This window comes from Musca autumnalis, unplaced genomic scaffold (genome assembly GCF_047663935.1).
Source record: "Musca autumnalis isolate F117 unplaced genomic scaffold, ASM4766393v1 scaffold_5, whole genome shotgun sequence".
In the NCBI taxonomy this organism is placed as follows: Eukaryota; Metazoa; Arthropoda; class Insecta; order Diptera; family Muscidae; genus Musca; species Musca autumnalis.
This window is the reverse complement of record NW_027412088.1, coordinates 21,518,808-21,662,986: the sequence shown is the minus strand read 5'-3', so window position 1 is coordinate 21,662,986 and position 144,179 is coordinate 21,518,808. Positions and strand designations below refer to the sequence as shown.

General features: G+C 37.5%; 1 protein-coding gene across 1 annotated transcript; it reads right to left on the bottom strand.

The window, feature by feature from the left end:
• Window positions 1-72,942: 72,942 nt before the first annotated feature.
• On the bottom strand, window positions 72,943-74,202 carry LOC141406754 (septin-2-like). The gene has a single exon (XM_073992758.1). It carries the CDS (start codon window positions 74,200-74,202, stop codon window positions 72,943-72,945), a length of 1,260 nt encoding a protein of 419 aa, XP_073848859.1.
• Between the last annotated feature and the right edge of the window lie 69,977 nt (window positions 74,203-144,179).

The window sequence follows — 144,179 nt, the reverse complement described above, 5'->3', positions numbered from 1 at the left end:
AGTACGTCTGCCAATGCGAAGACTGCACCTTCTCTATAAAGAGTGCGAACATTCCAGGTGCAGATTCGCAGATCATGGTCCTTAAACATTTGCGGGGTTCGTCAACTATAGAGGGGTTTGTTTTTCTTTTCTTTAGTTTTTTCATAGTAGGATGTTTTTTCTAGGGGAGGGTTACTAACCCGACGCCCAAACCCAAGTTTTTAATGTTCTTATGGGTGAACGCGCGGCACATGTTAGCTCACTACCTTTAACGAGTGTTAAAGGCAGTTCCCCAGGTGACACCACGGGGAGGTCAGTGTCCACTTGAGATGAAAGAGGGACCAAGATAAATCCTGGGCTTTGCCATGTTAAAGCCGGTCAAGACCGTTGCTTGGTATCATTCATCCCCTACATCACCCTGTTACGACGTTGTAATTTGTTTTTCGTGGGAAAGTCCATACTTCCTGATATAATGACCCAAAAAGGTTCCGAAAATCCTACCGGCACCACCTAAACTGGCTAATGTGTAAAATAACCCTTTAAGAGAGAAATCGATTTAGCTCAAACTTTGTAAATTGAAAAGTAAAATTGTAATATATTTAAATTTAGAAAACTAAGTACAACATATTTAATTATATAGTCTGTAAGGAAAATATCCATAGACTAATAAAGAAAAAAATATTTCCTACAGATTTGTATTAGGTCCGAATACATCGGATCACTCCTATGGGTACACCCAAAGTTTGGAAAAAATTAGCTCGTCTTGGATCATTCTGAATTTTGTTGCAACATGTAGTTTTTTGTGGCCCTTTCCATCCTGGTAAATTTTCCCAACAGCTAAAAAACCTACAGAAGTATTGTGTTAACTTTTTTTCTTCGGGTACGTGGCTGAGGGTATATCTCTGTCGGCTCAGCTGACTGATACTTTCTTACTTGTTATTTTTCATTAGGGGTATACAATAGGGTGGGCCGATTTGTGTGGAAGGAATAAACCTTATTGAGCCCTTCGCTTTTCTGATTCCTGGGATTGAACTGAGCAAAAAAGTCCACTGGATCATATATCTACCGTGAAAATCGAGCCTCCCGATTTTGACTTTAAGTTTTTTAATGACGTTTTTTGAATATTTTGACATATAACAGCCAACCCATTGAGATTCAACACAAAGAAAGAAAGAAAAAATTGAAGCCAAGACAGTAATTTAAAACTCTCTAATACACCGCAAAAGCATTGGAACGCTCCTTCAGGCAGTTTTGGCCTTGAGAAGGTGCAAACTTTTCGAAAAATATCGATAAATGACATATATATCGTGTTGGGATCCATGGACAACGACAATGCCTTTAGTTCGTTGAGGTCACTTCTTTTGTCAAAAATATAATGTTTTTTGTTTTGTTCAATAATTATTTTCAAAATTATGAGATATTCAGCTATAGTTTTTTGAGGGGGTATTCATTCTTAAACCACTATAACTTAGCCATTTGTTACCCGATTTAAACAAATAATAACTTGTTCTAAAGATATTATTCCCCTCTTTAAAATGAAGAAGGATCACTAGAAAAAAGAAGATATACCCGTTTAAATTTGAAAATGTAAGAAACCCAGATTTTCACTACTTTTACCGTTATAAAAAAATAAAACTAAGTGAACCCAACGAACTAAAGGCATTGTCGTTGTCCATGGATCCCAACACGATATAATTTTGCATCAGAACACTTGAATATTTTTCTGGTCAACTTTTGTAGCACAGTGTCATTTATCGAAATTTTTCGAAAAGTTTGCACCTTCTCAAGGCCAAAACTGCCTGAAAGAGCGTTCCAATCCTTTTGCGATGTATTAGAGAGTTTTCAATTACTGTCTTGGCTACAATTCTTGTATTTATGTTGAATCGAAAATCTCAATGGTTTGGCTATTATATGCCAAAATATCCAAAAAACGTCAATAAAAAAGTCAGAATCGGGAGGCTCGATTTTCACGGTAGACATATGGTCCCCGGCCTAGTATACAACTTTTCACCTGAAATATGTCGGTAATTCCCGATTTTCCGTATTTTGAAAGTTGTGGTCACAATATCCCACCAAAATTTCTGAAATTTAGTGTTTGGTATTCGATGGGGGTATAAAACTATCCACCCGAAATTTGTCGGTATGGGTCCACGTCTTCATACAGACCCCATAGAGCGGTCCCACCCGATTTTCGGTATATTTGAGTTTGTGGCATCAATATTTGACCGAAGTGACTGGTATTTGTTATTTGGAATTTGTCTTTCGTGGTTTATAAAATTTTCCAGAAGAGAATGATGGTATATTGCCTTCATTGAAGCTTACCTTCCAATATTCGAATTGTTTTAGGCACGTTTTCGTACCAAAATATCTGAAATATGGTATTTATTATACCCTCCACCGTAGGATGGGGGTATACTAAATTGGTCACTACGTTTGTAACTAATCGAAATAATCATTGTAGACCCCACAAAGTATATATATTCTTGATCAGCGTGCAATTCTACATCGATATAGCCATGTCCGTCCGTCTGTCCGTTTGTGTTTCCAGAGGCTGAGAAACATTTCTACCAAAAAATGTTTATATAGGTCCACGTGTTGATATAGCCCCCATAATACAATATATCCCGATTTTCGATATTTTGAACGTTTTAGCCTCATTATCACACCGAGATGGCTGAAATTTGGTATTTAGTCTTCATTATGCGTATAAAACTTTCCCCCAGAAATTTGTAGGTATAGGTCCACGCCATCATATAGCCCCCATAGAACAGTACCTTCCGAATTTCGGTATTTTGAAGGTTGTGGCCACATTCATCCACCGAAATGGCTGAAATTTGTGGTGGAGGGTATAAAAAGTTCAGCCCGGCCGAACTTAACGCTTTCCTTACTTGTTTTTTATTTCATCTTCATAAACGAAAGGAATCTAATTGTTCCATTTTACTTCAATGCAACACGTAGTGGAGGATATAAAAAGTTCGGCCCGGCCGTACTTAACGCCGTTCTTTCTTGTTTAACGCTATGTATGCAAAAAAACGGTTTGATAATGGACCCGAAAAAATAAGATATAAAATACCTATTTTTGAATTGTAAAGTTTAAAAGGTATAACAAGTTGCAGACTCTGGTCTGCTAGTAGTACGATAGATATAACGTATTGGGTTATCTGCACTTTAGGCGGCCGTCTTAGCAGCTAGGTTTCATGTGTAATAGTACATATTCTAGTAACCATTTGAATATGTAAAACTTGACTGCAATCAAGGAGTGGTATTAAATTTTATTTAGAACTAATTTTATTTTTAACTAATAATGTGAAATCTTCTTCTTATAGCCTCTACGGAGCTTAATGTACAACATGTACTAAAATACTCTGAAATGTCATCAGCATTACTTAGGGTATTAACCTAATTGGTCACCAACTCTGCACTAAATTCTCTCAAAAACAAAAAAAAAAAAAAAAAATACCAACACAACATGTCCTTCAACCTTAGGTCAAGCCTAACAAGGAAACATTTTTCTACCTACCCCCTAAGTAAAGAAAATTTCTGTTGAGTCAGGTAATGTCACACCATGCCTGCCAACCATTTAAATTTTTCCTATAAATCCAGGGTTGGTTTAAAAAGTTATTTTTTTATTCAAACAATATCCCTCAAAAGGTCTGCTGTCCTTTTTGTTGTTGACAGGATATGTGTTTTCGGTTTAGACAACTTTAAAGCTTATCAACTGCCTGATATGTTGATGAAAACTTTGCCTTAATTTTGTATAACCTCATATCTGTCCTTTCACAATTTTTTTGCGCAGATATGAAAATTGAAAAGATAAATGATATCGGATATCATCGGACAAAGGACAACAATATGTAGTGTTGTTAGCTTCATGTTAAAGGTTAACAAAATTTGATGATTTTACAAAATTGTTTTAACGGAAGGTTGTATGTAAAACAATTATGTTATCACGGTGCTCTTGAACCAATTTTTAGAAAGCGCATCGATAGCGAAGGGAACTTTTTTCACCGAAACGTTTTCTTTGCCCTTGTTATGTATCGTTCGCCTAAATGATGAAGGTATAATGAAACAGCTCATTTCGGGAAAAAACTATAGTTCTTCTATAAGAAAAACTTGTGAACTTCTACTAGAAGATAGTAGGTGTCAATCTGTTTCTCTTGAGCTTTCTTTAGATTTTTCCGTAAGGTGTCAGGCCTACAAATTCCATTCCAAACAAGTAAAAAAGGCTATAGTCGATACGGGGCCGAATATGTGATACCCTACACCACTACGTCTGTGCATAATATTTTCACTCGAAAACATTTCTTTTAGGGAGATACGAAAGTTTTCACCTATCTGGCTTTTATACCAAATGACTTAAGGCGAACTGAACCAAAATAATTAATATTATTTTTATATTTGACTACTATCGACATCACCAACATCAATATGCTTCTATCTCTGTGAGAAAATTTCGTGATGATCCGATAAAAATTCCGACCTGTAGTGTGATTGCAGAAAAAGTGGAAAAAAGGGCGACTATTGCGATATCTCTATTATTTGACCACCTACGCCAACCTAATTTGCATAGTTTTAAATATGGGATTTTCTACTTTCTTAGTCAGGCTTTGCATTTAGGTGGTCCCCAACCAAGGTGTGATATCCGTCATTATTATTAAAATAGCAAAAACTAAAAGTTGGGTTCTATTAGCAACAATTGCGACATCTACGTTGTTTGACCACCTACGACAACCTACGTTATTTACTTACTTAGCTGTTCCATTACAGAACATTTGTTCCATAGGCCGAACTAAGAAAAGATCTCCATTTCTCTCTATTTGTTGCTACGCATCCACTTGTTTGCGCCATCTATTCCTTGGCCTGCCAATTCTGCGTGCACCGCCAAGCGGTCCGTATTTATACGCCTTTTTAGCGGGTTCATCATCGCTCATTCTTATGATATGGCCTAGCCAACGCAATCGCTGCATCTCGATACGTTTAACAATATTGATGTCGTTGTATAGCAGATACAGCTCGTGGTTCATGCGATGTCGATATTCACCGTCAAAGCAGATTGGTCCGTAGATCTTTCGAAGAATTTTTCTCTGTGGCTTTCTTTTTAAACTGCTTACTTAAACCAAAGTAGCATCTGTTGGCCAATACAATTCTTCTTTTTATTTCACAACTGATATCGTTTGTTGTGTTTACGGAGGTGCCGAGGTAGATGAAGTCTTTTACTACCTCAATATTATAGGAACCAACTTCCACAGTCGGTCCGAGCTCAATGGACGCATTGCGCGTCGACACCATCAACTTGGTCTTCTCACCGTTTACCGCCAGACCCACTTTAGCAGATTCTCCTTCAACCTTCATAAGGGTATCAGTTACTTCTTTTACTGATCGGCCCATGATGTCTATATCATAAACATAAGCATGTAACATGTGACTATTGGTGTAGATTGTGCCACTTCTTTTGACGTTTTCCTCTCGTATAACCTTTTCCAGCAGGATGTTGAAGAGATAACCTCTTTTGGTACCAAACTCTTCGGAGAGGTTCTTTCCTATTTTAAATGAGGACCTCGTGTCAGTTAAAGTCATTTTGCAAAGCCGGATGAGCTTTGCGAAGATACCAAATTCTGACATGCCTTGGAATACCTTTGAACTCAGCGGGCTGACTTGTCAATGGTGGACTTGCCAGGTCTAAAGACGCATTGGTATGGTCCAATTATCTCGTTGACCATAGGCTTCAGTCGTTCGCACAATATCCCTGACACAATCTTGTAGGCAATCGAGAGTAGACTTATGCCCCTATAGTTAGAGCATACAGTCTTATCTCCATTCTTGTGGACGGGGCACAGGATACTCAGGTTCCAATCGTCGGGTACTCGTTCTTCCTGCCAGATGGTGCTAACTAGCTGATGAATACACCTTATTAGCGTGTCGCCTCCGGTTTTGAACAGCTCGGCTGGTAAGCCATCGGCTCCTGCTGCCTTAGCATTCTTCAGCCGATTTATTGCTGTCTTTACCTCATCTTGGCTGGGCGGTATACATTCAATACCTTCTTCTGGGATTGGGACCGCGGTATCTTCGTCGTCCTCGCTGCCACTGGATACCAACAGTTTTGAAAAATGTTCTTTCAATATCCTGAGTACAGTTACCAAATTACCTTGTTGGTCTCTAAAAGAGGATGTGCCTGTACCAAAGCCATCAGTTTGATGCTTGACTCTTTGGTAGATTTTTCGAACTTCATTCTGGCTCCTGTACATATCGATTTTTTCACACTCCCCCTTTTTCATCTCTCTCTTTTTCTTGCGGAAAAGCCGTTTGTCTTCTCTCCTTTTCTCCCGATATCTCTCTCGCGCGCTACGCGTTGCTACCGATTGTAGAGTAGGCCTATATGGCGCATTTTTCTCTTCGGTGGCAGCAAGACACTCCTGATCATACCATGGATTCCTTGGTGGAGGTCTCTGGTATCCAAGTATGGATTTTGCGGCTGTTTGCATGGAGTGGGCAAAGCATTGCCATTGCGCTGATATGTTATCGGGATGAGGAGTGCTTTGATTAAGCAATTGGGCTAGTTGAGTGGAATATGCTGTGGCTATCTGTTATGATTGCAGCTTACCGATGTCTAACTTTCGTGTTGTGTCTGTTCGCACTTTGTTTGCTACGTTTAAGCGGGTGCGTACCTTTGCCTCGGAACGATCGTACATCCAACACGCTCGATGAATGTCTTCCATCTATCATAACATGATCAATTTGATTTCTTGTTTTCTGATCTGGAGACAGCCGTGTGCCCTTATGAATATCGAGATGATTAAATCTGGTACTGCTAACTGCCATGTTTTTTGCAGCTGCAAAGTCTATCAGCCTTATACCATTGTCAGATGTTTCATTGTGGAGACTGAAATTCCCGACTGTCGGGCCAAAGATATTCTCCTTTCCTTTTGGCATTAAAATCGCCTAGAATTATTTTAATGTCATGGGCAGGGCAACGGTCATATGTTTCTTCTAAGCGCTCGTAAAATGTATCAGTGGGAGCATGAGCGCAAATAAAGCTAATGTTGAAGAATTTAGCTTTTATTCGAATTGCAGAAAGTCTTTCATTCACTGGGGTGAAGCTGGATACCGGATGTTTTAGCCTCCGACTAACTACGAATCCGCAACCAAACTCATGCTTTACGTCATGGCAGCTATAATCCATTGCGTCACCTTTAGGTGTTGTTGTGACGCCTTTCCCAATCCATCGTATTTCCTGTATGGCTGTAATATCGGCCTTGTACTTCTCAAGAACGTCTGCCAATGCGAAGACTGCACCTTCTCTATAAAGGGTGCGAACATTCCAGTTGCAGATTCGAAGGTCATTGTCCTTAAAACGTTTGCGGGGTTCGTCAACTTTAGAGTGGTTTGTTTTTCTTTTCTTTCGTTTTTTCATAGTAGGCTACGTTACATCGCACTATAGGTAATTTGCCCTGTTTTTGGGACAAAAATTAATAACAGCGGAGATAAAAGATTTTTTAACTTTTTAAATTATTTATATGTAAAAGTGAGATAAAACAACAATTTTTACAGATAAATTCGGATATAACGAACAACGGTTATAAGCAACTACGTATATAACGAACAAAGCTATTTTTTCCAATGCAATTTTCATTAGTTTTCTTATACACAACAAACTGTTGAAAACGATCATGGTAGTAAGAAACAAAAATTTTGTCCCCGCGAGTAGATTTTCCAACGAATTGTTACTACAGTTTTGTATATTTTTTGAATATACGTTAACAAAGACGACTTTAGTACTGCCCTAAGCCGTATCAATGATTAATATGTAATAGAGAGATAAAATAAAGCTTACTATTGCCGAACCGTTTATAGAAAACCACGGATATACCCAACAATTTGTCGCCATTACTTATTTTACGTGCAAAGAAATTGTAAACAACAATATTTTTTACGTTTATTGTTTATTTCCTCAAACCAAACTTCCACAATTTTAAGACTTTTTATTGAGAAGTAACCAAATAAAATCTCATAAATATCAAAAAACGGGCAAAATCGGGTTTTGAAACCTAGTGATACCAATGCAGAAGACTTTCAGTAATGTGTTCTAGGTGGCAAAATCACGGCCAAACACGGCCAATTTATTATAAGTCTATATGAAGTGAGTTTAAGAAAAATAAAATATTTATTTCTGACTTTTTGTGTTTTTTGGTCGCTACCCAAAATATTTAAGCTATATTATATATTAAATAAATTCCTCTCGCAATTGCCAATCTATTCCATTTAACATATATTTATATTTGGTTTATTTTTCCGCGGTTTTAAATACATTGAAATATGCCTTACAATATATATTTTTTTAATTATTCTTCGAAATTCTCACTTTGACTGCAATTTAAACCGCGATAATGAAGCTAATTTGAAAAATATCATTCATATTAATAAATTTTGACATGTTTTTTCTAAATGCCAACTAAAAAAATGTTATTAATAAAAGTTGCAAAATCGACTTTTTGCCTCAAAAACTGGGCAAATTACCTATAGTGCATCGTTGTAAAGGTGATATTTTCTACTTTCCTTGCCAGATCTTGCTTTTTATATACCACTTACAGACTTTTTCTCCAAATATTTTTTTTTGTTCATTGCGACCCCTAAATATTATCCGAACATCACCAAAATCAATAGGCTTCTTCCTCTGTGAGACCTCCATTAACCCATGAAATTTCATGACGATCCGATCAAAATTGCGTCATGTAGCGTGATTTCCAAAAAATTGAAAAATTGGATGTATTACCGACTATTGCGTTATTTGGTCATCTGCGCCGACCTAGTTTGCGTCATTGTAAATATGGGATCTTCTACCATTGTCAGGCTTTGCTTTCGGAAAGTCCTCAACCAAAGCTGTGATATTCGTCATTATAATTAAAATCGCAAAAATGAAAAGTAGGGTTTTATTTGCGACTATTGTGATATCGTCGTTGTTTGATCACCTACAAGAACCTACTTTACATCATTAGAAAGGTGATATTTCTACTTTTATTGTCAGGTTTTGCTTTTGGTGTACCCCATACAGAAGCTGAGATATTAGCTTTGGAAAAAACGATGTCTTTTTATCCACCTAGGTTTTTTGCCCTTTCCGACCCCTAAATATTATCCGACCATCACTAAAATCAATAGGCTTCTTCCTCTCCGGGACCCCCATCAACATCCAAAGTTTCGTGACGATCCGATCAGAATTGCGACCTGTAGCGTGATTACAAGGTTTAGATGGACAGACGGACACACATAGCCGGACACACATAGCCAGATAGACTCAGCTCGTCGAGACATTCATTTTAGTATATATAAGTATGAGTCTACGACCATTATTTCGATGCGTTACAAATTTTTGGCCAAAACCAATTTAGTGGTGTAGGGTATAAAAATGGGGTTTTGGCCAGGTAAATCAAGTTGTAAATGACTGAGTTCCGTTCCAAACCACCACAGTAACCTAGTATGTAAAGGAGGCTACAAAGAATCTCCTTAAGTACATATAACGCAGTTAAATCTTATTATTTTATGGACTGCACAAATTTTCCCCATCCGCAAAGACAGTTTTGCACAACAACAGGTTTTTAAATCGCATACTAAGTGTTATATTTACAATAATTTTACAAGTAAATTACCATAATACAATAAATGGACTATTTATATATACAAACACACATATGCATGTACTGTGCAACATTACACAACTTTGCAAAACATTTTTATAGATATAAAAGCTTGTGAAATTTTCATGAATTTTAAAATAAAATAAATTTATTATTAAAATATGCATAATTCTATGAATATGTTTGTAGGTAGTCAGATGCATACATACATACAAACGTCCATATGTACATGCATATCTGTGCACACTCATGTGCACATAAGAGCATAAGTTTTTACAGCCATTTTAACAAAGAAGATTATATTTTATTATTATTACAATATTCAAAGTGAGTGAATGTACGTGAGAGTGTGTGTTTTGTTTGGGTTTAAGTGTTTGTTTGTTTGTTGGTTGGCTAGTTTTGTGGGTTTGTTTTATTCTCTGTTTGTTGGCATATCTTGGAATCTTAGATTGCCAACGACAAAATATTTTGGGATAAATTGGAGATACAGTGTACAACTTGGGTAAAAAGAAGAAAACGTTCAACGGGTACGACTGAAAGCAATTCACATTCAAAAGTTATTTTTTCTGCGTAATTCGTTGACAGGTATTTTAAAATTTCTTTTATATGATTGGCAATACGAATTTTCCCTTTGCTAAATTTTTCAAACAATGCCTCAATAATTCCATTATTTATTTCATATTTTTAATAATTCCTTCTTTAATTTTTAATCATTCTCTGTCGTCCTAGTCCCACTGTATTTCCCAAAAAAAAGAGAAAAACTATCAAATCAAATATTCCACTGACTTTTCATCTTTGTACGAAACTTTAAAATTGTCTTATCTTTCATCATATCTAAATACGGAATAATGTTTCCATATTTGAAACTTTCTATGTGTGTGTGTCTGAGTGTCCACAAAAAATGAAAGTAATTAAAAAGTTATTGTGGAAATTGTGTGTTTTAAGTACTCCACTTTAGGACTTTCCTCATCTGACTCTTTTAGACATACGCTTAGCTTCATTTCATTTTGATTTAAGTTTTTTTGTTATTTGTGTTGTTGTTGTCGGATGTTTGCTCTGCTTCTCAGAATAAAATATTTACATAAAGTTTTTGATTTGCCTAATTGAGAATGCAATTTGTTAGAAAAATAAATATTAGTTTTAATTAATTGCATTGTGATGATGATGATGCCGATGATGATGAGTCTATGTGGATGAACTTGAGTGTTTGTAGGTGTTTGGAGAAATTAAGTAAAATGCAATTAAAACGATTATGCCATACGTCCATTTTAGGTAATAAATATTTAGGCCAACTCCAGGACACAAAGGATTGTAAAGTTTCTACAAAATATGGCCAAGTGTTACAAATTAGCTATTAAATAATAATTAACCCAGATATGCCCAAGGCTTGATAGTGACCATGATCATTTTTTACACATTTTTTGTATATTTTTCTTACCAAAAATAATATTGTTTGTACTGGGCCCCTCCGAAATGGTGTCCAGATGTGTTTCTAGCTATATCCTTGAGGTCAGAAATAAAAACGTTACTTTGATAAAGCTGGCATGTCATGAAAACTAGAATTTTTTGTGTCCTATATATAGGACATTGGGCATATCTGGGTTAAATAAGTAGATAATTTTAAATTTTCTTATTATTTTTGTCGGTGTTTATTAACAAATAATTTAATCTGAAACTAATTAAGTTGGGTTATTGGGGCGTATGAAAACGATCATGTTGATACGCGTTATTATTTATACGCCTGAGGGATGTGACACAGTTCATTGGGGAAGACTTTTTGTGACCTTCCATAAGAAGGCAATGTGGTCTTCTATAGGAACACACTTAGATAAGAATACTTTGTGGTCTTCTATGAGGGACCTTATGCCTTCTATGAGAAGACTTTGTGGTATTCTCTAGAAGACTTTGTGGTCTTTTAATGAGAAGTCTTTGCGGTCTTTTAATGAGAAGACTCTGTGGTCTTCTATGAGAAGACGGTGTGATCCTTTTTTAGAAGACCTTGTGGTCTTCTATGAGAAGACCTTGTGGTCCTCTATAAGATGACCTTGTGGTCTTCAATATGAAGACCTTGTGGTCTTCTATGAGAAGACTCTGTGGTCTTCTATGGGAAGACCTTGTGGTCTTCTATGAGAATACTTTGCGGTCTTCTAAGGGAATAATTTGCTGTTTTCTATGAGAAATCCTTGTGGTCTTCTATGAGAAAACCTTGTGGTCTTCCATTAGAAGACCTTGAGGTCTTCTATGAGCAGACCTTGTCGTCTTCTATGAGAAGACCTTTTGATCTTCTTTAAGAAGGCCTTCAGAAGGTCTTCTATGAAAACACATTGTGGTCTTCTATAAGAAGACCTTGTGGTCTTCTATAAGAAGACCTTGTGGTCTTCTATAAGAAGACCTTGTGGTCTTCTATGAGAAGACCTTGTGGTCTTCTATAAGAAGACCTTGTGGTCTTCTATAAGACCTTGTGGTCTTCTATGAGAAGACCTTGTGGTCTTCTATGATAAGACCTTGTGGTCTTCTATGAGAAGACCCCTTGGTCTTCTAAAAGAAGACCTTGTGGTCTTCTATGATAAGACATTGTGGTCTTCTATGATAAGACCTTGTGGTCTTCTATGATAAGACCTTGTGGTCTTCTATGAGAAAACCTTGTGGTCTTCTATGAGAAAACCTTGTGGTCTTCTATGAGAAAACCTTGTGGTCTTCTATGAGAAAACCTTGTGGTCTTCTATGAGAAAACCTTGTGGTCCTCCATGAGAAAACCTTGTGGTCTTCCATGAGAAGACCTTGAGGTCTTCTATGAGAAGACCTTGTCGTCTTCTATGAGAAGACCTTTTGATCTTCTTTAAGAAGACTTTGTGGTCTTCTTTAAGAAGACTTTGTGGTCTTCTATGAGAAGACCTCGTTGTCTTCTATGAGAACATCTTGTGGTCTTCTATAAGAAGACCTTGTGGTCTTCCATAAGAAGACTTTGTGGTCTTCTATAAGAAGACCTTGTGGTCTTCTATAAGAAGACCTTGTGGTCTTCATTAAGAAGACCTTGTGGTCTTCTATAAGAAGACCTTGTGGTCTTCTATAAGAAGACCTTGTGGTCTTCTATAAGAAGACCTTGTGGCCTTCTATAAGAAGACCTTGTGGCCTTCTATAAGAAGACCTTGTGGTCTTCTATAAGAAGACCTTGTGGTCTTCTATAAGAAGACCTTGTGGTCTTCTATAAGAAGACCTTGTGGTCTTCTATAAGAAGACCTTGTGGCCTTCTATAAGAAGACCTTGTGGTCTTCTATAAGAAGAAATTGCGGTCTTCTATGAGAAGACTTTGTGGTCTTCAATAAGAGGACCTTGTGGTCTTCTATAAGAAGACCTTATGGTCTTCTATTAGAAGAATTTGTGGTCTTCTATAAGAAGAATTTATGCTCTTATATAAGAAGACCCTCTGGTCTTCTATGAGAAGACCTTGTGGTCTTCTATGAGAAGACCTTGTGGTCTTCTATGAGAAGAACTTGTGGTCTTCTATGAGAAGACCGTGTGATCTTCTATAAGAAGACCTTGTGGTCTTCTATGAGAAAATTTTTGGTCTTCTATAAGAAGACCTTGTGGCCTTCTATAAGAAGACCTTGTGGTCTTCTATAAGAAGAAATTGCGGTCTTCTATAAGAAGACCTTGTGTTCTTCTATAAGAATACCTTGCGGTCTTCTATGAGAAGACTTTGTGGTCTTCAATAAGAGGACCTTGTGGTCTTCTATAAGAAGACCTTATGGTCTTCTATTAGAAGAATTTGTGGTCTTCTATAAGAAGAACTTATGCTCTTATATAAGAAGACCCTGTGGTCTTCTATGAGAAGACCTTGTGGTCTTCAATGAGAAGACCTTGTGGTTTTCTATAAGAGGACTTTGTGGTCTTCTATGAGAAGACCTTGTGGTCTTCCATGAAAAGACCTTGTCGTCTTCTATGAGAAGAGCTTTTGATCTTCCTTAAGAAGACTTTGTGGTCTTCTATGAAAAGACCTCGTTGTCTTTTCATAGAAGACTTTGTGGTCTTCTATGAGCAGACCTTGTGGTCTTCCATAAGAAGACTTTGTGGTCTTCTATAAGAAGACCTTGTGGTCTTCTATAAGAAGACCTTGTGGTCTTCATTAAGAAGACCTTGTGGTCTTCTATAAGAAGACCTTGTGGTCTTCTATAAGAAGACCTTGTGGTATTCTATAAGAAGACCTTGTGGTCTTCTATAAGAAGACCTTGTGGTCTTCAATAAGAAGACCTTGTGGTCTTCTATAAGAAGACCTTGTGGTCTTCTATAAGAAGACCTTGTGGCATTCTATAAGAAGACCTTGTGGTCTTCTATAAGAAGAAATTGCGGTCTTCTATGAGAAGACTTTGTGGTCTTCAATAAGAGGACCTTGTGGTCTTCTATAAGAAGACCTTATGGTCTTCTATTAGAAGAATTTGTGGTCTTCTATAAGAAGAAATTGCGGTCTTCTATGAGAAGACTTTGTGGTCTTCAATAAGAGGACCTTGTGGTCTTCCATAAGAAGACTTTGTGGTCTTCTATAAGAAGACCTTGTGGTCTTCTATAAGAAGACCTTGTGGTCTTCATTAAGAAGACCTTGTGGTCTTCTATAAGAAGACCTTGTGGTCTTCTATAAGAAGACCTTGTGGTCTTCTATAAGAAGACCTTGTGGTCTTCTATAAGAAGACCTTGTGGTCTTCTATAAGAAGACCTTGTGGTCTTCATTAAGAAGACCTTGTGGTCTTCTATAAGAAGACCTTGTGGTCTTCTATAAGAAGACCTTGTGGTCTTCTATAAAAAGACCTTGTGGTCTTCTATAAGAAGACCTTGTGGTCTTCTATAAGAAGACCTTGTGGTCTTCTATAAGAAGACCTTGTGGTCTTCTATAAGAAGACCTTGTGGTCTTCTATGAGAAGACCTTGTGGTCTTCTATGAGAAGAACTTGTGGTCTTCTATGAGAAGACCGTGTGATCTTCTATAAGAAGACCTTGTGGTCTTCTATGAGAAAATTTTTGGTCTTCTATAAGAAGACCTTGTGGCCTTCTATAAGAAGACCTTGTGGCCTTCTATAAGAAGACCTTGTGGTCTTCTATAAGAAGAAATTGCGGTCTTCTATAAGAAGACCTTGTGGTCTTCTATAAGAATACCTTGCGGTCTTCTATGAGAAGACTTTGTGGTCTTCAATAAGAGGACCTTGTGGTCTTCTATAAGAAGACTTTATGGTCTTCTATTAGAAGAATTTGTGGTCTTCTATGAGAAGACCTTGTGGTCTTCTATGAGAAGACCTTGTGGTCTTTTATGAGAAGACCTTGTGGTCTTTTATGAGAAGACCTTGTAGTCTTCTATGAGAGGACCTTATGGTCCTCTATGAGAAGACCTTGTGGTCTTCTATAAGAAGACCTTGTTGTCTTCTATGAGAAGATCTTGTGGTCTTCTATGAGAAGATCTTGTGGTCTTCTATGAGAAGACCTTGTGGTCTTCTATGAGAAGACCTTGTGGTATTTTATGAGAAGACCTCATGGTCTTCTATGAGAAGTCCTTTTGATCTTCTATAAGAAGACATTGTGCTCTTATATAAGAAGATTTTGTGGCCTTCTATGGGAAGACCTTGTAGTATTCTTTAAGAAGACCTTGTGTTCTTCTATGAGAAGACCTTGTGGTCTTCAATAAGAACACCTTGTGGTCTTCTATGAGAAGACCTTGTGGTCTTCTATGAGAAGACCTTGTGGTCTTCCATGAGAAGACCTTGTGGTCTTCTGTGAGAAGATCTCATTGTCTTTTGGAGAAGACCTCCTTTTATTCTATGAGAATACTTCATGGTCTTCCCTGAGAAGACCTCATGGTGTTCTATGAGAAGACCTCAGGGTATTCTATTTGAATACTTCATGGTCTTCCCTGAGAAGACCTCATGGTGTTCTATGAGAAAACCTCATGGACTTCTATGAGAAGACTTTGTGGTCTTCTATGAGAAGACCTTGTGCTCTTTTATGAAAAGACCTTGTGGTCTTTAATAAGAACACCTTGTGGTCTTCTATGAGAAGACCTTGTGGTCTTCTGTGGGAAGACCTTTTTCTCTTTTATGAGAAGACCTTGTGCTCTTTTATGAGAAGACCTTGTGGTCTTCTATTAGAAGACCTTGTGGTCTTCTTTTAGAAGACCTTGTGGTCCTCCATGAGAAGACCTTGTGGTCTTCTATGAGAAGACCTGTGGTCTTCTATGAGAAGACCTTACGGTCTTCTGTGAGAAAACTTTATGGTCTTGCATGAGAAGAACTTGCGGTTTTCTATGATAAGACCTTGTGGTCTTCTATAAGAAGACCTTGTGATCTTCTATAAGAAGACCTTGTGGTCTTCTATAAGAAGAATTTGTGGTCTTCTATAAGAAGACCTTGTGGTCTTCTATAAGAAGACCTTGTGGTCTTCTATAAGAAGACCTTGTGGTCTTCTATGAGAAGATCTTGTTGTCTTCTATGAGAAGATCTTGTGGTCTTCTATGAGAAGACCTTACGGTCTTCTGTGAGAAAACCTTATGGTCTTGCATGAGAAGACCTTGCGGTTTTCTATGATAAGACCTTGTGGTCTTCTATAAGAAGACCTTGTGATCTTCTATAAGAAGACCTTGTTGTCTTCTATGAGAAGATCTTGTGGTCTTCTATGAGAAGATCTTGTGGTCTTCAATGAGAAGACCTTGTGGTCTTCTATGAGAATACCTTGCGAACCTCTATGAAAAGAAGACATAGTGGTCTTCTGTAAGAAGACCTTGTGGTCTGGCTGGTTTTAGACCCCAAGTATGTTAGGACGAAATGTGTTCCAGACAATGTGGAGTCGATTGAGCAATGCCCGTCCGTCTGTCTGTCTGGTACAAATTTTATCAGGGACAAGTCCATACTTCCTGAGAAAATAGCCTGAAAGTTGCACAAAACCTCTATGACACCGTGTGAGGTGGTTGGAGCGCAAGATAACTCTCGAACGGATCTGCCGATTGGGTCCAAAATTTGGCCTTAGTAATGTTTTGTCCAAACATAGTTTAAGTTCGAAGATAAGCCATATCGTTCCACTCCTTCAGGTACCTCCCCCACAAAATTTCAAAAATGTTCGGAAAAATTGTTCGTACGCTAACTTTTGAAGGGAGTGGCCGAATTGGTCCATACTTTACACATCCTAATATATCTACCAGATATAGATCATGTTCAAATAGGGACTATATTTGTTCACTTCATCCAGTACCTTCTAAACAAAATTTCGGATAAATTCACTTTAAGACCTGCTATCGAATCACTTTGATTTTTGTTGAAGCAACTTGCATTCGCTGCCTCAGGGGCAAGTCCACACTTCTTGAGCAAACAGCCCGAAGGGTGTAAAAACCCCCTATGGCACCATATGTAGTGGCTGGAGATCCACTTCCATAATGGTCAATGTCGATCCATTCCTTTAAGTATGTCCTCCGCAAAACTTTTGCTATTTAATCCTAATCACCATTTTTGTCGTTTCATACACCCAAAATTTTTAAAACCATCTTAATACATAGGTTTTTTGGGAACAAATTGTTTCAATATACACAGGCTGTGGGTATATCTCTGTCAGCCAAGCCGACTGATACTTTTTTACTTGTTGTTTTTAAATTGCATAAAATTTAAAAATATTACAACATTACCTTAAATTCTTTCTTTACTCTGTTTTGTTTATACTTTTTAGGCTTAAACTTTGCAACAATATTTTTTTTAAATCCTTCCTTTTGGAATTTAATATCCAAATGGATTGCATGTTTGTTTCAAATTGAAAAAAATGGACGCAATTACTTAACATTTAAAATTATATAGCAACAAAAGTGCAGCATGCACTTTTGCTAACCTATCTTTCTACAAATGCCATACAACATAAATTCATGTGTATATGTGAGTGTTTGAGATAAACATGTGTATAAAATAAATAACCAATAATATTGCAATTTATTTATTTTTTAGATTCTTGAAATTTACTAATAACAAACTCTTTGCATTATTGCTGGATTAAGAAAAAATATTATTCTCAGGTATGCTACCTGTAGAGAAGGATGCAGCTACTCCTCGACTATACTACACACTACTGAGCAGCTACTCCTCGACTATACTACACACTACTGAGTTAACTGTAATCACGCATCTATTCATACCAATTGAATTTGAAAACGAAAAAAAAACTACAAACTACCACACATACTCTCATTCAGGTTGCTGTATAGTGCAGCAGTTACTTATTTTCCAATTTTTTTCTAGATTTTATTCAATTCAATATTTTTTGTTGATTTGCAACAAAAAAACAACTTTAACAAGAACTCACTTTAACGAACATTATCAATAACATGGTGATAGTGTTGGGGGAGGGGGTCGATGTGCTGCAGCTTCTGCTGTGATGCCCTGCAGTGTTTGTGTGTGGCGAGTGCCATGGTTGTGTGTGTGAGTTTAGTTTTGGATCTATGGGTATGTGTTTCGGTTTTTATTTGTTTACTAAATAAATAATCCACAAACATTACAGTTTATTAGATTGGGTAAACAAAATTAATGTTTGGAAAATATCTTAAAATTTGAAAAAAAAATCTTTTGTAGCCTTTTGATATGTTTTTGTTTCTAAAATTACACGAAATTTCTATAGTAAAATTCTACATTATTAGGTCGATTTCGTTATTCAAAGACAGTAATCTGTTTGTCCTGACATCGCTGAATAAGTTAGATAATTTACTAATGAGCTTTATAAATGAAATGCTGATTAAGCATATTTTCCAAGACAATGTATGAATGCAAAGAATTACTTACTGAGTGGGTTTCAAATCTAAAAGTGGTTAGTGATATCTCTTTTGATATATTCTTTTCCACCCATTCTAATATCCCTCTTCTCCTCAACGAAATTTCTCCCATTTAAAAAGTACATACATCTGTATCTAAGAATGTGTGCAATGTTTTTCATATCTAACATAGCTGAACATTCAATCTTATTCTTATGTTTTGTAACAGAAAAAATAATGTTTATTTTATTTTTATTCTTTTCGCCAGTAGTGGTGCAGAGGAGCAGAGCGAACAGTAAAGCAATTTTCCTTAAGTGGCTGGCTGGCTGGCATTAGTCGGTTAGGAGGTTTGCTCATACACATGTACATACATAAATATGTGTATTTGTGCGAATCAAGGTTGTATTCAATGTCCCTTCACTACCAAAGACATATCAAAAGCAAGGACGTGGTTTAGTCTGAGAAATAGTTGTTGGCTGGGGTAAATAATCATCGTCATACTTATTCTTACATTCAATCACATTTTACTTACTCTCTTATGACAGCCACTAAGTAAATAGGAATATATCTACGTACATACATATGTGATTGCATCTGAATGTGTGTGCGTTTTTTTTCCTTGTGGCAAGCAAACTTTCCTCCCGAAATAACCACACACTCTCCTTGGCTCTGCAAACACCGCACACAAAGTTTAGACAAATATTTTCATTTTTTTTTTTGCTGAAGCCAAAGCAGAAAAGTATAACTTTTTCTTGTGAAATAGTTGTGTGAGTGTGTCTTCCATTTTTCTTGAATAATGAAATTCTTTCCGGGAAGTTGGTAGCAGAAAAAATCGTTACCTTAACGCATGTTTAAACTTTCACAATAGAAATTATGGGGCCATTGAAAGTTTGTTTATCTATAATTCGAGCATCGGAACATTGACAAAAAGAAAGCAAAATTCAATAGAGAAATCATAAAAAAAAGAATAATGATCGTTGTTGGTGTCACACATAAGCAAACGGGTTTAAGTTTTATGGCCTGTTTAAAATATTGAGATATTGGTTTAATGTGAAAACTATTTCAAGGATATTTGAAAAAGAATAGACAATTTGTGGTTCACTAAACGTGGTAAAGAACCTTGAACAGATTTATCACTGCCGCACAAAGGTTGAATGCAATGCAGGAATCCAAGCTAATCCAGCACCGCCGGATGATCTAAACGTCGACATGGATTCTCATATTCGCAGCCCATACGGTACAAATATTTAGATTTAGACTTTTTGGCGCGAAAGATAGTAGTATAATTAATTATATTGGATTTTAATATTTCACAAATCTTATCAACGATGGGAACCGACATCAAGGATCGATTTTCCTGGCCAAAAATCAATTTTTTTTTGTCAAAGATATTTAATTTCTATATAGGATTCGATAGTAAACATATTGAAACTAAGGAAACCAAAAAATTAGGCCCAAATATTGGAAGGTGTGGGCGTGGCGTGCCCCTAAAGACGAGCATTTTCCCCATTTTTGGGATATACGTAATTTTTGCAAATTTCTGGAGAAAGACGAAGCTATTTCCCTGAAACTATAACAGCTATTGTGTTCACTGTTTTTTTGTAAGGTAGGTAGGATTGTGGCCTTTAAAAATCGTTTTAGTAAATTACCGTAGCGTTTACACAACATGATCTATTTTATTTTTCCTCGGGTACTAAATTTTATGAAATTCCAAATTTAGTGGACTAGAACTTTTGTGGAACAACATGGAACAAAGTTCTGTTTTCACAGAAAGATGCCCGAAAGTTTCCTCTTCCAGCCCATATATACTTTTGTACCCGTCCCGTTCCGTCCGTTTAACACTTTTTTCAATTTATTGAAATTACATGGGTAAAAATGTGTATTTTTCTATACTGTTCCCATATGAATTACCGTTTTTTGACACAAATTACAACTTGTACGAGTTACATAAGTTTTATCAAAACCCAAGGAGAATTTTTTTAATTTTTGAAAAAATTAAATTTTTTTTTGTAATATTTTTTTTTTTAAATTTTTGAAAAAAAATTTTTTCGACATTTTTTTTAGTTTTTTTTTGATAATTATTTTGTTTATTTGTTGGTGTTTGACCATCTTTAATACATAGGAAGATATAAAAACCACTAAAACACTCATATTTTGATGAAAAATAGTTAAAAAACCTAAAAGTTTAACTTTGACCTTGAATTTCTCTGCAACTAACAAACCGAACTTGACCGCTTATAATTCGTCTGAAAGCTGATTGTGTTGTATGTCTAACAAAAAAGAATTATGAATATATCTCTATCCGTTCAAAAGTTACAGAATTTTGACCAGGAAAAAACGATTCTGAACCACTGTGCGTCGTCTGGAAGGGTTGAAATAAGGGAAATGTAGAGGTTCCGGGGATATCATCGCTTCTTGGGAAATTTTGTCTATACTTCGGGAACGATGAGGGTGACTAACGATAAGATGAGGTCGTTTGTTAGGTACTCAATGCCCAGCTCACCCATCTGTTTCAGCATAACTTTGGAGATTCTGTCCGAGTCCAACGCATTGGATGATTTATCGTTTCGGATGGCATTTTTAACAGATGTTTTGTACTTAATAATCATCTCTTCTCCCAGTTGGGGTTTGCGACAAATTGTCATGTAATTAATTTAAGCCGAACTTGACTTATGTTATATCGTCCTTTTTCTAAGTGTTTGAGAGTGTCCAATGTTGCAGCACAATAGATGGATGATCCAGAAATTTGTTTCCGCTTATTCTTCCCAACCAACGTGTTGATTATCATTGTCAGTTTCCTGACTCAGTGGTCATTAGGGTTGATAAGACAAAGTTAATTAAGCTCTTTGGCTAGTCGGATATTCGATCAAGGTTGGTAAAGATATCAATCCGCGGGTTTGGAAAAGTCCGTTCTGAAAACATCGGAAAGTAATCACGCTACAGGTCGCAATTTTGATTGAATCGTCAAAAAACGTTTAGTGGAGATGAGGTCATAAAGAGAAAGAAGTCTATTGTTGGCAATACCCAAAGGTCAGACAATATTAAGGGGGTCCGAATAGGCAAACAACTTTTATTATACCCTTTGATACGATGAAAATGTGCCTCATTCAAGTAATGGTTTTAGAGTCTAAGTATTTAGTCATAAAATATAAATAAAACAAGTAAAAAAGTATCAGTCGGCTTTGCCGACACAGATATACCCTCAACCTATGTGAATCGAAACTTTCGTCTATTGAGATATCGAATGTATTTAGGATATTTTAAGAATTTTGTGGCCCTTTTTGGACATTTGAACTTGGCGACAAAAATGTGGTTTAGGATTAAAGAAATGTACCGACATAGTCCATAGCGGATCTTACTTTGGGAGTCACATCGTTCCGATAGATATCGCGCCCACTAGTCATTTCAGTGGTCATCGTATAAATTTTGGACCAGTATGCAAGGAACCATGGTCCACGCAAAACATAATATCGCTGTAACAGGACCAAAACGAACAGCATCGGTATACATTTCCAAAGGATCCTTGAACAGATTCTAAACTGCACTTAGACACTAATGTTGAACTCTTGTGGAGGATTACCGATATGGGCAATTTTAGAAGTTAAACTAAATTTGTACAAAATATTAGGAGATGCGACTGAACTGAAACTAAGTTTGGAAAAAAAATATGACGAAGGACAAATTTTGGACTAAATCGGTTGATCAGTTCCAGATTTATCGTGGTCTCCAGCCATTACATATGGTGCCATAGGGGTTTTTTACATCTTTCGGACTGCTTTCTCAAGAAGCATGGACTTGCCCCTAAAAATTTTTGCCGTAGTAATTGAGGCACAGAATGCAAGTTGCTTCCACAAAAATCAAAGTGATTCGATAGCAGGTCTTAAAGTGAACTTATCCGAAGTGCTGTGTGGGAGGTACCCGAAGGAGTGAACAAATATAGTCCATATTCGAACCTGATCTGTATCTGGTAGATATATTAGGACGTGTAAAGTATGGATCAAATCGGTCACTCCCATCAAGAGTTATCGTGCGCACAAATTTTCCGATTATTTTTGAACTTTTATGGGGGAGGTACCTGAAAGACTGAACCGATATGACTTATCTTCTAACGTAAACTAAGTTTGTACAAAATATTACGAAGGCCACATTTTGGACCGAATCGTCAGATCCGTTCAAAAGTTATCATGCGCTATAACCACTACACACGGTGTCACAGGGGTTTTTTTTGCAACTTTCAGGTTATTTTCTCAGGAAGTATGGACTTGGACTGATGAAACTTGTACCGTCGTATGGGGGGCAGTTAATACAAGTTGTAACATCAAAAATCAAAGCGATTCGAGAGTAGGCCCTAAACTGAACTTATCCGAAATTTTGTGTGGGTGGTACCCGAAGGAGTGGAACGATTGAGTCCATATTGGAACTTTATCTAAGTCTGGTAGACATTTCACGATTTGCAAAGTATGGACCAAATCGGTTCTCCCTGCGCACGATGCGCACAAATTTTCCGAACATTTTCGAACTTTTGTGGGGGAGGTACCGGAAGGAGTGGACCGATATAGCTCATCTTCGAACTTAAACTAAGTTTGGAAAAAATATTACGAAGACCAAAATGTGAACCGAATCGGTTCATTCGTTCGAGAGTTATCGTGCGCACCAGCCAGCCAGACAGACCGACAGACGGACGGACATTGCTTAATCAATTCCAAATTGTCTGAAACACATTTCGTCCAAACATACTTGGGGTCTAGAACCATTATTTCGATGAGGCACATTTTGCCCATCCAACTCATTCTTTTCTAGCAAAATACTCTTAATTTCATTCTGGACTTGGTATATGCTCTCAAGCATAATATATGTTGAATTCCAATGTGTTCTTATATCTTGTTTTACCGTTTCACAATTTGTTGTTAAGCTCCGAGTGTTTACAATATCTTACAAACTTTTTTGAACAGTCAATCAGTTTTTCCAATTCGGGAAGTGAATGTTTTTCAACAACATCATCCAGAACTAAGTTCAAATTGTGGCAAGCGCATGATATACGTTTAAATCTTTAATAGCTGAAACGACGTTGGAACCATTGTCGGTTACAAATACAGACTTTCCCAACTTGTCTTCAATATCAAATTTAGCAAGATAAACAACTGATTTTCAAAGACAGTATATTTATTGCGCTAACCCGCTGAGTTGTTTTTCTCTCATGAACAAAACAAATGGCATACAAACATCATTATTTTGTTCTGACCTCTCCATAACAAAACTGCAAAAAGTACCAGACTACAAAAACGAAGCAAATAATTTTAGGAAAAGTACAGTTGGTGAATTTTTTGGTCGATTTTATATTCTTGTTCGATTTTTGTGTTTAGTATGGTCTCTTGCACGACTTCTAAAGGGAGCCCAAAAGTTTAGCACGATCGTGGCACACAGTGCAGATCGTGTTTTCCCGTGTCGTGCAAAATCGTGCTTTGACAAAAAGCACGATCACGCACGGCCAAAAATTTATTCCGGCACGACACGCACTACTTACGGCACGACACGCGCCCACCTCTAATATAAAGTGGGAATTGTAAGGAAATAAATGTCAAATGAAAAAAAATTATAAAAAAAATATTTATCATTTCAAATTTTCATACAACAAGAATCCAGCCCTAAGTCAGACAGTTTTGAATTACATTCTAACCGATTTTCGATTGTACAAAAATGTACGTTGATGACATACAAACATGGATGGACACACTGTCAATCAAGCAATATTTGAGCAAAGTCGTCATTTAAAACCTGTATACCTAACTTTACTTTGCTGAATTACTGCAAATTCGATAAGCATAGGGAAAACTCTCATCTTGTGAAAGCTGTTGTTAAAGCGGGTTTTCATTCAGATTTTGTCAGATTTATTTCTGTGGGTTATATATCATATGCAGTCAGTCCCATTGGCATAACTATCAGGGAAAAATTGAATAAAACGGTATCTAAACTTAGTTTTGGAACATTTTTTGACGATTTCCCAAATTTTATTGACGATTTCCGATCAAAAACTGTCGGCAACGCTGAGCCTACCTCCAGAAAAGATTAAGCGGCATTTCGGACATTCCGAATTGATATTTTATATAAAACCCAAAATTCCGAAAATCGGGCGGTGCCATTATATGGGGACCTTATCGAAACGTGAACCCAATTAAAAAATTTATACAAAGAAGGTTTTCTAACACAAGAGAATACCGATTACCAAATTGTAGTTAATTTCATTGAAATATGTGATCAAGACCCCCAAAATGCCAGAAATCAGGAGGTACCGATCTATGGGGGCTATACCTAAAGATGGACCTATGTTGATTTTTTTTGCTTTTTTATTTGTGTTGCTAAACTAACCTTTACTGAAATTTTCGTATTTATTTCTGCACAGGAAGTATTTTTTACCGGTCTTTCCACACAAGTTCGACCACAGTGTATCGGTCCACTCCTTCGGGTACCTCTCCCAAAAAAGTTTAAAATTTGTCTGTAAAATTATGTGAACGATAACTCTTGAAGTGAGCAGTCGATTTGGTCCAAACTTTGCACATTGTATTACTCCTTCAACATATAGATCGGGTACGAATTTGGACTATATTAGTCCACTACTTCTGATACCCTCCACACAATACCCTCATTGAATCAAAACTACTAGCTCTACCACGAAAAACCCTTAATAGTTTTGGATAAAATTTAATTGTAGGAATCATAGTTTCATTAGGGTTATATAACAAGGCCGCTTATGGTGAGGCTTTTGTCTGTGTGTTGATACTGTCGTTTACCGTTTCGTAATATTTATAATTTTCTCGTGATTTCGAGTCTTTTAAGATTTTTGTTTTGTTTCAATTTAATGCAAATTTTATTTGTTGAAATTAATAACAAATTAAATACTTTCAACAAGCTTAGAATTATAGGAATTTTAATATAGCCTCAATTTTTAATTTAACCTTTGGATAATAATTTTATTTTTTATTTAACAAAGACTGCTAATCGCCTTATGCAGAAAAAACTCTCTCATATTAATATTTATAGTTAATATAATTTGTTGTTTATAAACAGTTTATGTTTCAGCTGCCAACAAACTAATCCAATGGTAGGGTTGGCATTCAATTGCAATAAATAATTTTATTTTTAATTTTGTTCTTTTTCATATCGTACAAATACTGGGAGTTACAAAATATTTAGTTTTTGTTGCACAACAAATTGTTTCTTTGTGTAACACTACGCCAGATTGAGGCAGTTTAACCCTAACAGTGATTATTTTTTGCCTTTTGTAAAAAAATGGTAAAAATCACTGGCTTATGGTGATGTTTTTCATGACGACAACGACGATAGCGATAACGATGATGATGATGTTGTTGGTAGTAACTCAATCAATCATCTAACGTTGCCTTTGACTGTTGGAAAAAAAATAGCTAAACTCACACATACATCCATAGAAATTTCATACATGATTACATGGAATATGTCTCGATGCACATGATTCCATTTGTGTAATAAGTGTTGGCATGAGTTCGAATGATGTATGCCTGTATGTGTGTGTGGTTGCTTTGCATTTGTGTCGTTGTAAACAAATATCAAAATATGCTAGTAAAGCTAAAAATTAAATAAATTTACACAGAGGTATTATGTTTGTTGGCTATGTGTGTTCAGCGAAAAAAAAAAACACGAAATTATTTAACCAGTTTTTTCTACTTGATTGGCCATCAACCATATTGATTAAGGATGCCGCTCAAAGCTTGTAATAGATATTGCAACTAAATAATAATATAGATGTGAGTAACAAAAAACTAATATTTACATATACATTAGGGTGCATAAAATAATTATACCCTACACCACTATGTGGGGAGGGTATTATAAGTTGGTTTTGGCCAAAAAGTTTGTAACGCATCGAAATATTGGTCGTAGACCCATACTTATATATATCAAAATGAATGTCTCGACGAGCTGAGTCGATCTGGCTATGTGTGTCCGTCCGTCCGTCTGTCCGTCTGTCCATCTAAACCTTGTAATCACGCTACAGGTCGCAATTTTGATCGGATCGTCACGAAATTTTAGATGTTGATGGGGGTCCCAGAGGGGAAGAAGCCTATTGATTTTGGTGATGGTCGGATAATATTTAGGGGTCGGAAAGGGCAAAAAACTTTGGTGGATAAAAAGACAACGTTTTTTTCCAAAGCCAATATCTCAGCTTCTATATGGGGTATACCAAAAGCAAAACCTGACAATGAAAGCAGAATATATCACCTTTCTAATGATGTAAAGTAGGTGCTCGTAGGTCATCAAACAACGAAGATATCGCAATAGTAGCAAATAAAACCCCAATTTTCATTTTTGCGATTTTAATTATATTGACAAATATCACAGCTTTGATTGAAGAATTTCCAAAAGCAAAGCCTTACTATGAAATTAGAAGATCCCGTCTTTACAATGATGTAAACTAGGTCGGCGTAGGTAACCAAATAACGGAAATATCGCAATAGTCGATAATACATCCCATTTTTCTATTTTTTTGGAAATCACGCTACAGGTCGCAATATTGATCGGATCGTCACGAAAATTTCAGGGTTAATGGGGGTCTCACAGATGAAGAAGCATATTGATTTTGGTGATGCACGATGGGGCCAATAGCAGGTTTTCGAGGCAAAAAGTCAATTTTTGAAGTGAACAATTTGAAAAAAATAATAACGGATTTCGATTGCCAACACTCTGAATCACTAAAAATAAGAAAATAAATCAATCTGGTAACACCACATAGCGACATACTGATCTGGCAATGGTGACATATTTTCTTATGCATCATTTTCCGACATTCATTATAAATAAGTAGTGAAAGCATTTTGGGCGCCAAAAAGAACATTTCAACATTTTTATATTTTTTAAACATGGGAAGTTCTTCAATGGGTATGTAAAATAAGATAGTGTTAACAAATAATAAAAATGTTATGTGTGGTAAATGTATTTTTGAGTTATAATGTTATGTCTTTTTTGGAGTATTTTGCTTTGTTATCCATGTGTTCTCTGGAGTATAACTTTTGAGATCTAGGTAGATCTAGGATATTATATATATGTGGTGAAAGGTATTAATGTGTACTATCAATTTGTGAAAAAATTAGCTGCGCCTATCTGCGCCTTTTCATAAAAATCTCATTTTAGATGTCGTAATATTTTAAAATATGGACATTTTTATGTTTTGGTTGGAGAATAATCGGAAACCCATTAATGTTATCATTTGGATTTCGGAAAAATTAAATAGACGTATATATATATATATATATATATATATATATATATATATATAATAATAGTTGGCTTTTGTGGCGGAATCTTAGCCGATTTTTACTAAATTTGGAACCTCTTTTTATTAACTTATAACAAACCACAGGCAAAACCATGAAATTTGAACATATGTATATAGGGGAGCTATATCTATATCTGAACCGATTTCAATATAACTTGACAAACTTTTTTGTAGTCCGAATTCCGTAACATTTTCCAAATTTTATTGTAATTTGATGTAATTTGCATGATTGGTCAATCATTTGCCTGAAATCGGGCGAACATATAATGGGAACTATATCCAATTCTGAACCGATTTCAATATGATTTGCCAAAAATGTTTCTAGACCAAAATCCGTCACACATTTCAAATTTCATCAAGATTGGACATACATAGCGGGATGGGTGCACCAAATACCTAAAATCGGGCGAAAATATATATGGGAGCAATATCAAAATCTGAACCGATTTCAATATAACTTGGCAAACTTTTTTGTAGTCCTAATTCCGTGGTATTTTCCAAATCGCATAAAAATTGGGCAGAAATTCCGTGTTTGGTTCATCAATTGCTTGAAATCGGGCGAACATATATACGGGAGCTATATGTATATATGAACCGATATGAACCAAATTTGGCATATTAGTTTCTAAGCCCATTATAAACATCTGTACAAAATTTGGCAGGTCCAGCTTGCCCCAGTGATTTGTTGCCTCGAAAACCTGTCATTGGCCCCATCGTGTGATGGTCGGATAATATTTAGGGGTCGGAATGGGCAAGCACTTATTTGGAGAAAAGTCAACATTTTATTTCAAAGCCAATATCTCTGTTTCTTTAAGAGGTATATCAAAAGCAAAACCTGGAAAGGAAAGATATGGCAATAGTCGATAATGCATCCCATTTCCGATTTTTTTGTAATCACGTCACAGGTCGCAATTTTGATCGGATCGTCACGTAAGTTTACGGGTTAATGGGGGTCCCACAGAGGAAGAAGCCTACTGATTTTAATGATGGTCGGATAATATTCAAGGGTCGGAATGGGCAACAACTTATTTGGAGAAAAAGTCTACGTTTTATTTCAAAGCCAATATCTCTGTTTCTTTAAAAGGTATATCAAAAGAAAAACCTGGCAAGGAAAGTAGAAAATATCACCTTTACAACGATGTAAAGTAGGTTGTCGTAGCTGCTCAAACAACAGAGATATCGCAATAGCCGGTAATGCATCCCATTTTCCGATTTTTTTGTAATCACGCTACAGGTCGCAATTTTAATCGGATCGTCACGAATTTTTTGGGAGTTGATGCGGGTCCCACATAGGAAGAAGCCTATTGATTTTGGTGATAGCCGGATAATAATTAGGGGTCGGAATGGGGAAAAACTCATTTGGAGACAAATTCAAAGTTTTACTCTTTGTGAATATATTGGCTTCTAGTAGGGGTATTCCAACGACAAAGCCTGTCAATGGAAGAAGAAAATATTACCTTTGCATTGGTGTAAAGCAGGTTGGCGAAGGTGGTCAAACAAGGGAGATACCACAATAGTCGGTAATGCATCTAATTCTTCCATTTTTTTGCAATCAAGCTACAGGTCGTAATTTTATCGGATGGTAACGAAATTTTGGTTGCTTATGGGGGTCCCAGAGACAAAGAGGCATATTATTTTTGGTGGTAGTCGGTTTATATTCCCTAAAAGAAATGTTTACCAGTGAAAAGCTTATGCACAGGGGTAGTGGTGTAGGGTATCACATGGTCGGCCCCGTCCCGACTATAGCCTTTGCTCACTTGTTTTCTGTGCAGTTGACCCATAGAAATTCATATTGTTGTATGATTATTTGCAAACTATGGTTATTTTTTAAAAACATATGACCCATTTCACTAAGAATATTCTAATTCAAATATGTTCGAAATACCACAAAATTTCCATTTTTTGGAAAAATATTTAATTCATTTTTGTTTTCAATCGAACAAAAAATTCAACGATAAAAGGAGTTTGGTAGTAGTTCAAACGTATTTGAATGCGAATCGTCTTACAGAAACCGACAAATTCCTTTTCATTTTATTTTCGAAAACAGTTTTCTCGATAAAAATCTAGGCGTGGATTAATAAAAATATACGACTAGTAGACAGCGGAATCCTATGCAAATATATAATGGTTATGATGGTCGTAGAGAAAATCTGATTATACAGAAACTCGTTTTATCACAAAATAAAACGAATTGGGTCCAGAAATTTTTGCATATTTTTCATATCGTGCATATTTTGTTTTTTTTTTTACATATTTGCATAAAATGAGCATATGCAAAAATATATACAAGGATTTGTGGCCTAAAAATCCCACCGAAATGGCTGAAATGTTGTATTAAGTCTTCGTTAGGGGTATGAAACTTTACATCTGAAAATTGTTCCCATGGGTCTTCATATAGCCCCCGTAGAACGGTACCGTTCATTCTTATAATATAGCCTAGCCAACGCAATCGCTGCATCTCGATACGTTTAACTATATAGATGTCGTTGTATAGCAGATACAGGTCGTGGTTCATACGACGTCGATAGATCTTTCGAAGATCTTTCGAAGAATTTTTCTCTCAAACACGCCAAGCACTGCCTTATCTGCTTGCGCAAGTAGCCAGGCTTCTGAAACATACATCAGCACGGGCAGTATCAATGTTTTGTAAAGCGTTATTTTGGTTGACGAGTTGTGGCTTTGTTTTTAAAGTGCTGACTTAAGCCAAAGTAGCATCTGTTGCCCAATGCAATTCTTCTTTTTATTTCACAACTGATGTTGTTTGTTGTGTTTACGACGGTGCCGAGGTATACGAAGGCTTTTACTACCTCAAAATTATAGCAACCAACTTCAACAGTTGGTCCGATCTCAATGGACGCATTGCGCGTCGACACCATCAGCTTGGTCTTCTCGCCGTTTACTGCCAGACCCACTTTAGTAGATTCTCCTTCGACCTTCATAAAGGTATCGGTTACTTCTTTTACTGATCGTCCCATGATGTCTATATCATCAGCATAAGCAAGTAACATGTGGCTATTGGTGTAGATTGTGCAACTTCTTTTGACGTTTGCCTCTCGTATAACCTTTTCTAGCAGGATGTTGAAAAGGTCACACGAAAGCCTGTCTCCTTGCCTGAAACCTCTTTTGGTACAAAACTATTCGGAGAGGTTCTTTCCTATTTTAACTGAAGATCTTGTGTCAGTTAGAGTCATTTTACAAAGCCGGATGAGATTTGCGGGAATACCAAATTCATACATTGCTTGGAATACCTTTGAACGTAGCGGGCTGTCGAAGGCTGCTTTATAATCGGCAAAAAGATGGTAGGTGCCGATCTGCATCTCTTGGGTCTTCTCTAGGATTTGGCGCAGGGTAAATATCTGGTCAATGGTGGAATTGCCAGGTCTAAAGCCGCATTGGTATGGTCCAATTATTTCGTTGACCATGGGCTTTAGTCGTTCGCACAATATCCCTGACACGATCTTGTAGGCAATAGGGAGTAGACTTATGCCCCTATAGTTAGAGCATAAAGTCTTATCTCCTTTCTTATGGAAGGGACACAGAATGCTCAGATTCCAATCGTCGGGTACGCATTTTTCCTGCCAGATGGAGCTAACTAGCTGATGCATACACCTTATCAGCGTGTCGCCTCCGGTTTTAAACAGCTCGGCTGGTATGCCATCAGCTCCTGCTGCCTTATTACTCTTCAGCCGGCTTATTGCTGTCTTTACCTCATCTTGGCCGGGTGGTATACATTCACTACCATCTTCTGGGATTGGGTCTGTGGTATCTTCGTCGTCTTCGCTGCTATTGGATACCAACAGTTGGAGAAATGTTCCTTCCATATCCTGAGCACACTATGTGTATCAGTTACCAGATTATCTTGCTGGTCTCTACAGGAGAATGTGCCACTTCCACAGCCATCAGTTTGATGTTTCACTCTTTTGTAGAATTTTCGGACCTCATTCTGTCTCCTGTACATCTCGATTTGTTCACACTCCCGCTCTCTTTTTCCTGCGGAATAGACGTTTCTCTTTTCTCCCGATATCTCTCTCGTGCGCTGCGCATTGCTACTGATTGTAAAGTAGCTCTATATGCCGCATTTTTCTCTTCGGTAGCAGCACGACACTCCTGGTCATACCATGGATTCCTTGGTGGAGGTCTCTGGTATCCAAGTACTGATTTTTCGGCTGTTTGCATGGAGTGGGCAATGTTTTGCCATTGTCCTGATTTGTTATCGGGACGAGGAGTGCTTTGATTAAGCAGTTGGGCCAGTTGAGTGGAATATGCTGTGGCTATCTGTTGTGATTGCAGCTTACCGATGTCCAACTTCCGTGTTGTGTCTGTTCACACTTTGTTTGCTACGTTTAATCTAGTTTTGTCTAAGGCTGATACGTACCTTTGCCGGAAAAAGGTAGTGGTCCGAGTCTATGTTTGCACCTCGGAGCGATCGTATATCCAACACGCTTGACAGCCAGGTGCCCTTATGAATATCGAGATGCTCAAATCTAGTACTGCTAACTACCATGTTTCTTGCAGCTGCAAAGTCTATCAGCATCATACCATTGTCAGATGTTTCACTGTGGAGACTGAATTTCCCGACTGTTGGGCTAAATATATTCTCCTTTACAATTTTAGCATTAAAATCGCCTAGTATAATTTTAATGTCATGGGCAGGGCAACGGTCATAAGTTTCTTCTAAGCGCTCGTAAAAAATATCTTTGGTGTGTTCGACCTTGTCTTCAGTGGGAGCATGAGCCCAAATAAAGCTGATGTTGAAGAATTTTGTTTTTAATCGAATTGCAGCGAGTCTTTCATTCACTGGGGTGAAGCTGGAGACCAGATGTTTTAACCTCCGACCAACTACAAATCCGCAACCAAACTCATGCTTTGTGTCATGGCAGCTATAATACCTTTAGGTGTTATTGTAACGCCTTTCCCAATCCATCGTATTTCCTGTATGGCAGTAATGTCGGCCTTGCACATTTCAAGTACATCTGCCAATGCGTACACTGCACCTTCTCTATAAAGAGTGCGAACATTCCAGGTGCAGATTCGCAGATCATGGTCCTTAAAACGTTTGCGGGGGTGGTCAACTATTGAGGGATTTGTTTTTCTTTTCTTTCGTTTTTTCATAGTAGGCTGTTTTTCTAGGGGAGGGTTACTAACCCGACGCCCAAACCCAAGTTTTTAACGTTCTTATGGGTGAGCGCGCGGCACATGTTAGCTCACTACCTTTAACGGGTGTTAAAGGCAGTTCCCCAGGTGACACCACGGGAAGGTCAGTGTCCACTTGAGATGAAAGAGGGAACAAGATAAATCCTGGGCTTTGCCATGTTAAAACCGGTCAGGACCGTTCCTTTGTTACTTCCATCCCCTACGTCACCCAAAAAAAAAAAACGGTGGACCTATGTACAATTTTTGCTGGGGAAGTTTCAGTACCATTGGGAACCCCAAATGCCCAATTACAGCCTATTCGGGTTAAAATGAGGATAAAATCCTAAAACACATGAAATAAGGTGGTTTCGCTATAAGGGGGCTATACCAAAACCTATAATATGTCCATCATTTTTAGTGAGGAAGTTTCTGTACCAATGAGGGGTCCCATTGGCAAGTTACAGCCAATTCGGCCTAAAAATGAAGATAAAATCCTTTGAAATCGGGTGGTACCGCTATAAGGGGGGTATACCAAAACCTGGACTTATGTTCACAATTTTTGGTGGGGAAATGTCTGTATCATTGGAAATCCCAAATGCCAAATGACAGCTAATTCGGGCAAAATTGAAGATAAAATCCACAAAATACCTGAAATCGAGTGGTACTGGTATATGGGGGCTGTAGGAAAAATTGGCCCATATTCATGTATTGTCATCCAAATCTGAAAACTGTGCAAAGTTTTAGTTCGATTAGCACTGCAACTGTGTTAAAAATGAGTTACAAGATTTGAACTAAACGGGCACCAAAGCAAGTTAAATAAAACACTGTAAAAATGCATGATCACTGGAAAACTAAATAATTTTTTCAATTTTAAAAACCGTTTTCTCGAAAATTCTAGGCCTGGATTAATAAAAACCTACGACTATTCTCTTGAAAATATTTTTTTCGTTTCATGTTTCTTCCTTCGTCACACCCTAACAACCTATAGATGATTGCTCATATACAGTTACATATTTATATATGAAAATATTTATACAATATTAAATTTCATTAAATGCTTACAGCAGACATAAATTCCTATTTAAGTAAACATTTTTATCAATTTCGACATATTTGCTGATAGTTTTATCATAACATCTTTTTTTTAACATAGTTCAGTTTTTGTTTGTGTTGTTGCTCTAAAAATATTTTTCTCGTTTTTTATAGAACCAAAACCCTAGAGAGTTGTTAGTGGTGGTTTGCAAATTTATCAATTATTATTTGTATTTACAATAATCTCCACTTGGGGGCCTTAGGGCTAGGCAAATAGTGTAACAACATTGCTATTTTAAAGAAAACACACACAAAAAAGAGCAATAATCTGAAAATGTTTCAGTTTCAGTTTTTTTTTGATCATTTTATTTCAATAAATAAATTAAGGAATTTTTGCAAGGAATGTAAATTTTTAATAATAAAAATTGATATAAAAAATATTCCATTTAGATATTGTGGTTAAAATTCCTCAGGGCAATTTACTTGATACAATTTGGTTTGTAACATTTTTTTAAACACACATACATATGTACATATGTGTATACAAATACATGTATGTAGATATGTACATAAATTGTTATGAAAAATTAAGACTGCAAGTGTTGAACTTCGAACAAAATAGTCTGTATCAAGGTCTAATGACCGATTGCTATTAGAGCTCCATCTTATAGCCAAGTCCTTAACCCAAATCAAACACACATAACTCCCTTGACATATGACATATGTTAAATCACTAACACCAGTAAAAGGATGCTCTCCAGGTGACACCACGGGAAGGCCAGTGTCGACTTGAGATGAAAGAAGGACCAAGATAACTCCTGGGATTTGCCATGTTAAACATCGTCAGGACCGTTGCTGAGTATCTTTTATACCCTACGCCACCTTTAGCAATTAAAATAAATATTAATCTTAACAAATAAAAAGGTATCAGTCGGCTTTGCCGACAGAGATATACCCTCAGCCTGTGTGAACTGAAACGTCCATCTATCGACAATATCGAATCTACGGATTACGGATTTTGTAGCTCCTTTAGAAATTTGCTGACAAAAAATATATTTAGTTTGAGGTGTTGGGGAGGATGTACATTAAGGAATGGACCTACATAGTCTATTTTGGAGGTGGATCTTGTTTTGGGATTCATTCCTTTTGATAGATTTTGTGCCCACCAGTCATTTCAGTTGGTCAGCCAGCAGATATAGCTCGTACTATTTTAGTGAATTTTTTTAACTTTTGGGGTTGGGGGAAGATACCGAAAGGTGCGCACCGACAGTGCCAATCTTCAAACTTAAACTTAGTTTTGACTAAAGACTACTAGGGCCAAATTCTGAACCGAATCGGCTGAACCATTCGAGAGTTATCGCACGCATAGTGCCATTTGTTAGCTTTCGGGCTATTTTCTTAGGAAATATGGACTTGCCCTTAAAAAAACGTGCACTGTGGAAGTGGGGGCAGCGAACACAAGTTGTTAGAACAAAGATAAAAGCGATTCGAAAGCAGGCCTTAAACTGCACTTTTCCGAAATTTTGTGTGGGAGGTGCCTGAGCCGATTTGGTAAAAAATTTGGCTTTCGTAATATTTTGTCCAAACTTAGTTTAAATTTGAAGATGGGCCTGCTCCTTCAGGTACCTCCCCCACAAAAGTTCGAAAATGTTCGGAAAAATTGTGCGCACGATAACTCTTAAAGGTAGTAACCGATTTGGTCCATACTTTGCACATCGTGAAATTTTTACCAGGCGTAGATGATATTCCAATATGGACTCTATCGGTCCACTCCTTTGGGTACCTCCCACACAAAACTTCGGAAAAGTTCAGATTAGGACCTCTCGAATAGCTTCGATTGTAGTTGTATTAACTTGTATTCGCTGCCCCTATTACGACGGTGCAAGCTTTTTCTGGGGCAAGTCCATATTTCTTTAGAAAATGGCCTTAAAGCTGTAAAAACCCGCTTTGGGACCATGTGTTGTGGATGGAGCATTTATGCTAACGAGGGTATATACACTTTTATATGGGCAAAATGTGCCTCATCGAAATAATGGTTTTAGATCCCAAGTATATTTGGACGAAATCCGTTTCAGACCATTTGGAGTTGATTTAGCCATGTCCGTCCGTGTGTCTGTCTGGCTGGAGCGCTCGATAACTCTCGAACGGATCTGCCGATTCTTTCCAAAATTTGGCTTTCGTAATATTTTGTCCAAACTTAGTTCAAGTACAAAGATGCGTTATATAGGTCCACTAATTCCGGTACCTCCCCCACAAAAGTTCGAAAATGTTCGAAACATTTGTGCGAACGATTACTCTTGAAGGGAATAGCCGATTTGGTCCATACTTTGTACATCGTGAAATTTCTACCATTCGGGTACCTCCCACTCAAAATTTAGGAAAGTTCAGTTTAGGACCTGCTATCGAATCGCTTTGATTTTTGTTGTAACAACTGGTATTCACTGTCCCCCCTACGACGGTACAAGTTTCATCAGGGGCGAGTCCATACTGCCTGAGCAATTAGCCTGAAAGGTGCAAAAAAACACCTATAGTCATATTATATGTCCACCACTGTTTTAACACTGCCCCACTTCATCCCAGTTTATAAATAATACATTATTCTCTATTTTTCTTATTAAACACTCTGAACTTCTAAATCTTCATTTTAAATCTAAATCTCTTTCAAACCTACTCTTACAAATAAACACTCTCTAATTTCTAATTCTACATTCTTACTCAAATATTTTGTGCAAACATAGTTTAAGTTCGAAAATAAACCATATCCGTCCACTCCTTCAGGTACCTCCCTCACAAAGGTTCAAAAATGTTCGGGAAAATTGTGCGCACGATAGCTCTTAAAGGGAGTGACCCATGTAATCCATACTCTGCGCATCCTAATATATCTACCAGATATACTTCAGGTTCGAATATGGACTATATTTGTCCACTCCTTCGGGTACCTCCGACACAAAATTTTGGAAAAATTCATTTTAAGACATGCTCTCGAATCACTTTGATTTTTATACCCTCAGCATTTATGCTAACGAGGGTATATACATACACTTTCATACGGGCAAAGTCTGCCTCATCGAAACAATGGTTTTAGACCTCAAATATGTTTGGACGAAATCCGTTTCAGACAATTTGGAGTCGATTTAGCAATGTCCGTCCGTCTGTCTGGCTGGCTGGCTGGTGCGCACGATAACTCTCGAACGGATGAACCGACTTTGTCCAAAATTTGGTCATCGTAATATTTTGTCCAAACTTAGTTTAATTTCGAAGATGAGCCATATCGGTCCACTCCTTCAGGTACCTCCCACACAAAATTTCGGAAAAGTTCAGATTAGGACCTGCTCTCGAATCACTTCGATTTTTGTTGTAATAACTTGTATTCGCTGGCCCCATTACGACGGTGCAAGCTTATTCAGGGGCAAGTCCATACTTCTTGAGAAAATGGCCTGAAAGCTGTATAAACCCGCTTTGAGACCATGTGTTATGGATGGAGCGCGCTGTAACTCTCGAACGGATTAACCGATTCGATCCAAAATTTGGCTATCGTAATATTTTTCCCAAAGTTGATTCAAGTTCTAAGATGGGCCTTATCGGTCGAGTCATTTGTGTACCTCCCCCACACAAAATTGTGCAAACGATAACTCTTAAAGGTAGTAATCGATTCGGTCCATGATTTACACATCGTAATATTTCCACCAGACATAGATCATGTCCCAATATGGACTCTATCGGTCCACTCCTTTGGGTACAAACTTTCGGAAAATTTCGAATCGGTTTGATTTTTCTTGCAACATGTTGCACTCAAGGCCCCTATTACGATGGTACAAGTTTTTAAGTGGCAAGTCCATGTTTCTTGAGAAAATGGTGTGAAAACTGTAAAAAACTACGGCCAGCATGTGCGTGGCTAGTGCGCACGACAACTACCGAACCGAATACTGCGTTATCCACACTTTGCACATCGTAAGATTTCATCGAATATTAGATGAAATTCGAAGATAGTGCTTATAGGTCCACTCCTTCCGGTACCTCCCTAGTGTGGCCCTGTTTACAGCGATATTATTTTTGTTGTAGGCTAGTGTGATAAAAAAGCCCTATCTATTGAGCTTTAATCCTATCCACACATTTGTCGGTTCATACGCCCAAAATCTTGAAAACCCCCTAAATACATTATTTTTTTTTGGGAAAAAAGTATTTCTTTCCGCACAGACTGAGGGCATATCTCTGTCGGGACAGCCGACTGATACTTTTTTAGTTGTTTCTCTGAAATTTAAATCCTTCGGCTACCTCCAACACAAAAGTGAAAAACTATTTGATTAAATGCAGTTCCACTTGAACCCAATACCTCCCGAAATGTTCCAATATTTAAGTTCAAGTAGTTTTTGTGTTTTCTACTATAACAATATAATTTTATTTTTTTAAGTTACCACGATAATGTTCCGATAGTTTAATTTGACGGCCATAGGCTAATGGTATTAAGCGTTCGACAAAACCGACTGATACATTTTTATACAGTCCACCATATGGAGGGTATAATTAAATTTGTCATTCCGATTGTAACACATCGAAATATTCGTCGGAGACCCTATAAAGTATATATATTATTGATCAGCATAAAATTCTAAGTCGATTTGATAATGTCCGTCCGTCCGTCCGTATGTCTGTCAGTTGAAATCAAGATACACCTCGCAATTTTAAAGATAGAGAGTCAAAATTTTTACAGAAGTTTCAATTAGTACTTGCAGGATGGTTGGTATTGGAAATGGGATATATCGGTCCACGTTTTGATATAGCTCCCATAGAACGGTACCTCCCGATTTTCGGTATTTTTAAGGTTTTAGCTTCATTATCCTACCAAAATTAGGGGTATAAAACTTTCCCCCAGAATTTTGTCGATATCGGTCCACACCTTCATATAGCCCCCATAGAACGGTACCTCCCGATTTTCGGTATTTTGAAGGTTTCAGCTTCATTATCACACCGAAATGGCTGAAATTTGGTACATTGGTCTACGTTGGTGGTATAAAACTTTTCCCCAGAACTTTGTCGGTATCGGTCCATGCCTTCATATAGCCCCCATAGAACGGTACCTCCCGATTTTCGTTGTGGCCTCAATATTCCACAGAAATGGCTGAAATTTGGTATTTAGACTTCGTTGGGGGTACTCAAACTTCCCCTTTAAATTTGTCGGTATAGGTCCAAGCCTTCATATAGCCCCCATGGAATGGTACCTCCCGATTTATCGTAATTTGAAGGTTGTGTCTTCAATATTCCACCAAAATGGGTGAAATTTGATACTTAGTCTTCAATGTGATATAAAACTCTTCGCCAGAAATATGTCTGTACAGGTCCACGCTTTCTTTCTGACTAAATTCGTCGGTATAGGTCAACGCTTTCTCTCTGACTAAAATTCGTCGGTATAGGTCCACGTTTCGATATAGCCCCCATAGAACCGTAGCTCCCGATTTTCGTAATACTGAAGATTGTGACGTCAATATCCAACTAAAATGGCTGAAATTCATTATTTCGTCTTCCAAGAGTTATAAAATATTCCAGAAGAGTATTATCAGTATAGGTCCACGTCTTCCTACATTCCCATAGAAGCGTACTTCTTGATTTTCGGTATTTTTTAAGTTTTAGCCACATTCTCTTACCGAAATATAGGAAATTTGGTATTTAGTCTTCTTTGAGCCTAAAAACTTTCCGTCAGAAATTTGTCGGTATAGATCGACGTTTTGAAATAGTCCCCATAGAATGGTGCCTCACATTGTTTTATCGAAATTGCTGAAATTTAGTATTAAGTCTTCTTCGTACACGAAAGGAAACTAATTATTCCATTTTACTTCAATACAACTTGTGGTGGAGGGTATAACAAGTTCGGCCCGGCCGAGCTTTACGCCGTTCTTACTTGTTGTTTTATTTAATTGTTATTGTTGTCTTAAAAATTCTTAGCTTAATCATATACATAAAATATAAGATTTTGAGATGTTTATATAAATGCTTTACATTGATTATAAACCATGTTTAAGTGTCTATTTTTTTGTCTTTTACTTCCAGATAAATTGCAGATAATTTTAAAAATGTGAGTATTAAACGAGAATTTTTTTTAAACCTTTATTTTGTATAGAAGTTTACTTCCATAGAACAGACTTTGAGAACTGAGGAATTACCTATTTCTCTTATAATACAAATATTAGAGCTAAATAGATACAAAGAAAAATCGCTAACATAGTGGGGAACTGTACTGTATGCAATTTGAATTATAAAATTGTAGAGCAAAAGTAATTCCTAAATAAAAATTTAAAGCTTTGTATAATTGTTCAAACAACAAATTCCTTCCGAGCACCCAGGTCTTCACTGATTTATGTGTATATACATTGGATGTATTTTTACTCTGTTTCCAAGCTAGCCCAAGCTGTTACTATCCGCATACACAGAACGATATAGATTTTTTTAATCCCACATATTTAACTTAACCCAATTTTCTATATTTAAATATTCTCTATAAATATTTCCTCTTACGAATGTTAGCATGTTGTTAAATTTAACTTTCATCCAAAATTAAAATGCGAAACAAAATATTCACAAAAAATGCAAGCTGATGAAGATGACAAAAGATATGTACATCCGCACATAAATTTACTCTGTGCTGGTATGTTTTGCATCAAAATTCGTTAGATGTTTAAGTATGAAACAAAAAAAATTCTACAATTTGTCAAGTCCTTTCTGTAACAAAGAAACATTTTTTTATGTTAAACCTCGGTGCAGTTTTGTATAATCACCAAGCACACTCTAAAATGTAAATGTATCATCATTTAGATTTATTTAAATGTCTACTGGTGGTGGTGCATATGTAAATGTGTGAGTGTAGAAATTTTCCACACACACACACCCATATTTATGCAGAGCATAAACTGTGGCAAAATCAAAATGTGTAAAGAGAAAATGTGAAGGCGTCGCCTTTACGACTTTAAATGCACCTTTTGTGAAAACACTTTAGTCGACAAAGTAAGGAGATTGTTTTATGGGAATGTAAATAAATATGACATTAGGTCGTTTCTGGGATTTTTTTTTATAATTTCAATGTGTACGTTCGTTTTGACCTATAATAGATTCTCGGTTTCGATATTCCAGTTCCGAGACATCTTTTCCCTTGATCTTTCCACTGGAGTCTTGACCTTATTTCCTTGGTGTGGGAACTATTATTAGGCTATTATTACTTTTATTAGGCAATATTAACTTTTAAGACATGATCTATATACCGTAATCGTGGTAACTTGAAATATTTAACTATGTCGATGCTAAACTCATGATTATTTTTTTGTTTGTATACGAATCAAACTAATATACAATTCCCACAAAGGCCACTAGCCATTGTGATATACACACACAACCATACACACACATATTTCCACTTGCACACATTGTATAGTTTTGTTTAACAGGAAACAAAATAACAAAAGACGGTTTTGGTGTTCTAAAAAGCTGAATGCCTTTTGGCATAAATTACAACAATAAAGCAAAAAGGTAAAATATGTATGTATGTACATAGTTACGAGACATAAACACGTATGCAAGTGTAAATGTGCGTGTGTGTGTTTTATGTTGAACTGAACCAGTTCTTTAAGCTGCACTTCCTTTGGCTAGAGCAAAATAATACCATAATTTACTTAGAGAACAGAACGCAGAACAAAACAAAACCCCTAAAAGTGGGTAAAGGTAAAAATCGTTATAACTATAGAAGGTTAAATTTGTTTTCCGTTTTTTTTTGTTGGTTTTTTGTCTACGGATAAACTGTTTTTGGATGTAAAAGTAATCTGATCTAATATTAAAGTTCTGTTTTGTTTATGGAAAATCTTTGCTAAGTGAATAGGGAAACGAACAAATTTGAAGAATAATTTATGTGTGCAGTTTGAACAAGTATTAATTTAAGCGATTGTTAAAAGTGAAATTAATAATTTGTAGAAAAAGTTAAACTTAGTGATGAATAGAAAGCGGAATTTTATGCAAACCCCTATTTTTGATTCGATGAATGCCAAATTATGGGGCTGGGCATATTTTTGGCTTCTGATTAAATTGCAATCGAAACATATCATATATGCAAAAATATGCAAATATTATTTTTTGCATATGCAAAATTTATGCATTTTACATATTTTCGTATCCAACAAATATTTCAATAATATCTTCAAAAATGTTTAAGTGTAAAATTTTTTCTGTTTAAAATTCTCTTCAGACAAGTCAATAAAATAGAGAAATGTATAACCACAGCCACGACCTTCAAAATACCGAAAATCGGGAGGTATCGTTCTATGGGGGCTATATGAAGGCCTGGACAAATTTAAAGTGAAAAGTTTTATACCCCCAACGAAGACTTAATACCAAATTTCAGCCATTTCGGAGGGATATTGAGGCCACAACCTTCAAAATAAAAAGAAATCGGGAGGTACTGTTCTTTGGGAGCTATACCGACAAATTTCAGGTCTAAGGTTTTATGCCCCCAACGAAGACTAAATACCAAATTTCAGTCATTTCGGTGGGATAATGAGAACGCAACCTTCAAAATAGAGAAAATCGGGAGGTACCGTTCCATTGGGGCTATATGAAGACATGTACCTATACTGACAAATTGCAGGTGGAAAGTTTTATATCCCCAATGAAGATTAAATATAACATTTCAGTCATTTCGGTGGAATATTGAGGCCACCACCTTCAAAATACCGAAAATCGGGAGGTACCGTTCTATGGGGGCTATGTGAAGACCCATACCGACAAATTTCCAGTGGACAATTTTATACCCGCAACGAAGACTACATACAAAATTTCAGCCATTTCAGTGGAATATTGAGGCCACAACCTTCAAAATACCGGGTCACGTAGGAGATGGAAGATACCAAGGAACGGTCCTGACCGGCTTTAACATGGCAAAGCCCAGGATTTATCTTGGTCCCTCTTTCATCTCAAGTGGACACTGACTCCCCCGTGGTGTCACCTGGGGAACTGCCGCGTTTACCCATAAGAACGTAAAAAACTTGGGTTTGGGCGTCGTACTATGAAAAAATTAAAGAAAAGAAAAACAAACCCCTTAAAAGTTGACGACCCCCGCAAAAGTTTTAAGGACCATGATCTGCGAATCTGCACCTGGAATGTTCGCACTCTTTATAGGGAAGGTGCAGTTTACGCATTGGCAGATGTACTTGAAACGTACAAAGCCGACATTACTGCCATACAGGAAATACGATGGAACGGGAAAGGCGTCACAACAACACCTAAAGGTGACGCACTGTATTATAGCTGCCATGACACAAAGCACGAGTTTGGTTGCGGATTTATAGTTGGTCGGAGGTTAAAACATCTGGTCTCCAGCTTCACCCCAATGAGTGAAAGACTCGATGCAAATCGATTAAAAGTAAAATTCTTCAACATCAGCTTTATTTGCGCTCATGCCCCCACTAAAGCCAAGGACGAACAGACCAAAGATATATTTTACGAGCGCTCAGAATAAACTTTTGACCGTTGCCCTGCCCATGACATTAAAATTATTCTAGGCGATTTTAATGCCAAAATTGGAAAGGAGAATATCTTTGGACAAACAGTTGGGAAATTCAGTCTACATAGTGAAACATCAGACAATGGAATGAGGCTATATATTGCCTACTCCATGCAAACAGCCGCAAAATCAGTACTTGGATACCAGAGACCTCCACCAAAGAATCCGTGGTATGACCAGGAGTGCCGTGCTGCTACCGAAGAAAAAAATGCGGCATATAGGGCTACTTTACAATCAGTAGCAACGCGTAGCGCACGAGAGAGGTATCGGGAGAAAAGGAGAGAGGAGAAACGTCTTTTCCGCAGGAAAAAGAGAGAAATGGAAAAGAGGGAGTGTGAACAAATGGAGATGTACAGGAGACAGAACGAAGTCCGAAAATTCTACCAAAGAGTGAAGCATCAAACTGATGGCTTTGGTACAGGAATATCCTCCTGTAGAGATCAACAAGGTAATTTGGTAACTGATACAGATAGTGTGCTCAGGATATGGAAAGAACATTTTTCCAAACTGTTAGTATCCCATAGCAGTGAAGACGGCGAAGATACCACAGATCCAATCCCAGATGATGGTATTGAATGTATACCGCCCAGCCAAGATGAGGTAAACACAGCAATAAACCGGCTGAAGAATAATAAGGCGGCAGGAGCAGATGGCCTTCCAGCCGAGCTGTTCAAAACCGGAGGCGACACGCTGATAAGGTGTATGCATCAGCTAGTTAGCACCATCTGGCAGGAAGAACGCGTACCCGACGATTGGAACGTGAGCATCCTATGTCCAGTCCACAAGTAGGGTGATAAGACTGTGTGCTCCAATTATAGGGGCATAAGTCTGTTCCCTATTGCATATAAGATAGTATCTGGCATATTGTGTGAGAGATTAAAGCCTATGGTCAATGAAATTATTGGACCCTATCAGTGCGGCTTTAGACCTGGCAAATCCACTATTGACCAGATATTTACCTTGAGACAAATCCTGGAAAAGACCCAAGAAATGCAGATAGACACCTTCCATCTTTTCGTCGATTATAAAGCAGCATTCGACAGCCCTATACGTTCAAAGGTGTTCCAAGCCATGTCTGATTGTGGTATTCCTGCAAAGCTCATTCGACTTCGTAGAATTACATTAACTGAGACGAGATCCTCAGTTAAAATTGGAAAGAACCTCTCCGAAGAGTTTACTACCAAAAGAGGTTTCAGACAAGGAGACGGCCTGTCGTGTGATCTATTTAACATCCTACTGGAAAAGGTCATACGAGACGCGAAGGTCAAAAGAAATAAAAAACGATATACACGAACAGCCACATGTTACTGGCTTATGCCGACGACATTGACATCATGGGTCGATCGGTAAAGGAAGTAACTGACACCTTTGCAAAAGTCGAAAGAGAATCTGCTAAGGTTGGTCTGGTAGTAAACGGCGTAAAAACCAAGTTGATGGTATCGACGCGTAATATGTCCATAAACACCGCACCATCTGGGAATGTTGGTACCTATAATTTTGAGGTAGTAAAGGACTTCGTCTACCTCGTCACCGCCATAAACACAACAAATAACATCAGTTGTGAAATACGAAGAAGAATAGTGTTGGCTAACAGATGCTACTTTGGGCTGAGTAAGCAGTTTAGGAATAAAGCCACCTCTCGTCAAACAAAAATAACACTGTACAAAACACTGATACTACCCGTGCTAATGTATGGTTCCGAAGCATGGGTACTTGCTCAAGCAGATAAGGCAGTGCTTTGTGTGTTTGAGAGAAAAATTCTTCGAAAGATCTACGGGCCAATCTGTGTTGACGGCGAATATCGGCGTCGTATGAACATCGAGCTGTATCAACTATACAATGACATCAATATAGTTGAACGAATCGAGATACAACGATTGCGATGGCTAGGCCATGTTATAAGAATGAGTGATGATGAACCCGCTAAAAAGGCGTATAAATACGGGCCGCATGGAGGTTCTCGCAGATCTGGAAGGCCAAAGCTTCGTTGGAGCGAACAAGTGAAACGAGATATCACAAAGCTACATATCCCAGATTGGGAAAATACAGCAGCAAACAGAGAGGATTGGAGATTTTTTCTTAGTTCGGCTTATGGAACAAATGTTCTGCAAAAGGCCAGCTAAGTAAGTAAGTTTCTCTGAGGCATTTGTGCTACATATTGAAATGACTCCCTCTTCCATAAATGGACTAGGCGGTCCACTATTACTATTATTCCCCCATAGCATAAATACATGCCCCTTTTATTCACAACAATTGTTGCAATAACCATTATCAGAGTACTCAATGTCAACGTGTTCATCATCATCATCGTCTTCGTCATCGTATTCAAATGAATGACAGATTGATGATGGTCTACATTTTGAATTAACAATCAAAAGCAAACCATAAACTGTTGTACCATCCATCGTTGTTGTTGCATATAAATTGTATTCATTTAAATACGTTCACGAATTCGCCAATGTGCCATTTCCCTTACCCTTCACACACAAACACATTGACACAAAGAAAGAAAACAACGAGACAATCAAATACATTTATATGTATATTTGATGATTTTGGTAGAGACTAGTCACTAGTCACAATTGTCACGGTCCTTATCCATTACCATTGGTTGTAAAAACTCTTGGTCGTCTATTGCATTACTGTTACTGAATTCCGTGATGAATACCATGCCGATGCTAATGATACTGCTGGTTGAGTTGGACAGTGGAGTATTTTCTCTTTCCAAAGACAACCACTCAACACATCAACACAATGTTGAGTGGTTTGTCGTTCGGTAGAACGAAAATATCTTCTGTTTGTTATGGAAGGGAGAATAGAGAATCGTAATAGTATGAAATCGAGGTAGTTTAAAAACTCAGCTTAAACAATTAGTAACTTTGATTTATAAATAGTTTGAGGGATTTGTACAGAAAGTGCTAAATTTTCCCTCATTTTGATTGCAATGGGGACGTGTATTTTTCTGCAAACGTTGTAATGTTATTATATCCCTCCATTTAAAATGTAGGCAGACTTTTCTTTCTGTATTACATTATGGTGATGTTGCACCTAATATTTTTATACCCTCAGCATTTATGCTAACGAGGGAATATACACTTTCATACGGGCAAAATGTGCCTCATCGAAATAATGGTTTTAGACCCCAAGTATGTTTGGACGAAATGTGTTTCAGACAATTTGGAGTCGATTGAGCAATGTCCGTCCGTCTGTCTGTCCGTCTGTCTGGCTGGCTGGTGCGCACGATAACTCTCGAACGGATGAACATACACGGTTAAAATTTTGGCTTTCGTAATATTTTGACCAAACTTACTTTAAATTCGAAGATGGGCTATATCGGTCCACTCCTTCCGGTACCTCCCCCACAAAAGTTCGAAAATGTTCGGAAAATTTGTGCGCACGATAACTCTTGAAGGGAAAAACCGATTTGGTCCATACTTTGCCCATCGTAAAATGTGTACCAGACTTAGATAATGTTTCAATATAGGCTCAATCGGTTCACTCCTTCCGGTACCTCCCACACAAAATTTCGGAAAAGTTCTGTTTAGAGTCATCTCTCGAATCGCTCTGATTTTTGTTTTAGCAACTTGTATTGAATGCCCTCCATACGACGGTACAAGTTTCATTAGGGGCAAGTCCATACTTCCTGCGAAAATAGCCTGAAAGTTGCAAAAAAAATTCTATAACACCGTGTGAGGTGGTTGGAGCGCAAGATAACTCTCGATCGGATCTGCCGATTCGGTCCAAAATTTGGCCACACAATTTCGGATAAGTTCACTTTAAGACCTGCTATTGAATCACTTTGATTTTTGCCGAACCAACTTGCATTCGCTACCTCAATTACGATGGTAAACTTTTTTTCAGGGGCAAGTTCATACTTCTTGAGCAAACATCCCGAAGGGTGTAAAAACCCCCTATGGCACCATATGTAGTGGCTGGAGATCCACTTCCATAATGGTCAATGTAGATCCATTCCTTTTAGTATCTTCTCCGAAAAACTTTTGATCTCTAATCCTAATGAACATTTTTGTCGGCTCAAATGCCCAAAATTTTAAAATCGCCTAAATACATATGTTTTTTTGGGAAAAAATTGTTTCAATATAAAACGGCTGAGGGTATATCTCTGTCGGCAAAGCCGACTGATACTTTTTTACTTGTTTTATTAACACTGTACAAATTGCTTAGAGGGGGCAATGATTTTTTAATTTGTTTCGCCACAATTTCTAAATAAAAGTATGATTTTAGCGTACCTAACTAGGTCACCATTTAGATACAATTGCACAATATGCCAGAATTTGCAATAAGATAACAAAAAGGAATTCAGAAAAATACAGACTTTTTATTTTTTTACCCTCAAACTTTAAGCTACCGAGAATATAAACTCTTTGATACAAAATGATGGCTTTAAACCCCAATGAAGTTTTGGACGAAGTCCCTTTCAGATAATTTAGAGTCGATTTGATAGCGGGGGTCCTCCTATCGGTCTATCTGGCTGGTTGGTGCGAACCATAACGCCCTAACGGATCATCTGACTTGGTCCCAACTTTATCTCTTTTATATTTTTTTTTTATTTATTTGAGTAATTCTTACAATATGTTTTTGTGAAGCCTCAGCGCCAATATGGCATTTTCTTAAACTATATTACAATACAATATATTAATTTTTTATTAAGTATTACGTAAAATAATAAAAATTATGTGCAATGAAATGAATTGATTTACAATAGAAGTGTTTCCTTCATGCTACACAAGTATTTTTTACAAGCTCTTTTAAAGATTGAAACATTGGGTAGAGATTTTATATAGTCTGGTAACTCATTATACATTTTTGTCCCAGTGTAATCAATTCTTTGCTTCGTTTTCTCCAGCCAACATTTTGCTACTCTCAGGTTGTTGCGGTTCCGAGTATGAAAATTATTTTGATTTTGTTGATCTTGTTAATATTTTTGAAAACATACACTAATGTTTGATAACAGTGCAAACCATGGATGGGTAAGATTTTTGGTTCAATATCTCTGAACAATGAAATAGTGGAATATGTCAATGGTAATTTATGATTCGTTTTTAATGCTTTATTTTGCAATTTGGCGACACGTATATCATGTTCGAAGATGGGATATACCGGTCAAAACCTTCAAGACCCTCCCCTAAAAAAATTAAAGTCTGATAAAATGGTACACACGATAAAGTGCAGCTTACGACAAGTTGCACTGTAGTTCCGCCCGTGGACAAAAACCGAAAAAATTATGTCGACAAATTTGATTGCGATTGAAATAAATATTCTCTACACACTTAAAATTTTTATTATCCAGTATAATTTTTGCCAATTTACAGCGGTATTATGCCAAGTAAAGTCGAAGAAGTTGAGATTTGTATGTGGTACCCAATCCATGCAAAGGTTTTGAGAAAAATGTATATTTTTTTACTTAATCGTGCTTTTAGGACAAGAATTGGAAATCGGATGACCGAAACATAGTAGCAAATAGACAGTTGTAATGCATTACTATTAGAAAATACTAAAATTAATATAAATATGTTCAATATGTGGACTTTTTTTCTTCCAAAAAGTAAAATAATACAAGTGGTACCATATGGAACCACCGCAGTGATTGGGTTAAAACCCAAAAAAATCCGCAAAGCATTCGTAGTTTATGAGTGAAATTATAAAAAAAAACAAGTAAAAAAGTATCAGTCGGCTTTGCCTCAGCCTGCATGGGTTGAAAAACGTTTGTATTTAGGGGGGTTTTCAAAATGTTAAGCGTATGCACCGACAAAAGTATGAATAGGAGTAAAACTCAAAAATTTGCGGACATATCGATAGATGGGGCTTTTTGTATGACACTAGCCTACGGAAATCATAATATCGCTGTAAACAGGGCCACTAGGAACACCTTCGGTAAAAATGTCTAAAGGATTCTGGAACCACACAAGAATGTTAAACATTTGTGTGAGTGGTAGTACCATATTATATTACAATATCCAAAGTGTGGACGAACGCAGTATTCGGTTCGAGCTTTTCAGCCACTACATATGGTGCCATAGGGGTGTTTTTACAAGTTTCGGCCTGTTTTCTCAAAGACTGGACTTGCCCCTGAAAAAAGTGTTGGTGTCGTAATTGAGGCAGCGAATGCAAGTTGCTTCAACAAAAATCAAAGTGATTCTAAAGCAGGTCTTAAAGTGAATTTATCCAAAATTGTGTGTGGGAGGTACCCAAAGGAGTGGACAAATATAGTCCATTTTCGAACATGGTCTATATCTGGTAGATATTTAAGGATGTATAAAGTATGAACCAAATCGGTCACTCCCATCAAGAATTATCGGACGCACAATATTTCCGAACATTTTTGAACTTTTGTGGGGCAGGTACCTAAAGGAGTTGACCGATATGGCTTATCTTCGAACTTAAACTATGTTCGCATAAAATGTTACGAAGGCCACATTTTGGACCGAATCGGCAGATTCGCTCGAGAGTTATGTTGCGCTACAACTACTGCACACGGTGTCAAATGCGTTCTTTGTAACTTTCAAGCTGTTTTCTCAGGAAGTATTGACTTGCCCCTGCCGAAACTTATATCGTTATATGGGGAACAGTGAATACAAGTTGCTACAACAAAAATCAAAGCGATTCGAGAAGAGGTCCTAAACTGAACTTTTCCGTAATTTTGTGTGGGAGGTACCTGAAGGAGTGGACCGATTCAGACCCTATTGAAACCTCATCTAAGTCTGGTAAAAATTTCACGATGTGCAATGTATGGACCAAATCTGTTACTGCCTTCAAGAGTTATCGTGAGCCAGAGAGATAGATGGACGGACATGGCTAAATAAACTCCAAATTATCTGAAACACATTTCTGAGGGTATTATTAAGAGGTTAATGTAAAATTTCCAAAATGAAGCTTATAGTTAATGGCATTGACAATATTCTTACGAAAAAACAAATTCAAAATTCGTTTTCTAAGTTCCTTAAAAATAAATTCTTTTTTTAAATGACTTTTTGTGCTATTTTTAATATCATTGCTATAAATTTATGTTGAGTTTTACTAATGTTGGAGCCGTTAGGGCAAGTCCATATTTTTTTAATACAGAGGAAAGTCTCTTGTTTACGGTAAAAAGAAATCCAGCAGCCGCCGTCTGTCACCTTGTAAATTATTCCCCTTATACCACGCCTGTAAAATACCGAAAATCGGGAGGTACGTTTATATGGGAGCTATATCGAAACGTGGACCTATATTGAACATTTTTTGAAAGGAGGTATGGTGTTCTCTCAGAACTTAAAATGCAAAATTACAGCCAAAGCGGGTGGAAAGTTTGACTAAAATCGTCAAAATACCGAATATCGGGAGGTACGTTTATATGGGAGCTATACCTAAACTTGGACCTATATTGATGATCTTCCCTTCGAAGTCAAAATACAAAATTACAACCAACTCGGTTAACAAATCTGGCTAAAATACCGAATATGGGAGCTATACCTAAACGTGGACCAATATTGAAGATTTCATGCAGGGTGGTATGTTGTTCCCTCAGAACACAAAATGCTAAATTACTGCCAAATCGACTGGAAAATGTGGCTAAAATTGTCAAAATATAAAAAATCGGGGGGGTATCCTTATATGGGGGCTACAACCAAATGTGGACCTACATCTATTAAAATTGTTTTTCTCCCTTTTCTAAAAATTTGTTTAAAATTTCGAGGCGTTAACTCGAATAAACCTATTTTTGGAACTCCTTTCCATAAAAGTGGGACCACTGTGAGCTGTCGGATAGATTTATTTATTTTTTTATCGGAACGTCGTCGCGTCCCCTATTATGATGGTATTTTTTGTTTCTGGAAAATTCAATACTCCATAGGATGGGTTGTGAAAATGCTTTCGAACAAAACACCCAACATTTTGTGGTACTTAGTGGTCGGAATCAGGACATATGTTCAATGGGAGCCTCATTTCAGCCGCCTAAGTGGTGAACAGTCCTCAGCTGGAAGAACTGCACTAGGTCAGCTATGTAGACACTTAACCTATGAAATATGAAAAGTTTTTTCAGGGGCAAGTCCATATTTCTTACGAAAACAGCCCGAAAGGTGTAAAAAATCCCTATGTCACCATATGTGGCTGTCGGAGAGCACGATAACTCTCGAACTGTTCAACCGATTTGATCTAAAATTTGGTTTCGTCATATTATATCCAAACATGGGGCAATACCGGTTCACAACTTCAACCAATTTGGTCCAAACTTTGGATCTCATAATATTTTGGCAAAATTTATGTTAACTTCTAAAATGACCCATATCGGTCCTCCCTAAGGGTACCTCCCCCACACAGGTTCAACATATGTGGGCCACAAAATTCTGAAGAGACCTCAAATACATTTGATCTGTCCGTAGGTGAAATCTTCACTTCACATTGGCTGGGGTATATACCTGTCGGCAAAGCCGACTGACACTTTTTTTACTTGTTGTTTTTTTTAAATAGATAATTTTTAAGTAGATATTTTTAAATAGATACTACTTTTGAGAGTAGTAAATGTAAATGAGCATAAATAAATAAATAAAAAAGATATTATTAAATTCCGTTTCGCTTAAGTACAAAATCACTAGGTTCTTAATGATCCCACAAAACCATATGCTGATCGAGCTGCAGTGGGCACCGCAAACTGCTTTAGTAAAAACAGTGTTTTGTAGGCGGCTATTTGTCAGAACAATGTATAATATTTTACAGCAAAAAAAATCGATAGTAGCTTAATGTGTGATTTATCAGATGAAAATAAAATTTTCTAAAAAAACTTTGCTAGATTTCTTGTAAAAAAATGCATGAAAATTTCCATTTTTCGCGCTCAATAAGTGCCCATAGCCCCTTAACCTGAAGAATTTGGAATACACTGTGCAACATTTTTAAGGTGACCTCGTGCAAACAATTCGAACTGAGGATTTTTTGAAAGTACAGACCCAAGCGACAAGAAACCCTAGTTGGGTTTTGTTGTGTCAGATCCAGCTCGGATTTTATGGCCCCATCTAAACTTGGCTAAATATTGAGTTTTTAAAGAAATTCGGGGCTATATCTCTGAAACCAATGCGAATCTTCTTCTGACCTCTGAAGCAAATTTGTAGATAAGGACAAGAATAAAATATTTGGATAAATAATGAACTCGAAAAACTACATTTATTGCCTCAAAATATATGCAAAAATTCCACAATTTTTATACATTTCGCACCGTATCTCCAAAACCGTTAATTTTTTCTGAATATTTTCTTTTGGAAAAATATTCCCTGGAATGTAATACATAACCCTTCGGAACATGTCATTGTTGTAAAATGCCTCTATGCCGTTGTTTTTAGTACATTTTTCAACGACTATTTAATAAAAATTTCAATAATGTAGTGAATTCCGAAATGCGAGAAAAAACTGTTGGTGTGAACTGTATTTGAAATACATGTTGTAAAAGATATGAAGCAAAATACCGCTGAAACAACATGAAGTAAGCATTTTAGAGTTTCAGATCGTTCTGAAGAATTGTTGAAAACATTATTTGGAAGATTTTTGCAAAAGGTTACTTGGTTCAACTCCCAATAGTTTAGCCGATACTGACCAGAATTTCAGCAATTATGTAAAATTTTCTATATTTTATAGATAAAGATAAGTTCTACTAGTTTAGGTCTACAATATTGCTAAAGACAGCAAGGCCAAATTCCTATTCGTTTCTGAGATAAAGGCCTGATAAATTTAAAAAAGTGAAGATTTAGCCCGGTTTAGATGAGGCCATAAAATCCGAACTGGATCTGACAGGACAAACCCCTACTAGGGTTTTTGTAGTCTAAATATGTTCTTTCAAAAAATTCATACTATAAGTTTTTTGCATTTTCAGTGTTGCATAGTGATAAACAAGCTACTTTTATGGGCTGTATGCTTTTTCCGATGACTCTATAATTCATCTTAGAACCGTCTGTGTATACCTTGATGTCGTGGCCGGTCCAGTAATTTTTATGGTTTTCATAATTTTGTTCAATACCTATCAGTCGTTCTGGATTAGAGCAAAATTCATCCATAAATAAGATATAATTTTGCACTCAAATAGCTCAGAAATATTATAAGTGACATTCTTCATGCCATCACGTTTATTGATCCATATTATAAGGTAAAATATTTGTCAAACAACTCCCACTTCATGTCAAAGTTTGTCATTAAAATGTTAAAATTTTTATTTCTTTTAGCTTCTTAAAGTTCGGTGTTGGGTTTGGTTCTTAATGGCTTTGCCTGGTTATTGTCCGCAACCACAAAGCATTTAAACTTGATGGTGCTTTCTTGTAATAAAACTTCCAAAAACCAGAAAATAAATAAAAATGAAAGGAGAAAATAAAATGAGAAAAAAAAAATTGAAAACAATTTGTAAAATTTAACATCCACCAAAAACCTAATGATTCTACCATCGCAGCTAGCTCCGCTAGACAGACGTTATTATTCAGCAAAATCTATTTCGATGTATTTACAAAAAATTGTTAGGATTTTTAGCGGAATTTGTGTGTAACTGCCTTGTTATTTTTTGTGCTTCTTATTTTTTGGATTTTTAACTCTATTTTGTATTCGTTTTTGTTTCTTCATTATAGCAATTGTTGTTGCAGTTGTTGGTGATGCTTCTCTTCGTTTAACAAGAGCTCTTATCCCAAGAAAGTAAATCTTTGTGGATAGCAAAACCCCAGAAAACAATTACATCCATCTTTAGTGGAAATAATTGTTGCAATTTTATTGTGTAGCCAGTCAACCAGCCTCCTTTGAGACAGTTCGAGATGATTCCACACTGCAATTTGTACTCCTTGTATTGAATTGTGGAGTATTTGAGTATTTCTACAACAAGTAAATTATTATACCCTACACAAAGTTTGAACCAAATCGATTACTCCATTCGAGTTCACCAGGCAGAAAGTCAGACTGACGCATAGATCTTCTCCAAATAGTCTGAAACGGATACGGCCTTACGATATTTGATGTCTAATACTATTATTTCGAAGAGGCAGTTTTTTATTGTGCAAAAGTGTATACCCTTTTTCGTCATAGAGCTAGAGAAAAGGTTTCGAGATTAACCAACATATTGAGTTTAATTCCATTCGTTAAACACGTTTCTCTAAAATCATTATTTGCCCTTGCAACAAATGTGTAGTGCCTAACATGTCGACCTCTTGCAACCATTGTCCATTCTAACTTTTTTTCTTATTTTTTTATTTGTAATTCTTGTTGTTGTACTTGTTGTAAAGAAGAACAATGACTACAAGTATAAAAAGAGAATTGGTAATTTTGGTTAGTTCATGAGAAGTACCACTTGATGCCTAAACAACTTATAAAAATTCCCATAAAGTTTCATCTCGATACAGTGACTCACTCACGCTTCGCCTGCTATGGATATCCTCTCTTGTGTAGGAGGCAAACTAATTGTAAATATTGTTCTTGCTACCGATGATTGGGAGCGTTGATGTTTTTTTTCCTGTGGCCATTGTGGAATTCAAGAATATTTATTCTTACATACTCTCATCATTTTTATTATATGGAGTAGTGTGCTTTTAAATGTTTGTGCGGGTAGGGGTGCAGGGTTTATTGGTATTTTATTATCCTGACTTATGTATGTATGTTCATCCATAAGTACATATGTATGTATATCTGTGTATATAAATAAAAGTTTCAATTGTTTGATATTGATTGCCGTTGTTTTTCTTGTTGTTGTTATTTTGTTTTATTGAATGCACTTTCGAGTTGTTTTGCGTTTTTTGTGTGTTGAAATTCTCAACTTAAAGTGGTAATCAATGTCGGTGCTAAGTTTAAACAAAAGAATTAAGAAGATAAGGAAAATTAAGAGTTTTTGCAAGTGGAGTTTGTACAGATGTAAATTCTATGATATTTTTATTATTTGGACTAAGAACACAATGTTGTCCTCTTACAGAAGACCATGAGGTCTTCATAAAGAAGACAAGAAGGTCTTTTTTAGAGGACCTTGAGGTCTTCTCGTAGAATATCATATCACTATCATGAGGTCTTCTTATAGAGTATCGTGAGGTATTCTTGTAGAATACACTGAGGCCTTCTTATAGAAGACGCTGAGATTTTATTTATATTCAAGGTCATCATATTGGAGACCATGAGGTCGTTATATAGAAAATAAATTTTATAGAAGACAATAAGGTCTTCTGTGGAAGAACATGAGGTCTTATATGGAAGACCATGAGGTCTTCTTTTAGAATACCATAGAGTCTTCTTAAAGAAAATTGTAAGGTCTTCTTATAGAAGGTCTTCTTATAGAAAGTCTTCTTATAGAAAATTGTGGGGTGTTTTTTAAAAGAAACTGATGTCTGTTCTCCTCTCATAGAATACCAAGAAACCATCCTGTAGAATACCATGAGGTCTTTTCGTAGGAGGCCATGATGTCTTCTCATAGAAGGCCATGAGGTCTTCTCATAGAGAGGTCTTCTCAAGTAGATCATGAGGTCTTCCTATAGAAGATCATCAGGTCTTCTGATAGAAGACCATGAGGTCTTCTCATAGAAAACCATGAGGTCTTCTCATAAAAGATCATGAGGTCTTCTCATAGAAGACCATGAGGTCTTCTCATAAAAGATCATGAGGTCTTCTCATAAAAGACCATGAGGTCTTCTCATAGAAGAACATGAGGTCTTCTCGTAGAAGAACATGAGGTCTTCTCATAGAAGGCCATGAGGTCTTCTCATAGAAAGCCATGAGGTCTTCTCATAGAAGGCCATGAGGTCTTCTCATAGAAGGCCATGATGTCTCCCTATAGAAGATCATGAAGTCTTCTCATAAAAGACCATTAGGTCTTCTTATAGAAGGTCATGAGGTCTTCCTATGGGAGATTATTAATGTGTTCTGATAGAAGATCATGAGGTCTTCCTATAGAAGATCATTCATAGAAGACCATAAGGTCTTCTCATAGAAGACCATGAGGACTTCTTATAGAAGATCATGAGGTCTTCTCATAGAAGACCATGAGATCTTCTTATAGAAGATCATGAGGTCTTCCTATAGAAGATCATTAAAGTGTTCTGATAGAAGATCATGAGGTCTTCCTATAAAAGATCATCAGGTCTTCTGATAGAAGACCATGAGGTCTTCTCATAGATGACCATGAGGTCTTCTCATAGAAGACCATGAGGTCTTCTCATAGAAGACCATGAGGTCTTCTCGTAGAAGTACATGAGGTCTTCTCGTAGAGGACCATGAGGTCTTCTCATAGAAGGTCATGAGGTCTTCTCATAGAAGACGATGAGGTCTTCTCATAGAAGGGCATGAGGTCTTCTCATAGAAGACCATGAGGTCTTCTCATTGGAGGTCATGAGGTCTTCTCATAGAAGACCATGAGGCCTTCTCATAGAAGACCATGAGGTCTTCTCATAGAAGACCATGAGGTCTTCTCATACAATCCAATGAGGTCTTCCTATAGAAGATCATGAGGTCTCATCATAGAAGACCATGAGGTCTTTATATAAAAGATCATGAGATCATAAAGTCTTCTGATAGAAGACCATGAGGTCCCCCTATAAAAGTTCGGTCTTCGGATGGAAGACCATGAGGTCTTCTCATAGAAGACCTTGAGGTGTCATAGAAGACCATGAGGTCTTCTCATATAAGACCATGAGGTCTTCTCATATAAGACCATGAGGTCTTCTCATAGAAGACCATGAGGTCACGATCATGAGGTCTTCCTATGGAAGATCATTAAAGTCTTCTGATAGAAGACGATGAGGTCTTCCCATAGAAGACCACGAGGTCTTCCCATAGAAGACCATGAGGTCTTCTCATAGAAAACCATGAGGTCGTCTCATAGAATAGGACTTCTTATAGAATACCATGAGGTTTTCTTATAGAAGACTATGAGTTCTTCCTATAGAAAATCATTAAAGTCTTCTGATAGAAGATCATCAGGTCTTCTGATAAAAGACCATGAGGTCTTCTTATATAAGACCATAAGGTCTTCTCATAGAAGACTATGAGGTCTTCTCATAGAACGCCATGAGGTCTTCTCAATGAAGGCGAGCAGTTTTTATCATAGAAGGCCATGAGTTTTTCTCATACAAGACCATGAGGTCTTCTTACAGGCGACCAAAAGCCAATTGGAGAAAATGTGGTCTTCTTCTGGCAGATCATGAGGTCACTTTCTGTAGACCTTGAGATTACTTATTAGCGACGGCTATGAGGTCTTCTTAACAAAAAAAAAAAAAAAACATTGTTCCACAACATCCCATACGGGACAAGGGAGACTTCTCTCATATCAATGAGTGCACCCCGATTCATATTTAGCTCAATGATATGGGACCTACTGTTTATCGCCGAGTCCGAACGGCGTGTCTTAAGACACCACTTGTGGAGAAGTTTTTCAAGGCTGAAATACTCAGGCAATATTGCCAACATTACTGAGGGGTATTTTGCTACCGTTGAAAAATGTTTGATGTTGGCTGGCCGGGGAATCGAACCCCCGACCTTCTGCGTGCAAGGCGGGCATGCATACCATTGCACCACGGTCTTCTTATTAGAAAATATTATAAGGTCTGATTACAGAATATTGAGAGGCCCTCTAATAGAAAACTATGAGATATTCTTATAGAAGATTATCAGATTGTCTTACAGAAGACCATTAGTTCTTTATGTAGATAAAGGTGAACTCTGCTTATAAAATGTCATGGGGTCTTCCTATAGAATTCCATGAAGTCATACAGAAGACCATGAGGTTTTCTAATAGAAGACCATAAGGTTAGGCCGGGGCGATTTGTATGGAAGGAAAAAAGTGATAGTGGGCGCTTGGGGTTTCTGATACTTGGGATTGTACTGAGCAAAAAAGTCCACTAGACCGTATGTCTACGGTGAAAATCGAGCCCCCGGATTTTGACTTGAAATTTTTTTCAATGATATTTTGGCCAAACCATGTCTCAGAAACTTGAGCAAAATATCATTGAAAAAATTTCAAGTCAAAATCCGGGGGCACGATTTTCACCGTAGACATATCGACGCCTCCAAACAATAGTATGCTAAGTCGACTTAACATGTTTTCAAGTTCTTTACATTTTTATATTTAACGTCCTTTAACTTAAATTCTGTCAAATTTTGGTAATGATCGGACAATCCGAACAGAAGTTATAAACAAATATTTACTTAGCATAGTACTTAAGGTCAAAGAAATTTCCAAACTCATAGAGCTTGTCCTGCAAAACTCCATTTTCAGAATTAGCAAACTACTATTTGGAGGTGTCGAACGTCCTTTAACTTAAATTCTGTCTAATTTTGGTAATGATCGGTCAATCCGAACAGAAGTTATAAACAAATATTGACTTAGCATAGTACTGAAGTTCAAAAAAATTTCCAAACTTTGAGAGCTTCTCCTGCAAAACTCACTTTTTAGACTTAGCATACTATTATTTGGAGGTGTCGATATGGTCTAGTGGACTTTTTTTGCTCAGTACAATCCCAATAATCAGAAAATCCAGGCGCCCGTGGTGGTGTTCAAGTCGCCTCAACCTATCATAAGGTGTTCTCAAAGAAGATCATGTTTTCTTATAGAAGATCATAATTTCTTCTTATAGAAAACAATGGTATTTCTTACAGACCACCATGTGATATTTTTATAGAAGAACATGAGGTCTTCTTATAGAAGACCATTAGGTTTTTTTTACAAAAGATCACGTGGTTCCTTATAGAAGTCCATCAGGTCTTTTTGAGGAATCAAGTAGTCTTTTTTTTAGATGATCATAAAGTCTTCTTAAAGAAAGCGTGAAGTGTTCTTATGAATCTACTTGAGGATCACGAGATCTTCTTAGGAGTCAAATATGGTCAATGACAATGACATTTTTTAAAGAAGATCGTAAGGTCTTTACAGGGAGGTCTTCTTATGGAAGACTACGAAGTCTACTTCTAGAATACCACGATGTCTTCACGTCTTCTTATAGAAGACTAGACGTGCGAGAATATCATGAGGTCTTCTTACAGAGAACAATGTCGTCTTGAAGATTTTGATGAGGTCTTATTACAGAAGAGCATAAAGTCTACATATACAAGACCATGAGGTTTTAATATGGAAAATCTTGAAGTTCTTATATAAGAAAGAAGAAGATGAGGTTCTTTTATAGTTTTTAGTTGTCTTATAGGGGTTCACCATGAGACCTTCTTATAGTATACCACGAAGTTTCGTTTATGGAGACCCTACAGTTTTTCCATAGAAGGCTAGGAGGTCTTCCTATAGTAAACGAGGTTTTCCTTCCTATAACGTCCAATTATTGAATTTGTGTTCTAAAATATATTTTTTGTAAGAATAGAAGGTGTTTTTGGAGGACTATAACATCTTTCTTATTCATTTCAATGCGAAGATTAACTCTCTCCTTAACCTTTTAAAAAAGAATGCATTTTTCTACGTTTTGCTGCGAACATTTATTAGTCTATGATTTTGGCACATTTAATGATATTTACAGTTAGGTTTTTAATTTAATATGTCTGTTTATGTGTCTTTTTTAATTAAAACCGTAAACATAAAAAAACAACGAGAACAAAATTAAGCGACGAAAAACTTATTGTGAAATTGCACGAGTGTCTGGCAGGCTGACTGCCTGGATGTTTGGCTGGCTCAATACACATAATAAATTTTATGTCCTATGGCCCCACATTAACACTAATACACATACATATACGCATACTCCGACTAATATATGACATTTCTAAAAATCACACAATGTTTAGAAGTAAACAGGGTTGCCACTTTAGTGGGAAAACGTAGTTGGATATGACTTTGCGTGTAGATCAAAGATGAACGGGAGTTCGAATCTCCGATAGGACATTTCATATTCTTATTTCAAAGTAATGGTGGTTTATTTCTATCATGTATAGTTTCTGTACAACTGTTATCGTACAATGTTCAATACGCTCTTTGGATTTGGTTATAAAGAAATAGGTCCAACAGCATTGATCTGAGATATAAATGGGCTTTACTTTTTTATTAGAGCTTGCTTTCCATGACTTTTCTCTGCTGTATTATACGTAAGTGACTATTTTTTTTTAATTTATATATTTTCTTTCCCCAAGATATTGGTCGCTTTGTTATAAGAAATTAAATCTAAAATGGCAATACTTTTCTCAGTACCTTTGTGTGTGTGTTTAGAGGTATTTAAACTTTGGAAATGCCATCATTATTAGTCACAGTTTCAGATGAAAGTGTAGTTATCGATGTGTGGATGTTTGTGTGTGCATGTATGTAATTTAATGATATTTAGGTTCAATAAAATTTAATTATTTGTAAACGCAAACGTTGCTTGAACACCGCATCTCTGTGTGTGTTACACTTCATTACAATTTCAACATTACTCTTGGAGACTTATTTCGATGCCAACGAATGAAAGAAACAAAAAAACTCTCTTGGCAAAATTATAACTATGATGGCCGCCTATGCATGTAATATGTGGGTGTGTTTGTGCGCGGATATCTGTGTTTGTATTTAGAGTGTTTGATTATAACCGTATTAACCGTAATTTACCACCAGCATCCGAGTGAATTGTCGTCGTTATATATCGCTGTGCAAATAACCCCAGTGAAAGTTAACGATGATGACATTGTAGTGCAATAGGCATCTTTGTCTTTTGCGCTAAATGTTGAAATGTTTGTTGGAGTATCTCTCTCTGTGTATGTGTGTGTAGTGTCCTTGTGCAATTTAAACTAAAATTACGAACTGCAATGTAATGAACTGTCTCCCTGGCCTGACTATTAACATTAATTTACAACGATGACGACAGTGGCAATATAATCCAGTCTCTCCTCCCTTCCCCCTTCTCCCTGGGGTAAACGGTTATTTCATCTCACTCTTTGTGTCTGTGTCAGAGTCTTCTTTGTAGTAGTTAAAGTGTATGCCGCCAGCCCCACCAATCTACCAACCAAGCGTTTTACAATTTACCCGATCCACGAGATCCTGGATTAAGAGCATAACAAGAAACTATATAAAAAATCAAATGCAATTAGCAGCCAAGAAACACAACTCAATTAGTCTACGATGAACCAACCCAAAGAGGCAGCATGATGAGAAGTGGGGTAAAACAAAACAGCATAAAAAATTGAGGTTAATAACCAGGTGCGTCATCATATTATCATCGAGAATATCGTTTGTCTACTTGAGTACAAAAATTAATCGAATTGCTGGCATCCAATGAGAGTGAGACCGACGACTGGTGGCGGTAATTGTAAAAGAATGCATAAGCTCAAGTATTTTATTCATTAAAGATGATTTTTTTTTTCAAATGTGAAAAAATAAAAAAATCTATAAACGGGGTTATGTATTCAAACAAGACGAAGAAGAAGAAGGGCGAAACGTGATAATTATTTGTTTTCTGTGATAATCTCTTAATTACAATGAAAATATGAAATGGATTTTTTGTTTACTTTGAAATCAATTGCAACATTCCAATTGCAAATGCTCCTCTCAACCACACATCCTTTGATTTGCCAATTTGTTATATTGGCATTCTTTCTTCTCTGCCTCTGCCAAAATGTTATAAAATATTAAACGCTTCAATGCATGTGAATGTTAACAAATGTGTATTATTAAAATTGATAATTATTAAAAGTAATCAACGAAGTGTGAATATATTTTACAAATAATTTTAAGGTTAAAACGATAAGAGCTAAACTCTGCAATCGAAAGACAAAAGCCAATAGTCAGCTAGCCTGGCAGCCATCAACCACAAAGCAGCATATGCATCACATTTCTAGACCTAAATATGGTTACGCTTTGCATTTCTATTGTGAATAATTTAACAAATAAGAAATTTTGGTCATAACCTCAATCTATGATGACGTTATGGCCGGAAGTTAGTATAAGAATGCACTTCAGTTATTGAGAAAAGTCATTCAAGTTGAAATTGATTACAAGTTAACAATATTGTGATAATAATTTTTAATATAGAAATTGTTTAAATAATTTGTATTGAATGTTAAATTTGAAAAAAGAAACTTACCAAAAATTATTTTAATAAAAAATATTCCGGAAAATGAACTGTGTAGAGACAACAAAAATGTGCTTAATACATACAAAAAAGACTTCAAGCTAAGGCGTTTAAAATTGATGGGATATATTTGGAGTCAATGTATATTTGTATTATAATATAATATAAATCATATAACATATACAATTAAAATATAAAATTTAAAATATAAATAAGATATAAAATATAAAAAGTATAAAATATATAATGTAAAATATATAATATAAAATGTAAAATATTTCATATAAAATATTAAATATAAAACATAAAATAAAAAATATATAAAATATGAAAACAATAAAATATAAACTATAAAAAATAAATTAAAAAATTATAACACATAAAATATAAAATAAAAAATATATAAAATATAAAAAATAAGATATAAAACATAAAATATTAAACATAAAATAAAAAATACATAAAATATGAAAACAATAAAATATAAACTATAAAATAAAAAATATAATATATAAAATATAAAATAAAAAATATATAAAATATAAAAAATAAAATATAAAACATAAAACATAAAACATAAAATATTTAACATAAAATAAAAAATAGAGAATAAAAAATATATAAAATATGAAAACAATCAAATATAAACTATACAATATAAAATTATAAATTATCATTTCAAAAACTGAAAAGCCAATTGATAATTCCGGGATGATGATATTGGTAGCGATCAGTAAATTTTGCAAGCTGTCAGTGCGTTTTGTAAACATTTTTCTCTGCAAAGAGGAAAGTGATGAAGTTAAGCCAATGGGGGAAACTCCAGACTTAGCAATCATATGATTGAATCTTCAACTAAAACAAAACAAACAATTAAAAATATATAAAATATAAAAAATAAAATATAACACATAAAATAAAAAATATATAAAATATAAAAAATAAAATATAAAATATAAAATGTAAAATATAAAACATATAATAAAAAATATATAAAATATGAAAACAATCAAATATAAACAATAAAAAATATATATAAAAAATAAAATATAAAATCAAAAATATAAAATAAAAAATTTAAAATATCACAAATATAAATTATGAAATAAAATAAAAATATAAAATGAAATAAATATGTTTTTTATACCCTCAGCATTTATGCTAACAAGGGTATTTACACTTTCATACGGGCAAAATGTGCCTAATCGAAATAAAGGGTTTAGACCCCAAGTATGTTTGGACGAAATGTGTTTCAGACAATTTGGAGTTGATTTAGCCATGTCCGTCCGACTGTCTGTCTGGCTGGCTGGAGCGCAGCCAGAACGGATCAACCGATTCGGTCCAAAATTTGGCTTTCGTAATATTTTGTCCAAACTTAGTTTAAGTTCACAGATGGTTTATATCGGTCCACTTCTTCCGGTACCTCCCCCACAGAAGTTCGGAAAAAATGTGCGCACGATAACTCTTGAAGGATATAACCGATTTGGTCCATACTTTGCACATCGTAAAATTTCTACCAGACTTATGACGCTTCAATATGGACTCAATCGGTCCACTCCTTCGGGTATCTCTCACAAAAAATGTCGGAAAAGTTCAGTTTAGGACCTGCTTTCAAATCACTTTGATTTTTATTGTAGCAACTTCACTTTCCCCCATACGACGGTACAAGTTTCATCAGGGGCAAGCTCATACTTCCTGAGAAAATAGCCTGAAAGGTACAAAAAGATAACTCTTGAACGGATCTGCCGATTCAGTCCAAAATGTGGCATTCGTAATATTTTGTGCATACCTAGTTTAAGTTCGGAGATAAGCCATATCGGTCCACTCCTTCAGGTATATCCCCCACAAAAGTTCAAAATTTTGGATAAATTCATTTTCAGACCTGCTCTCGTTTCACTTTGATTTTTAATGAAGCAACTTGCATTCGACAGTAAAGGTTTTTTCATGGGCAAGTCCATACTTCTTGAGAAAACAGCCCGAAAGTTGTAAAGAACCCCTATGGCACCATATGTAGGAGCTGGAGAGCTCAAACCGAATTCGGTCCAAACTTTGAATCACTATATAGTCGAAACATAGTTTATTTTCAAATTTGGGCCCTATCTAATCCGTGTGGTAAGACCCACACAAGTGTTCAACATTCCTGTGTGGTTAAGGGTCTGTTCGGAGATCCTTTGGACATTTTTACCAAAGGGATTCCTAGTGGTCCTGTGATAAAAAAACCCCAATCTATCGATATCCCCGCAAATTTTTGAGCTTTAGTCCTGTCGGTTCATACGCCCAAAATGTTGAAAACCCCCCTAAATACATAGGTTTTTTTATGGAAAAAATATTTCAATCCGCACAAGCTGAGGGTATATCTCTGTCATCAAAACCGACTGATACTTTTTTACTTGTTGTTTATAAATTATATTTTTATAAATAAAAATCAAATGTCGTTCGTTGGTAATGGCATCAGTTGAGAACGACTGTCGATTTGGACAATTCTTTTTTTGAAATGTTCACCATAACCCTGCTTAGGTTTTAATGCAAAGAAAATTTGACCAGGTAGTGTACATGGATGTCCCCAGTGAAAATAGGCTACATATTTTGTGGAATTTCGGAAGGGGTGGGGAACTTCCCATATACCCTATTTCTTTAAAAATTCTATATTTACAACAAATACGAATGTATCGATTTGGAAATTCATTTGCGAGTACCTACTTATTTGAGAACCAAAGACTTGGCCACGGCCCACTTTTTAAAATATGTTACATCTACAAAACTACTGAAGTTTTCTAGGTCCCCAGGTTAAATAGAATGTATATTTTGTTGAATTTCGAAGGGGGCGGAGTATGTCCCCTATGTCATATTAAAAAAACATATTTTTATAAATAAAAATCAAATGCCGTTTGTCAGTTGAAAACGGCTGGAATGATTTAGATAATTCTTTTGTTCAAATGTTCTTCATAAGCCAACTTAGGGTTTGAAGGAAAGAAAATTTGCACACCCAAACTTTTCCCTGTACCCTATTTTTAAACTGTCGTTCGTTTGGTAGTTGCATCACTTGAAAACCGAATAGAATATGTTTTTAATGTTCGTCATAGCCCAATTTAGGTTTTTATGTAAAGAAAAATTGACCACGACCACTTTTTTAAATATGTTATATCTAAAACACCACTAAGCCGATTTCTACATTTTCGGGGAATGTACAGGGATGGCCATCGGTGCAAAAAGGATGTATATTTTCTTGACTTTCGAAGGGGAGGGGTACTTCCCTTTGCCATATTTAAAAAACGCCCTATTTTTATGAAAGGAAAGAAAATTTTACGGCGCCCAATTTTTCAATTATCATTTCAATTTAAATTTTAAATTTAAAGTTTTTCTGCAAAAACTGCTGAACCGATTTCCTGGCCCCCGAAAACAGGCTACATATTTTATTGAATCCCAGAATTTGCCAAAATTATGCATGTATCGGTTTAATAACACTATGCAACACAGAAAATGCAAACAACTTCTAGTATGGATTTTTTGAAAGTACATACTTAGACTACAAAAACCCTAGTTGGGTTTTGACCTGCCAGATCCAGTTCGGATTTTATGGCCTCATCTAAACCGGGCTAAATCTACAGTTTTTTGCATTTATCAGGCCTTTATCTCAGAAACGAATAGGAATTTGGCCTTGCTGTCTTTAGCAATATTGTAACCCTAAACTAGTAGAACTTATCTTTTGAAGAAACCACATTAGAAAAACTCCATCTAGGGCATCAAAATCTATAAAATATAGAAAATTTTACATAATTGCTGAAATTCTGGTCAGTATCGGCTAAACTATTGGGAGTTGAACCAAGTAACCTTTAGCAGAAACCTTCCAAATAAAGTTCTCAACAATTCTTTTGAACATTCTGAAACTCTAAAATGCTTACTTCATGTTGTTTCAGCAGTATTTTGCATCATATCTTTTACAACACGTATTTCAAACACAGTTCACACCAACAGTTTATTCACTTATTTCGGATTTCACTACATTATTGACATTTTTATTAAATCGTCGTTGAAAAATGTACTGAAAACAACGGGATAGAGGCATTTTACCACAATGACATGTTCTGAAGAATTGTGTAATATTTTTCCAAAAGAACATATTCACAAAAAATTAACGGTTTTGGAGATACGGTGAGAAATGTATAAAAATTGTCGTATTTTTGCATATATTTTGAAATTTGAGGCAATAAATGTAGTTTTTCCAGTACATTATTTCTTCAAATATGTTATTCTTGTCCTTATCTACAAATTTGCTTCATAGGTCAGAAGAAGATTCGCATTGGTTTCAGAGATATAGCCCCGAATTTCTTTAAAAACTCAATATTTAACCATGTTTAGATGGGGCAATAAAATCCGAGCTGGATCTGACACAACAAAACCCAAAAAAAACCCAAAACCCAAAAAAAAAATTCTCAGTTCTAATTGTTTGCACAAGATCACCTTAAAAATGTTGCAAAGTGTAATATACGGATTAAATTATAATGTAGTACTTCTTTGGAGCCTAATGAACCGACCACGCCTATTTTTTTAAATGTTATATCCCCAATATATTTGTAGACGAATTTTGGGAGCCTATTGTTTTATAACCGCCATATTTGCAAAACTTATGAGTGCATTGGCTTGCAAATTAATTTTCGAGACAACGGTGGTTGCGCCTCCGACCAAGAAAAACGATATATTTACAAATTGCCTTAAATGGTGAGGTTAAACGGTACAACAGCCATGGAAAACTAAACAATATAAGTCTCAATAAGCGGAAGAATTCGACTTAATCATTTTTTTAAATTGTATAATTAGATCGCTTTAGGATAAAGACAGGGAACATGGACGATAATAAATTCTAAACAGCATCAATGGGCGAAACAAATCGACAAAGTCCGTATGAGAATGGAAAGGTTACAGACAAAATATGTTGGTAAATTCAAAATGTTCCTCGGTTTGAGAATGGAGCAAAGGGATGTAAAAAATACCTATTTTTGAATTGTCAGCATACGGACCGCTGTGTGGAGTATAAAATAAAAATTATAATTATGAAATGAATAAGAATGTAAAATAAAATAAATATGTTTTTGAGTATAAATTCTATTTATTTTACTTTTATATTTCTTATACATATTTTATACTTTATATAGTTTTTGCAATATTTTTCGTTACAATGTTTGCTGGGTGTATATTCGGTTTCCTTCATTTATCAATCTCATTGCAAGCCATTGTTTATCCCTTAACCGATGTGCATATGCACGTGTGTTGTTTAAAATATATTTGCAAAATGTTTCTGTTAGGTATTCAGGACATTTGCCTTTTATCACAGTATCCTTACTTGCTTTCACAGAAGAGAGAGAGGAAGAGATACGAAGAAACATCCAAAAAATATAAAATGTATGAATAGCAAAGTGAAATTCATAGTTCATAGCAATTTTTTGTTATTGTTGTGTTCTTGTGTCATCACTTGTTTGGCAGTGGCTTGGGCGGAGGTCCAAAAATCAATGGAAATTTCTTATAGTTCTTATATATAGTTGCTGTCGTTAACATCAAGACGGAGGAGCTAAACCTATTTACTAACGAATAGCCCTTGAATAGGGCTATTCTGGCTCAACCCTTATTTTTTTCATATTCCAATTACGATGACCCCTTCATTCAATCCAATTTTCTTATAGAAATACACCACGTCATTTTATAGAGAAGGATTTTCTTTCTAGCCCTGGAACCCCCGGAAAATAAAAATTACCACGCTCATGCATCCACCTCTCTAGTCATCGAATATTTTCTTCCACTTGCAATTATTTCACAAAAATTTGTTATTTGGTATGTCACCATGAATGCCGTAGTAGTAAATGGGCTTAAATAGAGAAGATTTCTTATTTAGGCCATTGATTGTAACGAATTCTTGTGGAAATAATCAATTGAGATTTGACAGACAGAGGGAGAAAGAGAGCAGAACGACACAACAAAAAGGAAGAAATCAAATCAGCCTAATTATTCAAAGTTTGTCATAACGAAGAGATTTATATAGAATCTTTGTATAAATTAGGAATTTTTATCTGAAGTACTGACTTATTTATTATTGGGATAATAGCCATAAAGAAGGCATTGAATTGTAATAGAAAAAACACAAGAGAATCATATTGTCTGTTTGAAAATCAATATTGCATTTGGCAGCATTAATATTCCGTTTTTGTTTCCATGTAATGATAGATATTGTGTCATTAATGGAACACAATGGACCACAAGCCACAGTCTTGGATTACATCTGTCATATTCGATGGTAACAAATATTGCAGGAAATAACATAACTTCTGCAATAGCCACCGATAATGGATGAAAGATTATTCACCCATAACCTACATCTAAATTTACTTCAAGTCGAGGACGGCCGGTTCTATTGATAAGGATGAACCAGGGGTGGTCACTAAAACAATTATATTTTTATACCCTCCACCATAACATGGAGGGCATAATTAAATTTGTAATTCCGTTTATAACACATCGAAATATTCATCGGAGGCCGTATAAAGTGTTTGTATTCTTGATCAGGGTAAAATTCTAAGTCAATATAACCATGTCCGTCTCTCCGTCCGTCTGTTGAAATCAAGATACAAGTCGAAATTATTAAGATAGAGCTTTGTAATTTGGTATAGGAGTTTCTATTACTTCTATGATGTTTGATGTTGCAAATGGGCTATATCGGCCCACGTTTTGATGTAGCCTCCATAGAAAGGTACCACCCGATTTTCGGTATTTTGAAGGTTTTAGCCCATGCTTCAAAGCTTCATATAGCCTCCATAGAACGTTACCTCCCGATTTCCGGTATTTTGAAGGTTGTGGCCTCAATATTCCACCGGAATGGCTGAAATTTGGTATTTAGTCTTCATTTGGGGTACAAAACATTCCATATGAAATTTGTCGGTATAGGTCCACGTCTTCGTATAGCCCCCATAGAACGGTACCTCCCGAATTTCGGAATGTTGAAGGTTGTGGCCACACAATCCACAGAAAACGCTAAAATGTAGTATTTTGGCTGGGTGACGTAGGGGGCGGAGGACACCAAGGAACGGCCCTGACCGGCTTTAACATGCCAAAGCCCAGGATTTATCTTGGTCCCTCTTTCATCTCAAGTGGACACTGACCTCTCCGTGGTGTCACCTGGGGAACTGCCTTTAACACCTGTTAAAGGTAGTGAGCTAACATGTGTCGCGCGTTCCCCCATAACAACGTTAAAAACTTGGGTTTGGGCATCTGGTTAGTAACCCTCCCCTACAAAAAAACAGCCTACTATGAAAAAACGAAAGAAAAGAAAAACAAATCCCTCTAAAGTTGACGAACCCCGCAAACGTTTTAAGGACCATAATCTGCGAATCTGCACCTGGAATGTTCGCACTCTTTATAGAGAAGGTGTAGTTTCGGCATTGGCAGATGTCATATCATACAGGAAATACGATGGATTGGGAAAGGCGTTACAACAACAACTAAAGGTGACGCACTGTATTATAGCTGCCATGACACAAAGCATGAGTTTGGTTGCGGATTTGTAGTTGGTCGGAGGTTAAAACACCTGGTCTCCAGCTTCACCCCAGTGAATGAAAGACTCTCTGCAATTCGATTAAAAGCAAAATTCTTCAATATCAGCTTTATTTGCGCTAATGCTCCCACTGAAGCCAAGGACGAACAGACCAAAGATATATTTTACGAGCGCTTAGAAGAAACTTATGACCGTTGCCCTGCCCATGACATTAAAATCATACTAGGCGATTTTAATGCCAAAATTGGAAAGGAGAATATCTTTGGCCAACAGTCGGGAAATTCAGCCTCCACAGTGAAACATCTGACAATGGTATGAGGCTGATAGACTTTGCAGCTGCAAAAAAAAGGTGGTTAGCAGTACCAGATTTAAGCATCTCGATATTCATAAGGGCACCTGGCTGTCACCAGATCAAAGAACAAGAAATCAAATTGAACACGTTTTGATAGATGGAAGACGTGCATCACGCGTGTTGGATGTTCGATCGTTCCGAAGTGCAAACATAGACTCGGACCACTACCTTGTTGCAGCAAAGGTACGTACCAGATTAAACGAAGCAAACAAAGTGCGAACAGACACAACACGGAAGTTGGACATCGGTAAGCTGCAATCACAACAGATAGCCACAGCATATTCCAATCAACTGGTCCAACTGCCTAATCAAAGCACTCCTCGTCCCGATAAGATATCAGGACAATGGCAAGACAATGCCCACTCCATGCAAACAGCAGCAAAATCAGTACTTGGATACCAGAGACCTCCACCAAGGAATCCATGGTATGACCAGGAGTGTCGTGCTGCTACCGAAGAGAAAAATGCGGCATATAGGACTACTTTACAATCAGTAGCAACGCGTAGCGCACGAGAGAGGTATCGGGAGAAAAGGAGAGAAGAGAAATGTCCTTTCCGCAGGAAAAAGAGAGAGATGGAAAAGCGGGAGTGTGAACAAATCGAGATGTACAGGAGACAGAATGAAGTCCGAAAATTCTACCAAAGAGTGAAACATCAAACTGATGGCTTTGGTACAGGCACATCCTCCTGTAGATACCAGCAAGGTAATCTGGTAGCTGATACTGATAAGAGTATTTTTCCAAACTGTTGGTATCCAGCGAAGACGACGAAGATACCACATATCCAATCCTAGAAGATGGTATTGAATTTATACCACCCGGCCAAGATGAGGTAAAGACAGCAATAAACCGGCTGAAGAATAATAAGGCTGCAGGAGCTGATGGCTTATCAGCCGAGCTGTTTAAAACCGGAGGCGACACGCTGATAAAGTGTATGCATCAGCTAGTTAGCTCCATCTGGCAGGAAGAACACGTACCCGACGATTGGAACCTGAGCGTCCTGTGTCCCGTCCATAAGAAAGGCGATAAGACTTTATGTGAACTTTGTGCGAACGACTAAAGCCCATAGTCAACGAAATAATTTGACCATACCAATTTGGCTTTAGACCTGACAAGTCCACCCTTGATCACATATTTATCCTGCGGCAAAAGAGGATTCAGGCAAGGAGACAGCCTTTCGTGTGATCTTTCCAACATCCTGCTAGAAAAGGCTATACGAGAGGCAAACGTCAATAGAAGTGGCACAATCTTCACCAATAGCCACATGTTACTTGCTTATGCTGATGATATAGACATCATGGGACGATCAGTAAAAGAAGTAACCGATACCTTTATGAAGGTCGAAGGAGAATCTGCTATAGTGTGTCTGGCGATAAACGGCGAGAAGACCAAGCTGATGGTGTCGACGCGCAATGCGTCAATTGAGATCGGACCAACTGTTGAAGTTGGTTGCTATAATTTTGAGGTAGTAAAAGACTTCGTATACCTCGGCACCGCCGTAAACACAACAAACGACATCAGTTGTGAAATAAAAAGAAGAATTGTGCCAACAGATGCTACTTTGGCTTAAGTAAGCACTTTAAAACCAAAACCACAACTCGCCAAACAAAAATAACGCTTTACAGAACACTGATGCTACCCGCGCTGATGTATGGTTCCGAAGCCTTGGTACTTGCGCAAGCACATAAGGCAGTTCTTGGCGTGTTTGAGAGAAAAATTCTTCGAAAGATCTACGGACCGATCTGCGTTGACGGTGAATATCGACGTCGTTTGAACCACGAGCTGTATCTGCTATACAATGACATCAAAATAGTTAAACGTATCGAGATGCAGCGATTGCTGTAGCTAGGCCATATAATAAGAATGAGCGATGATGAATCCACTAAAAAGGCGTATAAATTCGACCCACATGGCGGTGCACGCAGAATTGGCAGGCCAAAGAATAGATGGCGCAAACAAGTGGATGACTAGATGACAAGGCGCGGCATTCCAAAAAGCGAAGCACTAAACAGAGAGAATTGGAGATCTTTTCTTAGTTCGGTCTATGGAACAAATGTTCTGTAATGGGCCAGCTAAGTAAATAAGTATTTTGGCTACGTTGGAGGTAAAAACCTTTCCGACTGAAATTTGTCGGTATAGGTCCATGTTTCTATTGGTCTGTTCCTTTTCCGTCAGAAATTTGTCCGTATAGATCGTGGTTTTGTTGTAGCTCCCATAGAATGGTACCTCCCGAATTTCGGTATTTTGAAGGCTAGCCACATTGTTTTACCAAAATTGCTGAAATTTGGTATTTAGTCTTCTTCATAAGCGTATACAACAATACAACTCGTGGTGGAGGGTATAACAAGTTCGACCCTGCCGAACTCATGGCTGTTCTTATTTGTTTCGTCATATGAGCAGTAATGTTTCTCATAAACCTGTTCCGAACTCTTTTGATTCCTATATTTTAAATACGAAAACAAATGACTAAACGAAATGGGGTCAAAAAAAATGGAGCAAAATTAAAATCACACCTCCTTTTTACAACATTTATTTGCCCGCATTAGAAAAAATGATTTATTAATTATTTACAAAAATTATTTATTATTAAAAATAAAATCTCATACAAAAAATATATCAAATTTGATTTGATTAATTACTTTATTTATTTCGCACACAAAGAAAAGATAAAATTACAATAATTGGCATTCCCGCCTCCTTACAATTCGCATATCATTACTTTTTCCCCCTTTTCCCCAACGTCATGGTGTGATTGGTGGAAGTGTAATGATTCTTATGGGTGGTGAATTCAATATATTCCTCTTCTAGTTTCTGGCGTGTTTCTTCCAACTTTCGCTTTTCTTCGGCATGTTCCTTTTTCAGCTTATCGAAACGAGCATGCAGCTCACGTTCGTTTTCCTTGAGCTCCGCCTCTTTGGCTTTGACACGTTGCACAAACATTTGACGAACTTCTTCTTCCTTGGCCTGCAACTCATTGAGGTGAGTAGATCTTTTGACTTCGAAAATTTCTTGGAACGATACCGGCTTATTGTCATTATCCAAATCACAGAAACCCATTTCCAGCAGACGTGTTTGACGAAACAGGGCATAGTGTTTGTTGTGGGTCTGTTCACGCATATCTTCCATATTGGTGCGTATTAACATTTCCCGCAATTTCACGAAATCACAGTGGACCTCATTCTCCACCTGCACCGTACCCCAGGGATATTGACGGGCACGTACCTGCTTATTGCCAATTTTAACAAATTCTCGACTACCCACCACTGCAAAGGGTATGTGATCATTCATGGTGGCATTTGTATCGGCCACTGTCTCATCATCGGTGGGAAAACGATAAATGTTGACACCATTCTTCGATAATTCTTCCAAAATTTTCGATTTAAAACGTTGTAGCTCAGCTTTGGATATGGTGTCCGCTTTGGCAATGATGGGTATTATGTTCACCTTGCTGTCCAATTCTTTCATACAAAGCAAGTCCAGTGATTTCAGGCCATGTCCAGTTGGGCACAAAAAATACAGGCATGCATGTATGCGGCTATCATGGAAATCCACCAATGATCTGTTGATTTTCAGTTCCTCTTGTAGAAAGGACTCAAATTGTACATCAATATAGTCCACCACCGCCTTGAAAGAGTTATCCTTGTTGATTTGATCACCAAAGCCAACGGTATCACAAATTGTCAGCTTCAATTGGACGTTGCTTTCTTGCAGTTCATAGGTATTGGCCTTCAATTTGACATTTGGCAAAGTGTGGGGACTGGCTACCGAATCGAAGCTGGTATTGAACAGGGAATCCATTAGGGTCGACTTACCCAAACCCGTTTCACCAATGCACATGACATTGAAAACAAAGCCATTTTGCACACTTTTATTGACCAATTGATCGGGTAGTGTATCAAAACCAACATGGCCAGTTTGTTTTAGAACACGCGTTATCAAATCCTTGCGAGGTGGAGCTGACACTTCGATAGTCATTTTTGGGAATAATGATTATTTTCACTTCTGTTGCGTTCTTATGTAGAGATACTTTAACCTCGAGTGTGTTTTAACGAATGTTGACTGTTGTGGGAAAGTGGCATGTATTTATGTGGCTTACTAGCTACCTGCTGCTTTCATCAAAGGTTGTCATGGGTATGCTAATCTAATTGTCTGTCGTTAAGCATTTGTCCTTGGGATTTTCCATTCGCGAATCTTCCAAGAAAGTAATCCTTCTTACTAAAACCATAAAAGCAGGTAATAACGCCACCAGAAGTTGTTAACATAAACAACTAAATGTGCTAATCATATAAGAAGGTTGTTAAGGTCACATCTTCTCACCTTTGGCATGCAGATGTTAAATTTGGAAGGTAAAATAATAACTAACCTTCTTCTTTAAATATTGGTCTTTCTGGAAAACGATTAGCTACCTCTTCAGACTCTTATGGCTGGCGTTAAAGAAATTTTGGGATAAATATAATATGGAAAATTATCTTATTTAAAGAATAGGCATGCCCTGTTTTGTTAGAAATTTTTTAATAAAACAATTCTTGGTTGGCCGGGAAAACAAAAGGATTTTCATGTTCAGTAAATATTTCAACATTTTCTTAATAATGCGGAAAGATGTTTTTCTCAACCCTTCGGCCATAAATGATGGCATTTCTTGTAATTTTGTGGTGCTCATCTTAACAATTGCGGATGTTCCGAATAAATGTGGACCTTTGCCAAAAAAGCAGTCGTAAAGTTCTACCGATAGCAAGAGTGTTGTCAACTTTTATTTGAACTTTTTATTCATAATTTTGCGTTTTAATTTTACCGATTTTTGTCGTTAACTCAAAAAATGTGTTAGAGAATCGCACTACAGATACGACGAATCTGAAAGAATTTTGTCGATATGTGCATCCATAACGAAGTTATAGCTCTTTATATATGAACAAGTAAAAAACTATCAGTCGGCTTTGCCGACAGAGATATACCCTCAGCCTATGTGAATTGAAACTTTTTTATACGAACAGATCGAATGCATTAAGGGTCTTTTCAGAATTTTGTGGTCTTTTTTGGACATTTGAACTTAAAGCTCAAAAGTGTTGCGGAAGAGGTATTTCAAGGAATGGTATGTCGGTCCATTATAGAAGGAATCTTACTTTAGGAGTCATTTCGATTGATATCTCGCCCACTAGCCATTTCAGTGGGTCATCATAACTTTTGGACCAGTATGCCAGGATGCATGGACTTGTCCACGCAAAAGATAATATCTCTGTAAACAGGACCACAACGAACAATATCGGTATACATTTCCAAAGGATCTTCAGACTGACCTAAACTCAAATAGAACTTTTGTGGGGGAGATAACCTAAGAAGAGGACCGATATGGACTATTTTAGAAGTTAAATTAAATTTGTACAAAATATTAGGAGATCCAAACTTTGGACCACACTGGTTGTCCCATTCAAGAGATATCGTGCATACAATTTTAGTGAAATTTTTAAATATTGGGGGGGAATATCAGAAGTTGTGGACCGGTATTGCCCATCCTTGAAGTGGACAAAATATGACGAAGGAAAAATGTTGACCAAATCCGTTGATCAGTTCGAGAGTTATCGTGCTCTCCAGCCACTACATACGGTACCAACTTTTAACGTCGTAATTGAGGCAGCGAATGCGAGTTGCTTCAATAAATATCAAAGTGATTCGAAAGCAGGTCTTATTACGGACTTATCCGAAATTTTGTGTGGGAGGTAACCGAATGAGTGGAAAAATATAGTCCATATTCAAACCTGATCTATATTTGATATATATATATATATATATATATATATATATATATATATATATATATATATATATATATATATATATATATATATATATATATATATTAGGATATGTAAAGTATGGACGAAATCGGTCACTCCCTTCAAGAGTTATCGTGCGAACATTGTTTCCGAACATTTTTGAACTTTAGTGGGGGAGGTACCTGAAGGAGTGGATCTATATGGCTTATCTTCGAACTCAAACTATTGAACTATTACGAATTTCAAATTTTGGACCAAATCGGTTGATCCGTTCGAGAGTTACCTTACGCTCTAACCACTACACACCGTGTCAAAGGGGGTTTTGCACCTTTCAGGCTATTTTCTCAGGAAGTATGGACTTGCTCTTGGTGAAACTTGTAACGTCGTATGGGGGGCAGTGAATACAAGTTCTTACAACAAAAATGAAAGCGATTCGAGGGTAGGTCCTAAACTGAACTTTCCGAAATTTTGTGTGGGAGGTACCCGAAAGAGTGGAGCGGTTGCGTCCATATTGGAACCTCATCTAAGTCTGGTAGAAATTTCAAGATGTGCAAAGTATGGACCAAATCGGTTACTCCCTTCAAGAGTTATCGTGCGCACAAATTTTCCGAACATTTTCGAACGGACGGACATTGCTAAATCGACTCCAAATTGTCTGCTGCGTAAGTGCTGAGAGTATAAAAATATTTCCCAGATAATCTAAAGCGATAATCATATGAAAATTAGACGACCACTAAAATAATTATTTCTGAAAATTTTGTTGATAATATTAAAAGTTTTGGATGGGGATTTGATGGGTGGGCTATAAATAAAAAATGTCTGTACAATAAGTTAACATCAACTGGACATGGGCAAAGTACCGTTATCAAGAATTAAAAAATTAAAAATTAAAATTTTGATTGTCACCTAATGACGCCTTGGCTCTTGATTTCCGTTAATTGGACATCTCTTCCGAAGCGAAATGCGTAAAAACATTCTGCCCATCCCTGCAACCTTCTGAGATATATCGGTTCAGTTTTGGATATAGCCCCCATATATATATTTTCCCGATTTTGCTACAACTCGTTCAATTTTGATCGAATAGCCTTCAAGTGTAGTATGTGTAGCTACACCGATTTTTACAAAAATCGGTTCAGTTTTGGATATAGCCCCCATATATATCTTTCTCCGATATTTCTATAACTCAGTCAATTTTAATTAAATAGCCTTCAAACCGAATATCCTGAGGAAACATCCCATGTTAGATTTGAAGGCTATTCATCAAAAATTGAGCGATTTGTAGCAAAATCGGGGAAAGATATATATGCGGACTATAGTTGATATTTTTCATTCATATTTTTGTTCATTTTTGTATGGAAGCGGCAACACTGTGCGACATCGATATCCTCCGTCAACGGATATTGGACTGTAGATCTTTCGAAGAATTTTCCTCACAATCACACCAGGCCCTGTTTTATCTGCTTGGGCATATACACAGGTAAAAGTATTAGTTACTTCTTATCGTCAGCATAAGCAAATAATATGTGGTTATTGGTGTAAATTGTTCCATTTCTTTTGACATCTGCATCTCGTATAACCTTTTTCTAGCAGAATGTGTAATAAGTCACATGAATGGTTGTCTCCTTTTCTGAAACCTCTTTTGGTACTAAACTTTTCGGAGAGGTTCTTTCTATTTAAACTGACAGATCTCATGTCAGTTAATGTCATCTTACAAAGCCGAATGAGTTTTGCGGAGATACCAAATTCAGATATGGCTTGGAATACCTTTGAACGTAGGGGGCTGTCGAAGGCTTCTTTATAATAGACAAAAATATGTAGGTGTCGATCTGCATCTCATGGGTTTTTTCCAAGAGTTGCTGCAGGGTATATATCTGGCCAGAGGGAGATTTGCCAGGTCTAAAGCCGCATTGGTGTATCCCAATTATTTTGTTGACCGTATGCTTTAGTCGTTCTCACAATATCCCTGACACCATCTTATAAGCAATAGACTTATATCCCTTCTTGTGGGGGGAGCACAGGATGATCAGGATCCAACGCCGGGTACACGTTCTTCCTACCAGATGGTGCTAACTAGCAGATGCATAGAACTTATCAGCGTTCCGCCTCCGGTTTTTAACAGCTCGACTGGTAAGCCTTTGGCTCCTGCTGCCTTATTATTCTTTAGTCGGTTTATTGCTGTCTTTACCTCATCTTGGCCGGGCGGTATACATTCAATACCGTCTTCTGGGATTGGATCTGTGGTATCATCGTTGTCTTCGTTAGTATTGGATACCAGCAGTTTGGAAAAATGTTCTTTTCATACCCCGAGCACATTACAGGAGGATGTCTTTGTACCAAAGACATCAGTTTGACGCTTCTCTCTTTGGTAGAAATTTCGGACTCCATTCTGGCTTCTGTACATCTTGGTTTTTTTCCACTCCCGCTTTTCCATGTTTCTCTTTTTCCTGCGGAAAATACGTTTCTTCTCTCTCTCCTTTTCTCCCGATACTTCTCTCGTGCGCTACGCGTTACTACTGATTGTAGAGTAGAGAAAGCCCTATATGCCGCATTTTTTCTCTTCGGTAGCAGCACGACACTCCTGGTCATACCATGGGTTCCTTGGTGGAGGTCTCTGGTATTCAAGTACTGATTTTGTAACTGTTTGCATGCAATTGTACTGATATGTTATCGGGACGAGGACTGCTTTGATTACGATTACAATTGGGCCAGTTGAGTGGAATATGCTGTGGCTATCTGTTGTGTTTGCAGCTCACCGATGTGTTGTGTCTGTTCGTGCTTTATTTGCAACGTTTTGACGGGTACGTACCGATTGCTTTCACAATTTTAGGTGCAAACACTTTTCGACCGTGGATACCCCAAATGCCTGAAATATCTAATCCAATCTAAAAAATGTGTTCAGCCAGGTGAAAGGTACCGCCTATGGGGCTATATTAAAGTGTCTATATATCATTAAAATTTTTTTGTGGGTAAGTTTTATAACGACAGGGAACTTCAAAAGTCAAATTACGGGTAGTTCCGTCAAATTAAGACCCTCAAACTACCGAAATTCGGAAGGTACCGTTATATGGGGGCTATACCAAAACATGGACCTATGTTGACGATTTTTGGTGGAGAAGTTTTGTTACCAAATGTAAAATTACAGCTAGTTCGGTTAAACATTATAGCTAAAATTCTTAAAACACCGAAACTCGGGAGGTACCGTTATATGGGGCTATACCAAAACGTGAACCTATGTTGACAATTTTGGAAGAAGATGTTTCGTGACCACAGGCAACATCAATTGTCAAATTACAGGTAGTTCTATTAAAAATGTTATCCAAAATCCTAAAAATACCGAAAAGCGTGAGGTGCCGTTATATGGGAGCTATACCAAAACATGGACCTATGGTGACTATTTTTAGTGAAGAAGTTTCGTGACCACTGAAAATTCAAATATCGAATTACAGCAGGTTCGATTTTTGGTACTAAGTTTCATGACCACAGAGAACCTCAAATGTCAAATTACTGCTAGTTCGGTTAAAAATGTATCTAAAATTTTCAAAATACCGAAATTCGGAAGGTACCGTCATATGGGGGCTGCACCAAAACATGGACCTCTATTGACGATTTTTGGTGGTGAAGTCTCGTGGCCACCGAGAACCTTAATTGCCAAATTACAGCTAGTTCGGTTAAAATTTGTAGCTAAAATTGTCAAAATACCGAAACTCGGGAGATACCGTTAATGGGGGCTATACCAAAACATGGACCTATGTTGATGATTTTTGTTGGAGAAGTTTTGTGACTAATGAAAACCTCAAATGTAAAATTACAGCTATATATAATTGTTCCACAAACATCCCAGGCGGGACAGGGGAGACTTCTCTCATATCAATGAGTGCACCCCGATTCATATTAGCTCAATTATATGGGACCTACTGTTTATAGTTTACGACACTACTTGTGGAGAAGTTGTACAAGGCTGAAATACGCAGAAAATGTCGCCAACATTACTGAGGGGTATTTTGCCACCGTTGAAAAGTGTTTGATGTTGACTGGCAGGGGAATCGAACCCAAGACCTTCGGCGTGCAAGGCGGGCGTTTATACCATTGCACCACGGTGGCACCAATTACAGCTAGTTCGGTTAAAAATTATAGCTAAAATTCTCAAAATACCGATACTCGGGAGGTATTTCAACTGTAAAATTACAGGTAGTTTGATTAAAAATTGTATCTGAAATCCTCAAGTTACAGAAAAGCGTGAGGTACCGTTATATGGGGGCTATACCAAAACATGGACCTGTGTTAACAGTTTTTGGTGGTGTAGTGTTGTGAATCCTAAGATCCTTAAATGTTAAATTACAGTTAGTTCGGTTAAGAATTGTAGCTAAAACCATCAAAATACCGAAAATCGGGAGATACCGTTATATGGTGGGCTGTACCTAAACCTGGACCTAGATGACAGTTTGTGGTGGGGTAGTGTTGTGACACCTAAGAACCTTAAATATCAAATTACAGCTGGTTCGGTTAAAAATTTTAGCTAAAACCTTCAAAATACCGAAAATAGGGAGGTACCGTTATATGGGGCTAAGAACCTTAAATGTCAAATTACAGCTAGTTCGGTTAAGAATTGGAGCTAAAACCCACAAAATACCAAAAATCGGGAGGTACCGATATATGGGGGATATACCAAAACGTGAGCCGATATAGCCCATCTTCGAACTTGACCTGCCTATGGAGAAAAGACACTCGGGTGCAAAAAATCAGTGCTCTAGCTGAATTATTGTGGACGCTAGAGTGTTACAACATGGACATGGCTATATCGACTCAGAATTTTATCCTGATCAAGAAAATATATACCTTATAGGGTCCGAAATGTATATTTTACAGCGTTAAAAACAGAAAAACAAACACAATATACCCTCCATACACGCAGAAAAATTTATGCTAGAAATATGTTTGGATCCAAACAAATATATGTTTGGATCCAAACAAGGAAGAAATCGCATTTTATATTGGCAATTACATACATACTTATGTATATTTGAAATATGGCATATCCATATTTATTTAATATATAATTACATAATCATTTGATTCTAGATGCCTATTCCCCGCTGATGATTTCAACTATGAGGACAATTTGTTTTATTTCACAACTAAGGAGAAGCGTTCAACTACGTTTTTATATATTTTTCCTTTTTTTTAAGTGTGACTATTTACACATTATTTCAATCAGTTTTTCTTTTATTAAAGTGTGTTATGTATTTCTTTGGAATTTTGTATGTACCTATGTGTTTGTTGTTGTTTTGCCTTTTAATAAACAAGCTCAACATTTGTGTGTATACTATAGAGATAGCCAGTGAGTTCTTACTGAGAGCAAGTGAGTACACATTTCAAAGTGTTTTACATTGAATTTTACGCTCCCTTTCTCTCAGTAAGCGCCCACTGGTGCATGTGTTTGTTTTTTTTGTGCCTTTTGGGTTTGTACTTTTTTGCACCCAAACATATAAAATGTTTGCACCCAAACAAAAAATTGTTTCCACCCAAACATATCTTTGTTTGCAGACCCAAACATATATTATGTTTGGGACTGTTGCAAACATATATATGTTTGCTGCAAAATATGTTTGGGACATATGTTAGAGAGGCCGTATTTTTTTGCGTGTACTATGGTGGAGGGTATAAAAATGGGTAGTGGAAAACTATCGATTTTCCTCCTTCTTGTGCGAGGTACGAGCTGAGTTTATGTCAGATTTTTACAAATTCCATTGAGTTTGGCTTATATAGGTAGCTGCCAAGGAGTAATTGTTACCATGCAATTTCATTTTGTGAATTTCCAGTGTATCGAAGTCGAGCATATTCCTTTAAAGAGAAAAAATGCGTCTGTAAAAATATTATGGATCTGATTGGTGATTATTATCATGTAGGTTTCGCAAACAATTGTCCGTTTCAGTCGGTTAAGCAAACTATTTTTCACGAACATACCCAAACCGAAAGAGTACACTTCTCTTTCTCCGTGCTGGAAGGTATACAAAGTTAAGACGTTTTCCATTATAACTTTAATCTCATATACTATATCTTCTTAAAGCTCACAGTATCTTAACCCATAAACCGGATTTTCAATTAAAATATAGCAAGCAGTCCAACAACGAATTATAAATCCTCAAACCCCCATAATCGTATAAACAACAGCATCATAAAAAACACAAATTTCTGTCATAATCCAAGCATATGTATGTCCCCCTTTTTTATTATTCTCAGTTGATTTCAGTTATTACCATCATTTTCATATTACATTTCTAATAATACATATGTCCATATTGTCTGTGTGTGAGTAGTGCTTGTTTCCAAAATGATGATGATGGTGATGATGATATGATATAGACTCCAAATAGTTACGGTCATTATGTAGACTAATTTTAAGGCTTTTGTTTGGTCGACAAACAACCCCTTAAATTACCAACTTTTTAATCAACAGCTTTATTACAATTCCACACAAATAAACACCCACAACCTCTCCTCCCCCTCTTCTTTGACATTTCTTACACTAACACTTTGCCAGAGAATAAAAAACAAGCAAAACAGAAATAGAAAAATCAAGACTCAAACAACCATGACCATATGTTAGTTTGAATGTCTGTCCCTGTATTTTACTCAATTCGCAAAAAATAAAAAAGCCATCGTATACTGTACCCTAACACTGCTACTGACGATAAGGATGACGATGATGATGTTGGTAATTTTGTAAGAAAGCATATAGTTTGCAGAGTATAGTATTTTTGCTTGGTTAAGGCTATGGAAGTTCCTCTCCGTCCCACTAAATAAGATGTTTCCAAAAAACATCTCCCAACAAAGAAATTGAAGAAAACGACAATTGTAACATGATATTTTACTTTTATACGAATGTTTTCAATAGCTTAGGGAGTTTTCTTTTTCACAAATTCCTTCGTTGTATTCTTTTTTTTTGCTTTTTCTTCCCTTGCTCCTTGACTTCACAAGGAACATTAAAAAGGATGCTTGTCGGCAATTCAATTTGTAACGAATTCAATTCTACAATATCTCAGCAAACTTCTTTACGTCTATGTGTGAGATTTCTTGCTGTTGTTGTTGTTATTGCTGTTATTTTTGTGTTTTCCTATCTCATTGCTATTTCATTTTATTAGTAAGTTAACACCCACAAAATGATGTACATAAATACGTATGTACGTAGTATGTCTGGCAGCTTTGAACAGTGGAGGAATAAATAAATAGAAATTAATCATTTAATTGTTTAAGGAAATTGCCTAGTAATCGTATCTAACCTCGAACTATTGCTTGAGGCTTCTCCAGAATTTGAAGTAAAGTAATGATGTAGTTGAAAGTGGATTTGCTTGGTCCAACGCTGCATTAATGTGTTCCAATTAATGTTGAGATTTCCATTTAGGTCTCTACAGGAGAATAGACAAGAGCAAAACCATAAGTTTTATGTAAGACTATTTTAGCATATTTTGCATTTCGTCCTAGCATTGTTAGATCTATATCAAGGTCAAATATTGGCCTTAAAATCCTGTAGCAAAAGATTAATTACTTACTTACTTAGCAGGTCCATTACAGAATATTTGTTCCATAGATCGAACCATTTCTCTCTGTCTATTGCTTTGCTTTCTGGAATACCGCGCCTTGTCATCTCTTCATCTACTTGCTTGCGCCATCTATTCTTTGGCCAGCCAATTCTGCGTGCACCGCCATGTGACATGTATTTATACGCCATTCTTATGATATGGTCTAGCCAACGCAATCGCTGTTTATCCGTAGATCTTTCGAAGATTTTTTCTCTCAAACACGCCAAGCACTGTCTTATCTGCTTGCGCAAGTAACCAGGCTTCTGAACCACACATCAGCAGGGGTAGAATCAACTTTTTGTAAAGCGTTATTTTTGTTTGACGAGTTGTGGCTTTGTTTTTGAAGTGCTTACTTAAGCCAAAGTAGCATCTGTTGGCCAATACAATACTTTTTTTTTATTTCACAACTGATGTCGTTTGTTGTGTTTACGGCGGTGCCGATGTATACGAAGTCTTTTACTACTTCAAAATTATAGGAACCAACTTCAACACTTGGTCCGATATCAATGGACGCATTGCGCGTCGACACCATCAGCTTGGTCTTCTCGCCGTTTACCGCCAGACCCACTTTAGCAGATTCTCCTTCGACTTTCATAAAGGTATCGGTTACTTCTTTTACTGATCGTCCCATGATGTCTATATCATCAGCATAAGCAAGTAATATGTGGCTATTGGTGTAGATTGTGCCACTTCTTTTGACGTTTGCCTCTCATATAACCTTTTCAAACAGGATGTTGAAAAGATCACACGAAAGGCTGTCTGCTTGCCTGAAACCTCTTTTGGTGCAAAACTCTTCGGAGAGGTTCTTTCCTATCTTAACTGAAGATCTTTTGTCAGTTACAGTCATTTTACAAAGCTGAAAGAGCTTTGCGGGGATACCAAATTCAGACATGGCTTGGAATACGTTTGAACGTAGCGGACTGTAGATGGCTGCTTTATAATCGACAAAAATGTGATAGGTGTCGATCTGCATCTCTTGGGTCTTCTCCAGGATTTTCCGCAGGATAAATATCTGGTCGATGGTGGACTTGCCAGGTCTAAAGCCGCATTGGTAAGGTCCAATTATTTCATTGACCAAGGGCTTTAGTCGTTCGCATAATATCCCTGACTCTATCTTGTAGGCGATAGGGAGAAGACTTATGCTCCTATAGTTGGATCACAAAGTTTTATCTCCTTTCTTATGGACGGGACACAGCATGCTCAGGTTCCAATCGATGGAGCTATCTGATGCTGATGCATACACCTTATCAGCGTGTCGCCTCCGGTTTTAAACAGCTCGGCTGGTAGGCCTTCAGCTCCTGCTGCCTTATTATTCTTCAGCCGGTTTATTGCTGTCTTTACCTCATCTTGGCCGGGTGGTATACATTCAATACCACCTTCTAGGATTTGATCTGTGGTATCTTCGTCGACTTCGCTATTATTGGATACCAACAGTTTCGAAAAATGATCTTTCCATATCCTTAGCACACTATCTGTATCAGTTACCAAATTACCATTCTGGTCTCTACAGGAGGATGTGCCAGTGCCAAAGCCATCAGTTTGATGTTTCACTCAAGCAAAGTAGTAATACGAGCAAAAAATTTGTCGGCTGGTCGACCATACTCTTTTAAATTACCCTCATTCGAACCAAACCCTATATTTAGGGTCAGGTGTAGGGTCTCACGCTCTTCAGTTTTAGCGTCACAGATTATCTTATTCAAATCGAGACCTGCTACGACTTTGACGACATCTAAATACCCTAAGTCTATGACTGTAAACAACTTAAATTGTTGACTAATGATTCAAAGAAAATAGTCACCACAGTCTACACAAGTAAAATCCTCAATTCTTCATCCACATTTGGGCGGGATTTTTGGAGCGTTCGGCCCTGCATGTATTGTAATTAAAAAACCTAGTCTTAATTGCACAATTTTGTCTTTGCTAACGTAATTGTTCTTATTTCCTCGGTAGAGGGCGCTTCTAAAACCTCTGCCTTTAGGCTAATGATCGTATATAGACTTTAGGGAATCAAAAATATGCGTATTAATGGTGTCGGACCCCAAAAATACATGGACTAAATCCATTTCATGCAATTTGGAATGGATTTAATCTCGTATATAATGCAAAGGCAACGATTCCGATGGAATAAACAAATGGAAGACGAAATTACAAATTATGATATTCCAATTTTGTTCGGCTTATGGGAAATATTCTGTAAAGGGCCACTAAATTAAAGTAAGTAGGAATATCTATCAAACCAAACCTGTTCTTTTCCCAAGTCCCAAACTAGACTCCGAAAAGTTGTGTGGCTCCAATTCGAGTAAGAACGCCATCTAAAACATAACTATGTCAAGGTGATTATCCTTGCTAACTTGATTGTTCTTATTTAACTCGGTATAAGGCGCTTCTAAATCCATTGTCCTGTACACTTTCATACGATCAAAAATATGCCCCATCGTAATAATGGTTCTGGACCCTAAGAATGCTTGGACGAAATCCATTTAAGGCAATTTCCCTAAAGGGCCGAACATCTTCTTTTCCAAAGTCCCAAGAAAGACTGGGAAAAAGTCCATTAATGAATGTATGCTAACGTGATTGTTCTTACTTAACTCGGTAAACGGCTCTTCTTAAACATTTGTCCTCTACACGTTTATAGGATCAAAAATGTGGCCCATCGTAATAATGGTTCTGTTCCCCAAGAATGCCTGAACGAAATCCATTTCAGGCAATTCGGAATCGATTTAGTCGCGTATCTATATACAACAAAAATTATCATACTTCAAATTGGTTTGGCTTATCGGAAAAATATACTGTAAAGGGCCAACCAAGTAAAGTATGTACATAAGTATCTATAGCAGAATCAATCCTATTCTTTTCCCAAGTCCCAAACAAGACTCCGAAAAATTCCGTGACAGATTTGTTTGGCTCCAATTCGAGTAAGATCGCCATCTACTGACCTCTAAAGCAACACCATGTTGAGGTGAATGTCTTTGCTAATGCGATTGTTATTGTTTTCCTCGGTAGATGGCGCTCCCATAAACTTTAACGTTTTACAGTTTGATACGATCAAAAATGTGCTTCATCGTAATAATGGTTTTAGACCCCAAGAAAGCTTGGACGAAAACCATTTCAGGCAATTTGAAATCGACTAATACCCTAGACAGCGTTAATTTGCATTAACTGCCTTAATTCAAATTAATTCGTGCATTATCCACATTCCTAATGCACAAAATTAATTGAATTAATTGAAATTAAAAGGCATTTAGGTATTTCAATATGGCAATACCGTAGAAGAGAGCACATATTCATATGAAGGAGAGAGCATATTCATGCTCTGAGATACAAGGAAAACAAAAACTACAGTGAAAACAACTACAAAATAGCAATCAGCTGTTTTGTAAATGCAGGAGCTGTCGTCTGTCAGGCTAAAATTAAATGCACATCTTAATGCAAATTAATGCTGCCGTCTGTCTAGGGTATTAGTTCCGTACCGATTTAGTCCCTTATGCATGGCTGCTTGGATCGCACGCAACTTTCGCATCGATCACACAACATTTTATACAAACTTTGCACATCGTAATACTTTGTTCAAGTGTGCCACCGTGGTGTAATGGTATGCACACCCGCCTGGCCTGTTGGAGGTCATCGCCTGGCCTGCTGGAGGATTCCCCCAAAATCTCATAGATGATAACAAATTTAAATAATAACAACAATCCAGTGCAAAAACGGACATTTTTCGGGCGGAGACGACAGCTCTACAACGACTTCATACCTTTGTTAAATTCTCTGTGAGCAACTGGAAAGACAATGTGATGGACACTAATGGAACAGAGAGACGTCTTCCTCCGATGCTTTAGGGAGTGCCAATCCAGACTAGATAACTTGATCGGCTTCAAATGCGAGGCGGAGTAAATAACAAACAAACATAACTCAAGCTATAAATAAAAGTCTACATAGGACAACGCCTTCATAAAAGTGATAAAGTTCACGTTAAAGTCTATGCGACAATCGTTTAGAAATGTTCATCGAAGATAATCCTTGTGATTCTGATTAGAATGATATACTTATTTCGTGGGCTAGTTCATGCTTGTTGACATAATGACCGAATGCTCCATAAAAACCTACGGTAACCAACTAAAACAGTTGGTGGTCATGAAACTTTCAAAAAAGGGTCTGCCATTAGTCCAACCTTTAATGCTATTAATATAGGGATGAACGATACCAAGCATACGGCTGTTTATGACGGTTTTAACATGATAAAGCCTAGGACTTATTTTGGTCCCTCTTTAATCTCTAATCTGAAGTGGACACTGACATCCCCTTCTCACTACGTGCAAACAGACTCTAAATTCATACGTGGGTACCAGAGACCTCTAACAAGGAAGCCATGGTTTGACCATTCAAGGCTACCCGGAAGAAGAGAGAAATGGAAAAGCGGGAGTGTGAAAAAATCGAAATGTACAGGAGCCATAATGAAAGCCGAGAATTCTACCACAGAGTGAAAATCAAACTGATGGGTTTGGTACAAGCACATCATACTGTAGAGCCTAGCAAAATCATTTGGTAACAGATACAGATAGTGTGCTCAGGATATGGAAAGATCATTTTTCCATACTGTTGGTATCTAATCTTGGTGAAGACGACAAGGATACCTCAGATCCGATCTCAGAAGATGGTATTGAATGTATAAACCGGCTGGAGAATAATAAGGCAGCAGGAACCGATGGCTTACAAGCATAGCTGTTCAAAACCGGAGGAGAAACGCCGATAAGGCGTTGATGCATAAGCTAGTTAGCTCTATCTGGCAGCAATAACCCTTACCCGACGATTGGAACCTGAGCATGCTGTGTCCCGTCCACAATTAGGGAAATAAGATTCTGTGTTCTAACTTCAGGGGCATAAGTGTACTCTCTATTGGGATATTGTGCGAACGACTTAAGCCTGTGGTCAAGGCAATAATTTTGCCATTCCAATGTAGAGCGACAACTACCATCTAATTGTCGATTATAAAGCAGCCTTCGACAGCCCCCTACGTTCAAAGGTATTCCAAGCTATGTATGAATTTGGTATCCCCGCAAAGCTCATTTGGCTTTGTAAGATTACTTTAACTGATACTCGGTCTTCAGCTAAAATAGGAAAGAACCTCTCCGAAGAGTTTAGTAACAAAAGAGGTTTCAGGGTTTTCGCGTGACTTATTCAACATTCTGCTGGAAAAGGTCACACGAGATAGAGATGCTAAAAGAAATGGCACAATTTACACCAACAGTAACTTGTTACTTGCTTTACTAATCTTATGGGCATCTTGGGACGATCAATAATGGAAGTAACTGAAAACTTTAAAAAGGTCAAAAAACATCTATGGGACAATCTGCATTGACGTAGTATGAACAACGAGCAGTATCGGTAATAAACCGACATCAGTATAGTAAACACATCGAAATACAACGATTGCGTAGGCTATGCCTTTGTCATAAGAATGAGTGGTGATGCACCCGCTTAAAAGGCGTATACATACGGACCGTCGAACTGGAAGACCAAGACTTCGATCGAGCGAACACGTGAAATCAGAAAACTTAATATCCTAGATTGGGAAAATAAAGCTACAAACAGAGAGGTATGGAGATCATTTCTTATTTCGGTTTATGGTTCTTCAAAGGCCAGTTAAGTAAGTAGGTAAGGATATTTGGTTTGATTTAGAAGTAGCCCCCATAAAACGGTACTTTCCGATTTCCGGTATTTTGAAGTTTGTGGCCTCAATATCCCACCGAAATGACTCAAAATTGGTATTTAGTATTCGATGTGCGTATAAAACTTTCCACCAGATGTTTTACGGTATCGTTCTACGTCTTCACATAGCCCCGTGAAATGGTACCTCCCGATTTTTGGTATTTTGAAGGTTGTGGCCTCAATTTCATATTCTGACTTAACGCCGATCTTATTTGTGTGTTTTTTTTCGAAATCTTTCTCCCACTGTTTCATTATCCCCAAATCGTTTTTCTTTTAACATAATCTTAAATCTGTCTAGTATTGCAACTATTCTCTATAATTTAAATGTGTTTCTTTTAAGTTGCTATTCTATCTTCTTCGTGTCTGTACTCTATGAAACTCCTCTACTTTTGTTTTATTCTGCCTCCTGTCTCGCCTTCCATGGTATTTTCATAGTTGTTTGACTACTCAACTTTGGCTTTTAATTAAGTGTAAATGATACACAGCCATAAATATACCAAGTGGAATTGAAAGAGGAAGAAGTGAGAAGAATTGAAAAAATAACTACGACAGCCTTTAAAAGTACTACTAACTCCCTCTACTCCAGTTATGGTGGGAAACATGCGGCTAAGGAATTGCCGATGAACGAACAATGGTAACATTTCATTACATAAATTGTCTTCGTAGGTTTAAAAAATAAAATAAAAACTATAAATTTTAGGTGGCATGCTTTGGAAAGAAGAAGGAGCTTTTAAAAAGGGGGACAGTTGGGAAGGCATTTTAAAGACTTTGGAAAAGGAGAAATCACGTTAGACACTGCCAACTATTCTACGAAATGCGTTACTTTGCTTTGCATTTCAAGATCAGCGTGCGATATATATATATATAATTTCAAATGGTATTCCAACATTTTAGAAATAGGTTTCGATAGTTAACGAACCGTATTTTGTATACTTCTCTCCGATTTCGGTCCCTGGCTTATGACTGCTTGAGTTTACACGCAACTCTGATGAATTTACGGATTGTGCTAATATGGCAGTACTTGGTTGTGCTTCAGCCTTGATGGACCCAACTGTTATGGTAGCGATAGTATCTAATTAAGTCTCTATAGGGTAGTGAAATTCTTTTGCAGGTCCAGATTTTTCCATATACAGTAAAATCTCGATTATTGGAATCCCGATAAATCGAAACCCCCGACAATTCGTAATACCTTGAAGTGATTTTTTTCGCATTATAACTCCAATACATCGAAAACTCCAATAATTCGTAAAAATGTCCTATCCCTTGGATTACAAATTATAGTTATTTTAGTGTAAAAATAAACTATTCTTTTGTACCCTCTAGAATGTTCGAGGGAAAAAAGTTTTACAGTTCACTAATCCTTCTCGGCATATACAAAATACCAAGATGGACCTTAGGCAAAATGACATACGTAAGTTATATCAAGTTTTCACATCAATCCCAACTGCAAATGTCTTACGGAAAACCATCAAACTATTTTCCTGCATTTAGCCGAAAAAATGTAGAGATGATGACCTTATATTAATGCACACAGACATACACACACAAATTGACATTTAATAAAAATTTGCCTTAACTACAATGCCTTGCCATGCTATGCGTACTTCCTTCTATATATGCCTTTGGCGCTATTTGACTCTTCCAATCCCCCTTCCTTTCATTCATGGTTGCTTGTCTTGCCTTTAAGCCTTTAAAGGAAATGATGATTTTTGAAAATTTTCCGGTATTATTTCAAATTAAGGATACCCAACATTGTTGAATATGTGTGTGTAGGCATGTGAATAAATACATACATAAGAATGCTTGTATGTTTGTGTGTACCGGATTTATTCCAGCAAGTAAACTCGACATGCCCGGATTTATCTAAGACACATGCACTAGGCAAAGCAAATGCATTTGTTCAACAGAATGCAGATTTGTATGTTAGGGTGGAGCAGTAATGAAAACGAATTTAGCAAGTAAAACAGTCGGCTTTGCTAAAAGCAAAATCAAAACAGCAATGGTGGGTCCCTACATTCAAAATAGAAGTAACATATCTGTTGATGACAAACAACGTTTTGAAAGTTTCCAGCGAACAGTTTTAGGCGTCTGTAGTGTTGATATAAAACACAAAGGCGATACAGTCCCAGCTTGATTTCTATATCTCAAAAAATGGTAAAACCTATGAAAATATCGTAAATACAGACTTATAGAGAATTTTCACAGCTACAATATTTTCTCTAATACCATTTAGATAGGACTTGCGGTTTCTAAGCAAAATCGTAAAAACCTAAAAAAAAACCCTAAACAATGTGAACTTTGATCGCGATTTATTAAAAAAGCGCTCCGGCTTTTTTTTTGTTTTTTGATTTTTCTCATCTATGAACATTGTAGTTTCAGAATCCGCAAAAACTTCCCACGTGTAAGTTCCTTTCATTTAAGGTTGGTTCAAGAGCATCATGGAGTTCGGCTGTTTTCAAGTGTTCCTAACATGCCACCATACCATGTTCGCTAAAACTCTTCGTAAGACACCCCGCCTTTGTCTGTTTCTGTCTACCTCGTATACCACAGCACACTCCCGATGCACTGCACCGCCTACTATGCCTATTTTTAAATCCAGAGCCTATCATCATCAGCCAGGTGCAATCTACACACCAACTTGTACAGAATAGCCCTACATCTCGGTTCTAGATCAAGAGATACGGCCCCAAGTAACACTTGCAGTGCATACGTGGACACAGTCCAACACAAAGGCAGATACGATAACTGGTTTCCAGCAAAACCCGTTATCCTTGTACTCTTTAAGTTCGATTGTGGGCAGGGCGGCTTGGGCCAACCCACACTTAATCAGCATTAGCAACGTTTTCTGATCTGCCAAGACCTAATAGAATCAGGTACTCAAATCGCAAGTTATCGTCCTCGTCTGTCATATAAGCTAGTATTGGCAGATATAATCATGTATTCCATATCTGAAACGGATAAACGTAGATCCATTTATATGTATAAAATTTGGACCGAACCCCTTCTAGACTAGCCACCTAAAAACCTTCTTATAGAACACCACAAGGTCTTCTTATAGAAGACCACAAGGTCTTCTTATAGAAGGTCACAAGGCCTTCTTATAGACGACCACAAGGTCTTGTTATAGAAGTTCACAAGGTCTTCTTCTAGAAGACCACAAATTCTTCTTATAGAAGACCATAAAGTATTCTTGTAGAGGACCGTAAGGTCTTCTTATAGAAGACCACAAAGTCCTGTTATAAAAGACTTCAAGGTCTTCTTATTGAAGACCTCAAGGTATTCTTATAGAAGACCTCAAGGTATTCTTATAGAAAACCACAAGGTCTTATAGAAGACCGTAAGGTCTTCTTATAGATGACCACAAGGTCTTCTTATAGAAGACCACTAGGTCTTCTTATAGTGGACCACAAAGTCTTCTTATAGAAGACCACAAGGTCTTCTTATAGAAGACCACAAGGTCTTCTTATAGAAGACCATAAGGTCTTCTTATAGAAGACCAGAAGGTCTTCGTATAGAAGACCACAAGGTCTTCGTATAGAAGACCACAAGGTCTTCGTATAGAAGACCACAAGGTCTTCGTATAGAAGACCACAAGGTCTTCGTATAGAAGACCACAAGGTCTTCGTATAGAAGACCAGAAGGTCTTCGTATAGAAGACCAGAAGGTCTTCGTATAGAAGACCAGAAGGTCTTCGTATAGAAGACCAGAAGGTCTTCGTATAGAAGACCAGAAGGTCTTCGTATAGAAGACCAGAAGGTCTTCGTATAGAAGACCAGAAGGTCTTCGTATAGAAGACCAGAAGGTCTTCTTCTAGAAGACCATAAAGTCTTCGTATAGAAGACCATAAGGTCTTCGTATAGAAGACCGGAAGCTCTTCGTATAGAAGACCAGAAGGTCTTCGTATAGAAGACCAGAAACTCTTCGTATAGAAGACCAGAAGGTCTTCGTATAGAAGACCAGAAGGTCTTCGTATAGAAGACCAGAAAGTCTTCATATAGAAGACCAGAAGGTCTTCGTATAGAAGACCAGAAGTCTTCTTCTAGAAGACCAGAAGTCTTCTTCTAGAAGACCAGAAGGTCTTCGTATAGAAGACCAGAAGGTCTTCGTATAGAAGACCAGAAAGTCTTCCTATAGAAGACCAGAAGGTCTTCGTATAGAAGACCAGAAGGTCTTCGTATAGAAGACCACAAATTCTTCTTATAGAAGACCAGAAGGTCTTCGTATAGAAGACCAGAAGGTCTTCGTATAGAAGACCAGAAGGTCTTCTTATAGAAGACCAGAAAGTCTTCGTATAGAAGACCAGAAGGTCTTCGTATAGAGGACCAGAAGGTCTTCGTATAGAAGACCAGAAGGTCTTCGTATAGAAGACCAGAAGGTCTTCGTATAGAAGACCAGAAGGTCTTCGTATAGAAGACCAGAAGGTCTTCGTAAAGAAGACCAGAAAGTCTTCGTATAGAAGACCAGAAGGTCTGCGTATAGAAGACCAGAAGGTCTTCTTATAGAAGACCAAAAAGTCTTCGTATAGAAGACCAGAAAGTCGTATAGAGGACCAGAAGGTCTTCGTATAGAAGACCAGAAAGTCTTCGTATAGAAGACCAGAAAGTCTTCGTATAGAAGACCAGAAAGTCTTCGTATAGAAGCCCAGAAGGTCTTCGTATAGAAGACCAGAAGGTCTTCGTATAGAAGACCAGAACGTCTTCGTACAGAAGACCAGAAGGTCTTCGTACAGAAGACCAGAAGGTCTTCGTACAGAAGACCAGAAGGTCTTCTTATAGAAGACCAGAAAATCTTCGTATAGAAGACCAGAAAGTCTTCGAAGTCCCGAAAGTCTTCGTATAGAAGACCAGAAGGTCTTCGTAATGAAAACCAGAAGGTCTTCGTATAGAAGACCTGAAGGTCTTCGTAATGAAAACCAGAAGGTCTTCGTATAGAAGACCTGAAGGTCTTCGTATAGAAGACCAGAAGGTCTACGTATAGAAGACCAGAAGGTCTTCGTAGAGAAGACCAGAAGGTCTTCGTATAGAAGACCAGAAGGTCTTCGTATAGAAGACCAGAAGGTCTTCGTATAGAAGACCAGAAGGTCTTCGTATAGAAGACCAGAAGGTCTTCGTATAGAAGACCAGAAGGTCTTCGTATAGAAAACCAGAAGGTCTTCGTATAGAAGACCAGAAGGTCTTCGTATAGAAGACCAGAAGTCTTCGTATGGAAGACCAGAAGGTCTTCGTATAGAAGACCAGAAGGTCTTCGTATAGAAGACCAGAAGGTCTTGTTATAGAAGACCAGAAAGTCTTTGTATAGAAGACCAGAAAGTCGTATAGAGAACCAGAAGGTCTTCGTATAGAAGACCAGAAGGTCTTCGTATAGAAGACCAGAAGGTCTTCGTATAGAAGACCAGAAGGTCTTCGTATAGAAGACCAGAAGGTCTTCTTATAGAAGACCAGAAAGTCTTCGTATAGAAGATCAGAAAGTCTTCGTATAGAAGACCAGAAAGTCTTCGAAGTCCCGAAAGTCTTCGTATAGAAGACCAGAAGGTCTTCGTATAGAAGACCACAAGGTCTTCGTATAGAAGACCACAAGGTCTTCGTATAGAAGACCATAAGGTCTTCGTATAGAAGACCATAAGGTCTTCGTATAGAAGACCATAAGGTCTTCGTATAGAAGACCATAAGGTCTTCGTATAGAAGACCATAAGGTCTTCGTATAGAAGACCATAAGGTCTTCGTATAGAAGACCATAAGGTCTTCGTATAGAAGACCATAAGGTCTTCGTATAGAAGACCATAAGGTCTTCGTATAGAAGACCATAAGGTCTTCGTATAGAAAACCATAAGGTCTTCGTATAGAAGACCATAAGGTCTTCGTATAGAAGACCATAAGGTCTTCGTATAGAAGACCATAAGGTCTTCGTATAGAAGACCATAAGGTCTTCGTATAGAAGACCATAAGGTCTTCGTATAGAAGACCATAAGGTCTTCGTATAGAAGACCATAAGGTCTTCGTATAGAAGACCATAAGGTCTTCGTATAGAAGACCATAAGGTCTTCGTATAGAAGACCATAAGGTCTTCGTATAGAAGACCATAAGGTCTTCGTATAGAAGACCAGAAGGTCTTCGTATAGAAGACCAGAAGGTCTTCGTATAGAAGACCAGAAGTTCTTCGTATAGAAGACCAGAAGGTCTTCTTATAGAAGACCACAATGTCTTCTTATAGAAGACCACAAGGTCTTCTTATAGAAGACCTCAAGGTCTTCTTATAGAAGACCTCAAGGTCTTCTTATAGATGACCACAAAGTCCTCTTATAAAAGTCTTCAAAGTCTCCTTATAGAAGACCACAACGTCGTCCTATAGAAGACCTCAAGGTCTAATAGAATACCAGAAGGTCTTCGTATAGAAGACCAGAAGGTCCTCGTATAGAAGACCAGAAGGTCCTCGTATAGAAGACCAGAAGGTCCTCGTATAGAAGACCAGAAGGTCCTCGTATAGATGACCAGAAGGTCTTCGTATAGAAGACCACAAAGTCTTCTTTTAGAAGACCACAACGTCTCCTTATAGAGGGCTGCAAGGTTTTCTTATAGAAGACCACAAGGTCTTCTTATTGAAGACCACAAGGACATCCTATAGAAGAGCATAAAGTCTGCTTATAGAAGACCACAAGGTCTTCTTATAGAAGACCATAATTTCTCTCGCGAGTATTTCGGAGCTCTGATTTGAACTTATCATATGCGAGTGAGACCTATCCACCCTATTACGCACAAACACACACAACACATGCACATAGTTGGCAAGTAGATTTTGAAAATGTTTATTTGTAAAATACATTGCTTCAGTTGGCAGTTGTTATAAGTTGTGAGTGCGTCATGAGGCTAGCGGGCGAGGAAGAGTAGAACATAAAAATTAATACAATCTCACAAATAATAAAGCTGCAAGCCAAGAAGTTAGAAAAACTTCGAGATATTGCTTGTGGTGACTTATGTATGCATTAGGAATGTTATTGGGTTTATGACGAGTGGGTGTGTGTGTGTGGGTTTCAGTTTGTGTGTGTGTCCGTATGTAGCTCTTAAATTTGAAATACGGACAAAATTCTCCATTTGATAAGAAGAAAGAAACATGAATATTTATGGCATACATTTGGAAGAGGAGAAAGAAACTGATATTAAATTGGGTGTTTATTTATTTTTACACCACTAAATAGTTACAAAAAACTTTTAATTTAAAATAAGTGATATCATTTTAAGCGATATTATTTGTAAGATTTTTTTAAGAATTACTATATAGATGCGTTTACCACATTTCATCCTCTAATTGATCCAAAATAAAATAATGTATTGGGGCTCGTTGCGTTTATGTAAATGCTTGCCACAATTCCTGACACGATAAATCTTCACAGATAATTGAGCTGTAATTGGGATCTAGCTGGATTTATTGATATGAACTACGTCTTTTCATTTGACAAATTATGGTACACACAAATTATGACAAATTATGGTTCTTATCACGACATATTGAGTTTCCATTGTCAACTATTGAGCCACTACACCTTGAATTATTAATTAAATTCTGCGATTGCAATTAAAAATAATATTCAAGAATTCAATATGAACTAAATAACTAAATTATTTAATTTTTATTTTCAGGATATACAGATATGTTTCGACATGTTCAAAGGTAAGCAAGAATATTGTTGTCAATAACTACAAAAACTATATGTTATATTTTTAATAATATTTGTTTAATATTTGTGTTTTAACCAAAATACATATGGCACTAACTAGTGTAGTTTTATGTCAGTCCATGCATTGACTGACAGAAAGGTAATTTTATACAGGACAAGTAGCCCTTCTCAAGGATATTAATTTCATTTTATTTATTTTATTATAATCAAAAGCCTTATTGGCCATGGAAATTCAGCAGAACTTTTTTAAAATATCAATATGATACCTATTGGCATTTTTTATTTTTATTGAAGATAAATAGGATTTATCATAGAAGAACGAAAGGGTTTCCATAGACGATAATTTCAAAGAAACCAGAATGACTTATCATGGAGAACCTGGAGGTCAATGTACATACATACATATATATGTAGCGTAGTATCACATATTACTTGTTTTGTTTTACTTATAATTTATTGAAAACATAGTAGTTTTGTCCTTTTGTAATTGTGTCATTGTTTATGTTGTCAAATATTTTATTTTACCTCAATATTGATATACATATTTTTCATACATTCGGTCTCTTTGTAACCTTCGTATCAAACACATATAATTTAATTAAATAAAGAATAGTTTTTTTTTTGTAACGTGTTCGTGTTTTCAATCCGTTCAAGAACCTTCTGCAATTGGCGCCCACAAAGATTAGCATCCCGCTACAAATTGACGCCCAACAGCGAGGCCCGAATAACGCCCAGAAAGCCGTGAAGGATTTTTATTGAAAATATATTGGAGAATTGGTTTCCAACGTAACCTGGTGCAATGGTATGCACACCGGCCTTGCACGCAGAAGGTCGTGGGTTCGATTCCCCGGCCAGCCAACATCAAAACATTTTCAACGGTGACAAAATACCCCTCAGTAATGTTGGCGCCATTTCCTGAGTATTTCAGCCATGTAAAACTTCTCTATAAGTGGTGTCTTAAGACACGTCGTTCGGACTCGGCGATAAACAGTAGGTCCCATATCATTGAGCTAATATGAATCGGGGTTTGTGGAACAATTATATTATTATTGTTATTGTAACATATCCACTCAAGATCACTACGATCTCAAACAATTAGTCTAAGTTGTATATATTCGGGTGATGCATATTTATATCCTCACACAAGAGTGGCTTTAATTTTTTCCTTCGTTTTACCATTTTTGAGATATATAAGTTTAAGTTGGGAAATTGCAGTCATGACCTTGTTTTATAAGGAGATGATACAGTCAGTAAATTGTCAAAATTTAAACTTCTATATCTCAAAAATGATAATTCTTACGAAAACGTCAAAAAGGACAAACTTGTACAGAAATTTCAATGCGACAAAACTTGTTTAATCCCAATTCGATAGGGCTTGCGGTTTCCAAGCAAAATCGTGAAAACCCAAAAAATGTGAACTTTAACCAAACTTTGAAAATCCGTCCGCAAAAACTTCCCAGTTGTAAGCTCCCTTTTATTCATTCACATTTGTTCTTTCCATATGGACTTCTTCCTAAAAATCTTTTATAAATTAATCATTTAAAGCAAATTTACATTTATTCGTCTAATCCGGACGCGCAACTAAATTTGGTTTAAACCTTATTATGTGATTGCAGTACTCGCCGAGTTCGAACGGATTGTCTTAAGACACCACTTGTAGAGAAGTTTGGCTAAAAAACTCAAGAAATGTCACCAACGTTACTGAGGGGTATTTTGTCACCGTTAAAAATTTGATGTTGTTTTGCCTGGAATTCAAACCGTAGACCTTCTGAGTGCAAGGCGGTTGTGTATACCATTGCATCATTGCACCCTAAAATATTACTACTTACTTACTTAGCTGGCCCATTACAGAACATTTGTTCCATAAGCCGAACTAAGAAAAGATCTCCAACTCTCTCTCTCTGTTTAGTGTTCCGCTTTCTTGAGTACCGCGCCTTGTCATCTCTTCGTCCACTTGTTTGCGCCATCTATTCTTTGGCCTGCCAATTCTGCGTGCACCGCCATGCGGCTCGAATTTATACGCCTTTTTAGCGGGTTCATCATCGCTCATTCTTATGATATGGCCTAACCAACGCAATCGTTGCATCTCGATACGTTTATCTATACTGATGTCGTTGTATAGCAGATACAACTCGTTCATACGACGTCGATATTCACCGTCAACGCAGATTGGTCCATAGATCTTTCGAAGAAATTTTCTCTCAAACACACCAAGCACTGACTTGTCTGCTTGCGCAAGTACCCAGGCTTCTGAACCATATATCAGCACGGGTAGTATCAGTGTTTCGTAAAGCGTTGTTTTTGTTTGACGAGTTGTGGCTTTATTCCTAAACTGCTTAGTCTGCCGGAAGTAGCATCTGTTGGCCAATACTATTTATACCCTCAGCCTTTAGGCTAAAGAGGGTATTTACACTTTGATACGACCAAAAATGTGCCTCATCGAAATAATGGTTTTAGACCCCAAGTATGTTTGTACGATATCCGTTTCAGACAATTTTGAGTAGATCTAGCAATGTCCGTCCGTCTGTCTGTCTGTCTGGCTGGTTGGTGCGCGCGATAACTCCCGAACGGATCAATCGATTCGGTTCAAATTTTGGGTATCGAAATATTTTGTCCAGATTTGATTTAAGCTCGAAGATGGGCCATAGAGGTCCACTCCTACAGGTACCTCCCCCACAAATGTTCAAAAATTGTCGCAAAACTTGTGCGCACGATAACTCTTGAAGGGAATAACCGATTTGGTCCATACTTTTCACATCGTTTAATTCCTACCAAACTTAGATAAGGTTCCAATATGGATTCAATCGGTCCACTCCTTCGAGTACCTCCCACACAAAATTTCGGAAAAGTTCAGTTTAGGACCTGCTCTCGAATCGCCTTGGTTTTTGTTGTAACATCTTGTATTCACTGTCCCCTATACGAAGGTACAAGTTTCCTCAGAGGCAAGTCCATACTTCCTGAGAAAATAGCCTGAAAGTTGAAAAACAAACCCTATGTCACCATGTTTATGGGTGGAAGCGCAAGATAATTCTCGAACGGAAATGCCGATTCCGGCCAAAATTTGGCATTCGTAATATTGTTTCCAAACATAGTTTATGTTCGTACATAAGCCATATCGGTCCACTCCTTCAGGTACTTACCCCACAAAAGTTCAAAAATGTTCGGGAAAGTTGTGCGCACGATAACTGTTGATGGGAGTGACCGATTTGGTCCATACTTTACACATTCTCATAATATCTACCAGATATAGATCAGGTTCGAATATGGACTATATTTCTCCACTCCATCCGGTACATCACACACAAAATTTTGGCTAAGTTCACTTTAAGACCTCCTATCGAATCACTTTGATTTTTGTTGAAGCCACTTACATTCGCTGTCTCAATTACGATGGTAAAAGTTGTTTCAGGGGCAAGTCCATGCTTCTTGAGAAAACAGCCCGAAAGGTGTAAAAACCCCCTATGGCACCCCCATGGTCATGTCGGTCCATTGCTTTAAGTACATTTTCCGCAACATTTTTGAACTTTAATCCTAATCAACATTTTTGTCGGTTCATACGACCAACATTTTGAAACCCCCTAAATACATAAGTTTTTTGTGAAAAAAGTGTTTCAATTTGCACAGGCTGAGGGTATATCTCTGTCGGCAAAGCCGACTGATACTTTTTTACTTGTTTTCTTCGTATTTCACAACTGATGCTGTTGGTTGTGTTTACGGCGGTGCCGAGGTAGACGAAGTCCCTTACTACCTCAAAATTATAGGAACCAAAGTCAACAGTTGGCCCGATTTCGACATTATTAACTTGTCTTCTCGCCGTTTACCGCCAGACCCACTTTAGCAGATTCCCTTTCGACTTTTTCATAGGTATCAGTTAGTTCCTTTATCGATCGACCTACGATGTCAATGTCATCGGCATAAGCAAGTAACATATGGCTGTTTGTATATATTGTGCCACTTCTTTTGACCTTCGCATCTCGTATAACCTTTTCCAGCAGAATGTTGAAAAGGTCACACGAGAGGCCGTCACCTTGTCTAAAACCTTTTATGGTACAAAACTCTTCGGAGAGGTTCTTTCCTATTTTAACTGAAGATCTTGTGTCAGTTAGAGTCATTTTACAAAGCCGAATGAGCTTTGCGGGGATACCAAATTCAGACATAGCTTGGAATAGCTTTGAACGTAGCGGCCTGTCGAAGGCTGCTTTATAATCGACAAAAAGGTGGTAGTTGTCGATCTGCATCTCTTGGGTCTTCTCCAGGATTTGCCGCAGGGTAAATATCTGGTCAATGGTGGATTTGCCAGGTCTAAAGCCGGATTGGTATGGCCCAATTATTTCATTGACCATAGGCTTTAGTCGTTCGCACATTATACCTGACACTATCTTGTAGGCAATAGGGAGAAGACTTATGCCCCTATAGTTATAGCACACAGTCTTATCTCCTTTCTTGTGGACAGGGCACAGAATGCTGAGGTTCCAATCGTCGGGTACTCGTTCTTCCTGCCATATGGTGCTAACTAGCTGATGAATACTCCTTATGAGCGTGTCGCCTCCGGTTTTGAACAGCTCGGCTGGTAAGCCATCGGCTCCTGCTGCCTTATTATTCTTCAGCCGACTTATTGCTGTCTTTACCTCATCTTGGTTGGGTGGTATACACTCAATACCATCTTCTGAGATTGGATCTGTGGTATCTTCGCCGTCTTCGCTACGATCAAATACCAACAGTTTGCAAAAATGTTCTCTCCATATCCTGAGCACACTATCTGTATCAGTTACCAAATTACCTTGCTGGTCTCTACAGGAGGATATACCTGTACCAAAGCCATCAGTTTGGTGTTTCACTCTTTGGTAGAATTTTCGGACTTCATTCTGTCTCATGTACATCTTGATTTGTTCACACTCCCGCTTTACAATCTCTCTCTATTTTTCCTGCGGAAAAGACGTTTCTCCTCTCTCCTTTTCTTCCGATACCTCTCGCTATGCGTTGCTACTGATTGTAGAGTAGCCCTATATGCCGCATTTTTCTCTTTTGGAGCAGCACGACACTCCATGGATTCCTTGGTGGAGGTCTCTGGTATCCAAATATGGATTTTGCGGCTGTTTGCATGAAGTGGGCAATATTTTGCCATTGTGCTGATATGTTAACATGACGAGGAGTGCTTTCATTAAGCAATTGGGCTAATTGAGTGGAATATGCTGTTGTGTTTGCGGCTTACCGATGTCCAACTTCCGTCTTGTATCTGTTCGTGCTTTATTTTCAACGTTTAGAAGGGTACGTACCGAATCTATGTTTGCTCCTCGGAACGACCATACACCCAACACGCTCGATTAATGTCTTCCATCTATCACAACATTATCAGTTTGATTATTTGTTCTTTGATCTGGAGACAGCCAGGTGCCCTTATGAATATCGAGATGCTTAAATCTGGTAGTGCTAACTACCATTTTGTTTGCAGCTGCAAAGTCTATCAGCCTCATACCATTGTCAGATGTTTCAAATATTACGAATGCCAAATATTGGACCCGATCGGTTGCTTCGTTCGAGAGTTATCGTGTGCAACAGACAGACGGACGGACATGGCTGAATGGACTCCAAATTGTCTGAAATAGATTTCGTCCAAACAGTCATTATTTCAATGAGGCACATTTTGCCCGTATGAAAGTGTATATACCCTCGTTAACATAAATGCTGAAGGTATAAAAAATATATCTTTGAACAAAACATTTACGACATTTTTATAATTCTCAGAATTAAAGAAAATTAGTTAAAACAAGTAAAAAAGTATCGGTCGGCTTTGCCGACAAAGATATACCCTCAGTCTGTGTGGATTGAAACACTTTTTTACCCAAAAAAAAAAAAAAAAAAAAAAAAAAAAAATGAACCGACAGAAATATGGATTGGATTCAGCTCAAAAATTTGCGGGGGATATCGATAGATAGTGCTTTTGTACCATACTAGCCTACGAAAAGCCTGATATCGGGCCACTAGGGAAACCTTCAGTAAAAATGTCCAAACGATCCTCGAACAGACCCTCAACTACAAAAATGTGTTGAACATTTGTATGAGTGGTATCCCAAGTATTGGACCGATATGGCCCAAATTTGAACGTAAACTAAGCTTGGACAAAAAATTTCGAGATCGAAAATTTAGACCAAATCGGTTGCTACGTTTGTGAGATATTGCGCTTATCATTTTAGCAAATATTTTCCAACATTTGTGGGAGTGGTATCAGAAGCAGTGGACCTGTAGCACTACCATCGAATTTGATCTAATATTCGAAGAAATATTACGATATCCAAAGTGTGGGCGAACGCAGTACTCGGTTCGAGCTCTACAGTCACTACATAGGGTGCCGTAGGGTTTTTTACAACTTTCGGGATGTTTTCTCAAGAAGTATGGACTTGCTCCTGGAAAACCCTTACTGTCGTAATTGAGACAGAGAATGCAAGATGCGTCAACAAAAATCAAAGTGATTCGAGAATAGGTCTTAAAGCGAGTTTATCCAAAGTTTTGTGTGGGAGGTACCTGAAGAACTGAACAAAACAAGTATAGTCCATATTCGAACCTGATCTATATCTGGTAAATATATTAGAATGTGTAAAGTATGGACCAAATCGCTCACTCCCATCCAGAGTTATCGTGCGCACAATTTTTCCGAATATTTTTGGGCGAGGTAACTGAAGGTGTGGACCGATATGGCTTATCTTCGAACTTAAACTAAGTTTGCACAAAATATTACGAAGGCCACATTTTGGACAGACTCAGTAGATCCGTTTGAAACTTATCTTGCGCTCCAACCACTACACACGGTGTCATATGGGTTTTTTTGCAACTTTAAGGCTAGTTTCTCAGGAAGTGTGGACTTGCCCTTAATAAAACTTGTACCGTCGTATAGGGGGCAGTGAATACAATTTGCTACAACAAAGAGATTCGAGAGATGGTCCTAAACCGAACTTTTCCCAAATTTTGTGTGGGAGGTACCCGAAGAAGTGGACCGATAGAGTGCCTATTATAACCTCATCTAAGTCTGGCAGAAATTTCACGATGCGCAAAGTATGGACCAATTCCGTTACTCCTTTCAGAAGTTATCGTGCGTACAATTTTTTCGAACATTTTTGAACTTTTGTGGGGAAGGTACCGGAAGGAGTTGACCGATATAACCCATCTTCGAACTTAAACTAAGTTTGGACGAGAGTTATCGTGCGCTCTAGACAGACTGACGGACATTGCTAAATCGACTTCAAATTGTCTGAAACACATTTCGTCCAAACATACTTGGGGTCTAAAAACATTATTTCGATGAGGCACATTTTGCCCGTATGAAAGTGTATATACCCTCGTTAGCATAAATTCTGAGGGTATAATTAGTTAAAAAAAAAATTATGTCAGTTTGGTTATCTAAAGATTATTCTCAAATATATTTCTACTTACAGTGACTTCAAAAAATTGCCCATAATTCTGATAAATTCAAATTTTAAAATCATTTTGTTCGCGAGGTTTCTTTACCGAATCACCTTATAAGTAAGATTCATACAATATCATTTGTTGGTGGAAGAAATGCCCTAGGAAGCCTCTATCCCACGGTATATAACATGTTGATCTTGCATTATCCGGCTTAATTTTTTTCTTCAACAACGGACGACCCACAAGGCTTTTTTTAGCGAGTGTCGGCCACGATTGAAGTCACTAAACCAGTTTTCATAGTGCTATAAGAAGTCCTTTATAGAAATGAAAACTAATCGTACGAAAATGTTCTCAAGTAAATTCCATTTTTTTTGCAAAGTAATTTTTTCAAGTCACTGTAAACAACACAGGGCATGGTCGTATGTCAAATTGTCTTAAGTACGTTTATGGTAAAAAAACAAACTTTCATATGGAAATGTCAAATGGCGCCTGGCAACACGCTGTGTTACCGAGGCCAGAAAGTTATCGAGCCGCCCCCGTACCACTGCACCACCCAAAAAATACGTCAGAACTTTTTCGTTTGAAATCATAAGGATCGTCCTATTGCACCCTATGTCACTAATAAATTTCTTTATAACACTTCTTAAATAATTTAAAATGTATCATTTTTCAGATTATCATTTACTTCATTTACCACATAACATTGTTCTGCAGCACACTGTCTGCCAGTCTATTTAATTCTCCTTTTTTCCACTTCACTCTCTCTCGGTCTATATAAAAATCAAAATAAATAGTTTTAAATTATGTAGATGGTCCGGCAATTAACTGAAATTACATTTACCACACTCTCGGATAAACATGGCATTTTTTTTTGTTTTACTCCTTTAGTTGCTGGCTGACTGGTCTCCTCTCGTTCTCATTGCAATTTACACAAAATTTGTTTTACATAATGTTATAACATTATGTACTTTTCACCTGCTTAATTAATTTTGATCCTTGCAAAATGTTACAACTCATAGTCCAAAACGGATACCAAACTATGGCACGAACACTCACTCACACACTCACAACTATACAACAACATGCAACGACCGACCACCATACATTTTGTGATATATTTTACAACTATTAGTTGTTGCAAGTTGATTGTTGTTGGTGGTGGTAGTTGGTGTTTTTAACAACACCCTCTCCTTGTTGTTGGTTACGTTACGTTGTTCCCATAATAAGCCAGCCAAGTAACCAAAAGGAAGCCAAAAAAAGTGGCAGTAGTAGTATAGTGGAGCCGCAAAAGAGATGCAAGACATTGAAATGGGCACTGCAACTGTGGGAAGTTGGTAAATGTTCATTTTGTTGCTGTTGCTCGGTAAGCACTTAATGCATTACATTTAAAATGCTTATCAACTGCATTTACTTAAATGGTTATACATATGTAAGAGACAGCAACAAAAACAACAGCAAGAAAAAAAAATAACGAAAATGCTGGTCCCACCATCTTCGGCACAGTAAAAAAGAGCTTATAATCGACAAAGTCGACCATGTGATCCTCTACGATATCATAATGTAAAGGTTTTAAAGAAATTCTGGGTTTTCGCTTACAGGAAAATAAAAGGACTCTAGGAGGCAGTACTGTAGAAATTCGCCTTAATGAGGTAAACAAGAATCAGTGGCGACAGCTATATAACCTCACTCTATGAAAGGGAGAAAAAGCATCAATTCATTTGATATGGCCCAAACATTTGAATTGAATCAAATGCCATGGCATAGCGTTCAAAAATACCATGGCAAACATGCATCTTATCCTAGACGCTTCGCCAACCCTACCATGAGCTACCATAATGGTAAGGCAGATTTTTCCAAACCTCAGCTTGGTTTTGTAGGACATTGTGCACTAACTATGTTTGAGACAACATTTTATGATGGCCATAGTAAAACATAGTAAAACACACAGCACAGTAGCAAATATTTTAACGTGCACACACACACACATTAACATATTTATATGGACATGTATTTATGTACTTCTGCAGACTAGTTTCGTATCTATTTCTATAGATATTTGTCACAAAGATGGTGTTTGTAATTAGGTATTCTCGCGCCACTATTTTTGCCAAAGAGGACATTGAGAATTACTTTCTTTCCTCCTCCTCCTCCATCTCCGTTTAGCATTTTTAGGCCTTCCGCCACAGATGATGATTGTAGCAACAATTGTTTGTAGCGTATTGCCTGGCTGTGTGTTCGTATGATTTTTGTTGCTTCTTTTGCTTTTTAAATGTTTTATATTGTATTTTATCTCTTCTCTTTCATATGGGTGCGGGAAGTAAAGGTGGCCAAATTTGTTAAATCACTAACTCTTTTGTGGACATTTATCCACAATGAATTATGGAGCAATTTATTGTTTTCAAACGATTCATTTTAGGATTGTAGAAAAGACAATTTATGGTACAATTTTTAATTGTGTTGCTTTTTTTGTTTAAGTGAAGATAAATTGGCTAAAGGGATTTGATTAAGTCGGTAAATACATATGTATGTACAATGTACATACATATGTATGTGTTATATAAAAGAATCGCTAATTGGGTGGCATTTTAATGATTTCAGGAAATTGGCTTTTGGTCTAAGAAGTTTGGTATACCCTCTTCTAGTATCTTATTTACTTAGCTGTAGGAATACAAGTTTATTATCTCTCAACAAGTAAAAAAGTATCAGTCGGCTTGGCCTATAGAGATATACCCTCATCCTCGGACCTAAAGAAAACAAGTAGCGTTAAGTGCGGCCAGGCCGAACTTGTTATACCTTCCACCATGAGTTGTAATGAAATAAAATGGAACAAATAATTTGCTTTTGTTTATGAAGAATACTAAATACCAAAATTCGGGATGTCCGTTTTATGGGTGCTATATAAAAACTTCGATCTATACCAACAAATTTCTGGCGGAAAGTTTTTAGACTCATAGAAGACTAAATACCGAAAATCACAAGGTACGCTTCCATACTGATAATTCTCTTCTGGAATATTTTATAACCACATGGAAGACTAAATAACAAATTTCAGTCTTTCGGTGGGATATTGACGTCACAACCTTCAGAATTACGAAAATTGGCAGGTACCGTTCTATGGGGGCTATATCCAACCGTGGACCTATACCGACGAATTCCAATCATATAGGCTTTTAACATAGACTAAATATACAAAATTTCAGCCATTTCGGTGGGTTGCTATGGCCACAACCTTCAAAATACCGCAATTCAGGAGGTATCGTTCTATGGGTGCTATATGAAGGTTTGGACCTATGCCGTCAAATTTCCGGGAGAAAGTTTTATACCTCAACGAATACTAAGTGCTAAATTTCAGCCATTTCGGTGTGATAATGAGGCTAAAATGTTCAAAATACCGAAAAAAAATCATATAGAACGTTAAATATCCCAAATGAAGACCAAATACCAAATTTCAGCCATTTCTGTAAAATATTGATGCCACAACCTCCAAAATACCGGAAATAGGAAGGTGCCGTACTACGGGGGCTATACTAAGGCGTGGTCCTATACCGACAAATTTCACATGGAACGTTTAATACCTCAAATGAAAACCAAATACCAAATTTCAGTCAGTTCGCTGAAATATATTGAGGCCACAACCTTCAAAATACCGGAAATCGGGAAGTACCGTTCTATGGGGGCTATACTAAGGCGTAACCCTATTCCGACAAATTCCATATGAAACGTTTAATACACCAAATGAAGACCAAATACCAAATTTCAGCCATTTCGGTGGAATATTGAGGCCACAACCTTCAAAATACCGGGAATAGGGAGAGATCGTACTATCGGGGCTATACTAAGACGTGGACCTGTACCAGCAAGTTTGTGGGGAAAAGACTAAATACCAAATTTTAGCCATTTCTGAGGAATATTGAAGCCACAACCTTCAAAATACCGAGACCTATACCGAAAATTTTCTGGAGGAAAGTTTTATACCCCCAACGAAGGCTGAGTACCGAATTTCAGCCATTTCGGTATGATAATGAGGCTAAAACCTTCAAAATACCGAAAATCGGGTGTACCGTTCTATGGGGGCTATAACAAAGCGTGGACCGATATAGCCCATTTGCGATACCAAACATCCTAGGAGTAATAGAGACTTCTATACGAAATTACAAAAATCTATTTTAAAAATCTAATTTAAAATTTGGGCTATTATCTCAAGACTTGCCCCTAAAAACATGTACCGATGTAACGGGGAAAGCGAATAAAAGTTGTTACAACAAAAATCAAAGATATTCGAAGTCCAACTTTTGGACCGATTTGGCTGACCCGCTCCAGCCACTGCACATGGTATCATAGAGATTTTTTACAGCTCTGAAAAAAAAACGTGTACTGTCGTAATGGAGGCAGCAAATACAAGTTGTTAAAAAATAAGCAAAACTATTCGTGGCCAGGCCATAAACCATTGATATATTACGATATGAACAGTTTGGACAAAATCGGTTACTGCCTTCGAGAGTTAACGTGCACACCAATTTAGCTTTTGTGGGGGAGATACCTGAAGGAGTGGACCGATATGGTCTATCTTCGAACTTAAATTAACTTTGGACAAAATATTATGAAGGCCAAATTTTGGACCGAATCGTCTTATCCGTTATCCGTTATCGTGCGCTTGAACTACTACTCATGGTGCCATAGGGGGGTTTTAAACCTTTCGGACTATTTTCTCAGGAAGTATAGACTTGTCCGTCGTAATGGGGAAAGCGAATACAAGTTGTTACAACAAAAAGGAAAACGATTCGAGAGCAGGTCCTAAACTGAATTCTTGTGTGGGTGGTACCAGAAGGAGTGGACCGATTGGGTCCATATTGTTTTGGATCACATCGGTCATTCCATTCAGGAGTTATAGTGAGTACAATATGGTAACACACCCCTCCAAAAACAACATACTATAAAACAAGTAAACAAGATATACCCTCAGCATGTGTGAATTGAAACGTCCATCTATTGACAATATCGAATCAACGGATTACGGATTTTGTAGCCCAATTTGAAATGTGCCGATAACAAACATATTTGGGTTGAAGCTCAAATGTGCTGCGGAGAATGTACTTAAAGGAATGGACCGACATAGTCCATTTTGGAATTGGATCTTATTTTGGGATTCATTACTTTTTATAGATTTTTGTGCCCCCAGTCATTTCAGTTGGTCACCATATAACTTGGAGGTTTTGGGCCACGATGTAAGGAAGCATGGACTTGCCCTAGAAAAACATAAAATCGCTTAAGCAGGACCACAAAGAATAGCATCTGTATAATTTTCCAAAGGTTCTTCCAACAGATCCTAAACTGCGCTTAAACAAAAATTTTGAACTTTTGGGGGGGAGATACCCTAAGGAGAAGTCCGATATCTGAAGTAAAATACATTTGAACAAAATATTAGGAAGGGGCGCACCGATAGTGCCAATCTTCAAACTTATACTTAGTTTGGACTAAATATTACGAAGGCCAAATTTTGTAACGAATCGGCTGATCAATTCGAGAGTTATGGTACGCATAGTGCTATAGTAATTTTTACAGCTTTCTGGCTATTTTCTCAGGAAGTATGAAATTGCCCCTGAAAAAACGTTCACCGTCGTAATGGGGCAGCTAGTACAAATTATTACAACAAAGACAAAAGCGATTCGAAAGTCTTAAAGTGCATTTTTCCGAAATTTTGTGTGGGAGGTACTTAAAGGCGTTGACATATATAGTCCATATTCAATCCTGGTCTATGTCTCGTAAAAATATTGCGATGTGAAGGTATGGACCAAATCCGTTACTTTCCTCTGGTGTTATCGTGGGCACAAATTTTCCGAATATTTCTGAACATTTGTGGGAGAGGTACCTAAAGGAATGGACCGATATGACTCATCTTCGGACTTAAGCTAAGTTCAGACTAAATATTATGATGGCTAAATTTTAGACCGAATCGACAGATCCGTTCGAGAGATATCGTGAGCTGCTACCACTACACATTGTGCCATATGGGATTTTTACAACTTTCTGCCTATTTTCCCAGGAAGTATGGACGTGCCCCTTGTAATTGGGGCACCGAATACAAGTTGTTACAACAAAAATTGAAACGTTCCGAGAGCAGGTCCAAAACTGAATTTCTCCGAAATATGGACCAAATCGGTTACTCCCTTCAAGAGTTATCGTGCGCACAAATTTTCCGAACATGTTCGAACTTTTGTAGGGTAGGTACCTGAAAGACTGTACCGATATGGCCCATCTTCGAACTTAAACTAAGTTTGGACAAAATATTACGAAAGCCAAATTTTGGACCAAATCGGCTCATCCGTTCGAGAGTTATCGGTGCGCACCAGCCAGCCAGCCAGACAAACAGACGGACGGACATTGCTAAATCGACTCCAAATTGTCTGAAACGGATTTCGTCCAAACATACTTGGGGTCTAATACCATTATTTCGATGAGGCGCATTTCGCCCGTATGAAAGTTTATATACCCTCGTTGGCATAAATGCTGAGGGTATAACAACTAAGAAGAACAAACACCTCTAAAGTTGCCGACCCCCGCAAACGTTTTAAGGACCATTGTCTGCGAATCTGCATTTGAAATCTTCGGACTCTTTATAGAGAAGATGGTGTCAATACATTGGCAGATGTACTTGCAAAGTACAAGGCCAATATTACTGACATACAGGGAATGTGATGGATTGGGAAAAGCGTCACAACAAGACCTAAAGGTGACGGACGCACTGTATTATAACTGCCATGATATAAAGCATGAGTTTGATTGGGGATTTGTAGTAAGTCGGAGGATAAAACATTGGGTCTCCAACTTCATCCCAGTGAATGACTTGCTGCAGTTAGGACAAAAGCTAAAAATTTCAACATCAGTTTTATTTGCGCCCATGCCCCCATGCCCCCACGACGACAAGGACGAGCAGACCAAGTATATATTTTATCGTTTAACCGTTGTCCTGCCCATGACATTAAAGCCATTCTAGGCGATTTAAAGCAGTCTTCAAAGTGAAACGGCAAAAAAATATTGTAGTTAACAGTACCATATTAAGGCTTCACGACATTCATCAGGGCACCAGACTATCTCCAGACAAAAAAAAAACAACCGCATGCAAACAACCGCAAAATCCATACATGGATACCAGAGACCTCCACCAAAGAACCCATAATATGGCGAGGAGTGTCGTGGTACTACCGAAGAGCAAAATGTACCATGTGGGCCTACTCTACAACTAGTAGCAACGCGTAGCGATCAAGAGAGGTACCGGGAGAAAATGAGAGAGGAGAATCATCTTTTCTAGCCAATATAGTCCAAGCTGGAGGCGACACCCTGATAAGGTGTATGCATCAGCTAGTTAGAAACTTCTGGTAGGAAGAAAGCGTGCCACCAAATAGGGGAAAGAACCTCTCCGAACAGTTCTGTCTGCTCCCTATAGCTTACAAGATACTGTCAGGGTCATTGTAAGAACGACTAAATCCAATGGTAAACGAAATAATTAGGCCATACCTATGCGTCTTTAAACCAGGAAAATCTTCCATTGACCAGATATTTACCCTGCGGCAAATCTTGGAAGAGACCCAAATCTTGGAAGAAACCCAAGAGATGCAGATCGATCATTAGTATATTTGCACCGTGTACCACCGTGGTACAATGGTATGCACACCCGAATTGCACGCTGAAGGGGCCAGGCAACATGAAATTTTCAACGGTAGCAAAATATTCCTCAGTAATGTTGGCGACATTTGTTTGCGTATTTCAGTCATGTAAAACTTCTATACCTGTGGTGTCTTAGGACACGCCGTTCGGACTCGGCGATCCACTGTAGGTCCCATATCATTGAGCTAATATGAATCGGGCTGCACTTATTGATATGAGAGAAGTCTTCTAGGGGAGACAACCCCATACGCTCAAAGGTATTCCAAACCATGTCTGAATGTGGTATTACCGCAAAGTTCGTTCGGCTTTGTAAGAACGCGGTCCCCAGCATATATATAAAGGAACCTCTCCGAAGAGCTTAGTACCAAAAGTGGTTTCTGACAGGGAGAAAGGATTTCGTGTGATCTGCTGTAAAATGTTATACGAGATGCAAACGGCAACAGCCACTTGTTACTTGTCTATGCTGATGATACTGACATCATGGGCCGATCAGTAAAAGAAGTAACTGAAACGTTTAACAAGTAAAAAAGTATCAGTCGGCTTTGCCAACAGAGATATACCCTCAGCCTGTGTATATTGAAACAATTTTTTTCCAAAAAACGCATGTATTTAGGGAGTTTTAAAAATTTTGGGCGTTTGAACTGACAAAAATGTTGATTATGATTTAATATCAAAAGTTTTGCGGAGGAGATACTAAAAAGAATGGATCTCCATCCACTACATATGGTACCATAGGGGTTTTTTAGACCTTCAGGGATGTTTGCTCAAGAAGTATGAACTTGCCCCTGAAACAACTTTTACCATCGCAATTGAGGCAGCAATGCAAGTTGCTTCAACAAAAATCAAAGTGATTCGATAGCAGGTCTTAAAGTGAACATGTATCCGAAATTTTGAGTGGGAGGTACCGGATGGAGTGGACAAATATAGTCCATATTTGAACCTGATCTATATCTGGTAGATATATTAGGATGTGTAAAGCATGGACCAATTCGGCCACTCTCTTCAAGAGTTATCGTACGCACAATTTTTCCGAACATTTTTGAACTTTTGTGGGGGAGGTACCTGAAGGAGTGGACCGATATGGCTTATCTTCGAACTTAAACTATGTTTGGACAAAATATTACTAGGGCCAAACTTTGGACCGAATCGGCAGACCTGTTCGAGAGTTATTTTGCCCTCCAACCTCCTCACACGGTGTCATAGGGGTTTTTTGCAACTTTCAGGCTATTTTCTCAGGAAGTATGGACTTGCCCCTGATGAAACTTATACTGTCGTATGGAGGGCAGTGAATACAAGTTGCTAAAGCAAAAATCAAAGCGATTCGAGAGATGTTCCTAAACTGAACTTTTCCAAAATTTTGTGTGGGAGGTACCCGACGGAGTGGACTGATTGAGTCCATATTAAAACCTGATCTAAGTCTGGTACACGCTCCACGATGGGCAAAGTATGGACCAAATCGGTTACACCCTTCAAGAGTTATCGTGCGTACAAATTTTCCGAACATTTTCGAACTTTTGTGGGGGAGGTACCGGAAGGAGTGGAACGATATAGCTCATCTTCGAACTTAAACTAAGTTTGGACAAAATATTACGAAAGCCAAAATTTGAACCGAATCGGTTCATCCCTTCGAGAGTTATCGTGCGCTCCAGCCAGCCAGACAGACAGACAGACGGACGGACATTGCTCAATCGACTCCAAATTGTCTGAAACACATTTCGTCCAAACATACTTGGGGTCTAAAACCATTATTTCGATGAGGCACATTTTGCCCGTATGAAAGTGTATATACCCTTCATCCTAAAGGCTGAGGGTATAAAAAGGTCGAAGGAGAATTTGTTAAAGTTGGTCGGGCAGTAAACGGCGCAAGACCAAGTTGATGGTATCGACACGCAATGCGTCTACAGAACTCGGAACAACTGGAGATGTTGGTACCTAAAATATTAAGGTGGTTAAAGATTTCGTCTACCTCTGCACCGACGTAAACGCAACAAACAACATTAGCTGTTAAATAAGAAGAGTAGTATTGGGTAAACGTGTGCTTTTTGGCTATATAGGCGTTTAAAAAACAAAATATCATCAATCAAAAATAACAAAATAAAATTTTCAAATCGATTGGGAATATATCGTCCTTTCGTTCCTCTTTATACCCTCAGCATTTTATGCTACGGGCAAATGTGCTTCATCGAAATAATGGTTTTAGACCCCAAGCATGTTTGGACGAAATCCGTTTCAGGCAATTTGGAGTTGATTAAGCCATGTCCGTCCGTCTGTCTCTCTGACTGGCTGGAGTGCATGATAACTCCCGAATGGATAAACCGATTCGGTCCAAAATTTGGCCTTCGTAGCCGAAAGATGGGTCCACTCCTTCCGTTACCTCGCCCACAAAAGTTCAAAAATGTTCGGAAAATTTGTGCGCACGATAACTCTTGAAGCGAGTAACCGATTTTGTCCATACGTTACACATAGTGAAATTTTTACCAGACTTAGATGAGGTTCTATTCCGTCGCGTATATCCCACACAAAATTTCGGAAAAGTTCAGTTTAGGACCTGCTCCCGAATAGCTTTGTTTTTTGTTTGTTAATTCGTATTCACTGCCTCCCATCAGGGGCAAGTCCATACTTCCTGAGAAAATAGCCTGAAAGTTGCAAAAACCCCCTATGGCGCCATATGTAGTTGTTGGAGAGCACGATAACTCTCGAACTGATCAACCGATTTTTGTTTTCCAAAATTTGGCCTTCGTCATGTTTTGTCCAAGCTTAGATGGTTAATACCGGTCCACAACTTCCGTTACTTTCCCTAATATTAAAAATGGTATGCACGCCATCTCTTCAACGGATCAACCAATTTGGTCCAAACTTTGAATCTTCTAATATTTTGTCCAAATTGGCCCTGATCGGTCCACTTTTTAGGGTATCTCCCAACAAAAGTTCAAAATTTGTGTCTAAGTGCAGTATAGAATCTGTTCGAAAATCTCTTGGAAATTTATACCCATGCTGTTCGTTGTGGTGCTCTTTAGAGCAATATTATGTTTTCTGTGGACAAGACCATGCTTCCTGGCATATTTATATACGATGACCCACTGAAATGACTAGTGGGCGTGATGTCTTTCGAAAAGATATGACTCCCAAAACAAGATCCTCTTCCATAATGGACTATGTCGGTCCATTGCTTTGAGTACGTCCCCCGCAACACTTTTGAACTTTAATCCTAATCCACATTTTTGTCGGCAAGTTCAAATGTCCAAAAAGGGTTACAAAATTCTGAAAATACCCTAAATACATTCGATCTGTCCGTAGATTAAAGTTTCGATTCACATAGGCTGAGGGTATATTTTAGTCGACAAAGCCGACTGATACTCTTTTATGTACTTGTTTCTATTTACACAACTCGGTTAAAAATCGATTCTCCTCGTCAACTCAATTTGTCTGTAAGGCTGAAGCCATAACTCGTTGGTCTTCGTAATATGTTGTGCAAACTTGGTGCATATCTCGCGCATCGTAATATTTCTTCATGGCAAAGATAAGGTTCGAATATGGACTATATCGGGATTCGGGTACGTCCCATACAAAATTTCAGAAAATTGCAGTTTATGGCAGCTCTCGAATCGCTTTGATTCTGTATTCGCTGGCTCTATTGCGAGGGAACAAGTTTTTTTTTCAGGGACAAGTCCATGCTTCCTGAGCTAATTGCCCGAATGCTGTAAAAACCCCTATATGTACTGGCTGGTGCGCACGATAACTTTCGAATCGCATACTGCGTTGGTCCTAACATTGAATATCGTAATATTTCTGCGAATCGTAGACAAAGTTCGAAGGTGGACATCTGATAATTCCTTAGGTACATCAAATGTTCAAATATTTAACTGTATTAAAGCCTTTTTATACTCTCAGCTTTTATACAAATTGACGCGAAAAATGTGCCTCATCAAAATAACAAAAATAATACCACTTCCAAAATGGACTATGTTGGTCCATCCCTTCAGGTAACTCCTCAACCACAATTTTGTGCTGCCTACAGGTAATGCCGAAGGTAGATTGTTGACATTATTGTAATTGATTATCGGCCCATGTGGTTCCTAACTGTTTGCTGGGAATCAACATTTATGGACAACCATAGGCTCAGATAGTTCTATGGAAAACTCTGGCCACAACATGTGGCCACTTTCCATACAATTACCGTTTAATACTCTAATCCGATTTATGCTCGTACTGCCCTTAATAGAGAAGTAGGATTTTTAAATCAAAAGCAAAACGAAACACATCCTGCTACTCTAGTTTTCCTCCTGGCATAAAGTAAACGGATATGGTCACCTTGTGCCAGTAAATGTTATAGAAATATTATTGGCTTTATGCCAATTTCTTGTATGGACATTTTCACACTACCCACACGCAGACACCCATAACACACGAACGTTATACATACATATATCACTCGCATTCATATTGGAAAGGATAACGCTTGCAACTATGGCAGAGGGAAGGCAAAACTTTCCAACACTTGCAACAAATATAGATGTTCCGAGCTATTTTGAAGGTGTTGTTGTCATTGTACGGGTGTATGTTTATTTTTTTTTTTCATTTTTTTCATTTATAGACAATGATTTTTGGTAAAAGTGTAGAGAGATAGTTTGGCATCCAACAAAAAGAGGATGACAACAACACCAAGCAGAGCACAAAGCAAGGCAATGGGGAAAGAAAATGAATGAAAAATGCCAATGGAAAGGAAACAAAAGTAAATGTTGTTTGCTTCATATGTAACAATTTTTGTCACTTTGCCATTTTTTCTCCTCTCTCCCTCTCGATGAGTTTGTTGTTATTATTGTTGCCGATGTGCAACATGACCATCGTCGTTGTTGGAGTTATTTGGATAACAGCTCTTTTGCCTTTTACAATGCTGCTGAATGGTTGGTTACGTGAAGTTTGTTCGCCCATTGAGGAGGTTTGTCGTTGGGTTTTGATGTGTGATAGTTACAGCCCTCCTAGGTGTTCCATTCAACAAAAAGAGCCATATTCTGGCTATTTGTTCCAAAACACAATATGGTAACACTAAACCCATATCAATGGTAGTTTGTTGTGTGCCAGAAAAGCACAAGGCACAGAGGGGAGTAGTGGGAAATTTAAGAATTCTTTTAGGTTTTATTTTTTCTGATGTTGTTACCCTTCGGCTGTTGTTATTGCTGAATTTTTTTTCACCCCTCCTTTTTGGGTGTTAAATAAAAGTATCCATTCAATGTGGAAAACGTGCAAAAGAGTCAAAAAAGACAGGGAAAGTGTGGTAAATTGGCTGCTTTTCAGCACATGTGACATCTGTTTACTGTAAACTATACACAAACACAAGGACAAACACACTCACACACACACGGAAACAAACAAACAATCAAACACCTACAATAATATTTGTATGAATCCTCCGCCATCAAAAAAGGATGTTATATCCTATGTGAGTGTAAGGAGGGGAGAGCACAAAAAAGTTGTTTTTTGAAAACGTTTTAAATTCAAATTCCTATGAAAATCTACGGCTATTCGAATAGGACACGTTAAAGTTGATAAAGTGATCCATTATTTTGCCATATGCAAAACGATGGCATAATAGAAAGATAGATAGGAAGGACAAGGTACCCGGAAAAGGTCGCTAAGAAAATAGCAAATGGATGAACAATAAAATGGGTCAATCGATAGACTTTAGGATGAGGAAAAATAAACCAAGATGTTACAGTAAAAGGCAAAATGTAGGATATGCAAGACGATACCAAATATTTAAGAAAACCGCCATAGCTACCATGATATAAAGTAAGATTTTGTTGAGAATTTGCAGTTGGTCGGAAGTTAAAACATCCGGACTTCAGCTTCACCCCAGTGGATGAAATACTTGTCACGATTAGCATAAAAGCAAACCATGTCTGAATATGGTATGCCCGTACAGCTCATTCGAGTTTTTAGGATGACATTAATTGATACCCGGTCCTGAGTTTAAATAGGAAATAACCTGTCCGAACAGTTTCAGACATGAAGACAGCCTTTCGTTTGAACGCGGTTTGCACAAACAGTCTGTGAAAGGCCCTTAAAGGTCAAAATAGCAAATCTTTTAGAAAATATTTAATTTTTTAATGGTTTCCGTATGGAGATTTATCTCCGATCTTAACACCTATTTTACTTATTTGGTCTTTGTCGAGCATAACTCTCTTGTATACGATTATATTTATTTTTATTTTATACTTTTTTATAGTGCATCGATTTTCAGGGTACGATCAGATCCATATATCAGTAATCAGTAGAACATTGTTTTCTTTTCCCTTAAATCAATTTAATCAATGTCATAGTAACAATGTTACCCAATTTCATATTCCCAAGGCTCAAAATAGGCACATTGAAATAAATATCACCCCCAACGTTTCGATAAACGCAATATTTTATTCACAATTTTTTTGTTGTTCGTTCTTTTTTTCTATTTTTTGCAAATCGTTGGCAATAAAAGGCAAACAAATAATATTTAACAACGAGAATTTTTGAGGTTTTGGGATCACAAAAAAAATGTTTTAATATCCTGTTGCTATATCAAAATGATACACATTTGTTATTATTGTTGTTTCTTTTCTACGTAGTTTATATTTATTTGTTTGGGGCTATACACACATTCATATGTACATACATATGTACTAGTGGATGATGTATGCAATGTATTCATTGTTCGATAGTGTCAATATTTTATTCATTGCGTATTGTTTTTCGAATAACACAAATATTGTATACAAAAAAGAAAGAAAAACAATACTACTTGATTTTCATGAACGTTTAACCTAACCATTTAGTGAAATAATATTAACAAAATAACTGTGGCAACATTTTGAACTTTTAAATTTTTTAAGGACTAAATGGAAACAAAAAATGTTTTCACTTGCAAAAATCTTCGATAATAAAGCTCTACTCCAACGAGACATTAATTAAAGTTAATATTAAAATGATCTTCGCACTAAGAGGCAAATTAAGGAAAGCAAAATAATTTAAACAGATTTTATTCTGAGAATGACATTTGTCAACACCAGGACTTGAAACAGAAACATAAAGCATCCATGTATCTTGAGATATAAAAATCTGTCGTTTTCAGCATATGGATATTACACTGACCCAAAAAGATTTTTTTGGAACTCCTACCACCTAAATTTTTTCCATTACATCCAAAAACCTTTCATATGAAATTTTAAACCGTGCCACCTGGGCGGTCTTTGTTTCCATAGAAATTTGTATGGGACCAAAGGTGCATTTTCTCCAAAATTCTCTAAAAGCCCAATAAAATTTTTTTACCATTTCATTGTTGTGGCTAACACACGAATCCTACAAAAATTTGTGAAAATCGTTGTGGTTCAGTTTACAGCGATATTATATTATCCGTGAACAAGTCCCTGCTTCCTGGTATACTTATATACGATGACTCACTGAAATGACTAGTGGGCGCGATGTTTATCGAAAATATATGACTCCCAAAATAAGATACACTTCCATAATGGATTGTGTATGTCGGCCCATTCCTTTAAATACCTCCTCCGCAACTCGTTTGAACTTTAATACTAATCCATATTTTTGTCGGCAAGTTCAAATGTCCAAAAAGGGCCACAAAATTCAGAAAAAGACCCTAAATACATTCGATCTATCCGTAGATGACGGTTTCGATTCACATAGGCTGGGGGTATATCTCTGCCGGCAATGTCGACTGATACTTTTTGTACTTGTTCAATTCTTAGATAAGCCATGGGGCTCCATAACTTCCCGACTGCTGAATCAAAAATAATCTTCATTTCAATGTTGGCATAAAATCGCCTAGAATAATTTTAATGACTTGGACAGGACCCGGTCAAATGTTTTTTCTAAGCTCGCCTTAAGTATTCTTTTTGTCTGCTCGTTTTTTCCTCGGTATGGGGCCTGGGCACATATAAGACTGAGGTTAAAGAATTTATCTTTTATTCGAATTTTAACAAGTTTTTCATTCACCAGGGTGAAGCTAGCTACCGGATGTTGTGACGCCTTTCCCAATCCATGGTATTTCCTATAAGGCAGTAATATCGTCTTTGTACTTTGCAAATTGCGTAAACTATACAGAGTCCGAACATTCCAGGTGCAGATTCGCAGTCCTTAAAATTGTTTGATTGATTTTTCATAGTAGGATGATTTTTATTGGGGTGGGTTGCAAATCCGATGGTCTTCTCGTGTTTTCATAATTCTTATGCGTAAACACGCTGCACATGTTCGGGTGTTAAAGGCAGTTTCCAAGCTGTCACCGCGTGGAGGTTAGGGTTCACTTGAGATGAAAGAGGAACCAAGATAAGTCGTGGACTTTGCCATGTTAAAGCCGGTAAGGACCGTTGTTTGGTACCTCACAAATATAGTTAACCCTATTTGCAAGCTGTCAAAGGAATTGTGAGGCTCTTTAAAGGCACTGTTGAATTTAAGTTTCAATTTGAAAATCTGCTAAAGAATATATGAATCAAATTACTGCCAATGATTGGGTTGGTCAAAGTCAAGCGCAGCATATATCTGCAAATTTCAAAGTAGATACATTTCTTGCAATTCAAAGAAGCACGAAACTACGTCCGCCCGACTTTAATCCGTTCCTTACTGGTTTTTGGTGGAGTTAGGAAGGATTTTGGTGACGGTCAGATCATTTTCAGGAATCTGTGGTAAAATAATCAACATTTTATTCTTGTGCGAATATCTTGGCTTCTATAATGGTAATGACTAGACAGCGGAATCCTATGCAAATGCATATATGGTTAGGATTTCTTCTTTTCTTTAGCTGGCCCATTACAGAATATTTGTTCCATAGACCGATCTAAGAAAAGATCTCCAATTCTCCCTGTTTTTCGCTTCGCTTTTTGAATACCGCGCCTTTTCATTTCTTCATCCACTTGTATGCTCCATCAAAGCTTAGGCCTCCCGATTATGAGTGCACCGCCATGTGGCATGTATTCATACGCCTTTTTAGCGGGTTCATCATCGTTCATTCCTATGATATGGCCTAGCCAACGTAATCGTTGCATCTCGATACGTTTAACTATATTCATGTCTTTGTATAGCTGATATAGCTCGTGGTTCATACGACGTCAATATTCACCGTCAACGCAAATCGGCCCATAGATCTTTCGAAGAATTTTCCTCTCAAACACACACTGCCTTATCCGCTTGCGCAAATACCCATGCTTCGGAGCCATACATTAGCACGGGCAGTATCAGCGTTTTCTATAGTGTTATTTTTGTTTGACGTGATGTGGCTTTGTTTTTAAATTGCTTATTTAAACCATTGTAGCATCTGTTGACCAATACAATTCTTCTTCTGATGTTGTTTGTTGTGTTTATGGCAGTGCCGAGGTAGACGAAGTCTTTAACTACCTCAAAATTATAGGTACCAACTTCCAAGGTTGGTCCGAGCTCTATGGACGCTTTGCGCGTCGACACCATCAATTTGGTATTTTCGCCTTTTACCACCAGACCCACTTTCACAGATTCTGCTTCGACCTTCCTAAAGGTATCAGTTACTTCCTTTACTGAACGTCCCATGATGTCTGTATCATCAGCATAAGCAAGTAACATGTTGCTAATGGTGTAAATTGTGCCATTTCTTTTGACATTTGCATCTCGTATTACCTTCTCCAGCAAAATGTTGAATAGGTCACACGAAAGGCTGTCACCTTGTCTGAAACCTCTTTTGGTACTGAACATTTCGGAGAGGTTCTTTCCAATATTAACTGTTGACCTAGTGTCGGTTAAAGTCATCTTACAAAGCCGGATGAGCTTTGCGGGGATACCAAATTCAGACATTGCATGGAATACCTTTGATCGGAGGGGACTGTCGAATGCTGCTTTATAATCGACAAAAAGGTGATATGTGTCGATCTGCATCTCTTGGGTCTTCTCCAGGATTTGTCGCAGGGTAAATATATAGGCAATAGGGAGAAGACTTATGCCCCTATAGTTGAAGCATACGGTCTTATCTCCTTTCTTGTGGACGGGACACAGGATGCTTAGGATCCAATCGTCGGGTACGCGTTCTTCCTGCCAGATGGTGCTAACTAGCTAATGCATACACCTTATCAGCGCGTCGCCCCCGGTTTTAAACAGCTAGGCTGGTAAGCCAGCGGCTCCTGCTGCTTTATTATTTTTCAACCGGTTAATTGCTGTTTTTACCTCATCTTGGCCGGGTGGTATACATTCTATACCATCTTCTGGGATTGGATTCATCGTCTTCGCTACTATTGGATACCAGCAGATTGGAGAAGTGTTCCCTCCATATCCTGAGCACGCTATCTGTTTTAGCTACCAAATTACCTTGCTGGTCTCTACAGGAAGATGTGCCTGTACCAAAGCCATCTGTTTGATGTTTCACTTTTTGATTGAATTTTCGGAGTTCATTCTGGCTCCTGTACATCTCGATTTTTTCACACTTACGCTTTTCCGTTTCTCTCTTTTTCTTGCGGAAAAGGCGTTTCTCTTCTCTCCTTTTCTCCCTGTATCTCTCTCGTGCGCTACGCGTTGCTACGGATTGTAAAGTAGCCCTCTATGCCGCATTTTTCTCTTCCCTAACAGCACGACACTCCTGATCATACCATGGATTCCTTGGTGGAGGTCTCTGGTAATGGAGTGGGCAATGATTTGCCATTGCGCTGATATTTTATCGGGATGAGGACTGCTTTGATTAAGCAATTGGGCTACTTGAGTGGAAAATGCTGTGGCTATCTGTTGTGATTGCAGCTTACCGATGTCTAACATTCGTGTTGTGTCTGTTCGCACTTTGTTTGCTACGTTTAAGCGGGTGCGTACCTTTGCTGCAACAAGGTAGTGGTCCGAATCAATGTTTGCGCCTCGGAACGATCGTACATCCAACACGCTCGATGAATGTCTTCCATCTACCACAACATGATCAATTTGATATCTTGTTTTCTGATCTGGAGACAGCCAAATGCCCTTACGAATATCGAGATGTTTAAGTCTGGTACTGCTAAGTACCATGTTTTTTGCCGCTGCGAAGTCTATCAGCATCATTCCATTGTCAGATGTTTCACTGTGGAGACTGAATTTCCCGACTGTTGGGTCAAAGATATTCTCCTTTCCAATTTTGGATTAAAAACGCCTAGAATGGAGACCAGATGTTTTAACCTCCGATGGATGGTCTTGCATACTATGACATATTTGCATAAAATTAGCATATGCAAAACCATATGCAAGGATTTTTGGCCTGAATACCCCACCGAAATGGCTGAAATTTGGTGTTTGGTCTTCGTTGGGGGGTATAAAACTTTCCACCTTAAATTTTGTCGGTATAGGTCCACGTCTTCATATAGCCCCCATAGAACGGTACCTCCCGATTTTCGGTATTTTGAATGTTGTGTCCTTAATATCCCATTGAAATACCTAAAATTTGGTATGTGGTCTTCGATTTCTCTGCTTTCCAAATGTGATCACCTGATAGTGACAAAGATGAGAGTTTCTTCCAAAGGCGCCAAGCTATGCCAATTTTAATATTTTATAATTTTTATTGGAATTGTAAATTCAAATGTTCAATTGTGCTTCTATTAGGTGTATTCAAAATCACCTAAAAGGCATTTAGGCCCTTTAATTGGTACCCATCATGCCGAACTTCACAATCTACACTCAAAGCAAAATTTAGAAACACGATGTCCATCAAATATTCGTGTGTGGGAATAATTGAATTTAATATTTAAATTGCCATCGAATGAATATTCATTTCTAAAAATCTCTATAAACTATTGTCAGAATTGTTTGCCTATATCACCACTGGTCGGTGAGCCAATGTGTTTCCCCAAAAAAATAAAAACAGGAAAATCAATTTAAAATCTTTCAAATTTGAAAATAAACGAAGCATAACGATTTGGCAACACATGTTACGTGTTCGAATCACCCAAAAGTATAATTATCACAAAGCCGGAAAAATTGATAAAAACCACATCAAATATTGAGGCAAAACCCCAAAACACACACGGACACAAACTCTTCACACATGCATTCAAATGACCTTAGGGAACAACAGCAGGAACAGCAGCAACAATTGACCCAATGACTTGCTGTCTAAACCCAACGTAGCTATTCATACTCCCCACCCTGCTATTTAAAATCTATTAAATTCAAATTTTAAAACAAATTTATGTAGCCCGATAACGGACAAAAACCCTATACAAACATAGAAATAAAATCATTTGGATTGAAGTGCTAAAAAGGCTAGGATAACTATAACAGCAACAACATCAGGAGCATGCAGCAACAACAATGGCATGTGCTTGTATCATCGTCGTTCATATTTTCATTTAATTACGGGAACAAAAACGACACAAAAGACATTGGAAGAGGACCAAAAGAAGACAAACAGGAGGACACACAGGATATGCAGAACACAGAGAATAGAAAAACAAAAACAACACAACTCAAAAACTAAACTCTCTTCAGCTAACAACTCTAAAGCTTTTGAACCAAAAAAACAACATAAAAAGAATCCAAAGCTGAACTTTAATGGAAACGGAAATGCAGCAAAAAATACTTTAGGATTAACGACAACGGATGTTAAGTTGCAGTTGTTGTAGTTGTTTCGATTTTTTGCTTCTTGCTGCCAGGCCCCTAAACTACGAGGCAACCAACAAAGGCAAAAAGTTTACAACTATGCTGCTGTTGTACAACAACAGCAACAACAACAACTACCTCGAAATGTTGCATTTCTTTTTTGCAATCATTTTTTTGTTTTTTGCGTTCACTTCAGTCTGTTCGGTTTTCTTGTCGCTTAACAAAGCGTTATAGTTTCTTTCTCTTTTATTTTTTTTAAATCCTTAAGCGTTGAAAGTAGAAGATTTGTTTTTTTTTTTTCTTGCAAAATAACTACAACTACAAGTACCGAGGACCATCATTAATTATTTGCAACAAGGCCGGTCAGTAGTTCTCCATTATTTATGGCAAAATGTTTAAAAAACCCTAAAAGTGTAAATAATTTAATTACACAACTGCAGGCAAATGTTGATGCTAAAACAACAACTGACCAGCTAGCTAGCTGCTATTCACAATAAAACAAAGCAAAAAAACTTATCATGGCATCACAAAATAAACTGAACATAAGAGCAGAAGTTGCTGCCTGCACTTTGACTCAATGCCACTATGAATCTTAATGACCGGATCTTTCGAAGTCGGACACTCTCGTTTCGTTTGTAACTTTTGCCTTTCAGTAGTCATTAATAGATGGACAAGCGAACAAACGAACCAACGAACGAACGGATGCATGAATGTATTAGACAACGTTCGTTTTGTATTATAAACTAAAGTCACCTTTAAAAGGTGAGTGGGTTAGTTGTCAATTAGTGAGTGAATGTTGAGTGCAAGTGATTGCATGAACTTTGTTACATTACCGGAGCGGTCACTTGACATTTGCGCTCTGGTTTGGGATGGTGGGCAGAATTTATGTTTTCTATAGAGATAATTGTTTTTGAAAGCATGGAAAAGAGTTGGACCTATATAGAGGAACTACAAATTGGGAAGTGGGTGAAGAAGCTAAAAAGGTGTATATCCATATCCTGAAAACCATAGATTTTTATACCCTCCACCATAATATGGACGGTATAAATAAATTTGTCTTTCTGTTTGCAATGGGGATTTCTGAGTGAAATCGGACACTTTATTAAAATGAGGTTTTTGATTTCCTTTATTATACCCTACACCACACTGTGGTAAGGGGTATTATGTCTTTGTGCATTTGTATGTAACATACAAAAGGAAACGAAATAGACCCATAGTTCCTTTTGGGGATATACATATAATCACTTTCTGAGTCCGTCCGTCTGTCCATGTATTTTTGTTCGCAACGTACAGGTCGCATTCTTTGTTCGATTCAGCTGAAAATTGGGGACTACAATTTTTTAGCCATGGGAAGAACGCTATTGCTTTTGGTGAAAATCGGTTCCGATTTGGATATAGCTCCCATATATATTATCGGCCGATTTCACGTATTTTCTGTACCACACACGATTTCGATGAAATTTGGACTGTGTGACTGAATATGGTCTAGAAATAAATGTGCCAAATTATATCGAAATCGGTTCAGATTTGGATATAGCTCCCATATATATTTTCGGCCGATTTGACGTATTTGCTGCACCAAACACGCTATAAAAGTCCGATTTTGATGAAATTTGGACTGTCTAGACGGTCTAGAAATAAGTGTGGCAAATTATATCGAAATCGGTTCAGATTTGGATATAGCTCCCATATTTATTTTCGGCCGATTTCACTTATTTTCTGTACCAAACACGCTATATATGACCGATTTCGATGAAATTTGGAATGTGTGACTGAATTCGGTCTAGAAATAAATGTGTCAAATTATATCGAAATCGGTTAAGATTTGGACATAGCTCCCATATATATTTTACAGTGGTGTAGGGTATCATATAGTCGGCCCCGTCCGACTTTGATCCTTTCCTTACTGGTTTTTTGCTGTGGTGATGCTACTCATTAGTAAAACATTTTAGTATATTTTCAGATTTTTTACTAACGATTCCCGAGATATCGAGCCATGAAAAAATCGAATTCTGTAAAAACTATATGCAAAGAAATACTCATTACTTCAATTTAAAAAAATCTTTTCTGTATGTTTTGTTGTTTTATCAGCTATTTTAATAAAAATAGAAAAAAATTAGCACAGTTGGCTTGGATGCAATTTTCCCAACAAATTCATAATTAAATTTTTAAACATTTGTTTTGTTGTTTTATTTAGAAATTTATCTTAAACTTCTTAAAAACTGTGTCTTTTTGCGATTTTGAAAATTGATTAGCAATATCTCGGGAATCGTTAGTCAAAAAAAAAAAAAAAATCTGAAAATATACTGAAATGTTTTGCTAATGAGCAGCATCACCACAGCAAAACATAAAGGAAAACAAAACCCTCATTTTGAAAACGTGTCCGATTTCACTCAGAAAACCCCATATATATTCTTGATCAGCATAAAGTTTTAAGGCGATATAACCATGTCCGCCTGTATGTTGAAATCAACATACAGCTCGCCATTTTTAAAATAGAGCTTTGTAATTCGTTACAGAAGGTTCTATTACTCCTAGGATGTTTGTATTGAAAATGGACTATACCGATCCACGTTATGATATAGCCCCCCATAGAAGGGAACCTCCCGATTTTCGGTATTTTGAATAGGCTCCTTATAATACAGAAATTGATGACATTTGGTATTTATTTTTCGTTGTGGAATAAAACACCACCTGAAATTGGTCCATGTCTTCATATATATCCCATAGATCTGTACCTTCCTGTGTTCGGTATTTTGAATGTTGTGGCCTCAATATCACACCGAAAAGACTGAAACTAGGTACTTAGTCTTCATTGGGGGTACAAAACTTTCAACTTGAAATTTGTCGGTATAGGTCTACGTCTTCATATAGCCGCCAATAAAACATTCCCTCCCGATTTTCGGTATTTTGAAGGTTGAGGCCTCATTATCCCGCCGAAATTACTGAAATTTGGTATTTGGGCTTCGGTATAAAACTTTTCACCTGAAATCTCTCGCTATACACCCATGGCTTCATATATATCCCATAGAACTGTACCTACCGATGTTCGGTATTTTGAATATTGTGGCATCAATATCCCCCCGAAATGGCTGAAATTAGTTATTTCGTCTTCGTTGGGGGTATACAACTTTTCACCTGAAATCTCTCGCTATAGGCCCACGTCTTCATATATACCCCATATAACGGTAGAACTCTCGGTGTTCGGTATTTTGAAGCTTTTAGCCTCATTATCACACTGAAAAGGCTGAAATTAGGTACTTTGTCTTCGTTGGGGGTACACAACTTTTCACTTGAAATTTGTCGGTGGGTAACGTATGGGATGTAAGATACCAAGCAACGGTCCTGACAGGCTTCAACAAGCCAAAGCCCTGGATTTATCCCTCTTTCTTCTCAAGTGGGCACTGAGCTCCACATGGTGTCATCTGGGGAATTGCCTTTAACACCCGTTAAAAGTAGCTTGCATGTGCCGCGCGTTCACCCATAAGAACGATAAAAATGTTGGGTTTAGACGTCGGGTTAGTAACCCTTCCCTAGAAAAAAGCATCCTACTATAAAAAAAGGATTAGAAAAACAATCCCCTCTAAAGTTGACGACACCCAAACGTGTTAAGGACCATGATCTGCGAATCTGCACCTGGAATGTTCGCACTCTTTATAGAGAAGGTGCAGTCTTCGCATTGGCAGACGTTCTTGAAAAGTACAAGGCCGATATTACTGCCATACAGGAAATACGATGGATTGGGAAAGACGTCACAACAACACCTAAAGGTGACGCACTGTGTTATAGCTGCCATGACGTAAACCATGAGTTTGGTCGCGGATTCGTAGTTAGTCGGAGACTAAAACATCCGGTATCCAACTTCACCCCAGTGAATGAAAGTCTTGCTGCAATTCGAATAAAAGCTGAAATCTTCAACATCAGCTTTATTTGCGCTCATGCTCCCACTGAAGAAAAGGACGAACAGACCAAAGATATGTTTTACGAGCGCTTAGAAGAAACATATGACCGTTGCCCTGCCCATGACATTAAAATCATTCTAGGCGATTTTAATGCCAAAATTGGAAAGGAGACTATCTTTGGCCCAACAGTCGGGAAATTCAGTCTCCACAGTGAAACATCTGACAATGGTATGAGGCTGATAGACTTTGCAGCTGCAAAAAACATGGTAGTTAGCAGTACCAGATTTAATCATCTCGATATTCATAACGGCATCTGGCTGTCTCCAGATCAAAGAACAAGTAATCAAATAGATCATGTTGTGATAGGTGGAAGACATTCATCGAGGGTGTTGGATGTGCAAAATCCATACTTGGATTCCAGAGATCTCCACAAAGGAATTCATGGTATGACCAGGAGTGTCGTGCTGCTACCGAAGAGAAAAATGCGGCATATAGAGCTACTATACAATCAGTAGCAACGCGGGTGAAAAGGAGAGAAGAGAAACGTCTTTTCCGCAAGAAAAAGAGAGAAATGGAAAATCGGGAGTGTGAAAAAAATCGAGATGTACAGGAGCCAGAATGAAGTCCGAAAATTCTACCAAAGAGTGAAACACCAAACAGATGGCTTTGGTACAGGCACATCCTCCTGTAGAGACCAGCAAGGTAATCTGGTAACAGATACAGATAGCGTGTTCAGGAAATGGAAGGAACATTTCTCCAATCTACTGGTATCCAATAGTAGCGAAGACGATGATACCACAGATCCAATCTCAGAAGATGGTATAGAATGTATACCGCCCGGCCAAGATGAGGTAAAAACAGCAATCAACCGGCTGAAGAATAATAATGAGCATCCCGTGTCCCGTTCACAAGAAAGGTGATAAGACTGTATGCTCCAACTATAGGGGCATAAGTCTTCTCCCTATTGCCTATAAGATAGTGTCAGGGATATTGTGCGAACGACTAAAGCCTATGTTCAATGAAATAATTGGACCATACCAATGTGGCTTTAGACCTGGCAAGTCCACCATTGACCAGATATTTACCCTGCGGCAAATCCTGGAGAACATCCAAGAGATGCAGATCGACACATATCACCTTTTTGTAGGTTATAAAGCAGAATTCGACAGTCCCCTCCGATCAAAGGTATTCCGTGCAATGTCTGAATTTGGTATCCCCGCAAAGCTCATCCGGCTTTGTAAGATGACTTTAACTGATACTAGGTCCATAGTTAAAATTGGAAAGAACCTCTCCGAACAGTTCAGTACCAAAAGAGGTTTCAGAAAAGGAGACAGCCTTTCGTGTGACCTATTCAAAATTTTGCTGGAAAAGGTAATACGAGATGCAAATGTCAAAAGAACTGGCACAATTTACACTAATAGTCACATGTTACTTGCTTATGCTGATGATAGAGACATCATGGGACGATTAGTAAAGGAAGTAACTGATACCTTTAGGAAGGTCGAAGAATAATATGCGAAAGTGGGTCTGGCGGTAAACGGCGAAAAGACCAAATTGATGGTGTCGACGCGCAAAGCGTCCATAGAGCTCGGACCAACTGTGGAAGTTGGTACCTATAATTTTGAGGTAGTTAAAGGCTTCGTATACCTCGGCACTGCCATAAACACAAAAAACAACATCAGTTGTGAAATAAGAAGAAGATTTTTATTGGCCAACAGATGCTACTATGTTTTAAGTAAGCAATTTAAAAACAAAACCACATCTCGTCAAACGAAAATAACCCTATACATAATGCTGATAGTACCCGTGCTAATGTATGGCTCCGAAGCATGGGTATTTGCGCAAGCAGATAAGGCAGTGCTTGGTGTGTTTGAGAGGAAAATTCTTCGAAAGATCTACGGGCCAATTTGCGTTGACGGTGAATATCGACGTCGTATGAACCACGAGCTATATCAGCTATATAAAGACATGAATATAGTTAAACGTATCGAGATGCAACGATTGCGTTGGCTAGGCCATATCATAAGAATGAGCGATGATGAACCCGCTAAAAAGGCATATGAATATATGCCACATGACGGTGCACGCAGAATCGGCAGGCCTAAGCTTCGATGGAGCATACAAGTGGATGAAGAAATGAAAAGGTGCGGTTTTCCAAAAAGCGAAGCGAAAAACAGAGAGGATTGGAGATCTTTTCTTAGTTCGGTCTATGGAACAAATGTTCTGTAATGGGCCAGCTAAGTAAAGTACCGTCTTTAATCAACGATTGTCTCTAGAACACTGAAGAAAAAAGATTAATACCATTTTTTTCTTCACAAAACTTCTGCGACTCCTATTACACCATACACACAGCTCTTTATTATAAACCGGCATTCCGCGGCTGCGAGAGCCCTGTTGTTACTCTCTTTGACAAACATCCTCGCTCCACCCATGAAAAATATGTTCTAACATAAAAAATATGTTGGTACCCAAACATATAAAATTGAGATATGTTACAAAATATTGCAAACATATATTTGTTTGGACCCAAACAAATTATGTTTGGATCCAAAAAAAAATTATGTTTGGATCCAAACATATATTTGTTTGCAATCCGTCCTAAGCAAATATTTGTTTGGATCCAAACATATTTGTAACATATATTTTTCTACGTGTATACCAAATTATAAAACTCTATTTTGAATATTTCGAAATCATTCTGCTCACTTTTCATCATCACTTAACCTACTCTTCCACAACTACGTTTCACTTAAAGCTCCTGTCTATCGCTGTTACGAAATAACAAATGACACAAAAATTCAAATTCTCTTTCATTAAGAATAGCAGGTGTTTTAAGTGATGCGAGAGAATAAAACAAGAACAACAACATATAAATTTCTAATTATCCTAATACCTTATCATAATAGCATCTCAGCATCTCGAGTAATAACTCAAAGCTTTTTGTGCTGCTCCACAGCTCGATTACAAAAGCCACACAGTAAACCTATAGAAATGGCTAAATTCAATTAACAAACTGTTGCCAAAATTGTCCTTATTATATTTCTCTTACATCCTGTGACCAAATATATTGGTTACACTTACACACCAACACACATACATACTTCTAAGCATAACCATAAAATGACAAACAAACATTTAAATTTGGGTATCAAGATTTTGGGTGCCATAGACAGTGTTGCCGTTGAGAGGAAAATATTTATTTGTTTTGTAAAAATTGTGGTCGGTTGTGAGTTCATATCTGTTAACAGATCACAGATCGGCTGTATCTGTAGGGAATATAGGTAGTATGTGGAAAATATTTGGTCTTTAGTCCCTATAAATTACATTAGGACACTGGATAAAGAATATCATTGGTCGATCGTCGGTTAAAATGTTCTGCCTTTTTTGACCCATATTGGCAACATTGCTCCCGAAAATAAAATTGCCTGTCCTTAGCAGGATATCATGTGTATTGTTACAGCTTTTAATCGTTATCTTTTTAGTTTGCTGATACTGCCTTTTATTATTCTTGTTGTTCATTTGTATTTTTTTATGGGATATTAAGTATGTTTGTCGGCTATGTAGTCTTCTTTATACATATGATTGAGGGTGTGCGAATGTGTGTGTGTTTGTTTTGGGTATGCTATTGTTCGCTTGATTTTGATTGCAGTCTCGCCTCCCTTTGCTTAATTGGCATACATATTAGCAAGTGGACCAACAGACCGACCAAGTGAAACAATTTCCATTTACCATAAACTCTGATGTGATGGTCATGGTGGTTTTAGAATTAAAAAGTTTTTATATTTTCTCTTTGTCCTTTGTTTTCGTGGCCAACTAACTCTCACACACATACACACCCTTACTTCTTTTGTTCAGACACAGCCACACACAAATTGAATATATATTTTGATTGTGTTTCCAAAAACAATGAATAAATGTAGAAAATATGCTGCTGGTATCTGAGAATGTGTGTGTGTCTGTGGGACTTGGTATAATTTCATTTACCTTGGCTTATTTTATTTTCCATCATCATTCTCATCAGAGAAATAAAAGAGTTAGACTACAATCTGTGTTGTATTTTGGGTTCATTCCTCCCTCGAAAGTGTAACTGCGCCACTCACTGCTGCTGGTATTCCCATAAAAGTGATTGTGTCGCACAGTGTGATGGTGTTCGTTATGTGTTAATGTATATGTATGTGACACAGTTTTCGTTTTACAAAGTAAGACGATGTATAATAATGTGTGTAGATTTTACATATTTTTTACACAGGCAGGGTTTAACGAATTATGTAACTTATTACCAGAGATGGTCCAGATGAAGATTATTTAGGTTTCCGACAGTCAGATAATTGTGAACGTCGGAAGCACATATATGTGTGAAAATAGAAGCACCTCTGAAGGGGTATTCTATAGAGAGAAAGCGCCTGATAAGGTCTTCAGTAGATATACGCCCCTCCAAAGGGCATTTCCTGCATATAGAAAGCCGCCATATATAGAAGTCCAAAAGAATTAAAAGAATCTTCAATAGATAAAAGCCGGTATTCTATAGATAAGAACTTAACTAAAAAGGTCTTCTACAAATGGAATACCCTTTAAATGGTCATTCTATAGAAAGGAGGAAGTACCTGGAAGTACCTGCGGAGGAAGTACCTGGAAGAATGGATCGACATACTGCTTTTTGGAAATAGATCTGTTGATCAGTTCGAGAGTTATCATTTTCTCCAGCCACTACATACGGTGCCACAGTGGTTTTTAGCCTTCCGGGCTGTTTTCCCAAGAAGTATGGACTTGCTCCCGACAAACTCTTACCGTCGTAATTGAGGCAGCGAATGCAAGTCGCTTCAACAACAAGTAAAAAAGTGTCAGTCGGCTTTGCCTACATATATATACCCTCAGCCAATGTGAAGTGAAACTTTCACCTACATACAGATCGAATGTATTTAAGGCCTCTTCTGAATTTTGTGGCCCTTTTTGGACATTTGAACTTGCCGACAAAAATGAGGATTAGGAATTAACTGCACTAAGACACAAATGCTGAACTTTTGTGGGGGAGGTACCTTTTGGGAGGACCGATATGGGCCATTTTAGAAGTTAAACTAAATTTTGACAAAATATTAGGAGATCCAAAGTTTGGGAGAAGTACCGGAAGTTGTGGACCGGTATTGCCCCATGAAACTAAGTTTGGTATAATATGACGAAGACCAAAAGTTGGACCAAATCGGTTGAACAGTTCGAGAGTTATCGTGCTCTCCTACCGCCACAGGGGGGTTTTATACCTTTCGGGCTCTTTTCCCAAGAAGTATGGGCTTGCACCTGAAAAAACGTTTACAGTCTAATGGAGGTAGCTAATGCAAATAGATTCAACACAAATCAAAGTGACTCGAGAGCAGGTCTTAAAGTGAACTTATCCGAAATTTTGTGTGAGAGGTACCAGAAGGAGGAGACAAATAAGGTAAATATTCGAACCTAATCTATATCTGGTAAATATATTAGGATGTGTAAAGTGTAGATCAAACCGGCCACTCCCTTCAAAAGTTATCGTGAGCACAATTTTCCGAACATTTTTAAACTTTTGTGAGGGAGGTATCTGAAGGAGTGGACCGATATGGCTTATTTTCGAACTTAAACTATGTTTGAACAAAATCTGCGGATCCGTTCGAGAGTTATCTTGCGCTCCAACCACTACACACGGTTTCATAGAGCTTTTTGCAACTTTCAGGCTAATTTCTCAGGAAGTATGGACTTGCCCTGGTAAAGCTTGTACCATCGTATAGGGGGCAGTGAACACAATTCGCTACAACAAAAATCTAAGCAATTTGAGAGGTGGTCCTAAACAGAACTTTTCCCAAATTTTATGTGGGAGGACCGATTGAGTCCATATTGGAACCTCATGTTAGTCTGGTAGAAATTTCACGATGTGCAAAGTATGGACCAAGTCTGTTACTCCCTTCAAACGTTGTCATGCTCACAAATTTTCCGAACATTTTCGAACTTTTGTGGGGGAGGTATCGGAAGGAGTGGACCGATATAACCCATCTTCGAACTTAAACTAAGTTTAAACAAAGTATTACGAAAGCCAAATTTTGGACCAAATCGGTTTATACCTTCGAGAGTTATCGTGCGCACCAACCAGCCAGACAGACAGACGGACGGACATGGCTAAATCAACTCCAAGTTGTCTGAAACATTTCGTCCAAACATACTTGGGGTCTTAAACCATTATTGCGATGAGGCACATTTTGTCCGTACTCTGTAAAGGGGTTTCCTATAAATATGAGGTCCTCTAAATGGGTATTCTACATATACAGGGCCCTCTTCTAGAGAAACGTCCTGAAAGACCTTCTACAGATAGAATATAATCTAAAGGAGTTTTCTTTAAACTGAAACCCCTCTAAAGGGGTCCTCTGTAGGTAGAAGATGGTATAAACGGGTTTACAGGATCTTCTATTGATAGATACCCCTTCAAAGGACTTCTATGAATAGACGCTACTCTAAAGGGTTCTTCAATAGATAGGAGGCCTTCTAAAAGATTGTTTTATAAATCGAAGCTCCTCTAAAGGAGTAGGTCATACTATATACATAGAAGGCCCTCTAAAAAGTTATTCTAGAGATAGAAACTCTTCTAAAACGATCTTCCATTGACAGATACATTTTGAAAGGTATTTAATATATAGCATCTTCTCTATAGCCTCTCGCAGAGGGTATTAGATGGATAATGAACGCTTTTCAAGAAATTTGTCCAAAAATTCTAAAATAGTATATTCTTGCAGCTTCTGGAACAGAGGAATAATTTGAGTCCGTTTGGGAATATATTGCGCCTAAAAGTATGCTAATAAATATACCAAATCTACAGCACACTTTGTATTTTGAACACAGGGCCTGTTTATGTATGTACATATGTATGTCGATAAGAAAATGAATACGCAAGAAAAACTACGAAATTTGAATGCGCTTTTCAAATTTGTTTTTTGTTTTGAAGCAAATGCAAAGGAAATAATATTTCCAAAACTAAGGTTTGGGTGTGCTTCATGCGCACATATTTTCGTTTCGAAATACATACATAAACTGGGGTTTGAGATGAAAAATATTTGCCTTATAAAATTTTTCATTTGACATTTATTTCCTTTATAAAACTTTTCATTTCAAATTTTCATAGAACAAGAATTGAGCCCCGGGTCTCAATGGTCTTTTATAGGAGACAAAAAATGTTTTAGGGTCTTCCCTTGTGGACAGAAAACTTTTTATAATCTTTCCTAGTGGACAGAAGACTTTTTAAGGTCTTTTATAGTAGATAGAAGACCTTTTTAGGTCTTATATAGGAGACAGAAGACTTTTTAAGGTCTTCTCTAGAAGACATAAAACCTTTTAAGGTATTTTATAGCACACATACGACTCTTTAAGGTCTTTTTATACTAGACTGAAAACCTGTTGAGGTCTTCTATAGGAGACGGAAGGCTTATAAGATTTCCTCTAGTAGACAGAAAACCTTTTAAGGTCTTCTTTAGGAGACATAAGACCTTTCAAGGTCTTCGCTAGTAGACAGAAGACCTTTTAAAATCTTCCCTAGTAGACAGAAGATCTCTTAAGGTCTTCCGTAGTAGACAGAAGACCTTTTAAGGTCTTTCCTAATAGACGTAAACCTTTTAAGGTCTTCCCTAGTAGACAGAAGGCCTTTTAAAGTCTTCCCTAGTAGACAAAAGACCTTTTAAGGTCTTCCCTAGTAGTCAGAAGACCTTTTTAAGGTCTTCCCTAGTAGACAGAAGACCTTCTAGGGTCTTTCCTAGTAGACAGAAGACATTTTAAAGTCTTCCCTTGTAGACAGAAGACCTTTTAAGGCGTTCTCTAGTAGACAGAAGATTCTTTAATGTCCTCCCTAGAAGACAGAAGACCTTTTAGGGTCTTCCCTAGTGAACAGAAGACCTTTTAAGGTCTTCCCTAGTAGAAAGAAGATATTTTAAGGTCATGCCTTGTAGACATAAGGCCTTTTAAGGCGTTCCCTAGTAGACAGAAGACTTGTTAAGGTCTTCCCTAGTAAGCAGAAGACCTTTTAAGGTCTTCCCTAGTAGACAGAAGTCGTTTAAAGGTCCTCCCTAGTAGACAGAAGACCTTTTAAGGTCTTCCCTAGTAGACAGAAGTCGTTTTAAGGTCTTCCCTAATAGACAGAAGTCGTTTTAAGGTCCCCTCTAGTAGACAGAAGACCTTTTAACGTCTTCCCTAGTAGACAGAAGAACTTTTAAAGTCTTCCCTAGTAGACAGAATACCTTTTAGGGTCTTCCCTAGAAGACAGAAGACCTTTTAAAGTCATCCCTAGTAGACAGAAGACCTTTTAAGGTCTTCCCTAATAGACAGAAGGCGTTTCAACGTCTTCCCTAGTAGACAGAAGACCTTTTAAGGTTTTCCCTAGTAGACAGAAGACTTTTTAAGGTCTTCCCTAGTAGACTTAAACCTTTTAATGTCTTCCCTAGTAGACAGAAGACCTTTAAGGTCTTCCCTAGCAGACATAAGACCTTTTAAGGTCTTCCCTAATAGACAGAAGGTCTTTTAACGTCTTTCCTATTTGACAGAAGACCTTTTAATGTATTCCCTAGTAAACAGAAGAACTTTTAAGGTCTTCCCTAGTAGACAGAAGGCTTTTTAAGGTCTTTCCTAGTAGACAGAAGACCTTTAAGGTCTTCCCTAGCAGACATAAGACCTTCTAAGGTCTTCCCTAATAGACCAAAGTCTTTTAAGGTTTTCCCTAATTGACAGAAGTCCTTTTAACGTCTTCCCTAGTAGACGGAAGACCTTTTAAGGTCTTCCCTAGTAGACAGAAGACTTTTTAAGGTCTTCCCTAGTAGACAGAAGACCTTTTAAGGTCTTCCCTAGTAGACAGAAGACCTTTTATTGTCTTCCCTAGTAGACAGAAGTCCTTTTAAGGTCTTCCCTAGTAGACAGAAGACCTTTTAAGGTCTTCCCTAGTAGACAGAAGGACTTTTAAGGTCTTCCCTAGCAGACAGAAGGACTTTTAAGGTCTTCCCTAGTAGACAGAAGACCTTTTAACGTCTTCCCTAGTATACAGAAGACCTTTTAAGGTCTTCCCTAGTAGACATAAGACCTTTTAAGGTCTACTCTAGTAGACAGAAGACCTTTAAGGTCTTCCCTAGCAGACATAGGACCTTTTAAGGTCTTCCCTAATGGACAGAAGGCATTTTAACGTCTTCCCTAGTAGACAAAATACTATTTAAGGTCTTCCCTAGTAGACTGAAAACCCTTTACGGTCTTCCCTAGTAGACATAAACCTTTTAAGATCTTCCCTAGTAGACAGAAGACCTTTAAGGTCTTCCCTAGCAGACATAAGACCTTTTAAGGTCTTCCCTAATAGACAGAAGGTCTTTTAACGTCTTTCCTATTTGACAGAAGACCTTTTAAGGTATTCCCTAGTAAACAGAAGAACTTTTAAGGTCTTCCTTAGTAGACAGAATACCTTTTAGGGTCTCCCTAGTAGACAGAAGACCTTTTAAGGTCTTCCCTAGTAGACAGAAGACCTTTTATGGTCTTCCCTAGTAGACAGAAGTCCTTTTAAGGTCTTCCCTAGTACACAGAAGACCTTTAAGGTCTTCCCTAGTAGACAGAAGGACTTTTAAGGTCTTCCCTAGTAGACAGAAGAACTTTTAAGGTCTTCCCTAATAGACAGAAGGCCTTTTAACGTCTTCCCTAGTAGCCAGAAGACCTTTTAAGGTCTTCCCTGGTAGACAGAAGACATTTTAAGGTCTTCCCTAGTAGACATAAGACCTTTTAAGGACTTCTCTAGTAGACAGAAAGCATTTTAACGTTTTCCCTAGTAGACAAAACACTATTTAAGGTCTGAAAACCCTTTACGGTCTTCCCTAGTAGACATAAACCTTTTAAGGTCTTCCCTAGTAGACAGAAGACATTTAAGGTCTTCCCTAGCAGACATAAGACCTTTTAAGGTCTTACCTAATAGACAGAAGGTCTTTTAACATCTTTCCTATTTGACAGAAGACCTTTTAAGGTATTCCCTAGTAAACAGAAGAACTTTTAAGGTCTTCCTTAGTAGACAGAATACCTTTTAGGGTCTTCCCTAGTAGACAGAAGACCTTATAAGGTCTTCCCTAGTAGACAGAAGACCTTTTAAGGTTTTCCCTAGTAGACAGAAGTCGATTTAAGGTCCTCCTTAGTAGACAGAAGACCTTTTAAAGTTTTCCCTAATAGACAAAAGTCGTTTTATGGTCTTCCCTAGTAGACAGAGGACCTTTTAAGGTCTTCTCTGGTAGACATAAGACCTTTTAAGATCTTCTCTGGTAGACAGAAAACCTTTTGAGGTATTTTATAAGACACGGAAGACTTTTTAAAGGTTTTTATTGTAGAAGGAATAACTTTTAAAGTCTTCTATGGTAGACAGACCTTTTGAGGTATTCTTGATTCTACTAGGGAAGACCTTAAAAGGTGTTCTGTCTACTAGGGAAGACCTTAAAAGATCTTCTGTCTACTAGGGAACGCCTTAAAAGGCCTTATGTCTACAAGGCATGACATTAAAATGTCTTCTGTCTACTAGGGAAGACCTTAAAATGTCTTCTGTCTACTAGGGAAGACATTAAAAAAATCTTCTGTGTACTAAATGGGATCTTAAAAAGTTTGATAGAAGACTTTTTAAGATCCCATTTAGTACACAGAAGATTTTTTAATGTCTTCCCTAGTAGACAGAAGACATTTTAATGTCATGCCTTGTAGACATAAGGCCTTTTAAGGCGTTCCCTAGTAGACAGAAGACCTTTTAAGGTCTTCCCTAGTAGACAGAACACCTTTTAAGGTCTTCCCTAGTAGACAGAAGACCTTTTATGGTCTTCCCAAATAGACAGAAGACCTTTTAACGTCTTCCCAAGTATACAGAAGACTTTTTGAGGTCTCATATTGTACACAGAAGGCATTATAAAATCTTCTCTAGTGGACATAAGATCTTTTAAGGGCTTCTGAATAAGGCAGAATACCTTTTTAGGTGTCTTTAAGAGACCGAAACCCTTTTGAGGTCGTCCATAAGTGTCGGGAGGCCGTTTAAGATCTTCTACAGTAGACAGAAGTCCTTTTAAGGTTTTCCCTTGTTGACGTAAGACCTTTTGAGGTCTATTATAATAGACATAAGACCTTTTAAAGTTTTCTTTAGTAGACCGAAAGCCTTTTAAGGTCTTCTATAGAAGACATTTTAGGATCTTCTCTAGGAAACATAAGACCTGTTAAGGTCTTTTGTAGTAGACAGTCGACCTTTTTAAGTCTTCTCCAATAGACAGAAGACCTTTTAAGGTCTTCCCTAGTAGACAAAAAACCTTTTGAAGAATTTTTTAGGACACGGAAGTCTTTTTAAGGTTTTTTATAGTAGAAGAGATAACTTATAAGGTCTTCTATCGAAGACAGACCTTTTGGGGTATTCTCTAGTAGATTGAAGACTTTTTTACTTCCCCTTTAGTACACAGAAGACCTTTGAAGGTCTTCTTTAGTGGGCAGAAGGCCTCTAAGACAGAAATCCTTTTGAAGGTCTTTTCTAGGAGACGGATGGTTTTTTATGGTCTTCTATAGTACACAGAAGATATTTAAGGTCCTTCCTGGTAAACAGAATATCTTTTAAGGTCTTCACACCATTTGTTTTTTTCTCATTGTTTTGAGGCGGTTTTGTTCTGTGAATACTGTATCCTGGTGGAAGTTGATAAACTGCCTTTCTCTTTTAAAGAGGGAAAGACCCATTAAGAACAAGGTAAGAACTCTACCATAAAGTGCAGTCCAGATTTAAAGTTGCTACCAAAACCTAGGTGTTATTTGCACTTTAAAAATTCTTGGAATCAAACCCAGGCATTAGGCTTCCGAGGCGGGTATGCAAACCATTGCACTACAGTGATACCCAGAGGAAAACTTGCTTTTATATTTCGTATTGACACAATTCATGGTATTTCCGGCGATTAAGTGAATGGCGGTGGAAAGATAGGGGACAGACTTATAGTGGCAAAAAGGCTTTAATGACGTTATCTTTGATCAACGCTTTCTTGTCCAGCAAAATTTGAAGGAAGGGGTTTCATGGGATGACGTGATTTCATGGCATGTTTTGCATTGGTTCAAACGAAGTCGTGAAAGATCCGATCTTTTCATCAGTATTTGAACCTATTCCATCGATCCAATAGAGATGAATTTTGTGTTTTCATTTATACACATTTTTCTAAATATGTAGGATTAATTATTTACAATAGGCTTGAAGTTGTCCGAGACTCGAAATCACAACCAATGCTGTAAAAACTCTCGTCGTAATTATAATGTCATTGCAAAGGGTTGGTGAAATGTCATGGGGTTCACGCTCATATAAAATTCATCGATGAAGATGCTAAAAAGATGACATTCCAGATCACTTTCACCCATGATTGAATGACATCTTTGGCATCGAACATTTTGCTGGGTGTAGATGGTTAATAGTGCCCCATTTATAGAAAGGACACCTTTTCCTGCAGTACAATAATTATAAAAAATCATAAACATAAATGAAAACATTGGCGCCCAATGTGGAACTTCTTTCAAAAATCGCTAATTACACAACTTATAATTACCAAAATCTTACAAAGGCTATTCTACTGCCTGTGTACCAATTCAATGACCAAAGCTAATACCCTTAATTACATAAGTCCCACATAATTCGTTGTATATATGATGACAACGTTTTAGTGGTTTCTTATGTCCCGAACAACAACAACAACTACAATAAACTACAAATTTACATTTACTTGCTGGGCCATACCTTTTCCGCACGGTACCATATAACTGTGCAAACGATGATTGCTTGCAGTGGCATCAACAGCATCCATAAAAAGGAACAATATTTTTGTGTCTGCGTTATGAGTGTACGTGTGTGTGTCGGTTGCGAAGTGTTGGACTAAAACAATAGAAACTTTGTTGAGCTTTCCCAATGGTGTTATACATATACCAACAACGTCACACCAACACTTACCCGCCCATATATTGCTAATATACATTTACATTTACAAGACCATAGAAGTAGAAACAACATCGGCAGAAGCAGCAGGTGGTAAATGTGGCATTCCAAAGCAATTTTAATACCACTCTCTAATCCCCACTGTAAACATCATTAGCCAATATTATATGCATTAAATTTAATGATAAAACTGTGTGTAAGTGTGTGTGTGGGCTACAAACAGCGACAGAAAGGTACACACATACATAGTACGGTCCTACTACCATATACCGCGCTCAAGACAGACACCTTACTGGGTTGGTGGCACGCAAACAAACACAGAAACAAAAGACGAAACTAGGGAATTTGTTTGGAAGCCTTATAAAGCTTTAAACGCAAAGCAAAGCAACTCCATAAGGTATTCTCATTGAGTTTATTTAGAGGGAAAACTAGTTGCGCGCACACATATACACTCACCTTTACTAACACATGCCATGCATTTAACACTAGTCACTAGACTAGCGCCAACCCGTCATTGAGCCATTTAGTCTTTTCACACTTCACACCAGAAACACACACACACAAAAATAAGGGACCAAACTACACAAACAACTATGCGGTGAGCCAGAGGGGAGCCAATGCTGTGGTCCAAATTCGCACACACACTTACTCTTTTTATTTGCAGACATACATATAGCATTTATCGACATACTTATGGTACGTTTACACTTTACTTTTGTTCTAGTCGTCATCCTATGGACTTAATGATGATTCTTATTGTAGAGCAGAAATGATGGTAGTGGTTAGAGAATGTGTAGGCGTGTGTGTGTGTGCTAGAGTTGGTGTCTCGTGATTATTACTTAGTGATTTTCTTGCTAGATGATGCTGGTCCACCACATTGGCAAAGTGTTGTCATTATGACAGAAACACCGAGAAAACCGAACATTACCAACAGCCAACATATTTTGTTGTGACCATTGTTGGCGGCCGGCATCAAAGTCCTTTCCCAACATGCGATTCCATCTCAAGAAATAATTTGAAAGATTTGTGTCTCAGTTTGTTGCTTTTGTTTGCCCAAGAGATTAGTGAGGATCCAGTAAATTTGTATTCCTTTTGTTCAACAACTGTCCAACCAACCAACCATCATCATCCTCATCCATTCACCATACTCTTGGGTCTGATTGTCTGTGTCTTCTTTTTGCCGAATGGAAACCACAAATCTTTTCATAACCACAATTAAACATTTTTTAAATACGTCGTCGGCAAGGAACAGCAACAGCAACAACAACAACGCCAACCAGGACGATTTAGTATCACCCATTTTTCCCCAACATTTCTTTAGAAATCACCAACCGTAGCAGTCCAAGATTGCGGTCTTGGTTGTTGTTTGGGCCGAAAAAAAAACAAATTGTCTCCTGTAAAGATGTAACCACAAGTTCTTGGGAATTTTTTGGGTTGTTTAGCTGTGTGTGTGTGTTTGTGAAGATAAATATTAAACTTAAGTTCAAGTAATGTAATCGGACAGGATATAGTAATATAAATTTAATGCTTGACATATTTAATTTTAAGAATTATTACAAGAAATCTGTAATCTGATGACGTAACTAAACACTGCATCCCACGAACATCGCAGAGGAGATGAGTCCGAATGTTGTATCGGTCATAGTAGGACACAACTTGAAATAATTGTTTTAGACCTCACTTCTTCCGGTACCTGCCCCACAAAAGTTCGAAAATGTTCGGAAAATTGTGCGCACGATAACTCTTGAAGGGAGTGACCGATTTGGCCCATACTTTACACATCCTAATATATAATATATCTACCAGCTATAGATCAGGTTTGAATATGAACTATATTTGTCCACTTCTTCGGGTACCTACCACACAAAGTTTCGGATAAGTTCACTTTAAGACCTGCTCTCGAATAACTGATTTTTATACCCTCAGCCTTTAGGCTAGAAAGGGTATACATATACACTTTGATACGACCAAAAATGTGGCTCATCGAAAGTTCGAAGATGGGCTATATCGGTTCAACCCTTCGGGTACTACTCCCACAAAAGTTCAAAATTTGTCTGTAAAATTGTGTGAACGATAACTCTCCAAGCGAGATAGCGATTTGGACCAAACTTTGCACATCGTATTATTCTATCCAGATATAGATCGGGTTCGAATATGGACTATATTGGTCCACTCCTTCGGGTACATCCCACACAAAATTCGGATAAAGTTAAGTTTAAGAGCTCTCCTCGGTTCGTTTTGAAATTTGTTTCAGTAACCTGTACTTGTGGCTTCCTTTACGACTGTAAAATTTTTTTCGTGTGCCAGTCCATACATCCTGAGATATTGGCCTAAAAGTTCCAAGAATCCCTGAGGGCACCAACCAAAAGGGCAAGTCCACAAGATAATTCACGCAGGGAGTTTCTGATTGGCGCATGCTTTGCACATCATATTATTTCATCCAGTGATGTATCACGTTGGAATATGGACTATAGCGGTCCACTCCTTCGGGTACCTACCACACAAAATTCGGATAAATTAAAGTTTAGGAGCTACTCTCGGATCGTCTTGAGATTTCTTCAGCATGTTATCCTTGCGGCTCCCTTTACGACGGTACAATTTGTTTCTTACGCAAGTCGATACTTCCTGAGATATTGGCCTAAATGTTCCAAGAAAAACCCTAACGGCACCAACCAAAATTGCAAATCCACAAGATAATTCTCGCAGGGAGTTTCTGATTGGTGCACACTTTGCACATCATATTATTTC

What these genes read in the sequence shown, in the direction of transcription:
- LOC141406754 (XM_073992758.1), bottom strand. Translation starts at nt 74,202, where the DNA reads ATGACTATCGAAGTGTCAGCTCCACCTCGCAAGGATTTGATAACGCGT.